We start from the raw sequence: 142,491 nt of genomic DNA, 5'->3' as shown, positions 1-142,491 counted from the left end.
AAGGGTATGTGGAGTTGACTTCTTCTGCCTTCATAACACGTGGAAAAGGTTTCAAACTGCAGCACCCTCCTTTCCCATAGCAAGCAATGCCGATTGGGTTGGCCATTTAAAAGGAGGGGCTGCAGCTCTGGGGTGGATGTGCAGCACAACCCTCTTCCCAACCCACCGTGTGGCTATTCTCTGGGATGATCCCTCCCGCTCTCCCCACTGTTCCCTCTAAGCTGTGCGTGCGCACACAAATCCTAAACCCCGCCCACACGATAAAACATTGCACGCACAACAATTTGCACAGAAGATTTTTTTTGCACACATGGCCTGTGTAAAATTTGCACAGAATAAATTTTTTGCCCACAGGGCCTCACAAAAATTAGAGGGACCATTGCCTCTCCCCCCACCACGTGACTATTCTCTGGGATGATTCCTTTTAGCCAAACACAAATAGCCCAGTATGAACAGGGTCCTTTGACTGTTCCCTTACAAAAATTCCCCTAGTTCAACCAGATGACCATGAATGATATCATTCTCCTGAGGCTGACACAGAAAGATAAAGACCAAATGTTGCATGAATGTGACCAAAACCCAGGACCATTTGCTGCCTTGCTTTGTGCTGCAGTGATTCCAGACTACTTGCTACTGGCTTGATGTAGTAAAGTGTTCTACCGTAGAAGATGGAATAAGTCAGCCCTGCCGAGAAACCTTCTGCAAAGGCTTCCAGAGTACCTCCAGGAGAGCTTCATGGAGATGTCCCTGGTGGATTTCCGCTCCATCCTCAGACACGTTAACAGACTTTTCCAGTAGCTGTACTGGCTGCAAATAGATCCTAATTGTTCAGGGCAAATCAAACATTAAACACAATTGCTCTTAACCACTGTAGTGTAGTTACAAATGTGCACTCACCAGAGGGGTCTTCTCCACCTTCAGGGTTGGGGATCCCGCCTTGAAAGAGTATTGGCTCCAGGGTGGTGAAAACGTCCTGGCTACCAGGGAGAACGGATTCACCGCTTGCCTGCTGCACATTCTCCTCCTCCTCCTCTTCCTCATCCACAAAATCCTCCTCTCTCATGCGTGAGACTCCCCCCTTGTAGGTCTTCACGGACAGTGGTGGGGTAGTAGTAGGGTCGCCCCCTAGAATGCCATGCAGCTGATCATAGAAGCGGCTTGTATGGGCCTCTGACCCAGAGCGACCATTTGCCTCCTTTGTCTTGTGGTAGGCTTGCCTGAGCTCCTTGACTTTCATGTGGCACTGCTGCGTGTCCCTGGTATAGCCTCTCTCCACCATGCCCTGTGTGAGTTTGGCATATATATGTGCATGTCTTCTTTTGGGTTGGAGTTCTGCCTGCACAGATCCTTCTCCCTAGAGAGCAATCAGATCCAGTGTCTCCTGTTTGCTCCATGCTGGAGCTCGTTTGCGATTCTGGGACTGCATGGTCACCCCTGCTGCTGAGCTACCCACGCTGACCAAACAGGAAATGAAATTCAGAAGTTCCCGGGGCTTTTCCTGTGTACCCGGCTAGTGCATTGGAGTTGAAAGTGTTGTCCAGAGTGGTCACATTGGAGCACTCTGGGATAGCTCCCGGAGGCCAATACTGTCGAATTGCGTCCACACTACCCCAAATTCGACCCAGCAAGGTCGTTTTTAGTGCTACTCCCGCTCCACTTTTAAGAGCCCTTTAGGTCGGCAGAATGGGGTTGGATGTGTAGCCGCATTGCTTATAACATGGATCTAAGGCGGCTAAACTCCAGCTAATCTCAGGGCTCATCAGTCAGTGATGACTCCCTGGAGCATGAGCTCCTGTCTGTACACAGATTTTGAGGAAGAAACACAAGGGATGTTTATAATGACTGGCGGTGAAATAGCACCCCACTCCCCCAGGCTTTCCACACTAAAATGTTGCCACTATTCGTACAAACTCGCAGAAGGCGGAATGGTGCTTCTGCAGCGCGTTTCCATTCCTGTGCTGTCCCTGTGGGTCTGTCACCCACTATCCATAGGCAGCCTGTCCCTCTCCATCTGCAAGAGACAAAGCTCGGAGCCGGAGCCCCCTTCCAGACTCAGCTACTCAGACTGAGACCCAATACCCACTATCGGCTGAGTCCTCGCAGCCCTGCCACACCAAACCTCCAACCCACCATCCTGTTGCTGTGGGGTTTGGAGCCCAGACCAGCCTCCTGCTTGTCGGACTCTCCTGTGTGTACGGGGTGGGTCTGGTCTCCTGTCAGCTGATGTGGGATGTTTGTTGTCATCGCTTCCCTCTGTTCCCACCAGGCCTGTGGGCAGGTTGTTCTGACCTAGTGAGATCCCGAAGAGAAGCAGCCCAGAGGATCCAGCAGCTGAAACGTGCCAGTGTGATGAAGTGGGTTTTTTTTCTTGGGGTTTTCTGTCTTTTCCAGGGTTTGCATGCACAGGAGATGGGACTCAATGTACCTGGGCATTACTGGTTTAACGAGGTGAGGGGAGAAGGAGTTTGTTGTTACAGAGGACCAGAGAGGGACTTGGGACCCCAGCCCAGGAGACACAACAGGTTCTGGCCAGTGGGAGGACAATGGGCTGCAGAGAGAGGACCCTGGTGATCTGACCAGCCAGTTCCAGCCAGAGGAGAGCTGCAAGGAGAGGGGACTCAGGCCTTCCTGTTTATGACCCTGTTTACCTGGAGAGAAGACAATGGACAGAGGCGGGGCTTGAGGCCGGGATATCAGAGGCCCAGCTGGGAAGCAGAGGGACTCCAGGCTGGCAAGGGGAAGCAGGCAGAGCCCACCTGGATGCAGGGAGACTGAGATGTGCTGTTATTGTGAGAGGCCAGGCCTGAGGCCCTGAGAGTTTCCTGTGCTGTGTTCAACTCTCAATAAACCCTCCTGTTTTATGCTGGCTGAGTCACTCCGGTCTAGAGAACAGGGTTGCATTAGCCCCTTCAGGGATGAAGAGGCCCAGGGGGTCCAGAGTGCGCGGACTCCCGGAGGGGGCCCACGGCAGAGAAAGACGTGCTAAGGCTCAGAGAGGTGTGGCTCCAGGAGGTGGAGGGGCCTGACCCCGAGAGAGTGGATCCCTGAGAAGGGCTGTCTCACTGAAAGGGGCACCCCCACGGACCACACAGGGCCAAGAGTGGGCACGATCTGTGAGTCCGTGACAGCCGGGAGTGGGGTTAATCCTAAGGACTCGCTCCTCTTACACCCTCCAGGGGATTCATACCATGGCCAGCTCCAGCGGCTCCGTGCACACCCCGGGCGGAGACCGGAGAGCACCGCGCTATGTCAGGAAACAGAGACACACTCCGTGGGGGAGCCTGGCTGCAGAGACCCGCTGCGGATTCGCCCTTCTCCCATTCTCCGCGTGGGAGCAGCGGTGAAACACCCAGCGCGGCTGTGGGGACCGGACTGAGCACGCGCCCCTGGGTGGACCCGCATCTGACTCCAGCTTTTCACTCCCTGGTTCCTTGGAAACGCCCCACACTGATGCTCAAAGCACCAGAACCGAGCAAAGCCCTGCCGGCCACTGGCCAACCGCTCCTCGCCTTGCAAATCTCGAGAACTCCGGGGAGTGAAGCGAACCACGATTGTCCCGTGTGGTTAAAGCTACTGGGGAATATTTCCCACTGGACAGAGCCCGGGTCCGTGGAGCCACCTCTTCCGGGAAAGGGCCTTGGCCGGGCTTCAGTCCCAGCTATTTCCCAGCACTCAGGGTGTTATTGTGTCTCCAGGGGTGTCTGAGTCCAATGGATATCTGTGACCCAACCCCTCCCCTGGCACTAACCCCACTGATCCGCAGTACCACAGCCCCACTACGGGGAGGAACGGGGTGGCTCCAGGGCTGAAGCTCCTCCCTCCCATACAAACGGAGAGTAATCGGGCTCTGAAGTTGTGTCAGGGAAATTCTTATTTGGGGCCCTTCCTCTTTCTTGCCTCTTCCTGGGACAGACTCTGAGCCCAGACAAAAGCATCCCAGATAGTCACAAATTCATAAACCTCAAGGGAGCAGTGTGATAACCTACTCTGAGCTCCTGCATAACACAGGCCATAGATCCTCCACCTGGTTCATTCTGGTTCTATCACCCTGATTAATAACCCACGCTGGGATTCCACTTCATGTCTCCAGTGTCAGTGACACATTCCAGCAGAAAGACACCGATCTCTCACTAGACCAAACCATGTGGCTTTGTTTCTTTGCTTGCTTGTTTGTTTTCCAGTTGAATGTTTTTCTACCAAACGTGGCTCTGGCACAAGGACCATTTTCCTAGGAGAAAAAAAAAGCCTGGGTTAAATTAATAAATAAATAAACCCATCAAAATATTCATTTTCTGGATTTAATATGAATAATAATACAAAAAGGGAAGACAGAGAGGTGGGTGGGCTGCAGAGTCCGCTTTTCCCATGTATCACGAGGGGGCAGCAATGAGGAATGCGGCACAGCAGGGCCCTGGGGACAAGACTGACAAGGGGCGGTGGGTTACCTACCTACCCTGCTCCGTTACACACACAAACGGCATTTGCACTTTGACCCTGTCAATTTGCCTGAAATCTGAGAGAAAAATAACGGATAACAGTTTTCAAAAGAAAAGCAGCCACAAAACTGCACCCTGAGGTTCCCCTCAGACCCAACCCCTGCGTCATCCAATCAATCTGAGATGAAGCCAATATTAAAGTCCACCTGTTCCATTGGAACCATGTTATTATTATAGGTTTGTCTGCCTTTGGGAGCTTGGGCAAGTCCCGTACAGCCAGATTGAAAAGTGAATTAGGTTCCTGTGACGAACTGGGAAAGTTGTTAATGTTTTCTCTGAATACTGTGTTGGTGCCTCAGTGTCCCCATGGCAGTTCTTAAGTATCTGGCAGAGCAAAGGGCCAGTGCACCTAAATGCCTGGCACTCTGTCTCCTAGCAACTGATGGCCTGGGCCCCTCCCCTGCAAAGGTGCCAGCTGAAGCTGTTGGAGACAAAGGGATCAGGTGACCTCCTGGCCCGGGAAAGGAGCTGAGGAGAGAGGAGGGGCTGGGAGGGGTTGTTAGTCTGGAGCTGGCTGAGGGCAGACGTGGGGGTCTGGCTCACTGACCCCCAGAATAGACCCGGCCGAGGGGTCCGGTTCTCTGTACCTACAAGCTCTGTTTTAGACCCTGTTCCTGTCATCGAATAAACCTCTGTTTTACTGGCTGGCTAAGAGTCACGTCTGACTGCAAAGTGGGGGTGCAGGACCCGGTGGCTTCCCCAGGACCCCGCTGGGGTGGACTCGCTGTGGGAAGCGCACGGAGGGGCAGACGATGCTGAATGCTCCAAGGAGAGACTCAGGAGGTGAAGACGTGTGAGCTTCTTGCCCTGAACAAGTCTGCTCCAAGGGAGAGGAGGCTCCCCAAAGTCCTGCCTGGCTTGGTGGGGAGGAGTTCCAGAGCATCGCCCAGTGACTCTGTGACAGTTCCCAAAGGACATTGGCCCCTAATGACACTATGAAGGCTCCTAAAGTTTCCCCTAAATTCCGTTGAAATCAAGAGGCGTTAGAGTCCTGGTCACTTCTGTAGATCCCACAAGGTGCCTTCCTGCATTTGAAGGCACCCAAATACCTTTCAAAATCTCCCGCTCTGAGCCTCGATCCCCGCTTGCTAAATATGATTGCACATCTTTACGTCACTGGGATGTGGTGAGGCTGAATACATTGAATCTGGAGAGGTGCTGAGATGCTGTGGTGAGGGGCTGTGATGCAGTAGGGACTGTCTGTGTGGGGAGCGGGAGAGCAGGGGAGGACTTTAGGGGATGGACGATGCCAGGGCCTGCAACCTGAGCTAGGTAAGGGAGGGGAAAGGTCAACACCTTTGCCCGGGAAGGGGACAAAGGAAGGGAGTGGCAGGAGGGAAGCAGTTTGAGTTTGGGCTTGGGGCTGTGTGGGCGGAATTCAGGGGATCCTAGCTAGGATCCAAGCACCCTGAAACTCCAGAAGGACTCGGTGGAGGGGTCCTGACTGTGCCTGCAAGCTCTGCTGTAACCTGTGTTCCTGTTGTCCAATAAACCTTCTGTTTTACTGGCTGGCTGAGAGTCACTGTGGGTCCCAGGAAGAGGGGTGCAGGGCCGGACTCCCCCACACTCCGTGACAACTGGTGGTAGCGGTGGGATATACTGCACCCCGTGGACGGCGCTTCCTGCAGTAAGTGACTGGGGAGCAGTAAAACGAAGGGGTGATTAACCCCTGGGAGTGTGTGCCCAGCGAGAAGGACTTTGCAGTAACAGGGTCCCCCGGGGGATTGCAGCGAGCGGTCCCAGGGGCGGAGGAGTCGGCAGCTCGACCCAGGCAGAGAGGTGGTGACCTCAAGAAGGGCTGGTGCACTAGGGGTCCCCCTGGAAACCGTGGGGAGTGGCGAGCACCCCGGCCTGTGAGTGGCCAGCAGGAAGATGTATGCCAAGCGGCGCAAGTGCGACCTGCTGGAGCTGTGCAAGCAGAGGGGGCTACGCCCGGGGAGGCTCACCAAGGACCAGCTGATTGCCCAGCTGGAGCAGGGAGACCGCATGAATGAACGGAGCCCTGTCTCTGAGGGAAGCAGCCAGGCAGATGCAGCGCAGGCACCAGTGTCTGTCCCCGCTGGGAGTGGTCAGCCAGCGGACGAGGGCTTCCCGAGACCCCCCCTTCCTAGGCATAGGGGAAGGGCGGGGAGGAGCCCAGTGTATACCGAGGGCACCGTGACACCCCCGGCCAGCAGGGGAGCCTCACGGCGAAGCTCACCCCCCAGCAGGGGATCCTCCCGGCAACGCTCGGCATCCGTGGAGCAGATGCGGCTGGAATATGAAAGGGAGCTGAGATGGGAGGAGCTCGAGTTAAAGAGGCGAGAGCTGGAGGAGAAGGAGAAACAGCGTAACCATGAGCTGGACCTGGCCCAGCTGAGGAGCAGTGGGGCCCCGGCTGCGGTGAGTGAGGGAGGACCCAAGCCTACAAAGAGCTTTGATAAGCACTTGCTGCCCCGGCGTAAGGAGGGGGAGGACATAGATACCTTCCTGACGGCCTTTGAGAATGCCTGCGAGCTGCAAAGGGTTGACCCTGCAGACAGGATCGCAGTTCTCACCCCCTTACTGGACTCCACAGCTGTGGAGGTGTACAGCAGACTGAAAGGGGCGGAGGCAGGGGACTACGAACTGTTCAAACAGGCCCTGCTCCGCGAGTTTGGGCTGACTCCTGAGATGTACCGGAAAAAGTTCCGGAGCCAGCGTAAAACCCGTGAGGTCACATACCTACAACTGGTCAACCGGGCGCAGGGGTATGCCCGCAAGTGGACAGCTGGGGCCCAAACTAAAGAGGACCTGCTTGACCTATTCATACTGGAGCACCTGTACGAGCAGTGCCCGTCCGACCTGAGGCTGTGGTTGATGGACCAGAAGCCGGAGAACCCGCAGCATGCAGGCCAGCTGGCCGACCAATTTGTGGACAGTCGGGCAGGGGATGGCAGGGAGGAGTCTCGAAGGAGCAGGCCTGCCTCAACGCAGAGAGAGAGTCATCATGGGACCTCCCAAAGGGGGCCTATAGAGAACCCCCCCAAAAGGGGAACATCCAGTGGCAGGTCCCTCCGACCCACTCAAGGGGACCCACGAGATATGGGCTGCTATTGCTGTGGCCAACGAGGTCACATAAGGGCCCAGTGTCCCAAGCTCAGGGACAGACCAAGCAGACCCAACCCGCAGAGGGTGGACTGGGTAAAAACCCAATCGGAGGAGGGGCTACATTCCCAGGAAAGGGGGGTTGGCAACATACCACCGGCGGAAGCTCCAGGTTCCGGGTTTTTGGTTTACCGGGTGGGCGCGGGGCTGCCCCTCCGGAAAGAGTGCATTGTTTCCCTGGAAGTGGATGGGAGGAAGGTCACTGGGTACTGGGACACGGGCGCAGAGGTGACGCTGGCCCGGCCCGAGGTGGTGGCCTCAGATCGGATGGTGCCCGACACCTACCTGACCCTGATGGGCGTGGGTGGGACCCCATTCAAGGTACCCGTGGCAAGGGTACACCTGAAATGGGGGGCCAAGGAGGGCCCCAAGGATGTGGGGGTACACCAATATTTGCCCACTGACGTGTTAATGGGAGGGGACCTTGAGGATTGGCCTAGTAACACCCAGAGTGCCCTGGTCGTGACTCGTAGTCAGAGTCGGCAAAGGGCACTGCTCCCCGACAACGGGGAAGGTACTCGACCCGAGGTGCAGGACCCTAACCCAGGGAGCGGGGAATGCCCAGGGGCACGGTTCAGAGAGGCTGCGGCCTCAGACCCAGCCAGCAAGAGAGAGCCGGTCCCCATCCCTGTCCCAGCTGCTGAGTTCCAGGCTGAGTTGCAGAAAGATCCCTCCTTGCGGAAGCACAGGGACCGGGCTGACCTTAGTGCGGTACAGACCATGAGGAGAGGTTGCAAGGAGAGGTTCCTGTGGGAGAAGGGGTTCCTGTACCGAGAATGGGCTCCCCCAGGGGAAGTAGAGTCATGGGGGATCAGGAGGCAGCTGGTGGTTCCCCAGAAGTTTTGTCACAAGCTGCTGTACCTGGCTCATGACATCCCTCTCGCAGGGCACCAGGGAATCCGGCGCACCAGGCAGAGGCTGCTACAGAACTTTTACTGGCCTGGGGTCTTTACCCAAGTCCGACAGTACTGCCAATCCTGTGACCCCTGCCAGAGGGTGGGGAAGGCCCGGGACAAGGGGAAAGCAGCTTTGAGGCCTTTACCCATCATAGAAGAACCTTTCCAGAAGGTGGCCATGGACATAGTGGGACCCCTCAGCAGGACGACCAGGTCAGGGAAGAAATACATCCTGGTGGTGGTGGATTTTGCCACTCGCTACCCCGAGGCGGTGGCCTTGTCCTCTATTGAGGCAGACACAGTGGCAGATGCGCTGCTGACAATTTTCAGCCGGGTGGTGTTCCCCAAGGAGGTCTTAACGGACCAGGGGTCCAACTTCATGTCGGCCCTGCTCCGGTCCTTATGGCAGAAATGTGGGGTCCAGCATAACTGGGCCTCAGCGTATCACCCCCAGTCCAACGGGCTGGTAGAAAGGTTCAACGGGACGCTGAAGATGATGCTAAAAACATTTATGAACCAGCACCCGCAAGATTGGGACAAGTACTTACCTCACCTGCTGTTTGCGTACAGGGAGGTACCCCAGGAATCTACCGGGTTTTCACCTTTCGAACTGTTGTATGGAAGGCGGGTGAGGGGGCCCCTAGACCTGATGAGGGATGAATGGGAGGGGAAGGCCGCTCCCGAGGGAGAGTCAGTGGTGGAGTATGTCCTGACCTTCCGGGAAAGACTGGCCGAGCTCATGGGCCTGGCCAGGGAGAATCTGGCCCGAGCCCAGAGGAGGCAGAAGGTCTGGTATGACCACACAGCACGAGCCCGTGCCTTCGCCACCGGGGATCAGGTGATGGTTCTCATCCCCGTGAGGAGAAACAAACTCCAGGCCGCCTGGGAAGGGCCCTTCAAGGTGATCAAGCAACTGAATGAGGTAAACTATGTGTTGGAGCTGTCAAACCGGGCACATCACCGTCGGGTGTACCATGTGAACATGATGAAACCATACTATGACAGGGGGAATGTGGTGTTGGCCATGTGTGGACATTGGGAGGGGCAGGGAGATGACCCCTTAGTAGATCTATTCCCTGGGACAAAAGCTGGTTCTCCCCTGGAGGCGATTCCCCTCTCTGATCAACTGACCCCAGGCCAGCACGCTGAGATCAGAGGGGTGCTGCATCTGTACCGACAGCTGTTTTCCAACCAGCCTGGACGCACTAATTTGACTGTCCACCGGGTGGAGACCGGGTCACATGCCCCTATAAGATGCTCCCCTTTTCGGGTCACTGGGAAAACTGCCCAGGATCTTGAAAGAGAGGTCAGGGACATGCTGGCTTTGGGGGTGATCCAGCCGTCTTCCAGCCCTTGGGCCTCGCCAGTGGTGCTAGTCCCCAAGAAGGATGGGTCAATCCGGTTCTGTGTGGACTATCGAAAGCTCAATGCCATCACCGTATCTGATGCCTACCCTATGCCCAGGCCTGACGAGCTCCTAGACAAGCTGGGAGGTGCTCGGTACCTTACCACTATGGATCTTACCAAAGGCTACTGGCAAGTGCCGCTGGACGCAGATGCCAGGCTGAAATCGGCCTTTATCACCCCTCTGGGGCTCTATGAGTTTCTGACCCTGCCCTTCGGCCTCAAGGGAGCGCCGGCCACCTTCCAGCGCCTGGTGGATCAGCTACTGAGGGGGATGGAGAGTTTTGCCATGGCGTATATTGACGACATCTGCGTCTTCAGCCAGACCTGGGAGGACCACATGTCCCAGGTTAAACAAGTCCTAGACCGACTCCGAAAGGCTGGGTTAACAGTAAAGGCTGAGAAGTGCAAGGTGGGGATGGCTGAAGTATCTTACCTGGGCCATCGGGTGGGGAGCGGCTGCCTGAAGCCGGAACCAGCCAAGGTGGAGGTGATCAGAGACTGGCCTGCTCCCCAAACCAAAAAGCAGGTCCAGGCCTTTATTGGGATGGCGGGGTACTATCGAAGGTTCGTGCCCCACTTTAGTGCCATAGCCAGCCCCATCACTGAACTGTGCAAGAAGGGGAAGCCAGACAAGGTGATCTGGACTGAGCAGTGCCAGGAGGCTTTCCGGGCGCTGAAGGAGGCTCTGGTTAGTGGCCCAGTTCTGGCAAACCCAGATTTTGACAAACCCTTTATGGTGTTCACTGATGCCTCAGACACGGGACTGGGGGCAGTGTTAATGCAGGAGGATGAAAAGGGGGAGAGACACCCCATCGTGTACCTGAGTAAGAAGCTGCTACCCCAGGAACAAAGCTACGCGGCCATCGAGAAGGAATGCCTGGCCATGGTGTGGGCCCTTAAGAAGCTAGAGCCATATCTCTTTGGGCGACACTTCACCGTGTACACCGACCACTCTCCCCTGACCTGGCTGCACCAGATGAAAGGAGCCAACGCCAAGCTCCTGAGGTGGAGCCTGCTCCTGCAGGACTATGACATGGACGTGGTCCATGTGAAGGGAAGTGCCAACCTGACAGTGGATGCGTTGTCCCGGAGAGGGGGCCCTGAACTTCCCCAGGTCACTGGGCAGAGTGACCCTGCTCAGTTCAGTCTCGAAGGGGGGAGAGATGTGATGCAGTAGGGACTGTCTGTGTGGGGAGTGGGAGAGCAGGGGAGGACTTTAGGGGATGGACGATGCCAGGGCCTGTAACCTGAGCTAGGTAAGGGAGGGGAAAGGTCAACACCTTTGCCCGGGAAGGGGAACAAAGGAAGGGAGTGGCAGGAGGGAAGCAGTTTGAGTTTGGGCTTGGGGCTGTGTGGGCGGAATTCAGGATATCCTAGCTAGGATCCAAGCACCCTGAAAGCCCAGAAGGACTCGGTGGAGGGGTCCTGACTGTGCCTGCAAGCTCTGCTGTGACCGGTGTTCCTGTTGTCCAATAAACCTTCTGTTTTACTGGCTGGCTGAGAGTCACTGTGGGTCCCAGGAAGAGGGGTGCAGGGCCGGACTCCCCCACACTCCGTGACAGGGGCGCGCCCAGAGATACCTAAAACAGACGGCTGGAAAATGTGACTCTGGGTATTTTGAGTATTACCATTAGCCGAGTGTCAGATCCAGTTAATACAGTCAAAGGAAAGATTCCCACCGAGTTCTGTGAGGTTTGGGTCAGGCCCAGAGCAAGAACAAAGGACTCGTCCGTTTTCTCTGAACCCCAGAAAAGAAACCGAGACGGCTCGGGAAGGAGTTTGTCTCTTATAAGGAGAGGGATATGCAAATTGGTGAGTGTCTCCTCTTCAAATCTCTCTCCTTCCCAGCAGCCCCCGGACAGACAATCCGCAGCTCCCTCGGTCTGTGCAGTTACCAGCCACTCACTCCACTGAAGACTTTCCCCTCCAGCACCAGGGAAAATGAGACTTTGGCTCCATTTACTTTTCCTTGCGGCGGCTCTGGAAGGTATTTTCTCCCCATAGATGCACTGGGGAAGGGAGCAAAAGTTCCTGGTTTTCTGCACTGAGCTAAAAATGTATTTTGTAACCTGCTTTTATTGATATTCGTCTCCTGTTAACTGACGGGGAATCGAGTTTCATGTGACCGGTTCCCTCATTGGTCGCTTTTCTCCCTCCTCTTTCCCACAGGGGCCCGGTCACAGTCCAGTACTGAAGAAGCCCGGAGAATCCACTCGGCTGAAATGCGCCTCGAGCGGGTTCACTATCACCGACTATTATATGGACTGGGTCAGACAGGAGCTGGGAAAGGGGCTGGAGTGGCTGGTCAGCTACTGGAAACCAAGGCAGAGCGAGTATTATTCTCTCACCATCCAGGGGCACTTCTCAGCCTCCAAGGACAGCTCCAACTTCTACCTGCAAATGACCGGCCTGACACCCGAGGACACCACCATGTATTACCATGTGAGAGACACACAGTGACTCACACAGTGAGGAGGAAACCATTTGAGCTCGGACAAAAGCCTGTCCTGCAGAGACCAGAGAAGGGATTTCCTGGGGGTGGAGCTTTCGATCCACAGCAGTGAAAAGAGAGAGACACACAAAGTATCTCCTGTAGTAAGAGGAGATATAAACCTTGGTATCAGAGGCCTCGTTTGAGGCCTAAGGCCTGATCTAAAGTAATGGTCAAGGCTTTGCTAACGTAAAGCAAAGTGAAGCTGTGAGCCAGAGGCAGGCCCTGCTCACAGAAGCTGGCAAGGAAAGGGCTGATGCTGTATAAACATATATCTATATAGTGTATTGGATGCCAGAAGTATCAGCACGGTACCAGGACACTCTGATACTGGAACATTCCACAGATAACAAGGAACAGACAGACCCATCCCAAAGACAGGGCCAAAAGAGTAATAGGATGGAGAGTTGTTTTGTTCTAATCAACATATACAAGGTGAGAGGCGGCACCTTACTGCGTAGAGGAGTTGTACCTTGCTATGTAGAGGGGTTGTACCTTGCTACATAGAAGAGTTACACCTCAATACATCAGGAGTGATGTGTAACTTGTTTGTACCTGTGTATAAGAATGCATCCCTGGGGCGGTGTCTTTGTCCAGCCGAGGGGGCAGTGGAAAGTCCCGCCACTGACTGAGCTGAGTCCATTGCCAGGGAGGACATACTCATAGTATGTCCTGCAGAGTGAAATCTAGAGGGAACTATCATTGTGCTTCTTTTGACAATAAACCTGGCCGACGTGCCTTCGTACCTTACTAGAGTCTGTGGTCATTGGGGGTTCTCTTGGGGTCTGCTGTGTCAGCGATCTGCGCAGAGCTGGGACAGCACACAGAAGGAACTTGCACGTAGCCAATTGATATCAACATTGAACAGAGCAGAGCACCACACTGGTAGCATCTGACAACAACTCCCCTTGACAAGATCTCACACAGCTGCCAGGGGAGAGAGAGGCTCTGCTGACTCCATCTGCCCCGGGGAGCGCAGGGAGCAGATGCTCAGTGGCTATTTTAGCGAAGAAGAAGCAGGTGCATCCGCCCTCACTCTGCGATGCCCCCACTGACTCACCAGGGCTTTCTGGTCAGCCAGTCTCCAGTGCGAGACTCCCTCCTTCTCCCAGTGAAGGGAGAACCTGAGCCAGGAAGACAGGTCAGTGGCAGTGCAGAGCCCTGAATGAAGATGATTGACTGGAAGGAGGTCACTAATCTAGAGGTGACCTCCCCCCTCAGCCCATGGGTAATTCTCTGTGGGTGAAATTCACCCCGAGTGGAGGGCCTTACACAAGGGCCCCTGCCTGTACTATGTCCTGCCTAGCCAGAGGAATCTCTTCAGGCCACGCAGCAGTTTTGAAGTGCACAATCCTGGTTCCCCTGCCTTCCCCCTTCTGTCCACACTTAGGCCTGTGCCAGGTGGGTGGGATATGGGCCTGTTTTCACTCACACTCCTACTGCGCCTCATACACCTTTGATTAGGGGCAGTTTGGGGTCCCCGCACTAGTGCTGACATCAGCCAATGTGCAGAGCGGGGGGAGAATTCCAGGTGCGCCAGGTGGGCAGAGACACAGCAAGAATAACGCGATTGATGAGTGTTCCCAGGGCACAAACAACCAACATCTTCAACCTGAGCCATCGGGACCAACCCTACAGAGACAGAAAAGCGGCACCATTGCGCCAACAGGTCCCCGAGGCGAGAAGAAGGGGCTCGAACGGACACCAGTGTTATTCCCCACGTCCCTGCTTCCCAGTGAAAGGGGGAGTTTGGGAAGAAAAACAAACACTTGTTCAAAGGCCATTCCTGTCCCCTGGGCACAGAGTGTCTACCTGCCTCGCTGCTTTCACACATGCCACAGGAAACACCTTATTTCAACAGCATAACAGTAAATGGATTTTCCTTTGTTCTCTCGCTTTACACATGGACCGGCTGTGTCCAATGGCCAGTGTGCCCCGTATTGGGGACCCATATTGCTGCACCTCTCGGGAGGTGCTGACTGCCCAACTTCTCAACATCAAACTCAGGGACACTAAATAACGAGTCCCCTTTAACCAGCTTATCCTGTGTGCACAGTAGGAAAATCGGTGTTGCAATGACAGGCCCCAGCATTGTATGCTGAGGGTGATACATGAATTTACCAGGGCTTGATCAAGTATCAGGCACCGTGCAAAAGACACAGTCACACAGCCCTTGCTAGACGCTCTAGTTCGTCACTCTCCTCCGTGAGCTCTGGGCTGGGATCTGGAGCCCACTCACAGTTGAATCCCCCAGTCCCTTATGAAAAGAGGAAGGTGCAAATGCGGCTACTCATCTCCCCTGCTCTAAACCCCTCAATCCCCAGACCTGCAGGTCTCACACTGAGAAGCCGCAGTCGCTGGGTTCAAGCTGTGACGTAGTTATTTACCCTTTCCCCAAATACACAAACCAGGGGTCACCAGATGAAATTAATAGGGGTTTGAAAATGTCAGGAGGATCCCAGCGCTCTGTGCCTGGCACTGCACAGACACAGGACGGGACAATCTGGCTCCTGCACCCAAAGCCCTAGGGCGAGTCACTCAGATCACTGGCAGCAGAAGTGTGTGTCTCTTATAAAGCGGGGACATGCAAATGAGGGAGACACTTTCCTGTTTAAATCTGAGCCTCCGTCTGCCCAGGCTGCACCCGGAGACACAATCCACAGCCCCTGGTTCTGTGCAGTGACCAGCCAGTCCCTGAGAACTTTCCCCTCCAGCACCAGGGAAAATGGGATTTTTGCTTCTGTTCATTTTCGCTGTAGCCGCTTTGGAAGGTATTTTCCTCCTCTGAATAACTGGCAGAGTTAGAAGAATATTGTGTTACCGCTGTTTTTATACCGATATTAATGGCCTGTCTCTATCCCCAGGTGTCCGGTCCCAGGTGCAGCTGGTGGAGTCCGGAGGGGATGTGAAAAAGCCCGGAGACTCTCTCCGCCTCTCCTGCAAAGCCTCCGGGTTCACCTTCAGCGATTACTACATGCACTGGGTCCGCCAGGCTCCAGGGAAGGGACTGGAATGGGTCGCTGCTATAAGCACGGGTGGGAGTAGTACATATTACCCTGATTCAGTGAAAGGCCGATTCACCATCTCCAGGGATGATCCCAAGAGTGAGCTGTATCTGCAACTGACCGGCCTGAAGCCCGAGGACACCGCCCGCTATTACTGTGCGAGAGACACAGTGACACGAAACCGGTTTGTGACCCTACAAAAACCCAGGCTGCGGAACCGCCCTTCTCCCGGCAGCCGCGCGGGGGCAGCAGTGACACACACCCCGCTCCGGGCTCACACAGGAGACCCGGCACCCGGGTGAATGTAACACAAACCTCCCGGCAGTTTTAACCCTTCCGTTCCCGGGCAACGTGTCTCCCCTTCCTGCCCGGAGCCCCGCTGGGTGCAGAGATCCCCTCGCTTCACCTGTGAACCCCAGTCCGGAGTGAGTCCTGTTCTGAGTCGCTCTCCCCTCACAGACCTGGCATGTTGGCTCCCCCGGGGGCCCGTCTCTGTGATAGGGTACGTCTACGCTACGGGATAAATTTGATTTAATATAAACCGGTTTTATAAACCAGATATTATAAAATCGATTGCGTGCGGCCACACTAGGTACATTAATTTGGTGGTGTGCATCCATGGTCCGAGGCTAGTGTCGGTTTCTAGAGCATTGCACTGTGGGTAGCTGTCCCGTAGCTATCCCATAGTTCCCACAGTCTCCCCCGCCCCTTGGAATTCTGGGTTGAGATCCCAGTGCCTGATGGGCAAAAATAATTGTCGCGGGTGGTTCTGGGTACAGCCTCACCCCTCCCTAAGTGAAAGCAGCAGACAACTGTTTCACGCCTTTTTTCCTGGGTGAACTGTGCAAAACCCATAACACAGCAAGCATGGACCCTGCTCAGATCAACATCGCGATCGTGAATGTTGTAAACACCTCGCACATTCTCATGCTGCCTATGGTGAACCATGAACTGCAAAGCCAGGCGAGGAGGAGGAGGCAGCTACGGCAGCGCGGCGACGAGAGTGATGAGGACATGGACACTGAATTCTCCTTAACCGCAGGCCCTGCGCTTTGGAGCTTCTGCTGGTAATGGGGCAGGTTCTAGCCACTGAATGCCGATTTTGGGCCTGAGAAACAAGCACAGACTGGTGGGACCGCATAGTTTTGCAGGTGTGGGACGATTTGCAGTGGCTGCGAAACTTTCACATGCGTAAGAGCACTTTCTTTGAACTTTCTGACTTGCTTTCCCCTGCCCTGAAACGCCATAATACCCAGATGAGAGCAGCCCTCACAGTAGAGAACTTAGTGGCAATAGCCCTCTGGAAGCTTGCAACACCAGACAGCTACCGGTCAGTCGGGAATCAATTTGGAGTGGGAAAATCTACTGTGGGGGCTGCTGTGATGCAAGTAGCCAAAGCAATCATTAAGCTGCTGCTACAAAAGGTTGTGACTCTGGGAAACGTGCAGGTCATAGTGGATGGCTTTGCTGCAATGGGATTCCCTAACTGTGTGGGGGCGATAAATGGAACCCATATCCCTATCTTGGCACCGGTGCACCAGAGCACCCAGTACATAAACTGCAAGGGGTACTTTTCAATGGTGCTGCAAGCACTGGTGGATCACAAGGGACATTTCACCAACATCCATGTGGGATGGCCAGGATGGGTTCATGACTCTCACGTCTTCAGAAGCACTGCTCTGTTTAAACTGCTGCAGCAGGGGAATTACTTCCCAGACCAGAAAATAACAGTTGGGGATGTTGAAATGCCTGTCGTTATCCTGGGGGACCCAGCCTATCCCTTGATGCCATGGCTCATGAAGCCATACACAGGCAGCCTGGACAGTGGTCAGGAGCTGTTCAACTACAGGCTGAGCAAGTGCAGAATGGTGGTAGAATGTGCATTTGGCCGTTTAAAGGCGCGCTGGCACACATTACTCACTCGCTGAGACCTCAGCCAAACCAATGTCCCCTTTGTTATTGCTGCTTGCAGTGTGCTCCACAATCTCTGTGAGAGTAAGGGGGAGACCTTTATGGCAGGGTGGGAGGCTGAGGCAAATCACCTGGCCGCTGATACGTGCAGCCAGACACCAGGGCGATTAGAAGAGAACGCCGGGAAGTGGTGCGCATCAGAGAAGCTTTGAAAACGAGTTTCATCACAGGCCAGGGTACTGTGTGACTGCTGTGTTTGTTTCCCCTTGATGAACCCCAGCCCCTTGATTGACTCATTCCCTGTAAGCAACCCACCCTCTCCCTTCCATTCCAGCTTGCTTAAGAAAATAAAGTCACTATCGTTTAAAAATCATGTATTCTTTATTTAAAAGCTCATTAGAAAAAGAGAGAGATAACTGGCAAGCATGCGGTGTGGGAGGAGGATAAGAGGGAAGGAAAAAATCATGTATTCTGTATTAAAAAGCTCATTATAAAAAGAGGGAGAGAACTGGCAAGGATGCGGTTTGGGAGGAGGATAGGAGGGAAGGAAAAGGCCACTAAAAGCAAGTATGGACCCTGCTCAAGTCAACACCATGATCGTGAACATTGTAAACACCTCGCGCATTCTTTTGGTTGGGCTGTCCATGGGAGTGGAGTGGGTGGGTGCACAAAGCCTTCCCCCACGCGTTCTTACACGTCTGGGTGAGGAAGATATGGAACATGGTGAACTATGACGGTGGTGACACAGGGGCTGCAGCGGCACTCTGTGACCCCGCTGCTCTTCCTGAAGATCCACCAGACGTGGGAGGATGTCAGTTTGATCACACAGCAGCCCCAGCGTTTCATTCCGCCACTGCTGATCTTCCTGCTTACACCTCTGATCTTCCTGCCGCCACCTCTCATCTCGAGCGTCTCTCCTATCCTCACGTTGGTCCCTCCTGTCCTCACGTTCACTGGCATCTTTCCTGTACTTTGCTACCACGTCTTTCCACTCCCCCAGATGAGCTCTTTCATTGCGGGTTACTTCCATGATTTCTGAGAACATTTCATCTCGTGTCCTCTTCTTCCTCTGCCTTATCTGAGCTAGCCTTCGGGATGGAGTAGGGAGGCTTGAAAAATGTGCAGCTGCATGAGGGAGGGAAAAAAGGGAGAGAAGTATTTAAAAGATACATTTTACAGAACAATGGTTATACTCTTTCACAGTGAACAACACTATTCACCTTACATAGCACATGTGATTTCACTGCAAGGTCGCATTTTGCATCTTAACTTTGAGTGCCTGGGCTCTGGTGTTACAGATCTCACAGACGCAGGTCCAGGCATCAGAATTCACCTTGCATGCAGCCATGGTAAGCCATTGTCTTTTGGCTTCAGCAGCCTTTACTTCCATTCACAGAAGCCACCCCCACCCACCTCCAATTCTCTAGGATGATCGCTTTACCCCCTCCCCCCACCCAGGGCCGGTGCAAGGATATTTTGCGCCCTAGGCGAAACTTCCATCTTGCGCCCCCCCCCACCCCCAAAGCACATACATTATACACAATACACGGTCACAGCGTAACATGTTATAATTTAGAATTTATGTTTCCGCGCTTTAAGTTTAGCAAATTTAGAAACAAATTCCTCCAAGTCAATGCTGTGAGCAATGTCATGTTCTATTGACAAGGTAGATAGCCCAACAAGTCTGTGTTGCAACATTGATGTTCGCATATATGTTTTTATCAACTTGAGCTTCGAGAAGCTTCGCTCACCACTGGCCACAGAAACTGGGAGGGTCAAGAGGATGCGAAGAGCAATAACTGTGTTAGGGACACTATCTGTCAGCTTATTTTCCCATGTGAAGTTCAATACATCGTGCGGTGATGAACTCCTTTGGACTCGTCTTGCAATGGCTTGCAATTCACTGCACAAGTCAAAGGCATCAATATCCTTGGATTCACCATGTTGCAAAGCTTTCTCCAGATTCAAGCAATGTTCCATAATTTGCTTTGGTGTTTTATTTTGCAAACTGTAAACATCATATATGAAGCCAAATACTGAACTAATTTGCTGCATCAGTGTGAATCTTTCTTCAACCGACTGTATTGCTGTGTCAATGACTGCAAAGTAAAAGTTCACTTTGAATTTTTCTTTCGGATCATAAATAGGTTCGTCATCTACTTCATATGTGAACTGCTTCCTCTTCTTTCTAATACGGATTGGATCTAGTTCAAAAAGTGCCAGTACATCCAACTCCTCCGCAAGTTCACCTGCATCTACCAATGTTTTCTCAAAGGCTGCGTCACTTCTGCGACCCACAAGAAACTTCTTGGTTTCTCCAAGTTGATTAATGGCATCACATATATCAAATTCTTTTGCCTGAAGTTGTTTGCTAGTTATGTTGATCTCAAACAATATGTCATACCACAAAACAAGAGAAACAAGAAACTTGAAACTAGAAATGGCTTTTGTAAGAGCCTTTGCATCAACTCGTGATGTATTGGCAGATGATCCTGTCAGAGTATTGTCTTCATAGATGTCTACCAGAGCATCACAGATGTCACCAATGAAAGCAGGATGGAAAAGCTCCCCCCCCAAGAAGACCTAAGACATGATGGCTGGATACATAAACAGTCACCTGTCCCTCACAGGCACTACCTCATAACATGCCAATTTTGCTCAGAACAGAACATCACAGAGGAATACAATGCATTCAGTGGTCTCTACACTGGCCAAGCAACAGCATGACAACTAACCTAACCAGTCCATCCAACTTTTTTGACTGCTTCTTGGGCACTGGTGAGGGGTAGCGGTGCCAGACTGAGCCCGGTGATGGGTGCACTACAAATCTACAAACTGAGGCAAGGTGCTGGGCCTAGAGTCCTGCTGAGACTGCTGTCCTGCACCAAGTGGAGCACAGCCTCCATGAGGAGAGAACTCAGACAAATATCACGCTCCTTCTGCATGATTCCCCCAAGCACTTCTTCAGGCAGCTGCTATGGGGGTCACTCACAGGCTTAGGCCTGCCTGTTGCAGGCAAAACACAGGAGCAGGGCTTAAAACTCAGACAGGGCCGCCCAGAGGACTCAGGGGGCCTTGGGCAAAGCAAAATCGGGGGCCCCTTCCATAAAACATTTGCAATACTATAGTAACATGTATTAGGAAATGTGAAAAATAACTAGTGAAATACATTCAAAAATTAACTTGTAATAATTTGAAAATACACTAAATACATTATTTAAAAACATTAAAAGCTGTAATGGTCTGTATACATTTGCAATTACATAATGGGCAGTTGCTGGGTGATTGTGATAGTTGGTAACAATGGGCTGTCGTTGCCTGGGGGTGGTGCTGTTGTTGCCCACGGCTGGGTGGGGAGCTGGGCTCTGGGTTCAGGGGTGCCCAGCTCACAGGGGCTGGGCTCAGGGATGTGGGGAGATAGGGTCAGGGGAGTGTCCAGCTCAGAGTGGCTGGGCTCACAGCTGGGAGTCAGGGCTGTTGGGGGGATGGAGTCAGGGGGGTTCCAAATCAGAGGGACTGGGCTCGGAGCTGGGGGTCAGGGCTGTGGGGGGGATGGGGTCAGGGGAGTGTCCAGCTCAGAGGGACTGGGCTCGGAGCTGGGGGTCAGGGCTGTGGGGGGGATGGGGTCAAGGGGGTTTCCAACTCAGAGGGACTGGGCTCGGAGCTGGGAGTCAGGGCTGTGGGGGGGATGGGGTCGAAGGGGTTTCCAACTCAGAGGGACTGGGCTCGGAGCTGGGAGTCAGGGCTGTGGGGGGGATGGGGTCGAAGGGGTTTCCAACTCAGAGGGACTGGGCTAAGAGCTGGGGATCAGGGCTGTGGAGGGGATGAGGTCGAGGGGGTTTCCAACTCAGAGGGACTGGGCTCGGAGCTAGGGGTAAGGGCTGTGGGGGGATGAGGTCGAGGGGGTTTCCAGGTCAGAAGGACTAGGCTCGGAGCTGGGGGGTCAGGGCTGTGGGGGGGTTGGGGTCAGGGGGGTGCCTGGGGGCACTGGGGCAACTCAGCTCTGCAGGCTGCTGTTCTCTCCAGCTGTCCAGGCACAAGGGGAGTAGGAGCAGGGACCAGCCAAGGACCAAGGGGGCAGGAGCACAGGCACCTGAGGCCGACTTGTGGGGAGGCACTTGCTTACCTTGCCCAATGCATGAGTGTTGGGGTCCTCTTTCTTCCTCCGCTCCACCAGACCACTGCTGAGGCTCTTTTCTTCTCCGTGCCCCTCACTGGGGCTGACGTGGAGGCTGAGCCAGGGGGTAGCTGCGGCTTTCCTCCAGAAGTGAAGCCCTGGTGTTGTTCCGCTGTCGCAGGGCCCCTGCCACATACCCTAAGCAGAGCTGCGCAGCTCTGCCCAGCCGCCGGTGCCCCCGCCGGCAATGAGAAAAATTGCAGAGGCTGGAGCCCCTGCTCTGGGAGGGAGAGAGATTCTGAGCCTCTGCCTGCAGCTCAGGGATTCCTCTGGGTCAGCGCAGCTGCCGTCAGCCCAAACCTCTGGGCTGCCGCGGCGGCACACTGACCCCGGGGGCGCCCTGGGCTGCCGGGCTGCCGCAGCGGCTCCCTAACCAGGGGGGCTCCCTGGGCTGCTGGGCTGCCAGGGTGGCACGCTGACCCCGGGGGCACCATGGGCTGCTGGGCTGCTGCGGTTGCGCCCTGACCCTGGGGGCGCCCTGGGCTGCCGGGCTGCAGCAGCGGCTCCCTGACCTGGGGGCGCCCTGGGCTGCTGGGCTGCCGCGGCTGCGCACTGACCCCTGGGGTGCCCTGGGCTGCTGGCTGCAGGCAGGTGCTGCTGCGGGTTGCTCAGACTACCTCTCCAGCAGCAGCGGCTGCAACCATTTAAAAATTTTTTGGGGGGTACCGCTTTTTGGCACCCTCAAATCTTGGAGCCCTAGGCAACCGCCTAGTTCGCCTAAATGGTTGCACCGGCCCTGCCTCCAGCACCAGGGGAAATGAGGCTTTGGCTCTACTTAGTTCTCATTATAGCGGTTTTGGAAGGTAATTTCTCCCCCTAACTCACTGCAGAGGCAGAGGATGATTTTATTATTGCTATGGGTACTCCTATGATGTATAACGTGGTTTATTTGCAGGTGTCTGGTCCCAGGTCCAGCTGGTGGAGTCCGGAGGGGATGTGAAAAAGCCCGGAGACTCTCTCCGCCTCTCCTGCAAAGCCTCCGGCTTCACCTTCAGCAGCTACCGGATGAGCTGGGTCCAGCAGGCTCCCAGGAAGAGGCTAGAATGGGTCACTTATATAAGCAGTAGTGGGGGTACTGCATACTACCTTGATTCAGTGAAAGGCCGGTTCACCATCTCCAGGGGTAATTCTAAGAGTGAGCTGTATCTGCAACTGACCGGCCTGAAGCCCGAGGGCACAGCCTGTGTGAGAGACACAGTGACGGGAAGCCGGTCCGAGCTTGGACAAAAACCTTCCACTGCAGTAATCAGAGAAGCAGTTTGGTGTTGGGGGCACCCAAAGCCTGTAAGTGACAATGAGATCAGTTGTGAGAGATGCGCTAGCAGCAACAAACCCTGTTTATTCTTATTATTGTTCCTCCTCAATTTTTCTGAAGGTGAAGGAGTAGACACAAGCTGTCACAAAGCACAGAACATTCTTAGTTGGGTCCCTGCCTCTTTCTTTCCTCTGCCGGGGACACATTCTGAGCCCACCCCCAGTCTCCCACTGATGCAGAGACAAAAAGGCCAGAACGGAGCAGCGTGAGAAACTGCTCTGAGCTCCTGCATAACACAGGCCATGGAGCCTCAACCAGGTTCACTCCGGTTCAGTCTAGCGCCCCCTTAGTGTCACTGGTGTCAGTGACACATTCCAGCAGAAAGACCCGGAACGCTCAGCTTTTGGCACTAGACTACACCAAGATTGTTTCTTTGTTTGATTTCCCCCCCTTTGTCTAGTTAATTGAATAATTTCCCCACCAATGCTGGCTTTTCTGGCACAAGAAACATTTCCTTGGGAAGAAAAAAGATTCTGGGTTAAACGAATAAATAAATAACCCTCAGATATTCATTCCCCTTTTCCAGTCCACCACGAGGGGGGAGCAATGAGCAAACACCACAGCAGAGCCTTGGGGCCAAGACGGAAAAGGGGCATTGCACTGTGGGTTGGAAACAGGACTGGCGTCAGGGTTTCTCACGCCCTAGGCGCACGGCCGTTTCGTTGCCCCCCGCGGCTCCGGTGGAGCTGCTGCAGTGATGCTGGTGAACGGTCCACCGGTTTAAAGGCTCTGGTGGACCTGCCGCCGGCATGACCGCGGTAGGTCCGCCTGATCCTTTAGACCAGCACACTGTCTGCCAGCATGACTGCGGCGGCTCCACCGGAGCCACATGCCACCCCCGTGGCAAAATAGCACCCCCAAAAAATTCTGGCGCTGAAGACAAAGGGGTCAGGTGACCTCCTGGCCCAGGAAAGAGGCTGAGCAGAGGAGGAGGGGCTGGAGGGATTTTCAGTGTGGAGCTGGCTGGGGAGGAGGAGTGAAGTGCAGATGTGGGGGGGGGTCTGGCTCACTGCCCCCCAGAATGGACCCGGCTGAGGGGTCCAGTTCACTGTATCTACAAGCTCTGTTTTAGACCCTGTTCCTGTCATCGAATAAACCTCTGTTTTACTGGCTGGCTGAGAGTCATGTCTGACTGCGAAGTGGGGGTGCAGGACCCTGTGGCTTCCCCAGGACCCCACTGGGGCAGGTTCGCTGTGGGAAGCCCACAGAGGGGCAGAGGATGCTGAATGCTCCAAGTAGAGACCCAGGAGGTGAAGACGTGTGAGCTTCTTGCCCTGAACAAGTCTGCTCCAAGGGAGAGGAGGGTCCCCAAAGTCCTGACTGGCTTTGTGGGGAGCAGTTCCAGAGCCTCGCCCGGTGACTCTGTGACACAGGACACAAAAACGAGCAAGTTCCATTAACCTAAAGGAAGAAAAGGAGGGAATTTTTTCTCTGTTTGTCAGAACCGCATGGGGACAGCAGAGCGTCATGTTCGATTATGGAACATTTCTTCCCAAAGACCGAACCCGGGAACACTCACAGGGAATCATTGAAAATTCCACCCGTAGGTGCTGAGGACAAAGCGAGGGTTTGCTCAGCCAAATCCCTTTCCAATCAGTGGGAACTGAGTACCCAGCGCTCCTCGGAGGGTCTGAAAATCACAGTGCTGGTCCGTATTCCATCAGCTACAGGTGCTAGTGTTCACACATTCATTGATTCTGTTACTTCAGTTTCATATCCTGGGTGTTACATTTGGATAGCCCAGTATTACACACCTTAATATTGGATTTTACCAACAATCTTTAAGCCCGTATTTAAGTACCACTGAGCTCAGAGTGATTTAGTGTTTTCCTGGGTTGGTGCCTAAATTTCATTCATTTGCTCTGGCGTCCTCCATGACTGGGTCCCGCTAAATTCTGAGGTCATTTATTTGTAACGGCAGGTGAAGCTGAGGTTTAGTCAAATGATTTAGCAAACCCACATGTAAATGAAGAAGTGAAAATGGCTGATAAAGGAGAGCAGGCGACCCTCACCGAAGAGCTGCCAGCAGACGAAGGGTTACTGCTTTGCAGCCCACCAGGTTGTTGTGGAGAATGAAAATGATCTGTCTGGGGTTTCTCTTCTTTTTGGCAGCTTTCTCAGGTGAGTGGATGAACCTACAGGTGTCTGGTTAGGACAGCTGGGCTAGGATAGGGGAAATGGTTTTAAGACTAAGACAGAGCAGAGGGATTCAGGAATTCTGGATTCCAAATCCTAGAGATTTAAATAAATCACATAGGATATAATTTTAAAGCCAACAAGAGGATTTTGATACACAATTTGCATTATTTTTAATGGGAACTAGGTGTCGAAATCCCTTAGACATCTTGAAAAATCTCAGGCTGGGTTTATGCCTCAGTTTCCCCTCTTCAAAATGGAGATAACTGCACTTCCCTCCTTCCCAGCACTGTGGTGTGGATAAATTCCTTATTACACACAAACAGATCAGATACTGCCATGAAGAGGGTAATGGAAGGACTAGGATAAACCTGGGAAGAGGAGGAAAAGAATGGAATTAACTATGTTTTTATTGTTGTTTATTTACAGGTGTCAGTTCTCAAATCCAGCTGACCCAGTCCGGGGCAGAAATCAAGAAGCCTGGAGAGTCTGTGAAGGTGACATGTAAAACCTCCGGCTACACCTTTACCAGCTACGGCATTAGCTGGGTGCGGCAGGCTCCCGGGAAAGGACTGGAGTGGATCGGATATATTAATCCCAGTAATGGTGGCACTAGCTATGCCCAGGCTTTCCAGGGTCGATTCACCATCACCAGGGACACCTCCATAAGCACGGCCTATCTGCAGCTGGGCAGCCTGAGAACCGAGGACACGGCCACGTATTACTGTGCTAGGGACACAGTGATTCAAACCACATCTACAGCCATTCAAAAACCCTCAATGAGAGAACCCAGGTCTCCTGCTAACACTGCAGCCCTCAGCCACCCCGGGGAATAGTTACCCATGTGACTAGACTCTGAGTAATTACCCCCAAGTGATTTTAGGGTCAGGGTCAGTGAAAGCTACTAGGATCTAGAACCTTAAGCACTTAAATCACTTTTCAGGATATGACTCTGTTCCCGGGACACAGTCAAATTTAACTGGAGGAGAAGGGGACCAGGTAACCCTTTCTCACTACACCCACCCCCGGAAGGCTGTTTGCGCTGAGGGCTCAGGTCCAAGATGTGTCTTATGAAGAGGAGGAGATGCAAATTCAGGGCCCCGGTGCTCTATAGAAACCCCGTGATCTACGGGACTCAGCACAGTAGGGAGGGAGGAGGGACAAGTCCAGGTGTCTGTGAAATTCCCACCAGAAACACCCCCAGCGTCAGCAACATGAGTCTGTGGCGGAGCCTCGCTTTTTTTCTAGCGGCCCTTCCAGGTGATATTCTCCCCCTCCCCGGGACAGGGAGTGGAGACACCAGGGGAGGCTGCACATCCCTACCCCCACCCAGAGCGCAGTGACGTCACTGGGAACCTTTCTGCTGCTTCCCAGGGGCTCTGAGCCAGGCCAGGGGTGAATGTGATTCTCGTTCTGTCTTTCCAGGTGTCCAGTCCCAGGTCCGGCTGGTGGAGTCCGGAGGCGGGATTCAAACCCCTGGGGGATCTCTCCGCCTCGCCTGCCAAGCCTCCGGATTCACCTTCAGCAGCTACTTCATGGACTGGGTCCGACAGGCTCCGGGGAAAGGGCTGGAATGGGTCGCAGAGATACGCAATCTTGCTTCTAGCTCAGCAGCATATTACAGTGACGCGGTTAAAGGGTGATTCACCATCTCCAGGGACGAGTCCAGCAGCTCGGTGTATCTGCAGATGAACAGCCTGAGAGCCGAGGACACTGCCCGGTATTACTGTGCGACAGACACAGCGATCAGAAACCTCCTGCGGTTAGCACAGAAACCTCCAGCGCGAAGCCCCCTCCCTCTCGGTGCCCCCAGCCACTGCCAGCGCAGAGCGGTCAGACAGAGCGGAACCCGGAGTGTGAAGTCCCCAGTCCTTCATCCGGGCTTCGCTGCTCCGAACATTCCCTGTGATTATCAAAGACCCGCGGTTCCGACAGAACCGAGACCCCCTCCCTTATACATTTCCTCCTGGCGCAGAAATAGAATCCGCCTCCACAGTGTTATTCACACTTAGCCGCCCGTCCTTCCACCTGCCTTGCCAGGAGCAGACAGGCAGGAAGCAGGAGCCACAGGGCCAAGGTGGAACCTGCACTAGATTTTTTCACACCCTGGTTTTGTCACAGTTTGCACACACCTGAACACGCTGCTACATTTGCAAAGCCACCGGGGATCCAGAGTAGCCGATGCCATGTTCTGCAGGAAGCGGGAAATGCGGCCACGAGACCTAAATTCACCGGCAGAGTGTGAGAATTCCCTGCACAGAAGCTATTGGATTCAGCTGTATCCAAACTCCAAGTTTCTTGCACCTGCCGATTCATAATAAAATATCCCATGTGCAGAGAGCATCTCAATGTAAGAATTGCCTGTTCTAAAATAATCCTGTTTTTCTGAGCCCACAGAAATTTAACGCCACTGCTGTCTGGTTTATTCTTGCATGAGACAGTCATTCTGCACCTCTCTGTTTCAATAAATCCATGCATCCGATGAAGTGGGTATTCACCCAGGAAAGCTCATGCTCCAAAACGTCTGTTAGTCTATAAGGTGCCAAAGAACTCTTTGTTCAGTTTATTCTGAAATCACATCCAAGATAACAATTGGGCAGGGCAGAAACGGTCTCACAAGTGGCGTCAACATGTAGCTTCACCTCATTTTCCTTCCTTCGGCCCGGCCTGCATAAGTTTGGCCACTAACTAAGAGGGGCAAAGTGTAGCAGAGGAATCATTTAACGTGAGAGGAGCCAGGCCTGGGGTACCCCCAAATGTGGAGAGAGCTAGAGCAGGCTGAAGGCTCCATTCCGGCACAGCTGCCTTCGGTACATATTTACAGAGACTCAGCTGTGAAATGATGACTCCTGGTCCCACTGAAGTCAAAAGTAAAACTCCCATTGGCTCAGGGGGACTGGGAGTTACCCCCCAGTGTTGGAAATATGTGTCAGACTCATAACAGAGGCGCAAGAGGACAGAACTGGGTTTGCGTGTGCAATCGGAAGGATTTCAGCATTCCTTCTCTTTATCTGACAGAGAGAGAGAGAAACAGAGACAGGAAAGTGTGTGTGTGTGAGAGAGAGAGAGACAGGACAATGTGTGTGTCTGTGTGTGTGACACAGAGACAGCAAGGAGTGTCTGTCTTTGTGTGTGTGTGTGTGTGAGAGAGAGAGAGAGAGAGACAGGACAGTGTGTGTGTCTGTGTGTGTGACACAGAGACAGCAAGGAGTGTCTGTCTTTGTGTGTGTGTGTGTGTGAGAGAGAGAGAGAGAGACAGGACAATGTGTGTGTCTGTGTGTGTGACACAGAGACAGCAAGGAGTGTCTGTCTTTGTGTGTGTGTGTGTGTGTGTGTGTGTGTGTGTGTGTGTGTGTGTGTGTGTGTGTGTGTGTGTGTGAGAGAGAGAAAGAGAGAGACAGGACAATGTGTGTGTCTGTGTGTGTGACACAGAGACAGCAAGGAGTGTCCATGTGTGTCTGTGAGAGAGAGAGAGAGAGAGACAGGACAGTGTGTGTCTGTGTGTGTGACACGGAGACAGCAAGGAGTGTCTGTCTTTGTGTGTGTGTGTGTGTGTGTGTGTGTGTGTGTGTGTGTGTGTGTGTGTGTGTGTGTGTGACACAGAGACAGCAAGGAGTGTCCATGTGTGTCTGTGAGAGAGAGAGAGAGAGACAGGACAGTGTGTGTCTGTGTGTGTGACACAGAGACAGCAAGGAGTGTCTGTCTTTGTGTGTGTGTGTGTGTGTGTGTGTGTGTGTGTGTGTGTGTGTGTGTGAGAGAGAGAGAGAGAGAGAGAGAGAGACAGGACAGTGTGTGTGTCTGTGTGTGTGACACAGAGACAGCAAGGAGTGTCTGTCTTTGTGTGTCTGTGTGTGTGACACAGAGACAGCAAGGAGTGTCCGTGTGTGTCTGTGAGAGAGAGAGAGAGAGACAGGACAGTGTGTGTCTGTGTGTGTGACACAGAGACAGCAAGGAGTGTCTGTCTTTGTGTGTGTGTGTGTGTGTGTGTGTGTGTGAGAGAGAGAGAGAGAGACAGGACAGTGTGTGTGTCTGTGTGTGTGACACAGAGACAGCAAGGAGTGTCCGTGTGTGTCTGTGAGAGAGAGAGAGAGAGACAGGACAGTGTGTGTGTCTGTGTGTGTGACACAGAGACAGCAAGGAGTGTCCGTGTGTGTCTGTGAGAGAGAGAGAGAGAGACAGGACAGTGTGTGTCTGTGTGTGTGACACGGAGACAGCAAGGAGTGTCTGTCTTTGTGTGTGTGTGTGTGTGTGTGTGTGTGTGTGTGTGTGTGTGTGTGTGTGTGTGTGAGAGAGAGAGAGAGAGAGAGACAGGACAGTGTGTGTGTCTGTGTGTGTGACACAGAGACAGCAAGGAGTGTCCATGTGTGTCTGTGAGAGAGAGAGAGAGAGACAGGACAGTGTGTGTCTGTGTGTGTGACACAGAGACAGCAAGGAGTGTCCGTGTCCGTGTCCGTGTCCGTGTGTGTGTGTGTGTGTGTGTGTGTGTGTGTGTGTGTGTGTGTGTGAGAGAGAGAGAGAGAGAGAGAGAAAGAGAGAGAGACAGGACAGTGTGTGTGTCTGTGTGTGTGACACAGAGACAGCAAGGAGTGTCCGTGTGTGTCTGTGAGAGAGAGAGAGAGAGACAGGACAGTGTGTGTGTCTGTGTGTGTGACACAGAGACAGCAAGGAGTGTCTGTCTTTGTGTGTGTGTGTGTGAGAGAGAGAGAGAGAGAGACAGGACAGTGTGTGTGTCTGTGTGTGACATGGAGACAGCAAGGAGTGTCTGTCTTTGTGTGTGTGTCTGTGAGAGAGAGAGAGACAGGACACTGTGTGTGTCTGTGTGTGTGACACAGAGACAGCAAGGAGTGTCTGTCTTTGTGTGTGTGTGTGTGAGAGAGAGAGAGAGACAGGACAGTGTGTGTGTCTGTGTGTGTGACACAGAGACAGCAAGGAGTGTCTGTCTTTGTGTGTGTGTGTGTGTGTGAGAGAGAGAGAGAGAGAGAGAGAGACAGGACAGTGTGTGTGTCTGTGTGTGTGACATGGAGACAGCAAGGAGTGTCTGTCTTTGTGTGTGTGTCTGTGAGAGAGAGAGAGAGAGACAGGACAGTGTGTGTGTCTGTGTGTGTGACACAGAGACAGCAAGGAGTGTCTGTGTGTGTGTGTGTGTGTGAGAGAGAGAGAGACAGGACAGTGTGTGTGTCTGTGTGTGTGACACAGAGACAGCAAAGAGTGTCTGTGTGTGTCTGTGAGAGAGCGAGCGAGAGAGTTAATGTAAAGTGGAGGAGAGGGACAGTAAAGGGAAGCAGAGTGGGATATGCACTGGGGTATTACAGGGATATCACATACTTTCCTGCTCACCTAGGCCTGTGCATCCTTGTTCCCTCTAGGTTCAGTTCAGCCCTAGGCTGGTATGTCAGTACGTAGCTTATAAACCACTTCATTCCTCCATACTGGGCTGGCCCCCTGAACACTCGGAAATTGAACCCAGAAACTCGAACTGTACAGTCAGTTGAGAGTAATTAACCATTGGGACAATTTCCCAGGGTGGTGCTGGGTTCTCCATCACTGACAATGTTTATATCAAGAGTTGATGGGTTTGTCTGGAAGATGTGTTCTAGGAATTTTGGAGGGAAATTGTTGCAATGTTGATAAGTACAGGTTGCAAAGGGTTATGCACCGTTAATCCGTATGTGATCACTGAGTCATGTGCCTTCTCCTTGCTCTGTTGGCATGAGCTGAAGTAACTTCTGGAGCCACAGCTATTGGCTGATAACTGACCATGTGTACCGAGAGGCCAAGAAACAGGCATCTGGGACAAACCCTGGGTAACTTATTTGGCAAAACGGATCACAATGTGATCACTAATAGGGAAGGGCTTTCACCTCCCCGGAGCACCATGGGCAGAGGCAGACAGTGGTGTCGGTCCTCCTCTGCTGGCCTTCTCAATCAGCTGTCTGCCTGGACTGAAAAGGGAGAGTTGGAAAGTCCCTCAGTCTGTGATTACAAACATTATCTAAATATCTGGCATATGGTACCCACAAGTCTTTGCAGTGAGGGGGAACCGGGGTGAAATAGCTGAAATAGAGACAGCTGCCAAATCCAGCGGCCTACTAATAGCCGCTAGTCTCCACTTGGTTAATTCAATCTGGGTATTTTGAGACCCTCATCGATGCTGCATTTAGGATTCATTAGTGAATCTTAAAGAAGAGAAACATAATTGCCATTGTGCAAATCGGGAACAGTTTAAGTGAGCTGGGAGCCCAAGTCCAACTTTCGATAGTGACTTATATTTAGGAGCCTAAATCCCAGAGACAGTGATTAGGATTTAGGTTCCCAAATCATTTAGTTACCGCAAACCCGACACCCTGGGGCTCCGTTGCCAATTCTGGTCCTATAAGCAGTGGTGCTGAAAGACATCCCAGCCCCACCACCTCAGTGTCCCACTACCACAGCAGGGGTCAGTCTGCACCGAAGAAGATGATGATTCAAAGGTTAGTCTCCAAGGTGCCACAAGTGCTCCTGTTCTCTTTCCACAGGTTCTTGTTTGTCATTACCAGGACTGCAGCTTCCTTTCTTCCTTTCTCTCTTTTCTGTTCGCTCCCGTCTTCCTCTGATTCTGCCCTGACAGCCCCTTTCCGGAGCCAGTCAGGCCAGGTTCCCATTGTGCTGGACTCAGTACAAACACATGGGACCTGATCCGATATCAATGGAAGCCACTTAAAAATCTCCTGGGGTTTCACTGGGATTTGGGTCAGAGAGCTACACACATTGACGCAAATCTCCCCCTTCTCCCGGATGCCGAGGGCGAGAAATGAGATAACCTAGAAAGGAGTTTGTGTGTGTATAAGGAGCGGGATATGCAAATCAGGGGGACAGTTTCCTGTTTATATCTGTCTCCATCTCTCCCCAGGCAGCGCCCGGAGAGACAATCCGCAGCCCCTGGGTCTGTGCAGTGACCAGCCAGTCCCTGAGAACTTTCCCCTCCAGCACCAGGGAACATGAGGCTTTGGCTCTATGTAGTGTCCCTTGCAGTGGCTTTGGAAGGTATTTTCTCCCCTCATACCCACTGGCGGGGCAAGGGAACAGTCTATGATTGCTCTGAATATCAATACGATGTATAATATCTTTCTATCCCCAGGTGTCCGGTCCCAGGTGCAGCTGGTGGAGTCCGGAGGGGATGTGAAAAAGCCCGGAGACTCTCTCCGCCTCTCCTGCAAAGCCTCCGGCTTCACCTTCAGCAGCTACGCTATGAGCTGGGTCCGGCAGGCTCCCGGGAAAGGGCTGGAGTGGATCTCACGCATTTACACTGATGGGAGCCAACAGTTTTATGCAGACTCAGTGAAAGGCCGATTCACCATCTCCAGGGATGATCCCAAGAGTGAGCTGTATCTGCAACTGACCGGCCTGAAGCCCGAGGACACCGCCCGCTATTACTGTGCGGGAGACACAGTGACACGAAACCGGTTTGTGACCCTACAAAAACCCAGGCTGCGGAACCGCCCTTCTCCCGGCAGCCGCGCGGGGGCAGCAGTGACACACACCCCGCTCCGGGCTCACACAGGAGACCCGGCAATACAGTAAATTAGCTGCAGCTGACCGGCCTGAAGCCCGAGGACCCCGCCCGGGATCGCTGTGCGGGACACACAGTGCGGAACGCCGGGCTGAGCTCAGACAGAAACCCGCCCTCGCTGGCTAAGCACAAACTCTCCGCTGGGGGGCGCTGCAGTTCTACAGCTCGCAGCGCAGAGACCGTGAGCGAGAAAACTCCGGTCCGCAGCTGCCCGCCTGTGACCCCCCCCCACCCCCAGATACAGACACGGACTGACCGCGCTGTTAGCAGAGACCAGCCCCAACTCCCCCTTTCCCCAGTACACTCTGTGCCCCTCACTCCGCCCCTCAGCCCCCTCCACCCCCCAGATACAGACACGGACTGACCGCGCTGTTAGCAGAGACCAGCCCCAACTCCCCCTTTCCCCAGGACACTCTGTGCCCCTCACTCCGCCCCTCAGCCCCCCCCAGATAGAGACACGGACTGACCGCGCTGTTAGCAGAGACCAGCCCCAACTCCCCCTTTCCCCAGGACACTCTGTGCCCCTCACTCCGCCCCTCAGCCCCCCCACCCCCCAGATAGAGACACGGACTGACCGCGCTGTTAGCAGAGACCAGCCCCAACTCCCCCTTTTCCCCAGGACACTCTGTGCCCCTCACTCCGCCCCTCAGCCCCCCCCCACCCCCCAGATACAGACACGGACTGACCGCGCTGTTAGCAGAGACCAGCCCCAACTCCCCCTTTCCCCAGGACACTCTGTGCCCCTCACTCCGCCCCTCAGCCCCCTCCACCCCCCAGATACAGACACGGACTGACCGCGCTGTTAGCAGAGACCAGCCCCAACTCCCCCTTTCCCCAGTACACTCTGTGCCCCTCACTCCGCCCCTCAGCCCCCTCCACCCCCCAGATAGAGACACGGACTGACCGCGCTGTTAGCAGAGACCAGCCCCAACTCCCCCTTTCCCCAGGACACTCTGTGCCCCTCACTCCGCCCCTCAGCCCCCCCCAGCCCCCCCCACCCCCCAGATACAGACACGGACTGACCGCGCTGTTAGCAGAGACCAGCCCCAACTCCCCCTTTCCCCAGGACACGCTGTGCCCCTCACTCCGCCCCTCAGCCCCCCCCACCCCCCAGATACAGACACGGACTGACCGCGCTGTTAGCAGAGACCAGCCCCAACTCCCCCTTTCCCCAGGACACTCTGTGCCCCTCACTCCGCCCCTCAGCCCCCCCCCAGATAGAGACACGGACTGACCGCGCTGTTAGCAGAGACCAGCCCCAACTCCCCCTTTCCCCAGGACACTCTGTGCCCCTCGCTCCGCCCCTCAGCCCCCCCCCAGATACAGACACGGACTGACCGCGCTGTTAGCAGAGACCAGCCCCAACTCCCCCTTTCCCCAGGACACTCTGTGCCCCTCGCTCCGCCCCTCAGCCCCCCCACCCCCCAGATACGGACACGGACTGACCGCGCTGTTAGCAGAGACCAGCCCCAACTCCCCCTTTCCCCAGGACACTCTGTGCCCCTCACTCCGCCCCTCAGCCCCCTCACCCCCCAGATACAGACACGGACTGACCGCGCTGTTAGCAGAGACCAGCCCCAACTCCCCCTTTCCCCAGGACACTCTGTGCCCCTCACTCCGCCCCTCAGCCCCCCCCCACCCCCAGATACAGACACGGACTGACCGCGCTGTTAGCAGAGACCAGCCCCAACTCCCCCTTTCCCCAGGACACTCTGTGCCCCTCACTCCGCCCCTCAGCCCCCCCACCCCCCAGATACAGACACGGACTGACCGCGCTGTTAGCAGAGACCAGCCCCAACTTCCCCTTTCCCCAGGACACCCTGTGCCCCTCACTCCGCCCCTCAGCCCCCCCACCCCCCAGATACAGACACGGACTGACCGCGCTGTTAGCAGAGACCAGCCCCAACTCCCCCTTTCCCCAGGACACTCTGTGCCCCTCGCTCCGCCCCTCAGTCCCCCCACCCCCCAGATAGAGACACGGACTGACCGCGCTGTTAGCAGAGACCAGCCCCAACTCCCCCTTTCCCCAGGACACTCTGTGCCCCTCACTCAGCCCCCTCCCCCCCCCCAGATACAGACACGGACTGACCGCGCTGTTAGCAGAGACCAGCCCCAACTCCCCCTTTCCCCAGGACACTCTGTGCCCCTCACTCCGCCCCTCAGTCCCCCCACCCCCCAGATACAGACACGGACTGACCGCGCTGTTAGCAGAGACCAGCCCCAACTCCCCCTTCCCCCCAGGACACTCTGTGCCCCTCGCTCCGCCCCTCAGCCCCCCCACCCAGATAGAGACACGGACTGACCGCGCTGTTAGCAGAGACCAGCCCCAACTCCCCCTTTCCCCAGGACACTCTGTGCCCCTCACTCCGCCCCTCAGCCCCCCCCCCCCAGATACAGACACGGACTGACCGCGCTGTTAGCAGAGACCAGCCCCAACTCCCCCTTTCCCCAGGACACTCTGTGCCCCTCACTCCGCCCCTCAGCCCCCCCCCCCCCCAGATACAGACACGGACTGACCGCGCTGTTAGCAGAGACCAGCCCCAACTCCCCCTTTCCCCCAGGACACTCTGTGCCCCTCACTCAGCCCCCCCCCCCCCCAGATACAGACACGGACTGACCGCGCTGTTAGCAGAGACCAGCCCCAACTCCCCCTTTCCCCAGGACACTCTGTGCCCCTCGCTCCGCCCCTCAGCCCCCCCACCCCCAGATACAGACACGGACTGACCGCGCTGTTAGCAGAGACCAGCCCCAACTCCCCCTTTCCCCAGGACACTCTGTGCCCCTCGCTCCGCCCCTCAGCCCCCCCACCCCCAGATAGAGACACGGACTGACCGCGCTGTTAGCAGAGACCAGCCCCAACTCCCCCTTTCCCCCAGGACACTCTGTGCCCCTCACTCCGCTCCTCCCTGCCTCCCCCACCCCAACCATCCAGGCTGAGAGAATCGATATTAAAGTGAATGAATGAAAACACGGCTTTTAACCCCCCCTCTAACAGCCAGGAGGAGGGTTTCCTATCTGCCCAGGAGATATTGGCACCTCATGCCTATTATAGCCCCTCAGGAGCTCTAGAAAACCACAGCCTGGGCAGAAGAGGCCCTGTTCTAGCAGTTCAGGTGTGAAAACCAAGGGAGGAGAAACTGGTTCTGTAGTTGGCAAGCCATTCACAGTCTTTGTTCAATCCTGAGCTGATGGTGTCAAATTTGCAGATGAACTGAAGCTCAGCAGTTTCTCTTTGAAGTCTGGTCCTGAAGTTTTTTTGCTGCAGGATGGCCATCTTAAGGTCTGCCATAGTGTGGCCAGGGAGGTTGAAGTGCTCTCCTACAGGTTTTTGTATATTGCCATTCCTAATATCTGATTTGTGTCTGTTTATCCTTTTCCATAGAGACTGTCCAGTTTGGCCGATGTACATAGCAGAGGGGCATTGCTGGCATATGATGGCGTATATTACATTGGTGGATGTGCAGGTGAATGAACCGGTGATGGTGTGGCTGATCTGGTTAGGTCCTGTGATGGTGTCGCTGGTGTAGATATGTGGGCAGAGCTGTCATCGAGGTTTGTTGCATGGATTGGTTCCTGAGCTAGAGTTCCTATGGTGCGGTGTGCAGTTACTGGTGAGAATATGTTTCAGGTTGGCAGGTTGCCTGTGAGCGAGGACTGGCCTGCCACCCAAGGCCTGTGAAAGTGTGGGATCATTGTCCAGGATGGATTGTAGATCCCTGATGATGCGTTGGAGGGGTTTTAGCTGGGGACTGTATGTGATGGCCAGTGAAGTCCTGTTGGTTTCTTTCTTGGGTTTGTCTTGCAATAGGAGGCTTCTGGGCACACATGTGGCACAGATCAACAGAGCCAGAGAGAGAGAGAGATGGGCTGCAGAATCCACTTCTCCAATCCATTCCGAGGAGGCAGCAAGGAGCAAACAGAAGAACACTGCAGAGCCTTCGGGACAAGAGTGAAAAGTGGCATTGGAGGTTGGAAAGAGGGCTGTCTCCAGGCACCAGCAAACCAGCAAAATTCAAGGGGTGGTAAAAAACTTAGAGCCAGCCCTGGTTGGAAAACATCACTTTCCAGCTCTGTACCTGCACAAACGGCTTGTTTGCACATAGAACCCGCAGGTGTCCTTTGACTCCGCCTCGCTTGTAAAGTCGCCAGGTTCCACCTCGGTGTTGGATCCATCAGGCTCCTGGGTAGTGGCTGGAACGGGTCTCCAGGGCGGAGCACACAGGAAAGAGTTACACTACACTGATTCACGGAAAGGACGATTCATTGTCTCCCTTGAGAATCCCAACAACCAGCTGGATTTACAAACGAGCAGCTGGAGATGCCAGGACACAGCTCACTATCACTGTGTGAGAGACTAGACCATAGTCACAAAGCCCATCACCAAAACCAACGGTGGGTTCGCACCGTGTTTGCCTTTTAATATGGCCACATCTAAGAAAAGACAGGAATCAACCCCAATAGTCAACAAAATGTCAATAGCACAGATTTATTCTTGGTTTAATTTTCAGACTGGAGTAGATGAAATAGCTAGTATTTGATTAATCATATGGAGGACTGTATACAACCCTTTCATGTTCCATATTCCATTATTACTTGCAGGAATCATTAGTCTGAAGATACCATTGCAGGAAATATGAACAGTGATGAATCACATAAAGTTGTGTGCTAACTGCCTCTGAAGGATGTTACCATTGTGGGAGATATCATCTATCTATCATTTATCTATCTATCCCCATCCACCCCCTCAATCTATCTATCTATCTATGCCCATCCTCCCCCTCTATCTATCTATCTATCTATCTATCTATCTATCTATCTATCTATCTATCTATCTATCTATCTATGCTCGTACACCCCCTGTCTATCAGTGTCACTCAGAGCAGGGACGTGTATCACACTCATCTCTATGGGTTCTTTCTTTGCTATCTAGAATTGTCAATGCCTAATTCTCAATCAGCCATGGCTGGGATGTTGTTAGTGTCTGTGGTTCCAACTGAGCTGTTTCAAGGAGAGGAATAAGAGTGTAGGAGAGACTCACTTGGGTCTGTCGTTGGGCAGTGGGATGAACGGTGTTTTCATTCCTGGGAAAATAATACTTATAAAATCGAAGAGAGAGAGACTATTCCTCTTGCTGGAAAACAATGCACATTCCCAGCTGGAAAGGCAATATGCAATGTAAGAGACTGGGGATATCTGTGAATATATTTGTAAGTAGGTAGATTAAAGGGTCACGGGGAACTTGGAGCACAGATCCCCTAGGCACCTTTTGAAAACTCACCCTTATATTTCCAAGGACAAGGAAATGAATTTCTAGAGAGTTTTGGCCTCCTCTTTTCCATAGCAACACATTGGTAAGAGGGTTTGTGTGACTTTGAAGGGGCTCAGAGATGTTTAAGTGCATGCAGAGTTAGAGATGACTGATTTTGAGGCAGAGAGTCAGGGGTGTATGTGAGGAATCACTTCGTGAAATAACCTCAAACCAGCCGCACAATCTCTACTCCGGTCTTTCAACTGACACATCAGGTTTCAGGTTCACCTCACTTTCAATGAAGATTTTAGCCTGGATTTATAATTCCGCTTGGGCTAGAATCAGGTGGACCTTTGGTATGACCCAGTATGGCCATTCTTATGAAGCACTTCTTCTCACAACTCGCACAATCAGCCTATGGAATTCATTGCCAAGGCATGCTGTGAAGGCCAAAATGCTAACAAAGTTCAAGAAAGAAATATAAGTTCATGGAGGACAGGTCTATCAATGGCTACTAACCAAGGTGGGCAGTGATGCAACCCCATGCTCTGACTGCTAGAAGCTGGGTCTGGACAATGGGAGATGGATCACTCAGTGGTTGCCTGCGCTGTTCATTCCCTTTGAAGTACCTGGCATTGGCCACTGTCCACAGACAGGACAATGGGCTTGATGGACCTTTGGTCTGACTCAATGTGGCTGTTCTTATGTTCTCATGGGGAGAACCTCACACTGTTCTGTGATGTGTCTGATTCCTCCTTAGGACCAGATTTTTAACATTATTTAATGATCTAAATACCAAAAACGGGGGGCAGGGGATTCTATGCAGTGCAATGAGACCAATTTTAGATAGAGTGTTGGATCCTGGCTGTGACACACATTCACATGAAAACAAACTCATACACAGTGATACCCCTACACAGAGAGAGAAAGAGAGAGAGAGACTGACACGGTAAATCGAATATGAACAACAGATACCAAAACCAAAAATCTCTCTCTCTTTCTTTCTCTCTGTCTTACACACACACACACACACACACACACACACACACACACACACACACACACACACACACACACACACACACACACACACTTATAGACCATTGTCATTGCAGTATGTTCATTCAAATTATTTATTTTATTCAGTTTTTCAAATCATTTTACTATTTTCCATTTTGTTTTTAAGGTGTTCTTTTAAAATTCCATATATGTTGGGAAACTAACTCCTTAGGACTATTTTAACCAAAACTCACTATGTGGAGATAGCAAAATTCCCTCGGTAATGCCTATCAATGATATTCTCTAAAGCACTAAACTGACTAAGGAACCCAAGCTCCATTTTCAGAAATGACTTAGGAGTTCTGAAGTCTAAGGTCTTGTCCACACGGTGTGATGAAGTGGGGGGGTTTCTGTGTTTTCCAGTGGTTTGCATGCAGACAGGGTGGGATTCAGTGTCCCAGGTGCTATTGGTTTAACGAGGTGAGGGGAGAGGGAGTTTGTAGTTACAGAGGACCAGATTGGGTCTCGGGACCCCAGCTGATGGCCTGGAGGATGGAGACCCTAGCGACTGATGACCTGGAGACACAGCTGGTTCTGGCCAGTGGGAGGACAATGGGCTGCAGAGAGAGGACCCCAGTGTCCTGACCAGCTGGTTCCAGCCAGAGGGTGCCAGAGGAGAGCTGAGAGGAGAGGAGACCCAGGCCTTCCTGTTTACAACCCTGTTTACCTGGAGAGAAGACATTGGACAGAGGCAGGCCTTGGAACTGGGGATATGGGAGGCCCAGCTGGGAAGCAGGGGGACTTTGGGCTGGAGAGGGGAAGCAAGCAGAGCCCACCAGGATGCAGGGTGACTGGGATGTGCTGGGTTGAGGGAGGCCAGGCTTGGGGCCCCAAAAGTTTCCTGTGCAATGTTCAACTCTCAATGAACCATCCTGTTTTATGCTGGCTGAGAGTAACTCCGGTCTAGAGAAAAGGGTTGCATCAACCTCTTTGGGGGTGAGGAGGCCCGGGGGGTCCAGAGCGCATGGACTCCTTGAGGGGGCCCAGGGTGAGAGACAGATGTGCTAAGGCTCAGAGAGGTGCGGCTCCAGGATGTGGAGGGGTCTGACCCCAAGACAGAGTGGACCCCTGAGAAGGGCTCTTGCACTGAAAGAGGCACCCCCATCATGGCTGGTGCTACCATTTAGGCAGCCTTGGCAATCGCCTAGGGAGCCAGGATTATTTGGGGGGTGACATTTTGCCGGGGGGGGTGGCAGGTGGCTCTGGTGGACCTGCTGCAGTGGTGCCTGCGGAGGGTCCGCTGGTCTCATGGCTCCTGTGAACTTCCCGCAGACATGACTGTGGCAGCTCCACCGGAGCCACGGGATCAGCGCGGGGGGCAGCGAAATGGCAGTGCGCCTAGGGCGAGAGAAACCCTGGCGCCCGTCCTGACCCCAATGGACCGCACAGGGCCAAGAGTGGGCACAATCTGTGAGCCCGTGACACGTGGTCCTGCAGTTCAGCCTACAGGGGAGTGACTAGCAATGTGCACCAAAGTGCTACACCAGAGTTTATCAAACAGGGGTCGCCGCTTATGTGGGGAAAGCCTCTGGTGGGCCAGTCTGGTGTGTTTACCTGCCATGTCTACAGGTCCGGCTGATCGCGGCTCCCACTGGCCACTGATAGCTGCTCCGGGCCAACTGGGGTGGCAGAAAGTGGCGGTTAGTAAGACCCTCAGCCCAAGCCGCTTCCAGCAGCTCCCATTGGCCTGGAGCAGCGATCCGCAGCCATGGGAGCCGAGATTGGCCAGATCTGTGGACGGGGCAAGTAAACACACCGACCCAGACTGCCAGGAGATTTCCCTACACAAGCGGCGATCCCTGTTTGAGAAACCCTGAACTACACAGTCACTTTCCTGTGTGTGTACTTCAGGGGTGAACTAAAGAGCCCCCGTGAGCAATAACATAGCCCTCTTCAAGCAGGAATATATTAGTGTGAAGGAGAAACCTTTTAGTCTGCATCCGCAGCATCCAAAGGGGGAGTTTCAGCACAGAACTTTGATGTGCCCTGTTGTTCGCAGCCCCCTAGTCCAAACCGAGGGGCAGTGTGCACATTCCCTTAGTCTCAATGAAAGTCAGTGGGATGTAGGCATCTAAGACTCTGATTTTCAAAGGTATTTAGGTGCCTACAATTGCAGCTAGACACCTAGTGAGATTTTCAAAAGCATCTAAGTGCCTAGCTCCTATTGATTTCAATGGCACTTGGATGCCTAGGCATGTTTGTAGAGTCCATTAGGAACCTATCTACACCTTTAGGGGCCTAAATAGCCTTAACATTTTGACATTATATCATTTTTGAAAAGAGAATTTAAAATGAAAATTACAAAAGGGCCAAAGTGAGTTAGATTTTGGGAGTTGGGCTTCTATCTCCCTTAGGCTCCTTCAAACTCCCAGCATTACTCTCCTATGGCACGTAGAGTAAAATTCTCAAAAACACCTATGTATCACAGAATCACAGATTAGCGTTGGAAGAGACCTCAGGAGCTCATCTAGCTCACCACCTATGTGACGTTGCACTCCATATGTTTTGTGGAAATACGCTAATGAGTGTAAATATAATGTAACTGAAACATGCTTTATGTAAAAGGTCTCTTGTAAGGTACCATCACAAAGCTTATAATCTACTGAGTGTGGTCATCCTATTTGTATGTATGTCTGTATCATTCTTGTATCTGAAGTTAGAAATATGAAGTATAACCCCAAGGTCCTATTGTAATTATGCAAAGTGTGGGCCATTAATGGCTTGATGGCTCCCATTGACTAGGATAATTAGTTGTAAATGGCTCTGTTTACTTGTAAGCCTTCCTGTGTTCCTGTGAGTCAGGCTGCAAAGAATGAAGGCTTGGGGGTCTCAAAGGAAATGTGACCATGTCACCTGGTATTGGAATCCATCTTAAACCTGGTGCTTTTCCATTTAGAAGGAGGGGTGGGGACCCAGAGAGACAAAAGAGTCCCACCTTGTGTCAAAGAGATAAAAGGAGGTGGAACAGAACAAAGGGGGCTGCAGTCATGAGAAATCCCCAAGTTACCACCGGAGCTGGAACTAACAAGGTCTGTACCAGGGAAAGGGTTGGGCCCAGACTAAGAAGGAGTCTAGTCTGTGAAAGAAGCTTATTGGAACATCTTTGAGAGTGAGATTTACCTGTATTCAGTTTCTTAATGTATTAGGCTCAGACTTGTGTGTTTTCTTTTATTTTGCTTGGTAAGTTACTTTGTTCTGGTTGTTATTGCTTGAAACCACTTAAATCCTGCTTTTATACTTAATAAAATCACTTCTGTTTATTAGTAAACCCAGAGTAAGTGATTAATACCTGGGGGGGCAAACAGCTGTGCATCTCTCTCTATCAGTGTGTAGATGTGCCAGACTCACCCCTGCGGCACCTCCTGCTGGTTGTCCTTGGGAAGTAGCTCACTTCCAGCCAGGAGCACCTTCTACAGGCCAGTGATCCACCTGTCTTCTTGGCCCCCGTGTCCCTCCCAGGACCCCAGTGCCTCTTTACAGGGCCGGCTCCAGGCCCCAGAGCACCAAGCGCATGCTTGGGGCGGCATGCCATGGGAGGCACTCTGTTGGTTGCCAGGAGGGCAGCAGGTGGCTCCGGTGGACCTCCCGCAGGTGTGCCTGCAGAGGGTCTGCTGGTCCCGCGGCTCCAGTGGACCTCCCGCAGGCGTCCCTCCGCAGGCATGCCTGCTGGAGGTCCACCGGAGCTGGGGGACCAGCGAGCAGCAGAGCCCCCACTTCCCCCCCCTCCCGCAGCGTGCCGCCATGCTTGGGGCAATGAAATGGCTAGAACTGTCCCTGCCTTTTTAACCGGGTCTCCCCCTCCCAGGGGAACCTCCACCCCACTATCCCCACTTTGCCTCAGTTTTGACTACTGCCCAGTCTCCATCTAGCCCCTATTCACTGGGGCAGACTGCAGTATCTACTGCTCATCATAGGCAAAGGGGTTTGGACCTCCTGCCTTTGCCTACCCCTGGGCTGCTCCCTGCAACCCCCAGTACCTCTTGGCCTTATGCTAGGCCGCAGCTTGGGGCTTTCCAGGCTGGAGCTCCCCAGCTCCTCTGCCTTTCCCCAGCCCTGCTTCATCCAGCTACTATCTCCCTGCAGCCAGGCCCTTCTCCCACTAGAGGCAGAGCACGAGGCCTTGGCATCTTTCCTTTGTCCTTCATCTGGCCAACCCTCCCTGGGTTGCCCTGGGCCATGTCCCTTGGGGCAGAGTACTCCCGCTGTAGGTGTCCCCTCCGCCAACAGGGTCTCTTTACCCAGCAGATGTCTTGAGGGATTTGCTGCTGTCTCCGTTTGGGGTGAGGTTCCCCCCCCTCCAGCCCCATAGGGACATTCCTGTCTTATGTGTCCTGTCTGATGGCAGACGTAGCTAGCCCTCGCCATGGGTCTCCTGGCCCTGGCACTCTGTGGCCCATGCCCTCCACGGTCTCCTTTATACTTCCTCCATGACTGGGTCCCGCTAAACTCTGAGGTCATTTATTTGTAACGGCAGGTGAAGCTGAGGTTTAGTCAAATGATTTAGCAACACCCACATGCAAATGAAGAAGGGAAATTGGCTGATAAAAGAAAGCAGGCGACCCTCACCGAAGAGCTGCCAGCAGACTAAGGGTTACTGCTTTGCAGCCCACCAGGTTGTTGTGGAGAATGAGAATGAAAATGATCTGTCTGGGCTTCTTCTTCTTTTTGGTAGCTTTCTCAGGTGAGTGGATGAACCTACAGGTGTCTGGTTAGGACAGCTGGGCTAGGATAGGGGAAATGGTTTTAAGACTAAGACGGAGTAGAGGGATTCAGGAATTCTGGATTCCAAATCCTAGAGCTTTAAATAAATCACATAGGACATAATTTTAAAGCCATCAAGAGGATTTTGATACACAATTTGCATTATTTTCAATGGGAACTAGGTGTCAAAATCCCTTAGACATCTTGAAAAATCTCAGGCTGGGTTTATGCCTCAGTTTCCCCTCTGCAAAATGGAGATAACTGCACTTCCCTCCTTCCCAGCACTGTGGTGTGGATAAATTAGTTATTGCACACAAGCAGATCAGATACTGCCATGAGGAGGGTAATGGAAGGACTAGGATAAAGCTGGGAAGAGAAGGAAAAGAATGGAATTAACTATGTTTTTATTGTTGTTTATTTACAGGTGTCAGTTCTCAAATCCAGCTGACTCAGTCCGGGGCAGAAATCAAGAAGCCTGGAGAGTCTGTGAAGGTGACATGTAAAACCTCCGGCTACACCTTTACCAGCTACGACATTAGCTGGGTGCGGCAGGCTCCCGGGAAAGCGCTGGAGTGGATCGGATATTTTCATCCCAGTAGTGGTGGCACTGGCTATGCCCAGGCTTTCCAGGGGCGATTCACCATCACCAGGGACACCTCCATAAGCACGGCCTATCTGCAGCTGGGCAGCCTGAGAACCGAGGACACGGCCACGTATTACTGTGCTAGGGACACAGTGACACAAACCACATCTACAGCCATTCAAAAACCCTCAGTGAGAGAACCCAGGTCTCCTGCTAACACTGCAGTCCTCAGCCACCCCGGGGAATGGTTACCCATGTGACTAGACTCTGAGTAATTACCCCAAGTGATTTAGGGTCAGTGAAAGCTAATGGGATTTAGAACCTTAAGTGCTTAAATCACTTTTCAGGATATGACTTTGTTCCCGGGACACAGTCAAATTTAACTGGAGGAGAAGGGGACCAGGTAACCCTTTCTCACTACACCCACCCCCGGGAGGCTGTTTGCGCTGAGGGCTCAGGTCCAAGATGTGTCTTATGAAGAGGAGGAGATGCAAATTCAGGACCCCAGTGCTCTATAGAAACCCCGTGATCTACGGGACCCCGCACAGTAGGGAGGGAGGAGGGACAAGTCCATGTGTTTGTGAAATTCCCACCAGAAACGCCCCCAGCGTCAGCAACATGAGTCTGTGGCGGAGCCTCGCTTTTTTTCTAGCGGCCCTTCCAGGTGATATTCTCCCCCTCCCCGGGACAGGGAGTGGAGACACCAGGGGAGGCTGCACATCCCTACCCCCACCCAGAGTGAAGTGACATCACTGGGAACCTTTCTGCTGCTTCCCAGGGGCTCTGAGCCAGGCCAGGGTTGAATGTGATTCTCGTTCTGTCTTTCCAAGTGTCCAGTCCCAGGTCCGGGTGGTGGAGTCCAGAGGCGGGATTCAAACCCCTGGGGGATCTCTCCGCCTCGCCTGCCAAGCCTCCGGATTCACCTTCAGCAGCTACTTCATGGACTGGGTCCGACAGGCTCCGGGGAAAGGGCTGGAATGGGTCGCAGAGATACGCAATCTTGCTTCTAGCTCAGCAGAATATTACAGTGACGCGGTTAAAGGGCGATTCACCATCTCCAGGGACAAGTCCAGCAGCTCGGTGTATCTGCAGATGAACAGCCTGAGAGCCGAGGACACCGCCCGGTATTACTGTGCGACAGACACAGCGATCAGAATCCTCCTGCGGTTAGCACAGAAATTCCAGCGCGAAGCCCCCTCCCTCTCGGTGCCCCCAGCCACTGCCAGCGCGGAGCGGTCAGACAGAGCGGAACCCGGAGTGTGAAGTCCCCAGTCCTTCATCCGGGCTTCGCTGCTCCGAACATTCACTGTGATTATCAAAGACCCGCGGTTCCGGCAGAACCGAGACCCCCTCCCTTATACATTTCCTCCTGGCGCAGAAATAGAATCCGCCTCCACAGTGTTATTCACACTTAGCCGCCCGTCCTTCCACCTGCCTTGCCAGGAGCAGACAGGCAGGAAGCAGGAGCCACAGGGCCAAGGTGGAACCTGCACTAGATTTTTTCACACCCTGGTTTTGTCACAGTTTGCACACACCTGAACACGCTGCTACATTTGCAAAGCCACCGGGGATCCGGAGTAGCCGATGCCATGTTCTGCAGGAAGCGGGAAATGCGGCCACGAGACCTAAATTCACCGGCAGAGTGTGAGAATTCCCTGCACAGAAGCTATTGGATTCAGCTGTATCCAAACTCCAAGTTTCTTGCACCTGCCGATTCATAATAAAATATCCCATGTGCAGAGAGCATCTCAATGTAAGAATTGCCTGTTCTAAAATAATCCTGTTTTTCTGAGCCCACAGAAATTTAACGCCACTGCTGTCTGGTTTATTCTTGCATGAGACAGTCATTCTGCACCTCTCTGTTTCAATAAATCCGTGCATCTGACGAAGTGGGTATTCACCCAGGAAAGCTCATGCTCCAAAACGTCTGTTAGTCTATAAGGTGCCAAAGAACTCTTTGTTCAGTTTATTCTGAAATCACATCCAAGATAACAATTGGGCAGGGCAGAAATGGTCTCACAAGTGGCGTCAGCATGTAGCTTCACCTCATTTTCCTTCCTTCGGCCCGGCCTGCATAAGTTTGGCCACTAACTAAGAGGGGCAAAGTGTAGCAGAGGAATCATTTAACGTGAGAGGAGCCAGGCCTGGGGTATCCCCAAATGTGGAGAGAGCTAGAGCAGGCTGAAGGCTCCATTCCGGCACAGCTGCCTTCGGTACATATTTACAGTGACTCAGCTGTGAAATGATGACTCCTGGTCCCACTGAAGTCAAAAGTAAAACTCCCATGGCTCAGGGGGACTGGGAGTTACTCCCCAGTGTTGGAAATATGTGTCAGACTCATAACAGAGGCGCAAGAGGACAGAACTGGGTTTGCTGTGCAATCGGAAGGATTTCAGCATTCCTTCTCTTTATCTGACAGAGAGAGAGAGAGAGAAACAGAGACAGGAAAGGGTGTGTGTGTGAGAGAGAGAGAGAGACAGGACAATGTGTGTGTCTGTGTGTGTGACACAGAGACAGCAAGGAGTGTCTGTCTTTGTGTGTGTGTGTGTGTGTGTGTGAGAGAGAGAGAGAGACAGGACAGTGTGTGTGTCTGTGTGTGTGACACAGAGACAGCAAGGAGTGTCTGTCTTTGTGTGTGTGTGTGTGTGTGTGAGAGAGAGAGAGAGAGACAGGACAGTGTGTGTGTCTGTGTGTGTGACACAGAGACAGCAAGGAGTGTCTGTCTTTGTGTGTGTGTGTGAGAGAGAGAGAGAGAGAGACAGGACAGTGTGTGTCTGTGTGTGTGACACAGAGACAGCAAGGAGTGTCTGTCTTTGTGTGTGTGTGTGAGAGAGAGAGAGAGAGAGAGAGACAGGACAGTGTGTGTCTGTGTGTGTGACACAGAGACAGCAAGGAGTGTCTGTCTTTGTGTGTGTGTGAGAGAGAGAGAGAGAGAGACAGGACAGTGTGTGTGTCTGTGTGTGTGACACGGAGACAGCAAAGAGTGTCTGTGTGTGTCTGTGAGAGAGAGAGCGAGCGAGAGAGTTAATGTAAAGTGGAGGAGAGGGACAGTAAAGGGAAGCAGAGTGGGATATGCACTGGGGTATTACAGGGATATCACATACTTTCCTGCTCACCTAGGCCTGTGCATCCTTGTTCCCTCTAGGTTCAGTTCAGCCCTAGGCTGGTATGTCAGTACGTAGCTTATAAACCACTTCATTCCTCCATACTGGGCTGGCCCCCTGAACACTCGGAAATTGAACCCAGAAACTCGAACTGTACAGTCAGTTGAGAGTAATTAACCATTGGGACAATTTCCCAGGGTGGTGCTGGGTTCTCCATCACTGACAATGTTTATATCAAGAGTTGATGGGTTTGTCTCGAAGATGTGTTCTAGGTATTTTGGAGGGAAATTGTTGTAATGTTGATAAGTACAGGTTGCAAAGGGTTATGCACCGTTAATCCGTATGTGATCACTGAGTCATGTGCCTTCTCCTTGCTCTGTTGGCATGAGCTGAAGTAACTTCTGGAGCCACAGCTATTGGCTGATAACTGACCATGTGTACCGAGAGGCCAAGAAACAGGCATCTGGGACAAACACTGGGTAACTTATTTGGCAAAACGGATCACAATGTGATCACTAATGGGGAAGGGCTTTCACCTCCCCGGAGCACCATGGGCAGAGGCAGACAGTGGTGTCGGTCCTCCTCTGCTGGCCTTCTCAATCAGCTGTCTGCCTGGACTGAAAAGGGAGAGTTGGAAAGTCCCTCAGTCTGTGATTACAAACATTATCTAAATATCTGGCATATGGTACCCACAAGTCTTTGCAGTGAGGGGGAACCGGGGTGAAATAGCTGAAATAGAGACAGCTGCCAAATCCAGCGGCCTACTAATAGCCGCTAGTCTCCACTTGGTTAATTCAATCTGGGTATTTTGAGACCCTCATCGATGCTGCATTTAGGATTCATTAGTGAATCTTAAAGAAGAGAAACATAATTGCCATTGTGCAAATCGGGAACAGTTTAAGTGAGCTGGGAGCCCAAGTCCAACTTTCGATAGTGACTTATATTTAGGAGCCTAAATCCCAGAGACAGTGATTAGGATTTAGGTTCCCAAATCATTTAGTTACCGCAAACCCGACACCCTGGGGCTCCGTTGCCAATTCTGGTCCTATAAGCAGTGGTGCTGAAAGACATCCCAGCCCCACCACCTCAGTGTCCCACTACCACAGCAGGGGTCAGTCTGCACCGAAGAAGATGATGATTCAAAGGTTAGTCTCCAAGGTGCCACAAGTGCTCCTGTTCTCTTTCCACAGGTCCTTGTTTGTCATTACCAGGACTGCAGCTTCCTTTCTTCCTTTCTCTCTTTTCTGTTCGCTCCCGTCTTCCTCTGATTCTGCCCTGACAGCCCCTTTCCGGAGCCAGTCAGGCCAGGTTCCCATTGTGCTGGACTCAGTACAAACACATGGGACCTGATCCGATATCAATGGAAGCCACTTAAAAATCCCCTGGGGTTTCACTGGGATTTGGGTCAGAGAGCTACACACATTGACACAAATCTCCCCCTTCTCTCGGATGCCGAGGGCGAGAAATGAGATAACCTAGAAAGGAGTTTGTGTGTGTATAAGGAGCGGGATATGCAAATCAGGGGGACAGTTTCCTGTTTAAATCTGTCTCCATCTCTCCCCAGGCAGCGCCCGGAGAGACAATCCGCAGCCCCTGGGTCTGTGCAGTGACCAGCCAGTCCCTGAGAACTTTCCCCTCCAGCACCAGGGAACATGAGGCTTTGGCTCTATGTAGTGTCCCTTGCAGTGGCTTTGGAAGGTATTTTCTCCCCTCATACCCACTGGCGGGGCAAGGGAACAGTCTATGATTGCTGTGAATATCAATACGATCTATAATATCTTTCTATCCCCAGGTGTCCGGTCCCAGGTGCAGCTGGTGGAGTCCGGAGGGGATGTGAAAAAGCCCGGAGACTCTCTCCGCCTCTCCTGCAAAGCCTCCCGCTTCACCTTCAGCAGCGCCTACATGCACTGGGTCCGCCAGGCCCCCGGGAAGGGGCTGGAGTGGGTGGCTCAGATTAGACCCGATGCATCCAAGCAGTGGCACTCCCCGGCTGTTGAAGGCCGATTCACCATCTCCAGGGACAACTCCAACAACCTGCTGTATCTGCAACTGACCGGCCTGAAGCCCGAGGACACCGCCCGCTATTACTGTGCGAGAGACACAGTGACACGAAACCGGTTTGTGACCCTACAAAAACCCAGGCTGCGGAACCGCCCTTCTCCCGGCAGCCGCGCGGGGGCAGCAGTGACACACACCCCGCTCCGGGCTCACACAGGAGACCCGGCAATACAGTAAATTAGCTGCAACTGACCGGGCTGAAGCCCGAGGACCCCGCCCGGGATCGCTGTGCGGGACACACAGTGCGGGACGCCGGGCTGAGCTCAGACAGAAACCCGCCCTCGCTGGCTAAGCACAAACTCTCCGCTGGGGGGCGCTGCAGTTCTACAGCTCGCAGCGCAGAGACCGTGAGCGAGAAAACTCCGGTCCGCAGCTGCCCGCCTGTGACTCCCCCCCCCCCCCCAGATACAGACACGGACTGACCGCGCTGTTAGCAGAGACCAGCCCCAACTCCCCCTTTCCCCAGGACACTCTGTGCCCCTCACTCCGCTCCTCCCTGCCTCCCCCACCCCAACCATCCAGGCTGAGAGAATCGATATTAAAGTGAATGAATGAAAACACGGCTTTTAACCCCCCCTCTAACAGCCAGGAGGAGGGTTTCCTATCTGCCCAGGAGATATTGGCACCTCATGCCTATTATAGCCCCTCAGGAGCTCTAGAAAACCACAGCCTGGGCAGAAGAGGCCCTGTTCTAGCAGTTCAGGTGTGAAAACCAAGGGAGGAGAAACTGGTTCTGTAGTTGGCAAGCCATTCACAGTCTTTGTTCAATCCTGAGCTGATGGTGTCAAATTTGCAGATGAACTGAAGCTCAGCAGTTTCTCTTTGAAGTCTGGTCCTGAAGTTTTTTTGCTGCAGGATGGCCATCTTAAGGTCTGCCATAGTGTGGCCAGGGAGGTTGAAGTGCTCTCCTACAGGTTTTTGTATATTGCCATTCCTAATATCTGATTTGTGTCTGTTTATCCTTTTCCATAGAGACTGTCCAGTTTGGCCAATGTACATAGCAGAGGGGCATTGCTGGCATATGATGGCGTATATTACATTGGTGGATGTGCAGGTGAATGAACCGGTGATGGTGTGGCTGATCTGGTTAGGTCCTGTGATGGTGTCGCTGGTGTAGATATGTGGGCAGAGTTGTCATCGAGGTTTGTTGCATGGATTGGTTCCTGAGCTAGAGTTCCTATGGTGCGGTGTGCAGTTACTGGTGAGAATATGTTTCAGGTTGGCAGGTTGCCTGTGAGCGAGGACTGGCCTGCCACCCAAGGCCTGTGAAAGTGTGGGATCATTGTCCAGGATGGATTGTAGATCCCTGATGATGCGTTGGAGGGGTTTTAGCTGGGGACTGTATGTGATGGCCAGTGAAGTCCTGTTGGTTTCTTTCTTGGGTTTGTCTTGCAATAGGAGGCTTCTGGGCACACATGTGGCACAGATCAACAGAGCCAGAGAGAGAGAGAGATGGGCTGCAGAATCCACTTCTCCAATCCATTCCGAGGAGGCAGCAAGGAGCAAACAGAAGAACACTGCAGAGCCTTCGGGACAAGAGTGAAAAGTGGCATTGGAGGTTGGAAAGAGGGCTGTCTCCAGGCACCAGCAAACCAGCAAAATTCAAGGGGTGGTAAAAAACTTAGAGCCAGCCCTGGTTGGAAAACATCACTTTCCAGCTCTGTACCTGCACAAACGGCTTGTTTGCACATAGAACCCGCAGGTGTCCTTTGACTCCGCCTCGCTTGTAAAGTCGCCAGGTTCCACCTCGGTGCTGGATCCATCAGGCTCCTGGGTAGTGGCTGGAACGGGTCTCCAGGGCGGAGCACACAGGAAAGAGTTTCACTACACTGATTCACGGAAAGGACGATTCATTGTCTCCCTTGAGAATCCCAACAACCAGCTGGATTTACAAACGAGCAGCTGGAGATGCCAGGACACAGCTCACTATCACTGTGTGAGAGACTAGACCATAGTCACAAAGCCCATCACCAAAACCAACGGTGGGTTCGCACCGTGTTTGCCTTTTAATATGGCCACATCTAAGAAAAGACAGGAATCAACTCCAATAGTCAACAAAATGTCAATAGCACAGATTTATTCTTGGTTTAATTTTCAGACTGGAGTAGATGAAATAGGTAGTATTTGATTAATCATATGGAGGACTGTATACAACCCTTTCGTGTTCCATATTCCATTATTACTTGCAGGAATCATTAGTCTGAAGATACCATTGCAGGAAATATGAACAGTGATGAATCACATAAAGTTGTGTGCTAACTGCCTCTGAAGGATGTTACCATTGTGGGAGATATCATCTATCTATCATTTATCTATCTATCTATCCCCATCCACCCCCTCAATCTATCTATCTATCTATGCCCATCCTCCCCATCTATCTATCTATCTATCTATCTATCTATCTATCTATCTATCTATCTATCTATCTATCTATCTATCTATCTCCATCCACCCCTCTGTCTATCTATCTATCTATGCCCATCCTCCCCCTCTATCTATCTATCTATCTATCTATGCTCGTACACCCCCTGTCTATCAGTGTCACTCAGAGCAGGGACGTGTATCACACTCATCTCTATGGGTTCTTTCTTTGCTATCTAGAATTGTCAATGCCTAATTCTCAATCAGCCATGGCTGGGATGTTGTTAGTGTCTGTGGTTCCAACTGAGCTGTTTCAAGGAGAGGAATAAGAGTGTAGGAGAGACTCACTTGGGTCTCTCCCTGGGCAGTGGGATGAACGGTGTTTTCATTCCTGGGAAAATAATACTTATAAAATCGAAGAGAGAGAGACTATTCCTCTTGCTGGAAAACAATGCACATTCCCAGCTGGAAAGGCAATATGCAATGTAAGAGACTGGGGATATCTGTGAATATATTTGTAAGTAGGTAGATTAAGGGGTCACGGGGAACTTGGAGCACAGATCCCCTAGGCACCTTTTGAAAACTCACCCTTATATTTCCAAGGACAAGGAAATGAATTTCTAGAGAGTTTTGGCCTCCTCTTTTCCATAGCAACACATTGGTAAGAGGGTTTGTGTGACTTTGAAGGGGCTCAGAGATGTTTAAGTGCATGCAGAGTTAGAGATGACTGATTTTGAGGCAGGGAGTCAGGGGTGTATGTGAGGAATCACTTGTGAAATAACCTCAAACCAGCCCCACAATCTCTACTCCGGTCTCTCAACTGACACATCAGGTTTCAGGTTCACCTCACTCTCAATGAAGATTTTAGCCTGGATTTATAATTCCGCTTGGGCTAGAATCAGGTGGACCTTTGGTATGACCCGGTATGGCCATTCTTATGAAGCACTTGTTCTCACAACTTGCACAATCAGCCTGTGGAATTCATTGCCAAGGGATGCTGTGAAGGCCAAAATGCTAACAAAGTTCAAGAAAGAAATATAAGTTCATGGAGGACAGGTCTATCAATGGCTACTAACCAAGGTGGGCAGTGATGCAACCCCATGCTCTGACTGCTAGAAGCTGGGTCTGGACAATGGGAGATGGATCACTCAGTGGTTGCCTGCGCTGTTCATTCCCTTTGAAGTACCTGGCATTGGCCACTGTCCGCAAACAGGACACTGGTCTTGATGGATCTTTGGTCTGACTCAATGTGGCTGTTCTTATGTTCTCATGGGGAGAACCTCACACTGTTCTGTGATGTGTCTGATTCCTCCTTAGGACCAGATTTTTAACATTATTTAATGATCTAAATACCAAAAACGGGGGGCAGGGGATTCTATGCAGTGCAATGAGACCAATTTTAGATAGAGTGTTGGATCCTGGCTGTGACACACATTCACATGAACACAAACTCATACACAGTGATACCCCTACACAGAGAGAGAAAGAGAGAGAGAGACTGACACGGTAAATCGAATATGAACAACAGATACCAAAACCAAAAATCTCTCTCTCTTTCTTTCTCTCTGTCTTACACACACACACACACACACACACACACACACACACACACACACACACACACACACACACACACATAGACCATTGTCATTGCAGTATGTTCATTCAAATTATTTATTTTATTCAGTTTTTCAAATCATTTTACTATTTTCCATTTTGTTTTTAAGGTGTTCTTTTAAAATTCCATGTATGTTGGGAAACTAACTCCTTAGGACTATTTTAACCAAAACTCACTATGTGGAGATAGCAAAATTCCCTCAGTAATGCCTATCAATGATATTCTCTAAAGCACTAAACTGACTAAGGAACCCAAGCTCCATTTTCAGAAATGACTTAGGAGTTCTGAAGTCTAAGGTCTTGTCCACACGGTGTGATGAAGTCGGGGGGTTTCTGTGTTTTCCAGTGGTTTGCATGCAGACAGGGTGGGATTCAGTGTCCCCGGTGCTATTGGTTTAACGAGGTGAGGGGAGAGGGAGTTTGTAGTTACAGAGGACCAGATTGGGTCTCGGGACCCCAGCTGATGGCCTGGAGGATGGAGATCCTAGCGACTGATGACCTGGAGACACAGCTGGTTCTGGCCAGTGGGAGGACAATGGGCTGCAGAGAGAGGACCCCAGTGTCCTGACCAGCTGGTTCCAGCCAGAGGGTGCCAGAGGAGAGCTGAGAGGAGAGGAGACCCAGGCCTTCCTGTTTACGACCCTGTTTACCTGGAGAGAAGACATTGGACAGAGGCAGGGCTTGGAACTGGGGATATGGGAGGCCCAGCTGGGAAGCAGGGGGACTTTGGGCTGGAGAGGGGAAGCAAGCAGAGCCCACCAGGATGCAGGGTGACTGGGATGTGCTGGGTTGAGGGAGGCCAGGCTTGGGGCCCCAAAAGTTTCCTGTGCAGTGTTCAACTCTCAATGAACCATCCTGTTTTATGCTGGCTGAGAGTAACTCTGGTCTAGAGAACAGGGTTGCATCAACCTCTTTGGGGGTGAGGAGGCCCGGGGGGTCCAGAGCGCATGGACTCCTTGAGGGGGCCCAGGGTGAGAGACAGATGTGCTAAGGCTCAGAGAGGTGCGGCTCCAGGATGTGGAGGGGCCTGACCCCAAGACAGAGTGGACCCCTGAGAAGGGCTCTTGCACTGAAAGAGGCACCCCCATCAGGGCTGGTGCTACCATTTAGGCAGCCTTGGCAATCGCCTAGGGAGCCAGGATTATTTGGGGGGTGACATTTTGCCGGGGGGGGTGGCAGGTGGCTCTGGTGGACCTGCTGCAGTGGTGCCTGCGGAGGGTCCGCTGGTCTCATGGCTCCTGTGGACTTCCCGCAGGCATGACTGTGGCAGCTCCACCGGAGCCGCGGGATCAGCGCGGGGGCAGCGAAATGGCAGTGCGCCTAGGGCGGGAGAAACCCTGGCGCCCGTCCTGACCCCAATGGACCGCACAGGACCAAGAGTGGGCACAATCTGTGAGCCCGTGACACGTGGTCCTGCAGTTCGGCCTACAGGGGAGTGACTAGCAATGTGCACCAAAGTGCTACACCAGAGTTTATCAAACAGGGGAAAGCCCTTGGTGGGCCAGTCTGGTGTGTTTACCTGCCATGTCCACAGGTCCGGCTGATCGCGGCTCCCACTGGCTGCTGATCGCTGCTCCGGGCCAACTGGGGTGGCAGAAAGTGGCGGTTAGTAAGACCCTCAGCCCAAGCCGCTTCCAGCAGCTCCCATTGGCCTGGAGCAGCGATCCGCAGCCATGGGAGCCGAGATTGGCCAGATCTGTGGACGGGGCAAGTAAACACACCGGCCCAGACCGCCAGGAGATTTCCCTACACAAGCGGCGATCCCTGTTTGAGAAACCCTGAACTACACAGTCACTTTCCTGTGTGTGTACTTCAGGGGTGAACTAAAGAGCCCCCGTGAGCAATAACATAGCCCTCTTCAAGCAGGAATATATTAGTGTGAAGGAGAAACCTTTTAGTCTGCATCCGCAGCATCCAAAGGGGGAGTTTCAGCACAGAACTTTGATGTGCCCTGTTGTTCGCAGCCCCCTAGTCCAAACCGAGGGGCAGTGTACACATTCCCTTAGTCTCAATGAAAGTCAGTGGGATGTAGGCATCTAAGACTCTGATTTTCAAAGGTATTTAGGTGCCTACAATTGCAGCTAGACATCTAGTGAGATTTTCAAAAGCATCTAAGTGCCTAGCTCCTATTGATTTCAATGGCACTTGGATGCCTAGGCATGTTTGTAGAGTCCATTAGGAACCTATCTACACCTTTAGGGGCCTAAATAGCCTTAACATTTTGATGTTATATCATTTTTGAAAAGAGAATTTAAAATGAAAATTACAAAAGGGCCAAAGTGAGTTAGATTCTGGAAATTGAGCTTCTATCTCCCTTAGGCTCCTTCAAACTCCCAGCATTACTCTCCTATGGCACATAGAGTAAAATTCTCAAAAACACCTGTGTATCACAGAATCATAGATTAGCGTTGGAAGAGACCTCAGGAGCTCATCTAGCTCACCACCTATGTGACGTTGCACTCCATATGTTTTGTGGAAATACGCTAATGAGTGTAAATATAATGTAACTGAAACATGCTTTATGTAAAAGGTCTCTTGTAAGGTACCATCACAAAGCTTATAATCTACTGAGTGTGGTCATCCTATTTGTATGTATGTCTGTATCATTCTTGTATCTGAAGCTAGAAATATGAAGTATAACCCCGAGGTCCTATTGTAATTATTCAAAGTGTGGGCCATTAATGGCTTGATGGCTCCCATTGACTAGGATAATTAGTTGTAAATGGCTCTGTTTACTTGTAAGCCTTCCTGTGTTCCTGTGAGTCAGGCTGCAAAGAATGAAGGCTTGGGGGTCTCACAGGAAATGTGACCATGTCACCTGGTATTGGAATCCATCTCAAACCTGGTGCTTTTCCATTTAGAAGGAGGGGTGGGGACCCAGAGAGACAAAAGAGTCCCACCTTGTGTCAAAGAGATAAAAGGGGGTGGAACAGAACAAAGGGGGCTGCAGTCATGAGAAATCCCCAAGTTACCACCTGAGCTGGAACTAACAAGGTCTGTACCAGGGAAAGGATTGGGCCCAGACTAAGAAGGAGTCTAGTCTGTGAAAGAAGCTTATTGGAACATCTTTGAGAGTGAGATTTACCTGTATTCAGTTTCTTAATGTATTAGGCTCAGACTTGTGTGTTTTCTTTTATTTTGCTTGGTAAGTTACTTTGTTCTGGTTGTTATTGCTTGAAACCACTTAAATCCTACTTTTATACTTAATAAAATCACTTCTGTTTATTAGTAAACCCAGAGTAAGTGATTAATACCTGGGGGAGCAAATAGCTGTGCATCTCTGTCTATCAGTGTGTAGATGTGCCAGACTCACCCCTGCGGCACCTCCTGCTGGTTGTCCTTGGGAATTAGCTCACTTCCAGCCAGGAGCACCTTCTACAGGCCAGTGATCCACCTGTCTTCTTGGCCCCCGTGTCCCTCCCAGGACCCCAGTGCCTCTTTACAGGGCCGGCTCCAGGCCCCAGAGCACCAAGCGCATGCTTGGGGCGGCATGCCATGGGAGGCACTCTGTTGGTTGCCAGGAGGGCAGCAGGTGGCTCCGGTGGACCTCCCACAGGTGTGCCTGCAGAGGGTCTGCTGGTCCCGCGGCTCCAGTGGACCTCCTGCAGGCGTCCCTCCGCAGGCATGCCTGCTGGAGGTCCACCGGAGCTGCGGGACCAGCGAGCAGCAGAACCCCCACTTCCCCCCCCTCCCGCAGCGTGCCGCCATGCTTGGGGCAATGAAATGGCTAGAACTGTCCCTGCCTTTTTAACCGGGTCTCCCCCTCCCAGGGGAACCTCCACCCCACTATCCCCACTTTGCCTCAGTTTTGACTACTGCCCGGTCTCCATCTAGCCCCTGTTCACTGGGGCAGACTGCAGTATCTACCGCTCATCATAGGCAAAGGGGTTTGGACCTCCTGCCTTTGCCTACCCCTGGGCTGCTCCCTGCAACCCCCAGTACCTCTTGGCCTTATGCTAGGCCGCAGCTTGGGGCTTTCCAGGCTGGAGCTCCCCAGCTCCTCTGCCTTTCCCCAGCCCTGCTTCATCCAGCTACTATCTCCCTGCAGCCAGGCCCTTCTCCCACTAGAGGCAGAGCACGAGGCCTTGGCATCTTTCCTTTGTCCTTCATCTGGCCAACCCTCCCTGGGTTGCCCTGGGCCATGTCCCTTGGGGCAGAGTACTCCCGCTGTAGGTGTCCCCTCCGCCCACAGGGTCTCTTTACCCAGCAGATGTCTTGAGGGATTTGCTGCTGTCTCCGTTTGGGGTGAGGTTCCCCCCACTCCAGCCCCATAGGGACATTCCTGTCTCATGTGTCCTGTCTGACCGCAGACGTAGCTAGCCCTCGCCATGGGTCTCCTGGCCCTGGCACTCTGTGGCCCATGCCCTCCACGGTCTCCTTTATACTTCCTCCTCAGGAGTGTTCACACAGCCCGCTACTCCTCCACTAGCTGGCCGATCTGTGCTTGGAGGGCCCACAGTGCCTCCCACAATTTGTCCCAGGTCTCCCAGGCCCCCTTCAGGCCATCAGCCCCCTTCCACTGGGCAGCTGACACTGGGCCCCACCCAAGGACAACCCCCAGGGTCTCCACATAATATACTCCGTGTATATACGGGATCCACTGTCCAATTCCTCAGTTTTTCCACCTTCCATTCAGGCACTATTCCACAGTCCTTGCCCTGGCCCCTTATAGCGGGGTGGACCACTTGTGCCTGCATTCTCCACCAGCTGTAGCCCTGCGGACTCACCTCCGTGGCACCTCCTGGTGGTTGTCCTTGGGAATTAGCTCACTTCCGGGCAGGAGAACCCTCTGCAGGCTGGTGATCCACCTATCTTCTTGGCCCCCGTGTCCCTCCCAGGACCCCGGTGCCTCTTTAACCAGGTCTCCCACTCCAAGGGGAACCCCCATCCCACTATCCCCACTTTGCCTCAGTTTTGGCTACTGCCCAGTCTCCATCTAGTCTCCGTTCCCTGGGGCAGACTGCAGTATCTACCGCTCATCATAGGCAAAGGGGTTTGGACCTCCTGCCTTTGCCTGCCCCTGGGCTGCCCCTTGCAACCCCCAATACCTCTTGGCCTTATGCTAGGCCACAGCTTGGGGCTTTCCAGGCAGGAGCTCCCCAGCTCCTCTGCCTTTCCCCAGCCCTGCTTCATGCAGGTACCCTGTGTCTATCTCCCTGCAGGCAGGCCCTTCTCTCTCTCTACAAGCACAGGGAGAGTGCTGAGCTCCTGGCTCCCAGCCTCTTTATAGGGCCAGCTGGTCTCTGACTGGGGTGTGGCTCAGCTGCAGCAGCTTCCCCCAATCAACTCAGCTCTTTTCTTCCACAGCGCCAGCCCTCTGTAGGGCTGGCTCTAACCCTTCCCAGGCAGGAGAGGGTGACCAATCTGCTACACAGTGTTACAGAGGGCAGACAATTTATGAGTTTACCCTGTATAAGCTTTATACAGAGTAACTTGGATATATTTGAGGTTTGGATTCCATTGGGAACTGGGTTTCCAGGTGCTGGACATAGGTGACTGGTTGGCTAAACTCTGCAGCTTTGGGGGCATGGACCAAACCTGGGTCTGTTGAAGCAGACTAGCATGTCTGGCTCAACAAGGCAGGGTTCTGGAGTCCCACGCTGGCAGTGGAAAACAGGCTCATAGGTAATCTCAGCACATCAGGTGACAATCCTCAGGGGGTCTCTGTGACCGAACCCATCACACCTTGCTCAAAGTAGGACCAACCCCAACTAAATCATCCCAACCAAGGCTTTGCCAACCAGGGTCTTGAAAACCTCTAAGGATACAGATTGCACCATCGCCCTAGGGAACCCCTTCCAGTGCTTCACCACCCTCCTAGTGAAATAGTATTTCCTAATATCCAACCTAGACCTCCCCCACTTCAACTTGAGACCATTGCTCCTTGTTCTGTCATCAGGTACCACTGAGAACAGCTGAGCTCCATCCTCTTTGAAATCCCCTTCAGGTACTTGAAGGCTGTTATCAAAACCCCCCCTCTCATCTCTTCTGCAGACTAAATAAGCCCATTTCCCTCATGTGTCCCAGCCCCCCTAATCATGTTCATTCCCCTCCTCTGGACTCTCTCCAACTTGTCCATATATTTTCTGTAGTGGAGGGCTCAAAACTGGATACAATTCTCCAGATGTGGCCTCACTAGTGCCGACTGGAGGGGAATAATCACTTCTCTCAATCTGCTGGCAATGCTCCTACTAAAACAGCCTGATTTGCCATTAGCCTTCTTGGCAACAAGGTAACACGGTTGACTCATATCCAGCTTCTCATCCTCTGTAATCCCCATTTCCTTTTTTTGCAAAACTGCCACTTAGCCATTTGACCTCCAACCTGTAGCAGTGCATGGGATTCTTCTGTCATAAGTGCAGGACTCTGCACTTGTGCTTGTTGAACCTCAGACTTCTTTTGGTCCAATCCTCTAATTTGTCTAGGTCCCTCAGGACCCTATTCCTACCTTCTAACATATTTACCTTTCCCCCCAGTTTAGTGTCATCTGCGAACTTGCTGAGGATGCAGTCCATCTCATCATCGAGATCATTAATGAAGATGTTGAACAAAACAGGCCCCAGGACCGACCCCTGGGGCACTCCGCTTGATATCGCCTGCCAACTAGACATTGAACTGTTGATCACTACTCATTGAGCCTGACAATCTAGCCAACTTTTTATCCAGCTTATAGTCCATTCATCTAATCCATACTTCTTTAACTTGCTGGTAAAAATACTGTGAGAGATGGTATCAAAAGCTTTGCTAAAGTCAAGGTATATCACATCCACCACTTTCCTCATATCCACAGAGGCAGTTCTCTCATCATAGCAGGCAATCAGGCTGGTCAGGCATGACTTGCCCTTGGTGAATCCATGTAGACTGTTTCTGATCTCCTTCGTCTCCTGCAAGTGCTTCAAAATGATGTTCTTGAGTGCCTGCTCCACGATTTTTGGGGGACTGAGGTGAGGCCGACTGGTCTATAGTTCACTAGATTCTCCTTCTTCCCTTTTTTAAAGATGGGCACTATATTTAACTTGGACTGCCACTGAGCTAGTCGTGAACATCCAAATACTCTTGGTGGTTTTAAAATTGCTGCCTTAGCTCCTGTAGTGCAATTTTCATGCATTGTTTGAAAAGCACCTGGCAAAGGAAGAGAATCAAGGTTTATCCACCTTTTTCAGCTAGGGAAAAATTAGGTGATTTAAAAGTTATCCCCACAGATCCTGCCCTCATCCAAGATTTGGTGGGATTTTCAAAGGGGCTGAAATTATTTGACAGCCTGAGCCTACATTGTTTCCTTTGATACACTGGTGTTTGTCATGAGAGACAGTGGTCAAGACTCAGGAGACTTGTTTCCTATTCCCATTAATATCACTGGTCTCCAGGTTGCTCACAGACAAACTCCATCACCCCTCCATACTCAGCAAAGTTTTCATCTATCTATGCACTTATCTCCCATTGTCTTTCCTCATGCCCAACTCCTGTCTGTGCCTTTAAAACCCCTCCTCCAGTGTCTGTGACAATGACAGAGTTGAAAAATATCAGCCAAATGAAATGAAAAAATAAAAATAAAAATGAGGAAAAAAATCCCATTTCCCCACCTCTTTTTTCAACCATCTCTGCGTTATGTTCAAGTTAGATAAAAACATAGGACAGTCTTGCTTGAAGGTTGCACTGTAACATCACTTTATTTCTGAGAATTCAGACCCATAAGATGCAAGAACACAAACACTGAAGGACAAAGCAGGCTCCTCCCCACAACAGAGAGTCATAACTCCATGGTGGCAAGCTCAGAAGGACTCGTAATAATCAGAGACATAGATTTCCATACAAAGGCCCCTGTGTGCAAGAGGGACCAGAAAAAAACAACCCTTACACTTGGAGCAACAGCTTCTAATTTTAATACAGCTTTCAGCACACCTCACTCTGCATGAGGCTGAATTAGTTTGTGACAAAGTTTCTGGCCTATAGGCAGTATGTGGCTGATCTAGGAAAAGAAGTGAAGAGTTGTGACTCTCGCACCTAGGTCTTAACCACAAGACACTCAGCCTTGCTGGAAAACCCATTCAGCATGTATTTCTGCCCTGCCTGCAGTATTATGGCAGAAGATGGCAATTAGAGTGCAGTGAAACACTGATTTCTCATTTTTCTGGCAGTTCTGGAAAACAAAAGCCTTACTACCAGGGTATGAACTCATTCGCACTTGCTTTTCCTAGTCCAATGACTATTCATTGACAATCATGATGAGAATGAATAGTCATTGGGCCAGAAAACAAGTCTAAGGATGACTCCTTAGTCTGGTAGTTAAGACACACAGTTTGCTTGTGGGAGATCAAAGTTTAACTCCCTGTTCCAAGGACTATTTAATTATTTATATCCAATGGAACCACTTTTCCAGGACAGAGAGAGAGAGAGAGAGAGAAAAAGAGAGAGAGAGAGAAAAAGAGAGAGAGAGAGAGAGAGAGAGAGAGAGCTTGTGCAGAGAGTATTCTATAGGCCCGTGCACTTGTTTGCAGTGTGGGAAACTGAAGACTTCCCTCCAGTCAGGTGGGGGGATATTGAACGTAGGTCTTACACACACCAAGGTGCTCTAACCACAAGGTTAAATATTATAAAGGGAAGGATTGGTGCCCAGCATCTAAATCCTGAAAGATTTCGATGGATTTTTGCTGAAAATATTCAGCTAATTTGAGTTAAATGAATTCATGAATTAGGGCTACATGCCTCCAGCTTTCATCCAGACCACATCACATGATCCATTGTCTACAGGCAAGATCTAAGATACATCCACATTTGCTCCAATCCCTCAGGCAGAGACAAACACCTACAGGATCTCTATGAAGCATTCTTAAAACTACAATACCCACCTACTGAAGTTAAGAAACAAATTGACAGACCCAGAAGGGTACCCCGAAGTCACCTCCTACAGGACAGGTCCAACAAAAAAAGTAACAGAACACCACTAACCATCACCTACAGCCCCCAACTAAAACCTCTCCAGCACATCATTAAAGATCTACAACCTATCCTGAAGAACACTCCCTCAATCTCACAGACCTTGTGAGAAAGGCCAGTCCTCAGTTACAGACAGCCCCTCAACTTGAAGAAAATACTCATCAGCAACTACACAACAAAAACACTAACCCAGGAACCAATCCCTGCAACAAACCCCATTGCCAACTCTGTCTGCAATCTATTCAAGGGACATCATCATAGGACCTAACCACATCAGCCACACCATCAGGGGTTTATTCACCTGCACATCTACCAATGTGATATATGCCATCACATGCCCCTCTGCCCTGTACATTGGCCAAACCGGATAGTCTCTTCTCAAAAGAATAAATGGATACAAATAAGACATCAAGAATTGTTACATTCAAAAACCAGTAGGAGAGCACTTCAGTCTCCCTGGACACTCAAGAACAGCCTTGAAAGTGGCAATTCTGCACCAAAAATCTTCAAAAACAGACTCCAATGAGAAACTGCAGAACTAGAATTAATTTGCAAACTGGACACCATCAAATTAGGCCTGAATAAAGACTGGGAGTGGCTGGGTCACTACAAAAAGTAATCTTCCCTTTGCTGATACTCACATCTTCTAAGCAATGAGTCCTGTGGCACCTTATAGACTAACAGATGTTTTGGAGCATGAGCTTTCGTGGGTGAATATCCACTGACATGCATCTGACGAAGTGGGGATTCATCCACGAAAGCTCATGCTCCAAAACGTCTGTTAGTCTATAAGGTGCCACAGGACTCTTTGTTGCTTTTACAGATCCAGATTAACATGGCTCTCCCCCAATACTTCACACCTTCTTGTCAACTATTGGAAATAGGCAACATCCACCTTGATTGCATTGGCATTGTCAGCACTACAAAGTAATCAACTGTTGAGAATAGGCCACTTTCACCTTATTTGAATTGGCCTCGTTAGCACTGACTTGGTAAGCCAACTTCCATCTTTTCAAGTACTGTATATATATAGCCTTCTGTATTTTCCACTCTATGCATCTGATGAAGGGGGTTTTAGCTCTCCAAAGCTTATGCTCAAATAATTGTGTTAGTGTCTAAGGTGCCACAAGGACTCCTCATAGTTTTTGCTGAGACAGACTAATACAGCTACCACTGTGAAAATTGACAAGAGAGGATCCTAATCAGTGGGAAATGAATGTCATTCAGTTCGGTGGGAGTGGAAGAGACCCAGAACCACTCAAAAGATGTTGAGCTCCTTGCAGAATTTGGGCACTAGCATACATGTACGGACGAATGTCTGGATGCATGAGGCAGAGTGCTTTACTGAAATGTGTTTTTGGAAAAAAAACATTTTTCATAAAGAATCTCTCTTACAGTATCAAGTTTTGTATAAAGAAATGTTATTAAATGCATGGAAGATTAATGCTGAAAAAGTATCAGCGTAACAGAAAGAAGATGAAGTAAGTTCAATGAGGGGTAATCCTGTTCTCAAGGACTCAGATGGGCCATGACTAGTAAAATAGAGATGAATTGATATAGTTTCTTATACAGTAACTCCTGACTTAAAGTCATCCCAGTTAACGTTGTTTCTATGTTACGTTGCTGATCAATCAGGGAATATGTTTAAAGTTGGGCTATGCTCCCTTATAACATTGTTTGGCAGCTGCCTGCTTTGTCCACTGCTTGCAGCAAGAGCAGCCCCTTGTAGCTAGCTGGGGGGGGGGCTTGGAACCAGGGTGGATCGGCAGCCCCCCTATCAGCTCCACTAAGTTCCCTGTGCAGCATCTGCCCAGCAGGCTACCAATTGCAGGCAGTCCAGCTGTTGCTCCCTGCACTGCCATGTGCTGCTTCTGCCCTCTGCCTTGAAGCTGCTCCCAGGAGCCTCCTGCTTGCTGTGCAGGGAAGGGGGGGTGAGGGGAGCTAATGTCAGGGTGTCCCCCTCCACCATTCTCCTGCCCCCTGCTTACCCCTTCTCCACATAGAGCAAGGTGAGGACAGTACAGGGCTCAGGATGGAGAGAGTTTGCTGGCCGCTGCTACTATCTCAACTTCTGGATCTTTGTAAAGGCAATATACTTAGAGTGGGGTCAGCGTACTTAACGAGGCAATGAGCATCTCTCTCTCCCACCCACCCACAGGGCGTGTGTCTCTGTCTGCCACGCTGTCTCCTCTCCCTCCATTCCTGCTGCCTTGTAGAGGGTGATGCTACATTAACAGCAACGTGTCAACCCTTGAGGGCTCAGCCAAGTGCTAGTTCGTCATTTAGCAGCAAGGCTCCCTGGGAAATATCCCTCCCTCTGACTCCACCAGCTCAACCAAACTTCACAATCATCATGGCTGTGTACAGTATTCAACAGTTTGTTTAAAACATATATATATAAACATATATATATACACATACACACACAGAGAGTATAATATAAATTTATATAATATATATATATATAAAATAAAAAAAATTCCTTGGAACCTAAGCCCCCCCATATACATTAATTTCTATGAGGAAATTGGATACGCTTAACATTGCTTCACTTAAAGTCGCATTTTTCAGGCACATAACTACAACATTAAGCGAGGAGTTACTATATGCTAAAATTTGTCCTTTAAGCTTCCATGCCTGTTTCTAAAAGTAATTAGTTTAAGAATAGCTTTTCTCAGGGCCTCATTGACCTCCTTGTTTCTCAGGCTATAGATTACAGGGTTGATCATGGGAGTCAGGACTGTATAGAAGACAGAGAATAGTTTGTGTAGGATCTTGTGATTATCGGCTGTTGGAACCACATAGACAGTAATCAGCGTCCCATAATAAACTATAACCACAATGAGGTGAGAGGAACAGGTGGAAAAGGCCTTTTGCCTCCCTGTGGTGGATGGGATTCTCAGGATGGTGGTGATGATACGAATGTAGGATGTCAAGACCAGTAGACAGGGCACAAGTGTCCCTAGGGTACAGACAATAAATATCAGCAGTCGCACAGTCTGGGTGTCACCGCAGAACAGCTTTATCACTGGTGAAAAATCACAAAAGAAATGGTCAATTTCTTTTGAACCACAAAACTTTGATTTGAACAAGAAAATGTTTATTGTGGTGCAGGCTAGAAAGCTACTTATCCAGGACCCTGCCACTAGCTGACAACAAATCCTGCCATTCATCAGAACCGCATAACGGAGTGGATTGCATTTCGCTAAATACCGATCATAAGATATTGCCGTGAGGAGCAGACATTCTGTAGCTGTCAGGATACCAAAGAAATATGTTTGCAGAATGCGGCCCTTAATAGAAATGGTTCTGTCCCCAGTCAGGAGATTGGCCAGCAGCCAAGGTAGGAAGGTGGAGCTGTAGCAGATGTCCAGGCAGGACAAGTTCCCCAGGAAGAAGTACATGGGGGTGTGAAGGTGCTGATCAGTCACAACTAGCGCAACAATAAGGATGTTCCCCATCACAGTCACAACATAGATCACTAGAAACACGAGGAAGAGAAGGGGCTGCAGTTCACGAACACTCCCAAATCCTAAGAGGATGAATTCCATGATGGGTGTTTGGTTTCTTCCTTCTCCTTTTCCCATAATATGTATCTAGAAGAAGACAATCGTTAAGTATTGATGGAGTGCACACAGTTAGGTTGTGCTGTCGATTACACTCGGTGAAACCAAGAGCGTGTAACCTCATACCATGGCATCTTTCTACTGGAAAAGTGAAGCTGTCACTAAACAGAGGAAGACTCATATAATTAACAGGCTGAGTTTCCAATATAGGTGAACCAAGAGCATAGAACCCTATTGAACTGCAGAAATAACCCTTCTACCTCCCTGAATCTCTCTTGAACTTTAAAGAAAGACTTTTAGGCTGGGATTTTGAAATATCTTTATCCTATCAAGAATCATATCATATCAAGAAATCTAGAAGATATAACAAAAATCAATAGATTGGAAGTGAAAAATATATGGAGTTCAACCATGGATATATCTCCCCTGCAGCTGGGAGATGTAATACACTAGCTTTGGTCATCAAGCTAGCAGGATAAAATTAGCAGTGAGAACATGGCAGCACACACAGCCCTTTGGGATGGCCACCTGTGTACGTACCTAGGATCTCAGATGAGACTGGGCTCGGGCGCTAGTCTCTGCTGTGGAGGCTATTTTTAGCACAAAGCTCAGTAGCTCAGTCAAAGACAGAGTGTGTAGGTTTGCCAGAGAGGGAATTACACTTGCCACATGCAGTATAAACACACCCCATGAGGCACATACTGAAACACAAAAGAGGCTGAGGTTTGCATGAAGGTCTATCCAGCTGTCCTCTATCAGAGCAGATTCGAAGACAAATTTGCCCCATTTTATAGATGCATCTGAGAAACAGACACAGACTTACAAAACCCCACCATAACCACTCCTAAACACACACTACGGGGAGTTTCCTGTACACAATTACACCAGGTTAAATTGCATCAGCTTCATGTGGATTTACACGAGTGCAGCTGAGATTGGAATCCATCCACATATAAAGAAATGTAAGTGAAATAAAAATGAAAACTCATGGAGAGAAAGAAGAGAGTCATTTTTATCTAGAAGGGAGAATGTGCTTGGAGAAAAATGAAAAACTGGAGAAAAAGAAAGAGATATATAGAGAGAATGAGTTAAAAATAGAGAGAGAAAGAGAGAGGTGGTTTGTTTATCCAAATGTTATGAGCAATAAAATATAGATACACTTCTCCTCCAATATAACACAAATTCGGATATAACGCGGTAAAGCAGCACTCCAGGGGGACAGGGCTGAGCACTCCGGTGGATCAAAGCGAGCTTGATATAACGCAGTTTCACCTATAACATGGTAAGATTTTTTGGCTCATGAGGACAGTGTTATATCAGGGTAGAGATGTATGTTTAAAGAGAAGTCGCAGATCCCTGCTGTTAAAGCAAAGATATCAGAGCCAATAAGTCTGAAATCTCTTCCTTGCTTTTCCCCTACACATTTCTTGATGTATCGATAATCGTACCTTCTGATCTTTTCAGCCACTGCCTTCGGTTGCGCCCATATAAATGTAAGGGAACTGTTGCCCCCCTACTAAGGCTCAGTGGGGGTGTTTTGGTTGCTGGCTCTCAGCACTAAAAGAGGAGGGGTCGATGGGAAATCAGGAGCCTGAGATTGACAGTCCCCAGGAACAATGGGGAGAGGCCAATGCTCCGTCAGCCTGATTGACAGGGAGTCAGAAGGCCAGGGGGTCCCCTCCTCCGTGTGAGCTGGAGCTGCCTGGGTCAGACAGAGTGGGGCTGAGCTAAGGAGAAAGCAGGGGCCCAAGCTGAGTTGGGGAGCAGAGCTGGGCCAGAGCCAGAGGGGCCAGAGCAGCAGCCCAGGGAGCTGAAGGCAGAGCAGCAGCAGCAGCCGTGCTGAGGCAGTGTGGAGCCGAGGCTGGAGCAGTCCGGAGCTGGATGCAGTGAGCAGCTGGGGAGAGCAAGGGGGACCCTGGGCAGTGGACCCAGTGCAGGGAGACGCCTCAGCCAAGAGGCCCTGCAGGCTGGACTTGGGGGGGATTGTAACCTCAACGGGAAGGGGGCGATGATGGGAAGAAGGGTCCTGCCACCTAGAGCCTGAGGGCGTGTGGGAACCACCAGAGCAAGTGTCCAACCCGCAGAGTCCCTGCAGCACAGCCAGGGCCTGAGACAGAGGCCTGGGACCTGCAAGGAACAGACTGTGAACTGCCCTGATGTCCAGAGGCACTGGTTGTGACGTTCCCTGCCACAGAGGCGGGTGATGTGTTTCCTTTAACCTTCCCCACTTTTCCTTGTTCTTTTTAAAATTAATTGTCAATTAAACAACTTGCATTTTCTTTAAATTGTATGAAATGATCAGTGGGTCAGGGAAGTGCCCCGTGCAGAGAGAGCACCCCAGAATAGGGACACTCTAGCCCCTGTCCTGGGTGACCACAGCAGGGTTGGGGGTTGAGCCCCCCAGGAATCCTGGGCCCAGCCTTGTTGGGGTTACGAGGACTCTGCCAGACAGGAAAGCGGAAGGGGAGTCCTCAAGGGCACAGAGGCCTCTGGGAAAGGAAGTGGGAGCAAGGACGCCGATCCTTTCGCTAGCCCACTTCACTGGGGTAGTGCAGAAGCCAGGAAAGTTCCCCACAATAGCGGGACCATTCCCCCGCTTACATAATCTATGTCTATATCGAGTGTGGCAATGGTACATTGAAAGAAAAATGGAAATCCAGAAAAGCGTGCACAGAGAGAGAGAGAGAGAGAGACTATTTTGTTTCAAAATTTTTAAAAGCAATAAAACTCACGTGGTAAAAAAATAAAATACACACTCAACTAGCCAATACACGAGATAAATGCACGGAGGACAGGTCTATTAATGGCTGTTAACCAGGCTGGGCAGGGATGGTGTCCATAGCCTCTGTTTGCCAGAAGCTGGGAATGGATGACAGGGAATGAGTATCTGTATTGCTGTATTGTAAAACGCGAATGTAGTCTATGATTGTGTATTGTGAGAGTGGGCAGGGGAGACATGGATTCTACCCATAGCAGACATGGAGAAAGTAATGGATGCCTTTGCCCATCTGGGGCCTGAAACGATCCCCCTTGTCGTCAAGGACTGAGAGTCTTTTCCTTAACGACAAAGGACTTTGGATCTGGCTCATGATTATAAGATACAAGACGCTGGAGCGTATGAAGCATAGGGAGATAAAGAATGATTTTGCATCTCCTAACAGGGTGACAACTTACCCAGTAGGGAGCTGGATGGTGATGTGAAGTTGACTGGTGGGGAAGTATGGATCTGGTTATGTGCACAAACCCAGTCCAACAGATCCCATTCTCTCTTTAATTACATTGCAACCAATACAATTTTACTTAGTGTTGATGAATAGTATAGTTAATCCCTTCAGCCACTTTGGTTCATTATCAAATATATTCAAGAGTCCAGATAACCAGTGCCAGTCAAGTTTATTTCTATAAGCCAGTAGTAACATGGTACATTAAAAAGGTGATGGGCGACAGGAGCTGGATCACTTGATGATTCCCTGTCCTGTTCATTCCCTCTGGGGCACCTGGCATTGGCCACTGTCAGCAGACAGGATACTGGGCTAGATGGACCTTTGGTCTGACCTAGTTTGGCCATTCTTATGTTTTAAACCCGAGAACCATTCATTGCTCTGTCTTAGGCAGGGTTCTCAGATTTTTGTGCGGCTGACCCCTTTCACACAGCAAGCCTTTGAGTGTCACCCCCCTTATACATTAAAAACTCTTTTTAATATATTAAACACCCTTATAAATGCTGGAGGCAAAATGGGGTTTTGGATGGAGGCTGGCAGCTCATGACCCCCCATGTAATCACCTCACAACCCCTAGTCTGAGAACGGCTGGTCTTAGGCATGTTTTGCTATAACTGATCAGTGATTGGTTCCCCCCAGCATGCTACCACTGAGCCCGCTGACCCACCAGTCTGGGCTCTTTCTCACACCTCCTCCAGCATTCACACAGGTAGGGACCCACCCAGCTGCAGTTACATGCAGGTTCTCTGATCAGCAACTGCATGAACCAACAGTAGAAAAGCTAAAGACAAGATAACCAGCAGCTTCGCAGCCTAGGACCCAAGAGCTGTACCACCCTGCCCTTATCAAAACACTGACCAGTATGAATTTGTTACCCTGTTCCCTCTCCCTGATTGTGGAGGGGAATATGCACACTTGTGCTAACCAAGCTGAGATTTTCCCCCAGGCAGTTCAGTTAAAGTCACACTGGTTTAAATTAAACAACAAACAAGTTTATTAACTACAAAAGTGACCATTAGGGATAGGAAACAGATCAAAGCAGATATCCAGCAATTAAAACATCAAACTCCGCTTAACACACTAGTTAGATTGACTATGAATGAGCAGTTTCTCACCCTGACTGATGATACCAGCAGTCTGGCAGATTCTCAAGGCACAAGCTGCATTTGCTTTGCAGCTTAGGTTTCTCAGGTTTCCATATACAGGCTAGAAATCTCTTTAACCTGGGTCCAGCACTTCCCTCAGTTCAGTCTTTGTTCCTCAGGTCTCTCCAGGAATCCTCTTGTGTGGCATGATATTGCTCCCTGCCTTATATAGGGAACCCTTTGTTTCTAGACTTCATTACCAGACCAGTTTGTGGAAAAATACAGATGTCCCAAGATGGAGTCCAGAGTCACATGATCTGCTCACCTGCCCTGGTAGAGTTATGGCTACCATTACTTACAGGCTCTCTGGAATGTTCTCAGAAGGCTCACCAGGTGGGAGATAAGCTTCTCCTAACGCCAATTGTTTTCCCTAATGGCTCATTACCTGAATATCCCCTTCCCAACCAGCTCTCTAGACTGAAAGCATCTTCACCAGTGGATGTTACCCAGATGTAACTACATTTGAAATAGAGATACACAGTCAACATTCATAACTTCAGATACAAAAGTGATACAGGAATACAAATAGGATAATCATATTCAGCAAATCATAACTTTTCCAATGACACCTTCAATGACCCATCTTGCACAAAATGCCTCATGATTATGCTATAGTCATGCCATAACCACATCCCTGTGAGGAATACGGGGAGCAGTGTCACACCATCTACCTTCATTGACTTTCCCACTGGACTGAACAAGCAAGCCTATTCTGCTTGACATGGTAGATGTCTGAGCAGGAACTTTTCATTTCTAAATCAGATTATCTCATTGAAACTGCCCTGCTTCCCTCTCATACAGATGACCTATTGCCAGCCATACCCAACCCTAACCCTTCCACCACCTTTTCTGAGACCAGATTACAGTCTTTGCACTGCACTTTCCATTCTCTTGTACTATTCATAGTCTTCAATTATCTCGGTAAACTGAGCTTTGGGTTCCTTCCCGGATGTCTCAATCATGCTGCACCTCTTGGTGTATTTTGTTGTTTTTCCCTTTCACAGAAATTAGCATCTCTCCTTCTTGGTAATTTTGCCTTCATATGAAATGATGTAATCTCCTTGGATATTCTGCTGGCGGGAAATGTGAAATTATTGTATAAAGGAAGTGAATAGTTTGTTTTATCAAGGAAAAACAATGGTACAAGGGTAGTTTTATTACTAACTGTAGTGAGGCGGTGTGGTTCCCTGCCGCCCCAGAGAGGGACGAGCCCCTTCGGACGCCATAGTGGGCAGAGCCAGTGGAGCTTGCACCCGCCCCCCAGAGGTCAGAGTGCAGGACAGGATGTATAAAATTCCAACCCAGAGCTCACTACAGCCACGGCCACCGGAGAGGCCAGACGCCTGTGGCAGAGCTCCTGGTGGGGAGACTCCTGCAGTCTGCGACCGACCCGAAGACTGGCCAGACCAGCCGAGGCCTGATGCTGACCAGGCCCCAGGGAAGCTGTTAAGCCTGCCTGTGGGAAGCTACCCAGAGAAGCTGCCAAGCCTGCCGCTTGCCGGGTACTCCGAGGAGCTGTCAAGCTGCTTGATTCCTTGGAAGACTCCGTCCAGGCGCAGTACCTCTGGAGGGGGAGGTAGGAAGTAGCCCAGGGGCAGACAACCATAGTCTGGCTGAAGCACACCCGGAGCCCATGTCAAAATGTTGCGGCCTGGATCCCCACTGCCACACAACGGGTATTGTACTGCTGCTAGGGCCTCGGGCTGGGATGCAGTGAAGCGGGTGGGCTTGCATGGCCCTGCCACCCAATGTGCAGGTCACATCTTCCCCTCTCCCCAGGCCCTCTGGAACCAGGGCCTGACCAAGTGCTTCACTGTTTGCTCAGCACTGTCTGAGGGCCTGAGCATCAAACTCTGTACTGCCCCATCCTTACCCAGGGCCTGGGCTTCCCTGAATTTACTAGTTTCCTCAGCCCTGCCTGAGGGCCTGAGCTACAGACTCTGAAGCCCTGGTCTACACTACACGTTTAGGTCGAATTTAGCAGCATTAGTTCGATCCACCCATCCACACGATGAAGCCATTTTTGTTGACTTAAAATCAATTTCTGTACTCCTCCTTGACGAGGAGATTAGCGCTTAAATTGACCCTGCTGGGTCAAATTTGGGGTAGTGTGGATGCAATTCAACGATATCAGCCTCTGGGAGCTATCCCAGAGTGCTCCATTCTGACTGCTCTGAACACCATTCTCAACTCCAATGCACTGGCCAAGTAGACAGGAAAAGACCCGTGAACTTTTGAATCTCATTTCCTGTTTGCCCAGCGTGGAGAGCTGATCAGCACAGGTAACCATGGAGTCCCAGAATCACAAAAAAGCTCCAGCATGGACCAAACAGGAGATACGGAATCTGATCGCTGTATGGAGAGACAAATCTGTGCTATCCAAACTCTGTTCCAAAAGATGAAATGCCGGAATATTTGAAAAAAATCTCCAAGGGCAAGAAGGTCAGAGGCTATAACAGGGCCCCCCAGCAATGCCGCGTTAAACTTAAGGAGCTCAGGCACAATGGCCGCTCTGGGGCAAGCCCCAGACATGTCATTCTAGGAGGTGCCCCTACAACTGCCCCATCCCGTGAGTAAACTCCATCAATGGATTCTCATGCAATAAGAATGTGGATTTGGGGGATGAGGAAGATGATGATGGGGAGGAGGAGGTTGAAGATAGCGCAGAGCAAACAAGCAGAGAAACCATTTTCCCTGATAGCCAGGAACTGTTTATCACTCTGGAGCCAATACCCTCCCAACACACCCAAGGTGGGCTCCCAGACCTTGAAGGTGGAGAAGACACCTCTGATGAGTGTAAATATTTGTAAATATTGTACATGGTTTAAAAGCAAGCATGTTTAATGACTAATTTACCCTGAAGACTTGGGAAGTATTGGCAGCCACTACAGCTACTGAAAAAGTCTGTTATCGTGTATGGGAATGGAGCAGAATCCTCCAGGGACATCTCAGTGAAGCTCTCCTGGATGTACTCCCAGGGTCACCTGGTTGAAATAGGGGAACTTTATTAAGGGGACATTCAGAGGTGTCCGTTCCTGCTGGGCTGCTTGTCTGTGGCTGAACAGAAATCATCTCTGCTGTTAGCCATGTGGTAGGGGGAGGGGTGAAGTGATCATCCCAGAGAATTGGGTATGTGTGTGTGTGGGGAGGGGTTAGTTGGGTTTGTGCTGCACCTTAACCCAAAAACCACAGCCCCTCCTTTTAAATGGCCAACCCATTTTAAATGGCCAGCCCAAAGGGTGCTTGGTATGGGAAATGAAGGCACTGCAGTTTGAAACCCTTCCCACATGTTATGAAGGTTAAAGAAGCCAAAAGACTGTGGCTTATTATGTCTGCCTGCAAGTCGAATTCTGTTGCCCGCCTGCCCTGCATCTGTGATCTCTCACACCAAACCAGAGGCCCTTGATATAAGAGGCAAAATGCGACCTTGTAAAGACAGCACATTTGCTATGTAATGTTAATAGTTTGGTTCTCTGTGAATGAGTCAATCCATTGTTCTCTAAAATGTGTCTTTTTAAATACTACTCTCCCTTTTTTCCTCCCACAGCTTCAAATGTTTCAACATTCCCCATATCTTCATCCTAGAGGCTAGCGAAGATCAGAAGGCATAAAAAACGCACTCCCGATGAAATGTTCTCTGAGCTCATGCAGTCCTCCCACACTGAAAGAGCCCAGCAGAATGCCTGGAGGCAGACACTGTCAGAGTGCAGGAAAGTGCAAAATGAAGATGAGGATAGGTGGCAGGAGCAAGAGGAGAGATGGTGGGATCAAGATGATCGGTGGTGTTAGCGTGATGAGAGGAAGCAGGAAGCAATGCTTAGGCTACTGGAGGATCAAACTGATATTCTCCGGCATATTGCTGAGATGCAGGAAAGGCAGCAGGAGCACAGGTCATCTCTGCAGCTCCTCTGTAACCAACCATCCTCTTCCCCAAGTTCCATAGCCTCCTTGCCCAGACACCCAAGAACGCGGTGGGGGGCCTCCGGCCACCCAACCACTCCACCCCAGAGGACTGCTCAAGCAACAGAAGGATGGCATTCAATAAGTTTTGAAGTGCAGTGTGGTCTTGTCTTTCCCTCCTCCTCTCCTCCACCACTCCACCTGGTGCTTCCCTCTTCCTCCACCCTTCCTGAGCTATCTTGACAGTTATCCCCCTATTTGTGTGATGAATTAATAAAGAATGCATTCTACCACCATCCCGCACTTGCTCAGCCTGTAGTTGAACAGCTCCTGACCACTGTCCAGGCTGCCTGTGTATGGCTTCATGAGCCATGGCATCAAGGGGTAGACTGAGTCCCCAAGGATAACTACAGGCATTTCAACATCCCCAACGGTTATTTTTTGGTCTGGCAAGTAAATCTCTTGCTGCAGGCATTCACAGAGACCAGAGTTCCTAAAGATACAAGTTTCATCTACCTTTCTCGGCCATCCCACATTGAGGCTGGTGAAATGTCCCTTGTGATCCACCAGTGCTTGCAGCACCATTGAAAAGTACCCCTTGCGGTTTATGTACTGGGTGCCCTGGTGCTCCGGTGCCAAGATAGGGATATGAGTTCCATCTATCGCCCCCCCCCCCACAGTTAGGGAATCCCATTTCAGCAAAGCCATCCACTATGACCTGCACATTTCCCAGAGTCACTACCCTTGATAGCAGCAGCTCAGTGCTCGCATTGGCTACTTGGATCACAGCAGCTCCCACAGTAGATCTGCCCACTCCAAATTGATTCCTGACTGACCGGTACCTGTCTGGCATTGCAAGCTTCCAGATGGCTATCACCACTCGCTTGTGAGCTGTGAGGGCTGCTCTCATCTTGGTATTCTGGCACTTCAGGGCAGGGGAAAGCAAGTCACAAAGTTCCATGAAAGTGCCCTGACACATGTGAAAGTTTCGCTGCCACTGGGAATCATCCCACACCTGCAACACTATGCTGTCCCACCAGTCTGTGCTTGTTTCCTGAGCCCAGAAATGACATTCCATGGCATGAACCTGCCCCATTAGCACCTTGATGTCCAAATTGCCAGGGACAGTGCTTTGAGAGAAGTCTGTGTCCATGTCCTCATCACTCTCATCACCACATTGCCATCGCCTCCTCGCCTGCTTCTGAAGTTTCCGGTGTTGCATATACAGCAAGATAATGCACGTGGTGTTTACAGTGCTCATAACTGCCACAGTGATCTGAGCAGGCTCCATGCTTGCTGTGGTATGGCGTCTGCATGGAAAAAAGGTGCAAAACGATTGTCTGCCTTTGCTCCCATGGAGGGAGGGGCGACTGATTACATGGCTTACAGGATTGGCTTACAGGGAATTAAAATAAACAAAGCGGGTGAGTTTTCATCAAGGAGAAACACACACAACTGTCACACCGAAGCCTGGCCAGTCATGAAACTGGTTTTCAAAGCCTCTGTGATGCGCAACACACCTTGCTCTGCTCTTCTAATTGCAAACAGCCTAGTCAGCAAATGGTGCAGGCCAGGACCGGCGCTACGGTTTTGAGTGCCTTAGGCGGAAGGCAATTTCGCCGCCCCTCGCATTTGTCCCAGGGCTATGGTGGAGCTGCCGCAGTAGTGCCTGTGGGAGGTCCACCCGAGCCGCTGAGCACAGGACTGCCCATAAGCACCACTGCGGCAGCTCCATGGGAGCTGCCTGCTGCCCCCTATGGCGGCGCCCTGACCCAGGTGACACCCTGGACTGTGGGCTGCCACGGAGGTGCCCTGACCCAGGGGACACCCTGGGTGGCCGGCTGCCGCCAGCAGCTCAGACCCCCTCTCTGTCCCAGCAGCAGCGGCTGCTCAACCATTTAAAAAAAAATTGGGGGTGCTTTGTGGCACCCCCAAATCTCGGCGCCTTAGGCAACCGCCTAGTCCGCCTAAATTGTTGCACTGGCCCTGGTGCCGGCAAGCTTTTAAACGTCCAAAGGCACATTCTACCACCATTCTGCACTTGTTCAGCCTATAGTTGAATTGCTCCTTACTACTTTCCAGGCTTCATGAGCCATGGGAGCAAGGGATAGGCTGGGGTAGGCTGGGGTAGGTGTAACGGCCTGGTGCTACCCACTGGGAGAGCAGCCTGGGGCAGAAACCTCCAGCTGGCATGATATTCCAGGCAGAACTGAATCTCAGTTAAATGAAACTTAAAGAAGAGAATGACCTGGAGTCATTCGCATTTTTGTCCAGGTGCCCCCGAACGACCTCACTGAGGTCCGCCCTGGAGCACCCCCAAGATGACGATGATGGTTAGCAGTCTTATTGCACCATTTCCCATCCACAAGGCAAGGCAAAGGGATGCTGCTGTGTAGCACTGCAGTACCATGCTTGCTGTGGTATGTCATCTGCACAGGTAACCCAGGAAAAAAGGCAAGAAACGATTGCTTGCCGATGCTTTCACAGAGGGAGGGAGGGACAACATGTACCCAGAACCACCCGCAACAATGTTTTTGCCCCATCAAGCATTGAGAACTCAAGCCAGAATTCCAATGGGCGGCAGAGACTGCAGGAACTGTGGGATAGCTACCCACAGTGCAGTGCTCCAAAAGTCAACGCTAGCCACGATACTGTGGACGCACACCGCCGACTTAATGCACTTAGTGGGGACACACACAATCGACCACATCAAATCGATTTCTAAAAAATCAACTTCTATTAAATGGACCTAATTTCATAGTATAGAAATACCCTCTGTATTGCCCTGCCTTGACCCAGGGCCTGGGCCCCCTGAACTTACTTGTTTCCTCAGCCCTTCCTGAGGGCCCAACCCATAGACTCTGCATTGCCCCACCCTGACCCAGGGCCTGAGCCTGTTGAACTTAATTGTTTGCTCAGCCCTATATGTGTGCCTGAGCCATGGACTCTTTGCTGCCCGCCCTAACCAAAAGCCTGGGCTTATTGCTTGATGGTTTGCTCCATCCCTGTCCAAGGACAGGAGCGTAGGAGTCACAACTGCCCACCAACTGGGTGTGAGTAACCATTGTTTTGCCTCTACTGCTCTAGACTAGTTCCACAAAGTAACCAGATGTACGTAGTGAAATGGTTTTGTTCCCCACCACCCCAGAGAGGGACAAGCTCCGGCCAAATCCTTCTACATTAACCTCAAAGGGGAAGTCATGAAAAACAACTGATTCCAAAGAGAAAATAATGGAGACAGGAAAATCATTGACCTAAATTGTTTGTTGTTGTTTTGTATTGTTTTATTTAAAAGTTCTGCTCTAGTTCAAAAGGAATTATTTTGGGGGAAGTTCTCTGGACTGTGCTCTATACGAGATACAACCAGATGATCACAATGGTCCTTCTGGCCCTGGAATCTGTGAATTATTTCTGGGAACACCTTCCAGAGAGATGGGGTATCTCTCTGAAATCATGTTCAGCTGAACCTGCTGGGTTTCATTCAGGAAACACCAGCTGAGATTCTACGCATGAGATTGCCCTAAAGGCCTCTACTGACCTTAAAATGTTTGACTCTATGAAAAGTTCACTCAAGTCAACAGTCCAGATTCCCCTTTAACTTAAACCAATGTGAAACAAAAGTCATTCAGCTGAGGTAAATAGATTCAAGTCTATGTAAACCTCATCTAGGTAAGAAATGTCAAGTATTTTATTACTTATGTATATCATACAATTGCTGAAGTTTTGATGTATCTTGAAGTGTCATACATTGAGATTGTAAACTCATTTTTTTAAGGAATAGTAATTTTCTGTTAAGATTTTAGCATACCTATGTATGCTATAAAATAATAAATAACCCTACCCAGAAAGAAATAACTCTAGAAGACCTTACATGTTCTTCTTATCTGGAGGAACTCTGTGAATACACATAATCTGAGGTTTACCCATCAAACCACCTTGGATTTTAAAGGGACCTATGGGAGTTAGAAGCCCAATTCTGAGTGATTTTATGGCAAATGGGCACCCAATTCCCTTTGTTTTCTATGAAAATCTCAGCTATAAATAAACATGAATTTTGGAATGTCTTCTGAAAGAAAATGGTCTGATTATTAATGAATATGCTTGAGTGTTTAAGTAGTACTGTTTTGGGAGTGGTGTTAGTTAGCTGGTTAGTCACTCTGTACACTTACATTTCTATAACTACTCTATTGATAGTCACTCCTACCTAATCTAAGGGTATAGAGTGATAAACAAACTAATGATTAGGAACAGGTCAAACTCCACCAGAAGTCATCAACACCCCACCTATTGGCTTCACACAGGTCCTAGGCCTGGAGCTGGAGTTATGGTTTTGACACGAGTCCACTAGGAAATGGCACAAGCTATGAAATTGTCATCATGTTTTACCAGCATTTAGATAGTAGCAAAAGCACCGGGATTCTTATCAGTGAAAAGCCCAGCTGTCTGTTCTGAGCCTCGTCCTAGCCTGTTTGCAACTGGGGAATTTGGAATTTAAATAACTGATGTATAAACACAACATGAGAATGCTTTGATGGACTCTAAACTGTGTCTTCACTAAGATATCCCACTGGTGATGGAGGGTTTGTAATTAGGGCCTTTGGGTATTAATTAACACCATTGCATCATGTCCTCTGAAATATTGCTTGTAAGTTGCAGTGAGTTTTCAATAGAATTGGCCCAAAATGTTCCCTGACGTACCTTGCCTCTTTTCCCTGTCGTTACACCGGAGTGCATCTGAACCAGTGTGTTTTATCACTGAGATACTGAGCTGGATTCTGATAACAGATACACCACTGGAGTAAGGGGAATTACTCTGTATTTACACCAGCATACCTGAGATGAGAATCTGGGCCATTGAGCGCATTCATAGTTCTCCAGCATCTCAAAATAATGTGTGATAAAAACTACTACTGTCAAAAGGAGAACCTAGAAGAATTGCTATGTGTCGTGCTTCCATTGTAACCAGTCTATGCTGTCCATGGAGGATAGGCACAGTTACAACCCAGACTTTAAAAACACACACAGAGAGCTGGATGACAGCCCTAGTCCTTTATTTCCAAACACGGAGAGCCAGAATTTCAATGGTATTTGTTTGCGTAAAGATGCAGATAGGAACCTAGTGAGATTTTCAAAAGCAGCAGAGGGCGAGGTACAAAAAATGGACCTTGGCTCATAACCACGGTAGGTGCCTAAATCCCGGAATCAAGCCCCAGCAGGATTTTCTAAACCTCCACTTAGCTTCTCCCAAACTCTGCAGGCATCTAAACTCAACTTGCAGCCTACTTTTTGCAGTAAAATTCCATAGGGTTCCCAGGTTTCTGTCTCTGGACATGCACACTGTGGCCTCAGACCAGGCATCCGGACACATACATCCTCCACCTAACTCACCTAAGGGGCCCTATCTGGTAGGTCAGGCCTGCACAACTTGTAAAGCTTCGAGGGCCACATTACTCAATGAGGTGGGCAGGGAGCAGGTGGGACCCACACATGAAAACAGCTGAGGGCCGAACCCCCCCGGCCCCACGGAAACACTCTGCCCCAGCACTGCCCAGCCCTGCAGAAACAAACCCTCCTTTCCCAGTGCCGCCCCACCAAAATAGCTGTGGGCCAAAAAGGAAGGTTGGGGGTGGTGAGGTGATACTTGATTTTAAATCATCCAGGGGCTCCCAGCTGAAGAGTTGGCTGGGAGCCCTCAGGGTCAAATTAAAGGGTCCGGGCTCCGGTGGCTGCGGGAACCCGGAGCTTTGTGGGGCTGGGGCAGGGATTTAAAGGGCCCAGAGCTCCTGCTGCTGAGGGGAGCCCGAGCCCTTTAAATTCCAGCCCCAGCGCATCTGCTGGAGCCGCTGCCGGGATTCAAAGGGCTCTGGGCTGCCCGTGGCGGCGGGAAGCCCTGATCCCTTTAAATCTCAGCCGCGGCTGGGAATCTCTGCGAGGAGCCCTGAGCCCTTTGAATCCCAGCCACGGCTGAGATTTAAAGGGCTCTGGGCTCCCCACGGCTGTGGGGAGCCCAGAGCCTTTGAATCCCATCCGCAGCTGGCAGGGCCGGCTTTAGGAAGTGCAGGGCCCAATTCGAACATTTTCGGCGGGGCCCCGGCTGGGATGACTGAAAGAAAAAAAATGTAAAAAAAAAGCCTTTCATTTCTTAGCAACCGGTTCCCTATAAAAAAGTTCTGCCACAGTATGTATTTTTTGTACCAATAGGGTTACCATACGTCCGTATTTTCCTCTTGGATGGCAATTTAAGATCCAAAAAGCCTGATATGTCCGGGAAAGTACAGATGTATGTTAACCCTACCTAAAGTTCTTTTTTAAAAAGATGTGTCTGAACTAGAAATGAGCTCCGCCACTCCCTGAGTGTGTGCTAGGGTGCATGTGTGGGTCCCACCTGCTCCCTGCCCACCTCATTGAAGCAGGTGTGCAGGGTTACTTCCCTGGGAACTACAGGGCACCAGTGGACATGAGGCTGGCTGGAGGTGGAGGGGAGGTGGCTGGAGGTAGGGTCTGGCTGCATGCTGGGCAAGGGGTGTGCGGCAGGCTGGAGACAGCATGTCGGATGGGCTGGCTGGCTTCAGGCAGGGCCACAGGGGGGATGCGGCATGGGTTGGCAGGGCTGGAGACAAAGGAGTGCAGGACTGGCTGGATTCAGGTGGGGGGTGCATCGGGGTTGGCTGGAGACAGGGAAGGGGGTGCAGGGCTGGCTGGAGACGGGTTGGTACAGGGCTGAAGGCAAGACAGGGGGTGAGGGGCTGGCTGGAGACGGGCTGGCTGTGGGAAGCGGGTGCAGGGCTGGCTGCAGACAGGAACTGGTGCAGGCAGGGCAGGAGGTGTGGCAGGGGTTGGCTGCGGGCAGCTGGTGCAGGTACAGGGGGTACAGCCCATCCTGTATGGTGAGTGTCCCCTCATCCTGCCTTCCCCACTAGGATAGCAGCAGCAGCCCTTGGCTCAGGAGCTATTTAAAGGGCCTGGGGCTCCCCTGCTTCCACTGCCCCAGCCCTGTAAATAGCTGCAGGAGCCCTGGGGAAGTGGTGGGGCTCCAGGGGCTATTTAAAGGACCAGGGCAGCAAAGGCATCTGGATACCCCCCCCCCGCTACCCCAGGGCTCTGGGGAATATTTAAAGAGCCCGCAGCTCCCCTGTTTCTACCGCCCCAGCCCTGTAAATAGCCGAGGGAGCCCTGGGGAAGCGGTGTGGCTTCAGCAACTATTTAAGGACCAGGGCTGCAGAGGCAGCTGGAGCCCCAGCCCTTTAAATAGCCCCCAGAGCCCCCCACTACCCCAGGGCTCTGGAGGTATTTAAAGGGCCCGGGGCTCCCCTTCTTCTACCGCTCCAGCCCTTTAAATAGCCTGGGGAAGTGGTGGGGCTCCGGTGGCTTTTAAAGGACCGGGGCAGTAGAAGCGACGGGAACCCTGGACTTTTTAAAGCGCCCCCAGAGCCCCACAGCCCTACCCCAGGGCTCCAGCAGTGGTGCTCTGGTGGCAATTTAAAGGGCCTGGGAGCCACAGGCCTTTTAAATTGCCCCCTGGGGAAGCTGGGCCAGCCCTCTACAGCACACTGGCTTTTGCCGGTACACCATACTGGGGCTTGGGCATGTAGCCCTCTTAGGGGTGGGCTGATTCAGGGGAATTGGTTGAATTGGCCTAAAGCCAGCCCTGGCAGCTGAGATTTAAAGGGCTCTGGGCTCTCTGCAGCTGCGGGCAGCCCAGAGCCCTTTGAATCCCGCTGAGATTTAAAGAGCTGTGAGCTCGCTGCTGCCTGCAGCTCAGAGCCTTTTGAATCGCTGCCGCAGCTGGGATTTAAAGGGCTCTGGACTCCCTGCTGCTGCGAGCAGCCCAGAGCCTTTTGAATCGCTGCCGCAGCTGGGATTTAAAGGGCTCTGGACTCCCTGCTGCTGCGAGCAGCCCAGAGCCTTTTGAATCCGGGCCGCAGCTGGGATTTAAAGAGTTCTGGGCTCCCCACCACTGCGGGCAAAGCAGAGCCTTTTGAATCCTGGCCGCGGCTGAGATTTAAAGAGTTCTGGGCTGCCTACCGCTGCGGGCAGCGCAGAGCCCTATGAATCCGGGCCGCGGCTGAGATTTAAGGGGCTCTGGGCTCCCCGCCACTGCGGGCAAAGCAGAACCTTTTGAATCCTGGCCGCGGCTGAGATTTAAAGGGCTCTGCCCGCAGCAGTAGGCAGCTCAGAGCCCTTTAAAACTCAGTTTGCCTCCAGGGGCCCGGGCACAGATTGCTCTGACTCAGTCCAGCCCGGATAATCCACTAAAGTGACCTGTGCCGTGAGCGGCTTCGATCTCAGCAGCTACCCCATGCACTGGATCCGACAGGCTCCAGGAAAGGGGCTGCAGTGGCTGATTACTATTACATATTGTCCAGCAACAGCTTCTCACTGGCAGGGCCAGCTCCAGGCACCAGCGGAGGAAGCACGTGCCTGGGGCGGGACATGCAAAGGGGCTGCACTCCGTCCATTCTTGGGGCAGCACAGTCCGAGTGGCTTTTTTCTTTCTTTTTTTTTGCTTGGGGCAGCAAAAATTATAGAGCCAGCCCTGCCCATAGCAACACCTACACACAAACACATAATCACACAAGCTCTCTGAACACCCACATCCGTAACTTCAAACACTCACACAGCTATGTACATGTGAAAATATGTGTGAAAATACACTCAGAAAAAGCTTTCAGACAATTTCTAAGTGTATTAAAGGTGCAGACACTGGATTTGAAAAGACTTAGTCAAATTCTGCACTTAGTTACCCTGTCCTAAATCCAGAACCCATCCCCTGCACTAAACTGAATTATTCAAGATTTCTAGTGTCTAACTGAGAACAGAGTCTGACCTAACATGGAGTGAGCAGGTCAACCAGTTTAGAAAGCTGGTCGGCTGCCTTTATCTACCTGTTGCTGTGCGGTGCATGGCAGGTGTACATAGAGAGCTTCCCCATAGTGCTCAGCACCAAACAGAGAGACGGAATTCATTTCCAGTCATGCCACTTATTTCCTCGGTGATCTTGGGCAAGTCACTTCACTGTCACGTGCCTCAGTTTCCCCTTGGGCAAAAATTGGGGATAATGCCACTTAACTCCTTTGTAAAATGCTCTGAAATGTGTGGATGAAAACCACTGAATAGGAAATAGATTTTACTATCACCATCATCTCTACTGTGATTATCTCGCCCAACTTCTGCAGAAATTATATTGAGTCTTTGACAGGCTGAGCCCCAGGACCTCACTAATATTGGGCAAAATCCTTCATTGCTCAAACCCATCAGTGGTCTTCTTATAATCAGTGAGGTTTGGTGTTTTACCCACACCAGTGAATCTGCCCAGGACTCTTCTACTAATCCGATAGCTCCGAGAGTTTTCTGCTTCAGTCACAGCTGCTGATCCTCTGAAGGAAGTGAAGCATCCACTTCACTGTAATTAGCTCTGTTCTACTGATGAGTCCATTGCCTCTGGTGAAGACATCTACAATTGACATTTCAAGAAACAAGTAACAACTTTGCGGCCTCAGGGTTATGAACACAGGGCCTGACACAGCTCACGTTGCTCTCAACGGGAGGGTTTCCCTGGGGTTGGGAAGGGTTTTGTGTCAGGCTCTAAAAGAATGTGAGCTGTTTTCCTTATACTAGACATTTTTGCCCAAGTTAATCAAGTCCCTCTACCAGCTGTTTTCCCATGGGAAGGAATATCCAGCAGTTGCTGCATCAGGGAATGGCCCAAGGTCAAATGAAGGCAAGGCAGGCCGCACTCATTCCAGTCATGTCAGTGATCTTTGCAGCACATTCACAGTAACAGATACATAGGTCCCCCCCACCTCTCCCAGTCACCATCATATCTAAGAACCTCATACTTTTTATCACATCTATCCTCACTTCTCCCCGGTGAGGCAGGAAAGTCCCATTATCCCCATTTCACAGACTGAGAACTGAGGTGCACCTAGGGGAGTTGGGCACTGCGGTGCTTTAGAAAATCCCGCTTGATACGTCAATACTTAGAAAAATCCAGCCCCACGTGACTTGCCCAAAGTGGCACAAGAAGTCTCGGACAGAGCAGGGAACAGAGCCTGGCCATGCAGGATCCCAAGTGGGTGCCCTTCCCCCTGAATGATCCTTCCTCTCTTCCCTGTGCCACTTCCTGAATCCCCAGGCAGGGATTGGGCTCACTAAGTGAGGAGGTTTGATGTGTCACCAGGAGGGGGATATGGAAATAGGGGTGTGTGATGTTATCTGATTACAATGTGACCATATAGATGATTGTTGCAACCACTGTTCTATATTTGCAGCGAATGTTGTACAAAGGTTGCGGAGTGAGGTGTGTACGAAAAGGTTTGATTTGCTGGTTAGGAGTGTGCTCTCTGTGTGCATGTATCATTTTTGTATATGAAGATATAAATATTGGCTCTATGCTTGGATTTCAAATGTAGGCTCCTGGGGTACTGGCCACAGGATAACAATCAGCACATCTTGGAGGGACTGTTCAAATTAAGTGGTTCATTAAAACCCGTCGTCAGCATTTCGGCGGAGGGACCTGGGGCAGGGGGTGCGGGGAGAGCCTCCTGCAGCAAGTAAGTGGGGGGCTGCACTTAGGGGAACCGCTCCCCGCCCCAGCTCACCTCTGCTCCGCCTCCTCCCCTGAGCACACCGCCCCGCTCTGCTTCTCTCCCTCCCGGGCTTGCGGAACCAAACAGCTGATTGGCCCCACAAGCCTGGTAGGCAGGAGAAGTGGAGCGGCACTGCAATAGCGTGCTAGTGGGAGGAGGCGGAGCAGAGATGAGCTGGGGCAGGGAGCTACTGCAGGGCTCCCCGGGGGGGGAAGCTGCGGGGGGGAGGAGGCGGAGCAGAGGTGAGCTGGGGCAGGGAGCTATCGCAGGGCTCCCGGGGGGGGGGCAGCTGCGGGGGGGAGGAGGTGTTTTGGTGGGAGGGGAGGCACAAGGTGGAAGTTTCCCCTAGGGCAGGAAACATCCTTGCACCAGCTGTACCCACGGGAGGAAATTTCATCTTCACTCAGCACAGACTGAGCTCTGCCTGAAATCAGCGGGAGCTGCAGGTACCCCTTACCTCTGAAAATCACCCCCGAGATACATGGCTCCTGAGAGGAAAGATGGCTTCAGGGACAAGCAGCTCAGCACATGCTTTAGCCACCCCTGCTCCTCCAAAGGAAACACACCGGCTCATTTCACTGGGCTTCAGATCACGCCCTAAGACAAGAAGGGGATGTGTGAGTCCCCAGTTCACCAGACAGGACCCCCAAAACATAGGCCTTCCAATTAGTGTAGCCCACCTCGGCCAGACCATCTGCCAGTTCCCAGACCTGCGGGTTCTCCTGAGTCCCATCCCAAGGCCCCGTCCTCAGGACCTGGCTTCCTTCCTCACAGATCCTTCTCCTGCCATTCCATGTGCGCTGAGCTGAGCGCAGGGTCTCTCTGCGGTGCAAAGGGGACACCTATCCCCGAGGGGACATCGCCGTATACTGAGTGCTCACCCCCTGCCAGCTCTTATACCCACCCTGGGAACCCGCATGCAAGTCCCTGCCCCGGGGGGGGGGTGTTCCTGTTTAAATACAAACCCCCGGTTCTAGGAGGCTCAGTCTCTCCACACCCCCAGACACAGAACTGCCAGGTCCTGCCCGCTGGGGAGTTTCCCTAATTGTACGAAACAAGAATGAAATCTCTGCTATTTTTCCTGTCCCTGTTCTCCACCCCCAGCTGTGAGTGTCTATGGGGCAGCAGGGGCATTAGGAACAGACCCATGGATTCTTTTGGTGACTAATTCTTTCCTTGTATTTTATCCTGTTTCCCCAGGTGTCCTATCTCAGGTGCAGCTGGTCCAGTCTGGCCCAGGAGCGGAGAAGCCCGGAGAGACCCTCACCCTGAGCTGTGCTGTCTCCGGGTTCTCCATCGCTACTCAGCATTACCATTGGCACTGGCTCCGTCAACCCCCCGGGAAGGGGATGGAGTGGGTGGGGTACGTGTACCCATACAATAGCGGGGAGACAGGCTTCGCTCCATCTCTCCAAGGCCGAGTCACTATCTCCGCAGACATCTCCAGGAGCCAGTTCTCCCTGCAGCTCCGCTCGCTGAGAGCTGCAGACACCGCCACCTATTACTGCGTCAGGAGGAGAAATGACACAGTGACACGGAGCAAAGCAGAGACTGGTACAGAAAGGAGAAGCTGTTTCCATGCAGACGTTGAGAGCGATTTAATGCACCACGGATTGCACCAGCTCCCTGCCGCGTAGGAAAGTAAAACGGGTTTTATATTTAAAAAACAAACACCACACAACACAACCCAACACACCGACAGGAGTCCCGTGTCCCAGCGCGTTCCGTTCAGCTCTGGCACACTTCACACAGAGGCCCTGGCCAGATCTCAGCATAAAACCACTCTGACAAGTGCCCCTTGCCACATTTGGAGCTGGAACCAGAGCCGGCTCTAGGTACGAGAAAACCAAGCCCGTGGAGCCGGCCCTGGCAGCAGCAGCACCACGTCGTGCGCCGGGAGCCCTGGGGCTGCTGAGGTTCGCCCCGAGGGGGAGCAGCTCCCACACCTTGTGGCTGGGCCGGGCAGGCTGGATACTCGGCTGGGGGGCCGCCCCGTGCGGCACGTATAGCCACCTGCAGGTGCCACAGGGTGACCACCCCCCAGTGCCGCAGCCCAAGCCCCCAGGGACTGCGGCAGAGCGGCCAGAAGCAGCAGCAGCAGCGGGGCCATAGAGGGCGGGGAGCTGCCGTGCAGGGCCCATGTCCCGCTCTCCGGGACTCCGCTCCCTCTGGGGCTGCCCTGGCCCAGCTCCACAGCCCCCTGCCAGGGCGGTCCCTGGATCTGCTCTCCTGGGTCCTGGACGGTCCTGGAGGCAGGAGCCCTGGCTGGAAGGACCCTGGGCTGAGGGCTTACCCAGACCCTGCCAGCGCGGGACCAGCTGGAGGCGAGGGGGTAGCAGGCAGAGTCAGCACTGGTAGGGGGGAGCCCAGTGCTGGGGTGGCAGGAGGTGCAGGGGGTGGAGGGAAGAGAGAGCCCGGTGGAGGGGGGTGTGGGTGGAGGAGGGCAAGAGCAGCGGGGGGGGTGTGAGAGCCCAGGACTGGGATTGGGGGCAGCCAAAAATCTTTTTCTTTGAGGCTGCAAAAAACCAACAGCCCGCCCTGAAATTACAGTCTAGGCTCCCATAGTCCTAGGCACGGTGCAGACACAGACCATAAAACCTCTCTCAGTCCTGCCGAGTTTACAATCCCAGTGTAAATGGAAAGTGGCTGTGACTGGGAACAGGAACAGAAACACGAATATAAATATCAGCCGCGCAGAATCATCTTCCTTCCCTGTAGCCTGAATCCTCCCTCGACTCCGCCCTAAAGAAAATCTCCCAGGCACGACGCTCTCGGCCCACTAAGGTCAGGGAGGCTCCACTGCAAAACCTTAACTCTGCCCTTAGACTCCCCGCCGCCCAGCTTCTCCCACCCGCACCCACAGGCGGGACCCAGACCCGGCCCGAAGCACGAGCCAGGCTTGCTCAGATCACGTCCCTAGTGTCACGGATCATTTCAATGGAGCCGGTCACTGCCGGGAAGGGAAAGGGGCCTCCGTCCCCAATCCCTCCCAGTGCCACGGGGAATCTTCCCTCTCCAGCGGGTGGCCCAGCCCAGTGGATCCCTGTGACACGACCCCTCCCCGGACACTGACCCCCCGACCGGACATTGCATGGCCCCTGTGCGCCTGGAACGGGGCTCCAGAGCTGAGTCCCCCCAGCACCAATATCACCTCACAATAGCCAGGCCCTCAGTTCCCAGGTGGGGAAATACAGTCACTGCAGGGAGCTGGTTATTCCTCCCAGGGGTCCGAAAGTGTCAGGAGGATCCCAGCGCCCTGTGTCTGGCGCTGCACAGACACACAGGACGGGACAGTCTGACTTCTGCACCTGGAGCCCTAGGGCGAGTCATTCAGATCACTGGCAGCAGGAGTGTGTGTCTCTTATAAAGCAGGGACATGCAAATGAGGGAGATACTTTCCTGTTTAAATCTGTGCCTCCCCCTGCCCAGGCTGCACCCGGAGACATAATCCGCAGCCCCTGGGTCTGTGCAGTGACCAGCCAGTCCCTGAGAACTTTCCCCTCCAGCACCCGGGAAAATGGGATTTTTTCTTCTGTTCATTTGCGCTGTAGCCGCTTTGGAAGGTATTTTCCTCCTCTGAATAACTGGCAGTGTCAAGAATATTGTGTTACCGCTGTTTTTATACCGATATTAATGGCCTGTCTTTATTCTCAGGTGTCCGGTCCCAGGTGCAGCTGGTGGAGTCCGGAGGGGATGTGAAAAAGCCCGGAGACTCTCTCCGCCTCTCCTGCAAAGCCTCCGGGTTCACCTTCAGCAGCGCCTACATGAGCTGGGTCCGGCAGGCTCCTGGCATGGGGCTGGAGTGGGTCGCTTATATAAGCTACGATGGGAGTAGTACATATTACCTTGATTCAGTGAAAGGCCGATTCACCATCTCCAGGGATGATCCCAAGAGTGAGCTGTATCTGCAAATGACCGGCCTGAAGCCCGAGGACACCGCCCGCTATTACTGTGCGGGACACACACTGACACATAAACCTATTGATGCTCCTGCAAAAACCCAGGCTGCAGAGTCCGCGGGCGCCACGTGGGGGCAGCAGCCACGTAAACAACAGGGCTTTGGGCAGAGGACTGAGAACGCGCTTCCAGGGGAATGAAATTCACACCTGCCACAAGGCTTAACCCTTTCATTCCCCAGCGACGTGCCCCCTTTGCTTCACAGAGGCCCACTGGGTCTGCGCCGCAGACATTCCTCGCTGCTGCCCTCAGCCCCATTCAGGGGCGAGTCCTGGTCCCACGGTCAGGCTCTCCCTGTGCATCTGGATCTTTTGCTGATGTACAATGGGGTTAATGTGACCGGTTCCCACATTGCTCCTTGCCTTGTCTTACCCCACAGGGACCCGGTCACAGATTCTTCTCTCCCCTCCCTGTCCGGAAGGGAAGGTGCCCAGTGTGACGCTGGCAGAGCAAGTGCCAGCTCATGCCAAGGTCCCGAGGCCTCACAAGTGCATAGCTGGAGCCAGCCTCCTTTGCCCGCCTGCGAGCACCATCACAGCAGAGGTTGTTCGAGGTTAAGTGCATCAGAATGGGGTTCGTGTTTGGACTTCACGGAATGTTTGTAGGATGTTGCCCGAACTGCTTTCACTTATGTGCACCCTGGTGTACCCTGACAGCAAACAGTTGCATTGCATGTACCCCTGCGACTAAAAGTGACCCTTCAAACGAAGGAGGCTTCCGTAAGAAGCGGTTACATCCTGTTCATTAAACTCAAATGAACCGTTGTGAGACCAAGGATCAAAGACTTTCCTAAATGCATTCTTCCCGCCCCACCCCCAACCCCACCCCTTGTAAAGCAGTTCACAAGAACTTCTGAACTAAACCTCAGATCACCCAAAAATCAAAACTCCGGAGAGTGAGAATAGAACCCTGGCGTCCTAAATCCCGATTTCCTGCTCTGCTCAATTGTCTCTCCTCGTCCAGGAGAAACCCCCAATTCCTAGATTCCTTCTGTAGCCGGGAGGAACTAGAACCCAGGCGTTCTGGTAACGGGATGACAAAGCCTGCTGTTGGCAGAACGGCAAATTGATTCAGAACAAACAGCCTTCAAGTGCTCAGCCTCCCAGGTAGGGCTGCAGTGTGTCGCTGCTGTGACTTCTGATGGGGGTGCTGTGCTGTGTGTATTACACCCATCGGGCTAAGGGGCGATGCACCTGTCATGGAATGCGGGGGAGTCCAGCCCTGCACCCCTCTTCCTGGGACCAACAGTGACTCTTAGCCAGCAAGTAAAACAGAAGGTTTATTGGACAACAGGAACACAGGTTACAGCAGAGCTTGCAGGCACAGTCAGGACCCCTCCACCGAGTCCTTCTGGGCTTTCAGGGTGCTTAGATCCTAGCTAGGATACCCTGAATTCCGCCCACACAGCCCCAAGCCCAAACTCAAACTGCTTCCCTCCTGCCACTCCCTTCCTTTGTCCCCTTCCCGGGCAAAGGTGTTGACCTTTCCCCTCCCTTACCTAGCTCAGGTTACAGGCCCTGGCATCGTCCATCCCCTAAAGTCCTCCCCTGCTCTCCCACTCCCCGCACAGACAGCCCCTACTACATCACATCTCTCCCCCCTTAGAGACTGAACTGAGCAGGGTCTGAGGCTGTGGTTGATGGACCAGAAGCCGGAGAACCCGCAGCATGCAGGCCAGCTGGCCGACCAATTTGTGGACAGTCGGGCAGGGGATGGTAGGGAGGAGTTTCGAAGGAGCAGGCCTGCCTCAACGCAGAGAGAGAGTCGTCATGGGACCTCCCAAAGGGGGCCTATGGAGAACCCCCCCAAAAGGGGAACATCCAGGGGCAGGTCCCTCCGACCCACTCAAGGGGACCCACGAGATATGGGCTGCTATCGCTGTGGCCAACGAGGTCACATACGGGCCCAGTGCCCCAAGCTCAGGGACAGACCAAGCAGACCCAACCCGCAAAGGGTGGACTGGGTAAAAACCCAATCGGAGGAGGGGCTACATTCCCAGGAAAGGGGGGTTGGCAACATACCACCTGTGGATGCTCCCGGTTCCCTGTTTTTGGTTTACCGGGTGGGCGCGGGGCTGCCCCTCCGGAAAGAGTGCCTTGTTTCCCTAGAAGTGGATGGGAGGAAGGTCACTGGGTACTGGGACACGGGCGCAGAGGTGACGCTGGCCCGGCCCGAGGTGGTGGCCTCAGATCGGATGGTGCCCGACACCTACCTGACCTTGATGGGCATGGGTGGGACCCCATTCGAGGTGCCCGTAGCAAGGGTGCATTCATTGTTACCGTAGAAGTGAAGGACTCTGCATAGACGGAAATTTGCCTGGGCATCAGTACAAAATGTTAAGTAAAATTTGCTTTAAAAATTAAACCTGGCGCTTTGTCATCTTGTGTCATCATTTTTATTTCTTAGCTTTCAGCTATTTCAGTGAACTCTAAAACTTTCACACTGACTGTTTCCTATCTGCCATTGTATCTCTCTAATCTCCTTCAGAACCATCATTGACTTTTTTCCATTTTAATACTATCCCATGGTATCAGAGACAGTGAGAAAAATAGCAAATAAAGGTACATGACGATCTTTCTGTCACTACAGAGAATGACAGATATACAAGCATCTGTCTCACATAGAGAAATGGGATGTATTCCCTGCAGCCAAGGCCAGCTTTAGGCAGTGTGGGGCCCAATTCAAACAGTTTTGACAGGCCCCGGCAGGGATGACTAAAATAAAAAAAAAACACATAAAAAAACATGTGGAGCTTGTACTCACTGGACAGTGCTCTGAGTCTTCGGTGGCACTTCGGCGACGGGTCCTTCACTCGCTCCAGGTCCTCGGCGGCACTGAACGACCTGCTGCCAAAGACCCAGAGTGAGCGAAGGACCCACCACCGAAGTGCCACCGAAGACCCAGGGTGCCACCAGGTGAGTAAAAATTAAAAAGGTGCCTCTAGCCAGGGAAGGGATTCTCATTGGGCGCGGGGCCCTCTTAGGCGCAGGCCCAATTCGGGGGAATTGGTGGAACAGACCTAAAGCCAGCCCTGCCTGGGACCCTTGTCTGGGGTTCCCGCCACCAGCCTCGCTCAGCCCTCTGCCAATCTGGGGTTGCATTCACTCAGCTGGCAGCAGGATGAGCTGGGCCGGTGGTGAGCTGAGTGGCTCAGTCTGCTGTCAGTCTGTGGTGCTGGCAGCACTCAGCTCCTGCCAGCTGGGATTCCGGCCGCCAGGCCCCCTCAGCCCGCTACCAGCCTGGAGTTCTGCTCACCCAGGCAGCAGGAGGCTGAGCGGGGCCGGCGGCTGGGACCCCGACTGGCAAGACATAGAGAGAGACCTTCTACAAATGTTAAAATGTATTACTGGCACGGGAAACCTTAAATTACAGTGAACTTGGCACACCACTTCTGAAAGGTTGTTGACCCCTGGAATAGGTGATGTAATTATCTGACATTAGAAAAGGTTCAGAGAAGGGCAACTAAAATGATTAGGGGGAACGATTCCCAGATGAGGAGATATTAAAGAGGCTAGGACTCTTCGGCTTGGAAAAGAGGAGACTAAGGGAGGATATGATAGAGGTCTATAAAATCGTGAGAAAGTGGATAAGGAAAAGTTATTTACTTATTCCCATAATACAAGAACTAGGGGTCACCAAATGAAATTAATGGGCAGCAGGTTTAAAACAAACATAGTGCACAATCAACTTGTGGAACTCCTTGCCTGAGGAGGTTGTGAAGGCTAGGACTATAATAGCGTTCAAAAGAGAACTGGATAAATTCATGGAGGTTAAGTCCATTAATGGCTATTAGCCAGGATGGGTAAGGAATGGTGTCCCTAGCCTCTGTTTGTCAGAGGGTGGAGATGGATGGGAGGAGAGAGATCACTTGATCATTGCCTGTTAGGTTCACTCCCTCTGGGGCACCTGGCATTGGCCATTGTTGGCAAACAGGATACTGGGCTAGATGGCTAATGTCTCACCCACTATGGCCCGTCTTATGTTCTTAATTACAGTCTAGGCTCCCACAGTCCCAGGCATGGTGCAGACACAGACCATAAAACTTCTCTCAGTCTTACCGAGTTTACAACCCCAGTGTAAATGGAAAGTGGTGTGTGACTGGGAACAGGAATAGAAACACAAACATAAATATCAGCTGCGCAGAATCGTCTTCCTTCTCTGTAGCCTGAATCCTCCCTCGATTCCCCCCTAAAGAAAACCTACCAGACACGCCGCTCTCGGCCCACTAATGTCAGGGAGGCTCCACTGCAAAACCTTAACTCTGCCCTCAGACTTCCCCCCCGCCCAGCTTCTCTCACCCGCACCCACAGATGGGCCCCAGACCTGGCCCGAAGCATGAGCCAGGCTTGCTCAGATCATGTCCCTAGTGTCACGGATCATTTCAATGGAGCCGGTCACTGCCGGGAAGGGAAAGGAGCCTCCGTCCACAAACCCTCCCAGCGCCACGGGGAATCTTCCCTCTCCAGTGGGTGGCCCAGCCCAGTGGATCCCTGGGACACAACCCCTCCCCGGACACTGATCCCCCTGACTAGACATTGCATGGCCCCTGAGCGCCTGGAACGGGGCTGCAGAGCTGAGTCCCCCCCAGCCCCAACATCACCTCACAATAGCCAGGCCCTCAGTTCCTGGGTGAGGAAATAAAGTCACTGCAGGGAGCTGGTCATTAACCAGGGATCCGAAAGTGTCAGGAGGACCCCAGCGCCCTGTGCCCGGTGCTGCACAAACACACTGGCTGGAACCATCTGACTCCTGCGCCGGGAGCCCTAGGGCGAGTCACTCAGATCACTGGCAGCAGGAGTGTGTGTCTCTTATAAAGCAGGGACATGCAAATGAGGGAGACACTTTCCTATTTAAATCTGTGCCTCTCTCTGCCTAGGCTGCATCCGGAGACACAATCCGCAGCCCCTGGGTCTGTGCAGTGACCAGCCAGTCCCTGAGAACTTTCCTCTCCAGCACCAGGGAAAATGGGATTTTTGCTCCTTGTAATTTTCGTTGTAGCCGCTTTGGAAGGTATTTTCCTCCTCTGAATAACTGGCAGAGTTAGAAAAATATTGCGTTACCGCTGTTTTTATACCGATATTAATGACCTGTCTTTATTCCCAGGTGTCCGGTCCCAGGCGCTGGTGGAGTCCGGAGGGGATGTGAAAAAGCCCGGAGACTCTCTCCGCCTCTCCTGCAAAGCCTCCGGCTTCACCTTCAGCAGCTACGGCATGAGCTGGGTCCGCCAGGCTCCCGGGAAGGGGCTGGAGTGGGTCGCCTACATTTACAGCACCAGCATATACTACAGTGACTCGGTAAAAGGGCGATTCACCGTCTCCAGAGATGACCCCAGCAGCCTGTTGTACCTGGACATGACCGGCCTGAAGCCCGAGGACACCGCCCGCTATTACTGTGCGAGAGACACAGTGACACGAAACCGGTTTGTGATCCTACAAAAACCCAGGCTGCGGAACCGCCCTTCTCCCGGCAGCCGCGCGGGGGCAGCAGTGACACACACCCCGCTCCGGGCTCACACAGGAGACCCGGCACCCGGGTGAATGTAACACAAACCTCCCGGCAGTTTTAACCCTTCCGCTCCCGGGCAGCGTGTCTCCCCTTCCTGCCCAGAGCCCTGCGGGGCCTGCAGTGCAGACAGGGCTGGCTCCAGCTTTTTTCCCAAGCAGCGGAGTGGCAATTCGGCGGGGGTCCTTCGCTCCGAGAGGGACTGAGGGACCCGCCACCGAATTGCCACTGAAGACGCGGATGTGCCAGTCCTTTCCATTGGCCACTCCAAGCACCTGCTTCCTTTGCTGGTGCCTGGAGGCAGCCCTGTTCCCGGGGCCCTGTTCATAGCCCAGTCCCGGCCGCTCACCCTGCTCAGAGCCAGCGCCGGGCCTCAGCTTCCCATCCCGCCTGGGGACCGAGCTGCCAGCCGCAGACATGACCCCCAGCCTGGCCATCGCCTTCCTCCTGCGGGTACCGGCGGGAAAGAACTACATTTCCCAGCACTCCCTTGGCCACTGCCAACTGGAAAGGAAGGAGGAGGACCTCATGCAGCAGTGTGCTGTGAGTGCTGTGAATGGCAGGGAGACCATATTTTAACATTCAAAAACAGGACACTCCAGGGGGTAGGAAGCCCCAGCCTGCCACCACCCACTCCCTCCGACTGCCCCCCACAGAAACCTCAACCCATTCAACCCCCCCCACTCCCCGTCCCCTGATCACCTCCTCCCCGGACCCCTGCCCCTAACTGCCCTCCAGGACCCCAGCCCCTATCTAAGCACCGCTGGTTATTGTCCCCTGATTGCCCCCTCCCGGGACCCCTGCCCCTAACTGCCCCTTGGGGCCCCAGCCCCTATTTAAGCCTCCCTTCTCCTTGTCCCCAACTGCCTCCTTCTGAGTCCCCCCTCAACTTCCCCCCCAGGACCCCACCCCCTACCTGTCCCCTGACAACCCCCTGGGACTCCCATGCCTATCCAACCGCTGCCTGTCCCCGACTGCCCCCCCCCGACTCCTGACCCATCTAACCCCTCTTCTCTCTGCCCCTGACTGCCCCCCCAAACCTTCAACCCATCCAACCCCCCCTGCTCCCTGTCCCTTGACTGCCCCCCCCCCCGGAACTTCCTACTCCTTCTCCAGCCCCCCAGCCCCCTTACCGTGCCACTCAGACCAGCGTGTCTGGCTCCGCGCAGCTCCAAACACACTGCTGCATACATGCTGCTGTGCTCCCCCGCGGAGCCCACAGCCCCCCCCCACACACACCCAGCACCTGCCTTCCAGATTTGAACACTTCAAAATTCAGGAGTGCTCAGACTCAGTTTGGGCAGCTGTTACTTCATTTCTCCCAGTTCAAATATACTGATCCACTGTAACTTGCTGTAAAAAAACTAGGATAAAATTGAGCAAGAAATGCTTCCTAGTGGTTATTAGGACTGGAATTGCTATTTTCAAAAGCCATTGCCTTTGTTTGTTTGTTTGTTTGTTTGTTTGTTTGTTTGTTTGTTTGTTTGTTTGTTTGTTTAAAAGGAAGACAGTGATACTGCATTGTCAAATTCCCCATAGAAAGAAAGAGTGGAACAACAGAATAATAAAGGCATCTCAACTTTTCCTAATTTATGGAGGACAGTCTTACAATATGCATCCAGATATTCTCCAATCACACAAGCTGAAAATTGTTCCACTTTACTGCAGTTCTGTAACCATATGGGAACCAGTCCTGTCTGGGTTCTGTGCACATCCAAAATTCCTGCTGAATGACCTGCCCTGGGGGCGAGTTACCAGTGACCCAGGGCTGGGGCGGCAGGAGGTGTGTGTGTGGGGCACTGGTGGGGGGGAAGGGGGGAGCCCAGGGCTGGGCTGACAGTGCGGTGGGGGAGGGCACTGGTGCGGGGGAAAGGGGAAGCCCAGCTCTGGGGCAGCAGGGGGTATGGGTGGGGTGGGGGGAGCCCAGGGCTGGGGCAGCAGGGGGGTGTGGGGGAGAGCCCAGGGCTGGGACGAGGGGCAGCCAAAATTTTTTTTGCTTGGGGCAGCAAAAAACCTAGAGCTGACCCTGGGTGCGGGATCTGGGGTGGGGCTGGAGATCAGGAGGTTGGGGTGCAGGAGGGTGCTCTGGACTGGGATCAAGGGCTTCAGAGGGTGGGAAGGGGCTCAGAGCTGGGGCTGCCCCGCTACACATAGGAACCAGCCACAGGCCCTGCTCCCCAGCGGGAGATGATGGGCTGGATTAAAATGTTTGGTGACTGGATCCAGCCCAAGGGCTGTAGTTTGCCCACCCCTCTACTAGCACATGTTCTGTTCATTCCCTCTGGGGCACCTGGCACTGGCTACTGTCAGGAGACAGGATACTGGGCTACATGGACCTTTGGTCTCACCCAGTCTGGCCCCTCTTATGTTCTTAATTACAGTCTAGGCTCCCATAGTCCTAGGCACGGTGCAGACACAGACCATAAAACCTCCCTCAGTCCCACCGAGTTTACAACCCAGTGTAAATGGAAAGTGGCTGTGACTGGGAACAGAAACAGAAACACGAATATAAATATCAGCCGCGCAGAATCATCTTCCTTCACTGCATCCTGAATCCTCCCTCGACTCCCCCCTAAAGAAAATCTCCCAGACACGCCGCTCTCGGCCCACTAATGTCAGGGAGGCTCCACTGCAAAACCTTAACTCTGCCCTCAGACTCCCCCCTCTCCCCAGCTTCTCCCACCTGCACCCAGAGGCGAGCCCCAGACCTGGCCCAAAGCCAGGGCCGGTGCAAGGAAGTTTCAGGCCCTAGGCGAAACTTGCACCCCCAGCCCTGCAGCAGCTCCCCGCCCCGAGGCGCCTCCCCCTCCACAGCAGCCCCCCGTTGGCAGCTAACCCCCCTGCCCTGAGGCGCTCCCTCCTGGCAGCTCCCTACCCCCTGGCCCAGGGAACGTGCGGTACCTCCCCACCCCAGCTCACGTCTGCTCCGCTTCCTCCCCGAGCACGCTACCCCAGCTCTAATTCTCCTCCCAGGCCTATGGTGCCAAACAGCTTTAAACATTTTTTGGGGGGGTGCCACTTTTTGGTGCCCCCAAATCTTGGCGCTGTAGGCAACTACCTAGTCCACCTAAATGGTAGCACCGGCCCTGCCCAAAGCACGAGCCAGGCTTGCTCAGGTCACGTCCCTAGTGTCACGGATCATTTCAATGGAGCCGGGCACTGCCGGGAAGGGAAAGGGGCCTCCGTCCCCAATCCCTCCCAGCACCACGGGGAATCTTCCCTCTCCAGCGGGTGGCCCAGCCCAGTGGATCCCTGGGACATGACCCCTCCCCGGACACTGACCACCCTGACCAGATGTTGCATGGCCCCTGTGCACCTGGAACGGGGCTGCAGAGCTGAGTCCCCCCCAGCCCCAACATCACCTCACAATAGCCAGGCCCTCAGTTCCTGGGTGAGGAAATACAGTCACTGCAGGGAGCTGGTCATTCCTCCCAGGGGTCCGAAAGTGTCAGGAGGACTCCAGCAGGGCCGGCCTTAGGCCGATTCAACCGATTCCAGGGAATCGGGCCCCACACCTAAGAGGGCCCCGAGCCTTAGGCACCTTTTTAATTTTTTTTTAACTTACCCTGGTCCCCGGCTGCGGTCTGCTCTGGGGTCTTCCATGGTCCTGCTCCTTTGAGTGAAGCGCCGGCGGGAGCACGGCACGGCCCCGCTCTCCCAGCTAGAGCTCCAGCCGGAGCTGCAGGGCTTGCCACGCTCCAGCCGGGGCTCCAGCCGGGAGAGCGGGGCTGCGGGGCTTGTCGCGCTCCGGCCGGGGCTCCAGGCGGGAGAGCGGGGTGGCGGGGCTTGTCGCGCTCCAGCCGGGGCTCCAGCCCGGAGAGCGGGGCGGCGGGGCTTTGCCACACTCCGGCCGGAGTGTGGCAAGCCTGGCAGCTCCGGCTGGAGCGCGGCAAGCCCCGCGACCCCGGCTGGAGCTCTGGGCCCTTTAAATAGCCTCCAGAGCCCTGGGGCAGTGAAGGGCTCCAGGGGCTATTTATAGGGCCTGGGGCTCCAGCTGCCTTTGCCACCCCGGTCCTTTAAATAGCCGCCGGAGCCCCGCCGCCCCCATGCATTCCCCAGCGCTCCCACGGCTATTTGAAAGGTCCGGGGTGGGTAGAAGGGGGTTTGGGGGCTACTTAAAGGGCTGGGGTTCCAGCTGCCTCTGCTGCACCCCCTGACCTGCTCACACCAGTCCGCCCCCCCCGCCTGCAGCCAGCTCTGCACCCCGTGCCCACAGCCAACCCCTGCCAAACCCCCTGTCCTGTCTCCAGCCAACACACCCCTGCAGCCCTGCCCAAAGCCAGCCAGCCCCACACACACTGCTGCCCGCACCAGCCCTGCACACCTTGCCCAGCCCGCACCCTCTGCCCTGTCTCCAGTCAACCCCTGCTGCACCCCCCTGCAGCCCAGCCTGAAGCCAGCATGCCCCACACCCCCTGTCTCCAACCAGCCCTACACCCTTGCCCTGCCTGCAGCCAGACCCTACCTCCAGTCAGCCCCTGCCCTGCCTCCAGCCAGCCCCATGTCCACTGCTGCCCTGCAGTTTCCAGGGCAGTAACCCTGCACACCTGCTTCAATGAGGGGGGCAGGGAGCAGCTGGGACCAATACATGTGCACACCCCCAGGGAGTGGCGGGGACACACACATGTGAAATGGTGGTCATTAATAGCCAATCAACAGCATATATGATGCAATGTACATAATATATAATATTATTATTCATATAGTTATGGAAAGTAAATAATACATGAAACAAATGAAAGGCTTTTTTTTTCCACTTTTTTTTTTTAAGTCATCCCTGCCAGGGCCCAGCTGAAAATGTTTGAATTGGCCCCGCACTTCGCAAAGCTGGCCCTGGACCCCAGCGCCCTGTGCCCGGCGCTGTACAGACACACAGGACGGGACAGGCTGACTCCTGCGCCGGGAGCCCTAGGGCGAGTCACTCAGATCACTGGCAGCAGGAGTGTGTGTCTCTTATAAAGCGGGGACATGCAAATGAGGGAGACACTTTCCTCTTTAAATCTGTGCCCCTCTCTGCTCAGGCTGCACCCGGAGACACAATCCGCAGCCCCTGAGTCTGTGCAGTGACCAGCCAGTCCCCTGAGAACTTTCCCCTCCAGCACCAGGGAAAATGGGATTTTTGCTCATTGTGATTTTCGCTGTAGCAGCTTTGGAAGGTATTTTCCTCCTCTGAATAACTGGCAGAGTTAGAAGAATATTGTGTTACCGCTGTTTTTATACCGATATTATTGGCCTGTCTTTATTCCCAGGTGTCCGGTCCCAGGTGCAGCTGGTGGAGTCCGGAGGGGATGTGAAAAAGCCCGGAGACTCTCTCCGCCTCTCCTGCAAAGCCTCCGGGTTCACCTTCAGCGATTACTACATGCACTGGGTCCGGCAGGCTCCTGGCAAGGGGCTAGAATGGGTCGCTACTATAAGCTACGATGGGAGTAGTACATATTACCTTGATTCAGTGAAAGGCCGATTCACCATCTCCAGGGATAATCCCAAGAGTGAGCTGTATCTGCAACTGACCGGCCTGAAGCCCGAGGACACCGCCCGCTATTACTGTGCGAGAGACACAGTGACACGAAACCGGTTTGTGATCCTACAAAAACCCAGGCTGCGGAACCGCCCTTCTCCCGGCAGCCGCGCGGGGGCAGCAGTGACACACACACCGCTCCGGGCTCGCACAGGAGACCCGGCACCCGGGTGAATGTAACACAAACCTCCCGGCAGTTTTAACCCTTCCGTTCCCGGGCAACGTGTCTCCCCTTCCTGCCCAGAGCCCCGCTGGGTGCAGAGATCCCCTCGCTTCACTGTGAACCCCAATCCGGAGTGAGTCCTGTTCTGAGTCGCTCTCCCCTCGGAGATCTGGCGCGTTGGCTCCCCTGGGCCCGTCTCGGTGTCAGACTCACAGGACAGCGTCTGCCAGTGCAAAGGGGACAAGCGCATTGGGGTTCGCATCAGACCCAGCGGATGGAGCGAATTACTCCAGGGGCCAAATTCTCCGCTGTTGTAAAGTCACCGCAGCTGCTTCCACTAGACTCGAGTTACTCCGGATTTACACCAGGGAGGCTCTGGCCCTTTCAGCAAACTGGGATGTTTAGCGGATTAACGCAGCGGAAGGTGATTAGTTCATTATAACCGATGTGGGGCCCCTCACCGGGGCATCTCGGCCCTTCACAAGCGGTTATCGCCTTTATCCCCACAGCGCTGCCGGGAGGCCGGGAACTATCCCAGCCCCTGGTTCAGAGAGGGGAGACTGAGGCACAGAGAGATGGAGGCTGGATATGGAAATGGCCCATTCAGAGTCCGGGCGGGGCTGCGGGCAGAGATCACCCAGCGCCTGAACAAACCCCGCTCCGCTGAGCCTGGGAATGTGGCACCGCCGGGACTTTCCCAAGCAGCTCGTGGATTGTTTTCACCCCACTGACATGTAGAAATCACCGCCCGGACTCTCCGCGGGTGTCACTAGGTTGAACTGAATGAGCCCCACTCTAGCGAGCAGGTAAATGTGGGCACTGCTGGGACTTTCAAAAGAGACTCACGTTTTGTTTTGTTTTTTCATCCATTTGACATTTGGAAATCACAGTCTTAGCGTAAACGGTGCAGCTAAGGATCCAGCCCACAATAAAGTTCCACAATTTCAAAGAGTCACCATGGAGATAATAGACCCTGCCAGGGCCGGCACAACCATTTAGATGACCTAGGCAGTTGCCTAGGTCCCTGGCATTTGAGGGGAGCCATTTTCTTCAGCAGTGACAGCGTGGGCCGGATCTTCGGCCACCCAGGTTGCAGCTGGCATTTAGGCAGAGGGAGCTGGGGCAGGGGAGCGTGGGAAGGGCCGCCTGCAGCAAGTAAGGGAGGGAAGGGGAGGGGCGGCACGCAGGGGAACTCCCCGCCACAGCTCACCCCTACCCCACCTCCTCCCCGAGCACGCCTTGGCTGCTTCACTTCTCCCGCCTCCCAGGCTTGCGGCTCCTAAGCTGATTGGCCCTGCAAGCCTGGGAGGCGGGAGAAGTGAGCAGCGAAGACGTGCTCAGGGTGCTCGTGCGTGCAGCAGGGGTGACCTGGGGCAGGGGGCTGCCTCAGGGTGGAGGGTGGGGGGTGGGGAGCTGCCACAAGAGAGGTGCCTCAGGGCAGAGGGGGGTAGCTGCCACGGGGGAGGGGATGCCTCAGGGCAGGGGTGCGGGAGGGAGGCGCATGGTGGAAGTTTCGCCTAGGGTGTGAAACATGCTTGCACCGGCCCTGCCTCCTGGGCCTCCTTCACCCCCGAAGGGGTTGATGCCCCCTGTTCTCTAGACCAGAGTACTCTCAGCCAGCATAAAACAGGAGGGTTTATTGAGAGTTGAACACAGCACAGGAAACTCTCAGGGCCTCAGACCTGGCCTCCCTCAGCACAGCATATCTCAGTCCCCCTGCATCCAGGTGGGCTCTGCCTGCTTCCCCTCGCCAGCCCCCAAGCCCCCCTGCTTCCCAGCTGGGCCTCTGATATCCCCGGCCTCAAGCCCTGCCTCTGTCCATTGTCTTCTCTCCAGGTAAACAGGGTCATAAACAGGAAGGCCTGGGTCTCCTCTCCTTTCAGCCCTCCTCTGGCTAGAACCGGCTGGTCAGGTCACCAGTGTCCTCTTTCCGCAGCCCATTATCCTCCCACTGGCCAGAACTGGCTGTGTCTCCTGAGCTGAGTCTCCGGGTCACCAGGTCACCAGTCACTGGGGTCTCCGTCCTCAAGGCCATCTGCTGGGGTCTCGAGTCCCTCTCCATTCCTTTGTAACAACAAACTCCCTCTCCCCTCACCTCGTTAAACCAGTAACACCCAGGGACATTGAGTCCCAACCCCTGTGCATGCAAACCACGGGAAAACACAGAAAACGCCAAGAAACCCCTCACTTTGTCTTATTCAAGAATCTCCTGATTCTCATCATGTGTTGATTTTCAAGTGCCCGGAGGCAGGTGCAGCTGGCGGAGTCTGGAGGGGATGTGAAAAAGCTAGAAGACTGTCTCCCTATCTCCTGCAAAGCCTCCAGGTTCACCTTCAGCAGGTCCTGGCTGGGCTGGGTGTCCCAGAAGAGGATTGGAATGAGACTGCGCCATAGGCAGCCAAGACAGTTCTTGAAGTGGCACTAATAACACCAGTTCAGTAAAAGGACAATTTACCATCTCCAGGGACAACCACGGAGACCTGTTGTATTGACACATGAACAGACTGAGACATGAGGAAATCTCCTGGTATGACTGTGAGAAACTAACTGTAGTAGAAGTGTGATGTTGCACTCCATATGTTTTATGGAAATATGATGATGAGTGTGAATATGATGTATCTGGGATGTGCTTTATGGCAAAGGTCTCTTGTAAGGCATCATAACAAAGGTTATAACCTACTGAATATAACCCCCACCTCATCAGTGGAAAAGTACAAGGATTAAGGTGGATTCAAGTATCATGGGACATGGTCACATGTCACTTGTAAGGTCCCCAGTCTCCATACTTCCTGGGTTGGGGAGCCTCCTCTACCTTGGAGCAGACTTGTTCAGGGCAAGAAGCTCACACAGCTTCACCTCCTGGGTCTCTCCTTGGAGCATTCAGCATCCTCTGCCCCTCTGTGCGCTTCCCACAGCGAGTCCACCCCAGCGGGGTCCTGGGGAAGCCACCGGGTTCTGCACCCCCACTTTGCAGTCAGACGTGACTCTTAGCCAGCCAGTAAAACAGAGGTTTATTCGATGACAGGAACAGGGTCTAAAACAGAGCTTGTAGGTACAGCGAACCGGACCCCTCGGCTGGGTCCATTCTGGGGGGCAGTGAGCCAGACCCCCGGGTCTGCCCTCCACCCTTGACCCCAGCCAGCTCCAGACTAACAACCCCTCCCAGCCCCTCCTCTCTGCTCAGCCCCTTTCCCAGGCCAGGAGGTCACCTGATCCCTTTGTCTCCAACACCTTCAGCTGGCACCTTTGCAGGGGAGGGGCCCAGGCCATCAGTTGCTAGGAGACAGAGTGTCAGGCTTCATATTTCTAGCTTCATATGAAGTGTAACTCTGAGGTCCTATTGTAATTATGCAAAGGTATGGCAATTAATGGTGGCTTAGATATCTTATGACTCCCATTGACCAGGACAATTGGTTGTAAATGGTTTATTTACCTGCAAACATTCCTGTGTACCTGTGGGACAACCCAGGAAGTATGGAGACTGGGACCTTACAATGACATGTGACCATGTCCCATGATACTGGAATCCATCTTAATCCTTGTACTTTTCCACTGATGAGGTGGGGGTGGAGACAAGCACAGACAAAAGATTCCCACCTTGTGCCAGAGCCATAAAAGGGGGTGGAGCAGGACAAAGGAGACTGCCAGTCATGATAAAACCTCTGCTTACCACCTGAGATGTCTGCTGGATCTAAGAAAGACTGTACCGGGGGAAAGGATTGGGCCCAGGCTAGGAAGGGGTCTAATCTGTGAAAGTAATTTATTGGAACATCGTTGAGGGTGAGCTATTACCTGTAATCAGTTTCTTAGTGTATTAGGCTTAGACTTGCGTATTTTGTTTTATTTTGCTTTGCGACTTACTTTGTTCTGGCTGTTATTACCTGAAACCACCTAAATCCTACTTTTGATACTTAATGAAATCATTTCTGTTTATTAGTAAATGCAGAGTAAGTGATTAATACCTGGGGGAGAAAACAGATGTGCATCTCTCTCGATCAGTGATACAGAGAGTGAACAATTTATGAATTTACCCTATATAAGCTTCATACAAAGTAAAATGGATTTATTTGGGGGTTTGGATCCCATTGGGAGCTGGGTGTCTGGGTGCTGGAGACAAGTAACCTGCTCAGCTGTTTTTAGTTAAAGTCTGCAGCTTTGGGGGCATGGTCCAGACCGTGGGTCTGTGTTCCAGCAGGCTAGTGTGTCTGGCTCAACAAGGCAGGATTCTGGAGTCCCAAGCTGGCAGGGAAAACAGGCTGAAAGGTAATTTCATCACACCAGGTGATAGTCCCAAGGGGGTCTCTGTGACCGAACCCGTCAGAAGAAGCTCAGACAAAAACCTTCCCTCTGAGTGAGTGTCCTTCTTTTGGGGTGCCCAAGGTCTGTAAAATGTAAAAAGATTAAATCTGAGAACCTACACGAAACTAGGCACCCTACTTTCTCTCATTTAATAACTGCCACATTCTCACATCCATTGCTCTCACCAGGAAATTGGATGTTTTACATAAAATAGGATCCGATGAAGTGGGTATTCACCCACGAAAGCTCATGCTCCAATATGTCTGTTAGTCTATAAGGTGCCACAGGACCCTTTGCTGATTTTATAAAGTAGCTAGTCATTTTAACAGAGCAAAATTGTTCTTCCTGTCACCAGAGTGGCAAGAATATGCAGCTCCCTCACTATCTCTATAGAATTTATTCTAGAGTGGTCTTGCAATTCCAAACTTTACTTTTGTGCCACATGGCTGGCCCTGTGTGGAATGTTGCAATTAATCCAATGCTTGGGGCTTCCAGTGGGAAAAACACACACACTCCTCACAACAATTAGAGTTTACTGATCAAAATTTTGGAAGTAGAAAATTCATGTTCAATATATGTTCATAAAACAGAATAAATCAGAGTGTTGTAGTTAGGGTTATGCCTAAAGCTAGGGTTACGGATAGTGTTAAGGTTAGTGATAAAGATATAATTAGTGTTGAGATTAAGGTTAGGATTAGGGTTAGAGATAAGGATACAATTAGGGTTAACATTAGGGTTAGGGGTAGGATTAAGGTTAGAGATAAGGGTATTATTAGGGTTAGGATTTGGGATAGGGTTAAGGTTAGAGATAAGGGTATGATTGAGGTTAAGGTTAGGATTAGCATTAGGGTTAAAGACAGGATTGGGGTTGACATTATGGTATGGGAAGGGAATGGTTCAGTATGGGTAAATATAAGTATCAGGGCCCAGATGTCTGAGTCAGTGTTACAGTAGGGGTAATGTCTGCAGTTACAGTTATAATTAGAGCCAGGGTTAAAGTTGGGTTTTTGAATTAAATCATAATTTTGTGGGTTAGAGTGAGAATTAGCCTTTAAGTAAACATTATGTCTGGATTTGTTGAGGATACACTTAGGGTTAGGCACAAAGGCAGGGTTAGGGTCTTGGTCAGGTTTAAAGTAAAAACTAGGAAATTTCATCTTCTCTGAGTAGGGAATGAGGAATCCTAGGGAATATTATAAAAGCTCTTGTCATTTTATCCTGCGTAAGTGAAAGTTTTACATTATGTGAAAATCTATTAACTTCAGTGGAGTGACCGGTGTTTTACAGCCGAGGGAGGGAGAGCAGAAAGCACCAATACAGAACAGATCCCTGCTTGCCTCACTCCAACCGCTCTGCTTCTTGCAATTCCCGAGAACTCCGGGGAGTGAAGCGAACTGCGATTGTCCCGTGTGTTTAAAGCTACCGGGGAATATTTCCCACCGGACAGAGCCCGGGTCAGTGGAGCCGCCGCTTCCGGGAAAGGGACTGGGCCGGGGTTCAGTCCCAGCTATTTCCCAGTGCCCAGAGAGTTATCGTGTCTCTAGGTGTGTCCCAGCCCAGTGGAACCCTGTGACCCGACCCCTCCCCTGGCCCTGACCCCCTGTACCACAGTCCCACTATGCCTGCGCGGGGGCTCCAGGTCTGATTCTCTCCCCCCCACCAATTGACAGCAATTGGGCCCTGAGGTCCTGTCAGGGAAATTGTCTTCACTGCAGGCATCTGGTTCATTCTTTTCTTATCCAAATGTATAAACAGGATGCCAGGGCACTGCGCTGGGCGCTGCACGCACAGATGAAAGGAGACCATCTGAATCCTTCTCTCTGCCCTAGTACACATAATGAAGACCACTAAAGGAAGAAATTTCAGCCTCCTATAAGAAGGAGAATATGCAAATATGCAAATAGGAGTGACAGGTTCCTCTTTAAATCTGTCTCTCTCCCTACCCAGGCTACACCCGGAGAGAAAATTTCCAGCCCCCTGGGTTTGTGCTGTTCCCAGATACTTTGCCATAGAACTTGCCCTTGTCAGGCCAGGGAAAATGAATCTTTGGATCCATTTAGTTTTCACTGTAGCAGCGTGGGAAGGTATTTTCCTACCCGTGAACACATTGCAGAATCAAAAGATTATTGTTCTACATCTGTTTTCTAAGTGTCTGTTTATTCACAGGTGTCCAGTCCCAGGTGCTGCTGGTGGAGTCCAGAGGGGATGTGAAAAAGCCCGGATACTCTCTCCGCCTCTCCTGCAAAGCCTCCGGGTTCACCTTCAGCAGCTACGGCATGAGCTGGGTCCGGCAGGCTCCCGGGAAGGGGCTGGAGTGGGTCTCTGAGATTAGCACGGATGGTAGCACCACACGCTATGCAGACTTGGTTAAAGGACGATTCACCATCTCCAGGGATAATTCCAACAGCCTGGTGTACCTGCAAATGACCGGCCTGAGAGCCGAGGACACCGCCCGCTATTACTGTGCGAAAGACACAGTGACACAAACCTACTTGTGGTAATACAAAAATCCAGGCTGTGGAATCTCCCCTTTCCCCATGGCCACACGGATACAGATGCACAAACAGCTCAGCACAAGGCACAGCAGTGAGGCCGGGCATAGGGTAATGAGAACCTGCTAGCAGGTGTTAACCCTTTCTTCCCTTGCAATGTCACCCATGGCGGCACCAGGCCCAGCTCAGCCTGTGGTGCAGGGCCAACTAAGATCCTGGACCCAGCCCGCTCAGGTCCCCCTGGAACGGGACATGGCTGCGGTTCTGAAGATCAGGACCGGCTCTAGGCACCAGCAAAGCAAGCACCTGCTTGGGGCAGCACATTCTGGCCATGCTCTTCCCAGGACTTGAGGCTTTCAGGTGCTGCAAGGAAAAAAGCACCAGCCCGTGCGCTTACTCGAGATTCACGGGGTTTACTGTGCAATTGCCTGCTAGAAAAGAGAAGCTGGGCACACGGAAAGCTAGAAGCAGCTCAGTGCTGGGAAAAGATCCGGGGGCTGGACCAGAGAAACGTCTGCAGGGTCTAGTTCTCTTTAAGATCTTGCCATCCCTACTAACGGGACTGACCCAACTGGCTCCGGTGGAATAATTTGTGGGGTAAGGATTACTCAGGATAAGAAGGCTTAGCAGTACCACTCTCAAAATCTCAATGGAGCTGAAATCAAGAACCTCTCCGAGCGCAGACGTCACTGTTTCCAGTCAGGTTTGCCTCTCTGGGCTCCAAGCCATGTAGAGTTTAAACGGAAATCGGTACCATTTGCAAGCTAACCAGTTTGCATCAAGCTCAGAAACCATCAATCCTGAAATTCAGGGGTGTGCAAGGGACCAGCACATCTGGGAAGAGGAGAGCACAGAGGGGCTAGCACAGATGTGTCAGCCAATGCAGGGTCCCTTCACTGGGATGTCTTGTAACCACGATGGTTTACAATGTCACAACGCAGTAAGGCACCTGAGGGAAGAGATCAAACAGCTGGTTTGTGGATCTCAAGAGTGAAGTTCAGCCTGACAGCTGGAGCCCATGTGCATCGACCCTGTCCTCTAAGCGAACGTGGACTGGACCTTGGCAAGGCTAACACAGAGGTCAGGATATTTCACACTTGTGTGTCTGGATGGAGACAGATTCCACACCAGGCGCTCCAAGTGAAACCTAGGGGAACCTGTCTGTACAAATAGGCAGCGTACACAGGGGGTTAGGCTGATTCAGCCAGCCCCATTTCTGCCCCACCATCACCGCTGGAGCCCAATTCCCCCAGTCGCTCTGTACGGCTGCAGCAGGCTGCCCCAGCCTAAGATGCCTGGTCTAACAGAGCAGTGTCAAAAGAAGACCTGACTCTAAAGAAACAAGGACTGGCCAAAGGGACAGGGCGTAAGGGCACTTTTCCAGGAGAGGCGATCTCCTCCCTCCATGTCTCTGTATTTCTGCAGCACCCTGCTGCTTCCACCTAGGTGGCTTTGGGAGAAGCAATGGACTCCCATGAATGTAACTGTCAGACTCAAACACACTCTGAACAAAGGCGACACCAGACACTATCCCGGGCTCATTCCGCGCTACTCTGGGAACAACGAGGCAAGTCAGGACCAGGCTAACTCCCCCCAGCGTGTTCTTTGCTTGTCTGAAACCCAAGCACTTTCCCGAGCTGCAGCCCCTGGGCCAGGGGCGGCTCTAGACATTTTGCCACCCCAGTCACGGCGGCATGCCCCGGGGGGTGCTCTGCCGGTCGCTGGTCCCGCGGCTCCGGTGTACCTCCCATAGGCATGCCTGAGAAGGGTCTGCTGGACCCACGGCTCCTCGGGACCAGCGAACCCTCCACAGGCACACCTGTGGGAGGTCCACCAGAGCCGCAGGACCAGCGGACCCTCTGCAGGCATGCAGCCAAAGGCGGCCCGCCTGCCGCCCTCCTGGCAACCGGCAGAGCGCCCCCCCGCAGCATGCAGCCCCAAGCACACGCTTGGCGTGCTGGGGCCTGGAGCCGCCCCTGCCCCGGCACTGACTTGCACCCAGGGACCCACACATGCTTCCCCCTTATCACAGCCCCTCTGCCAAGCAGTGGCCAGAGAGACGGGCAGGTGCTGCCCTGGTCACAGGAAAGACGCGAGGTGCAGGGTTGCCTGACAATTGGCTTCTCTCCATTTCCTGTGGGCACATCCACACGGATACAAGATCTGCCAGGGGCACGTGCTTTACAGGGCTGCATGGAAAGGCACGGGGCTGGAGCCTACCCCACCCCACCCCCCGCACACAGTCAATGGGAATTTCGCCCCAGGAAACTGGAGAGGGAGGACTCCACCATCCCACTTCCAGCCTTTCTCCTTCCCTGACCTCCCGACGGGCAATGAGACCCCGCACATCAGGAGCCCTGGGAAAGCTTCCCCGTATCAGGGTGTAGCTGACAGTGGGGGGACACAACAGATGTATAGATCCTGTCCAGACATTCTTATAAACTCCAGGGGTAGAAATCGACAGGGGGTTGGCGACGATCCGGATCTGGATCAGTTCAGTACCAGGGCAGGGTCCTTGCTGACAATGTTCCCCCAGAGATGGCACCTTCCTGCTCATGGAGGGGATCCAAGCTCAGGAATGGGCCTGTGGTTCCGCTCAGCGCATCAGCGGCCCCTGGGCTGTTGCACTTCGCAGCCACGTCTTCACTGCAGTGATAGTGTTAGGTAATAAAGCAAGTCCTTACTCACCTCTCCAGCACCCGAGTTCGTGCGGGAGGCTATGGGCACACAATTCTGTCAGAGACCAGACACAAATGCGTTGATCAACGGGCTCACACTAACCCAAAAGCTTTAGAATAAGTGTGGCCCCTTTATTAGGGGTGAGCATCAATATTTATACACAGAAGTAAACAAAGTGATTAACAAAAGATAATGGTCATGCATAATCAATCAAGATTTTACAGGAAAAGCAAGTTTAACAAGTAAATGCATAGAGATAAAGGCTAATGGCTACTTGATAAAGGGGGTGTCATGAGTAGTTTGCAGGTCAGTGCTTTGTTCGATAAAGGGTTCAGAAAGGATTATGCAGAGACGGCCAGTCTGGGTGTGTTTTGGCTCCAAAGTTCACCAAAAGTTTAGACCCAACATTCCTCCATTTGTAGCTTTGAGATAACTATTAATCAAAAGCTACACCCTATTTCAAGATCTCAAGGGCCGTTTGGCAATTTGAGCCTGGGCCAATTCGAAGAGAGTAAGGCTTTTAGCTGAAGTGGGAAAAGAATAAACTGACTTACATGAGTTTATGAGGGAGGGGACACACTGAATACAGCAACACAGTATTATAAGGACTACTATGGCCCCAACAACACCCACCAAGAGGTTTTTAACCCACCCAAATCCGGGCAGCCAATTCCATAAGGCTCCCCACCAATCATAAGGTGGCTGGCCAGAGGAGTAGTTTTTAGCCATTTCCCTTAGGTGTTTGGTACGTTGAAAAGTGTCAGAGTAGGTGTCATTTACAAAAACACAGCATTTTTCATTTATGAGGGCGCAAGTTCCTCCCTGGGCTGCTAACATCATATCTAAAGCCATATTGTTTTGCAAAGCTAACTGGCGCAGCTGGGACATTTTCCCGGCCTGATTTTCAAATAGGGGTGCAGTTTCATTGGTCAAAGATTCTAATAGTCCCTGTAGACGGATGATAGCACCCTTCAAGCTAGTGTGACCAGCCCACCGCTGCCAGGACAAACCATGACGGAGATTAATATGTCTGTCAGTTTCACGAATGTTACGAACGTGGGGAAAATGAGGGGGAGTGAGGGAGATGCGAGAAGGCGGTGCCATTAAAATATATGTTGCATTTACTTGTTCCCACAAAAGTTGACCCTTTTTCTTTAACAAAACACAGTGATCCTGTTTGATTGGTTACCCTGAGATATTTGTTAATTAGCACTTCTGTTTTGTCCCATGTAAGATTGGGTTGGACTGGATATTTTATTCTAGTCGGTGGCATCCAAGTCATATTAGCAGTGGTTAGGGGAAGGGGTGTGAAGGGGAGTCCCTGTGCTGCATTTACTGGAAATTGAGTACATACCCAGCAATTACTTCTATTTTTTAAAATACGAGTTTTAACCTGGTGGGAATATTTAATAAAAGCATTATATTCATAAGCAGAAAATAAACTAAAAAAGCATAAAAAACATACAGTTGTCAGAATAAAGGGTCCTCTAATTTTTTCGAGTTAATTTAAGTCTAATGTTTGAGAGAGGTAAGCTGGTCCACTGGTCGAAGGCAGTGTCCTCAGTGGTGACAAGAGCTGCTGGTCCGTCACTGCGGTCCACTACGGCTGGCTTGACGTGGGAGTGGTGGATCCAAGATTTGCGTCCTTTCAGGAACACTGCAGTCTGGGTTGTCAAAAGAACCTGGTGGGGTCCAGTAAACCTTGGCTGGAGGGTGTCGTCACGAAGGAACTTTTTGGCCCAGACGAAGTCCCCTGGTTGGAACGGGTGGATTTGTTCCTCCAGCGGCACGGTCTGGGAAAACTGCGAGGCTTTCCAAAGGGTACGGAGGCGAGCCTGTAGGGAGAGAAACTGACACGCGGTCATATGATCCCCTCCCAATAGTGAAACATCAGCATGTGGTAGCGCCCCGCCTTTGAAAGGGGGGTGTTCATAGAGCAGTTCAAAGGGGGATAATCCCAATGCGCGGGTTGGGCGAGTATGAAGGTGAAACAGGACCAAGGGAAGTACCTGAGGCCACTTTAATCCTGTTTCCTGACAGTATTTAGCCAATGTAAACTTAAGTTTCCTATTTATACGCTCAACTTTTCCGCTAGACTGGGGGTGGTAGGGTGTATGAAAGGAGTGTGAAATGCCCAGTCCTTGTTCTAAACGGCCAAGGACATGACCAGTAAAGTGAGGTCCGCGATCTGAGTCGAGCACAAGAGGGATGCCAAAACGGGGTACAATATCTCTAAGGAGAATCTTCGCCACTGTGGCAGCAGTACAATTAGCAGTAGGAAAAGCTTCGACCCAGGAAGTCAGAGGGCAAACCAAAACAAGGAGGTGCTTTTTCCCAAAAGCCTTTGGCATATCTGCAAAGTCAATTTGAAGATGTTGAAATGGAGCAGCAGGCGGAGGTCTTCCACCCTTAATTTTGTTAAGAGGCGGAGCAGGTCCATTACGCTGACATGTGCTGCATGCTTTCACTATTGATAGGCAATAGGGTTGAATGCCTGGAGCATACCAAAAGCGAGCGATAGTGTCCACGAGGGCGTGCGTGCCGTAGTGACCCCCTTTATCATGGTGCCAGCGAACTGCCACGGGGTATGTGGAGCGAGGGAGGCAGGCTCGGCCATCTGGCATAAGCCAGGTCCCTTTGACCAGAGTGGCCCCGAGGCTCTCCCACGATTGTAGTTCAGCAGCGGGTACTGGTACGGGGTGCGGTGGAGTAAAGGAGGAGGTTGCAATAGCCAATGTGGGCATGGCTAAAGGTAAGGTGGCAGCCTTCTTGGCGGAGGCGTCAGCCAGGGCATTCCCACGGGGAACGGGGCTACTATCTTTAGTATGGGCCCGGCAGTGAACTACAGCCAGGACAGAGGGTTTTTGGAGGGCGTCCAAAAGCTTGTGGATGAGGGGGAGGTGCTGAATGGGTTTACCGGCAGCTGTCTGGAAACCTCGAAACTTCCAGAGGTGGATATGACAATGCACAACTCCAAAAGCATATTTGCTATCAGTAAAAATGGTAACGGTCTTACCAGCGGCCAACTGGCAAGCTCGGGCCAGGGCATAGAGTTCAGCGGCGTGGGCTCCCCAGTTGCCTGGCAGTGAGGCGGCCTCTTGAATGTCCAGCATAACCAGTGAAACGCTTGCCATTAACATAGAAGGAGCTTTCGTCCGAGAAGAGGATGCAATCGGGATTGTCCAGTGGCACGTCAAACAGGTTGTCCCTTATCTGTAAGATGCTGGAAACTACTTCCACACAGTCGTGCTGATCCTGGAGGACTGGCAGGTCAGGAAGCAAGGTAGCTGGATTAAGGGGTCCACACCTTTCAAAAATTAGGTTAGTGTCTTCTAAGAGTTTGGCCTCTAGCTGTTGCTGATGATGGGCCGAAAAGACTTGGGTTGTGCCCCTACGCAGAAGGGCTGACAAGGCATGAGAGGTCCAAACCGTGGTAAAATGACCCAGGGTTAGGCTCTTTGCCTTTGTGATCAGCAGGGCAGCTGCTGCCAGAGTCCGGGTGCAGGATGGGGTTTCCTGAGCGACAGGGTCGATTTGCTGAGAGTAAAAAGCAAGCGGGAAATGGTGGGGCCCACTCAGCTGGGTAAGGACACCACTAGCAATTCCGCCCCTCTCGTGGACAAAAAGGTGAAAGGGTTTGCTGTAATTGGGGGGGGCGGAGAGACATGGAGGAGGCCACACTGTCCTTGAGTAACTGAAAGGCTTTAATAGTGTCCGGGGACCACTGCAAAGGGTCAGGAGCAAGGTTAGCAGTGAGTCGGTGGAGCGGTTTGCTTAACTCCCCGCAGGATGGCAACCAGGGGCGACAGAAGCCAATTAATCCTAAGAAACCTCGAAGTTGTTTCTTGGTGTTCGGTAGAGGGCAGTTTTGAATAGTCTTTATGCAGGCTGGGTCCATCTGTTTTCCCTCTGGGGTTAACAGGAAGCCCAGATATCGGACCTTCTGTGAGACCCACTGAATCTTTTTAGGGTCTACCTTGTGGCCTCTGGTGTGTAGGTATAATAAAAGTGCCTTACCATCGATGCGGAGGGCAGCTTCTTCGCGATTACCTAATAGGATGTCATCTACGTATAGGACCAATGTGGATCCCTGCGGACTGGTGAAACCTTCCAAGTCGTGGCGGAGGCACTGGCTGAAAATCGTGGGGCTGTCTCTGTAGCCTTGAGGAAGTCGTTGCCAGACATAACTTTGTCCCTCCCAGGTGAAACCAAAGAGATACTGAGAGTCTGGGTGCACAGGAATGCTGAAAAAAGCTGATTTTAAGTCAATAACAGTGAACCACTCAGCATCCCAGGGGATTTGGCTGATGATAGTAGCTGGGTCAGGGACTACTGCATGAAGAGGGACCACATACTGATTAACAACTCATAGATCCTGTACAAAGCGCCAACGAACAGGGTCTCCGTCCTTTTTAGGAGGCTTTTTGACAGGCAGTATAGGGGTGTTACAGGGAGTGCGCTGAGGGCGGACTAGCTTTTGTGCAATGAATCCCTCGATAATGGGGCGGATGCCCTCCCAGGCTTCCAGCGACAGGGGGTATTGAGGGACTGATGGGGGGGTTAAGGAAGGCTTCACCTGAATCCTTACGGGCTCTGCCGAAAGGAGCAGGCCAACATCAGTGTCAGAAATTCCCCAGAGGGTTGAAGGCAAGTCAGTGAGGTCAGGGGAGAGAGAGAGGGGTGTTTCCCAATTACCCTGAGTAGGGGCCGAATCTCCTAACACTGTCATCAATAATCCTACCCCTTCAGGAGTGCAGGTTAAAGTAGCCTCAAGCTTACAGAGTAAATCCCGGCCCATCAAAGGGATCGGACAAGCTGGGGAAAAAAGAAAACGGTGAGGAAAACATTTATCAGCATAAATAACATTCAAAGGCAAAGTGAGTTCCAGAGACTGTGGGTTGCCCTCCACCCCAGTCGCAGTTTTAACCTCAGAGGATAGCCAGGGAGAGGGGGCATGATTTAAAAGAGAGAAAGTAGCCCCAGTATCAATGAGGAAAGAGACAGGCAGTCCCTGGACTGAAAGGGTTAAACGAGGCTCTTTGCTGGGAGGGGAGAAAGTGAGAAAGGAGCCGGCTAAAGACATTAAGGAAATAAGACCATCACATTGTTTGCCTTCGCCCCCGGGGTACCGTCATTGAGGAGGCTGAGTTTGCTGCAGCTGCTGCTGTTTCCCGTAGTTGATCCAGGCCTGGGGAATTGGCTGAGCTGGTGGTACAGGGGTGTATTCCTCACTTGTGTAAGCATCTGCGGATGCAACCAGACCCTCTGGGCGTCCCCAGGGGCATTCACGTTTAAAGTGACCAGGCTGTCCGCACTGAAAACAATTTCCTGATGGCTGGGGTCGCCAGGACCCTCTTCCTCAGGCACCCTGGAATCCCCTGCCACGGCCACGGCCTTTGCCTCGAACACCTCCGTGAAAAGCTAAAGCCATCAGCTTATATTCTTCCTTTTTCTCTCTACTTAACAACTGATCCACATCCGTATAAGTAGAATTATAACTTAAAAACAATCTTTCTAGAAGTTCTATGATCTTTCTGATCTCACCTCTTGTTCTGAGGATCCAAGAGTAGGAGCTAGACTCATCACTGGAGAAAAAAGGCTGGGAAAGCTTTGAACTCCTCAAGGGTTTAACATTTGCTCAGCCTTGGCTTCTGCCTCAACAACTTGCTAGATAGTGTATGCTTGGTCTACAGGCCCAGCCCTGACACCATTGAAGAGGACACGAGTCTCCTTTTCGCAGTCAGGGAAGTGTCTGTAATTGCTGTCAAGCACAAAAGGAACCTGCCCTGCTCTGCCAGGCTTTCTGTGTTCTCACCTCAGCACATTTCCAATGACAGGCAAGAACCGATATTGGAAAGGTGTTTGTTGGTGGCTAGTTCACAGGAAAAAAATAGTCGAGAGTCCTCATCTTCCTGCTCCTCCCACTCCTCTCCAGACTTCCCCTTCCATGTTTCTGGTATTGTTTTGAAAGCGCGGATTCCATATTTTCACTGCATGTACAGTATTCCCTTCTTGCATGTCATGACTGTGGCGTATCATTCCCAGAGCAGAGCTATCGAAAGGGGAATGAGGGTCCCCAGGCCAGCAGCCACCAGACAAGGCCACCAGCCCCGCGTTTTCTGACCCAAACACCCCTGACACCTCCCCTGTGGGGCTGCTGCTTCTCTCTGCACTATCCCAATAACCCCTACCAGACTTCCTCAGAGTACCCTCACCAGCCACTGCCCTCAGCGCCAACCTTGGGGAGCTTCCTGTAATTAAGAGCAGCCAGTCCCTGGTTACTGTTAAATAGCTGGGTCTTTATCTCCCCCTGGGACAGCAGCAGAAATTCTGGACTGTGATAGCAGAATGTGAGGTCGGTTCCTTTAGCCATGAGGCCTTTTTGAAACTCCCAGCCCTGCGCTAGCAGCTGAGTGGTCTCTGCCAGGCCCGCTGACAGGCAGTGGCAAAGAGGCAATTGCGCAGGGGCCTCTCAACCCAGTGCTGGCCCTCAGGTCAGTGGGGATAGTCACGTGAATAAGGGTTCTAAGGTGGGGTCATTGGAACAGCTCGGAGAGAGACTGACACAGGGAAAAGCAGACGTGGATTGGAGAGAAATGGGGGCAGGAAAGACACAGCGTGCAGCTCCCACTGAATAAGATAGAGCCTAAATCCTTCTGTATTCGGGGGTAGCCCTGTTAGTCTGTATTCACAAAAACAGGGAGGAGTCTTAAAGACTAACAGAGTTATTTGGGCCTAAGCTTTCATGGGCAAAAAAAACCATTTCTCCAGATAGGCCGACTGGGAGAGGGGGCTACCCCAGAAGTAAATTGTGGGCCCTTCTCTCAGCCACACACAAAGGAACTGAGTTCGCTCTCGGAGTCTCTTATAAGAAGGGAGATATGCAAATAGCGGTGAGAGTTTCCTGTTTAAATCTGACTCCCTCTCTTGCACGGCTGCACCCGGACAGACAATCTGCAGCCCCTGTCTCTGGGCAGTCACCAGACCACCCCCCTGAGAACTCTCCTCTCCAAACACGGGACAATGAGGCTTTGGTTGTATCTGGTTCTCATTGCAGCAGCGTTTGAAGGTATTTTCCCCCTTCCCGTGTGTTGTAGCGTCAGTCGGGAGATTGTTATTCTGCTGCCCTAGATACTCATGTTCCCCTCATTCATCTTCATTCCCAGGTGTCCGGTCCCAGGTGCAGCTGGTGGAGTCCGGAGGGGATGTGAAAAAGCCCGGAGACTCTCTCCGCCTCTCCTGCAAAGCCTCCGGCTTCACCTTCAGCAGCTACTGGATGGGCTGGGTCCGACAGGCTCCCGGGAAGGGGCTGGAGTGGATCGCCTGGATTTACAGCACCAGCACATACTACAGTGACTCGGTAAAAGGGCGATTCACCGTCTCCAGAGATGACCCCAGCAGCCTGTTGTACCTGGACATGACCGGCCTGAAGCCCGAGGACACCGCCCGCTATTACTGTGCGGGAGACACAGTGCGGGGAACCCCGACAGGGCTCGTACAAAAACCCGAGCGGCAGAACCGCCCTTCCGCCGTGCGCCGCGCGGGGGCAGCACTTCCCCAGACAATCCGGCCCTGGGCACGGGCACGGGAGCTGCAACCAGAGCGAAAAATCCTCTCTCCTCAGACTAGAGATCTGTGTAGTCATGTATGATCACGTGTCCATAACAACTGCAGCATCTTGACAATCACTTGCTCACAGCGGCACTCACCAGACACTGAACTAGAAATGCAGCCTGCGCAAGAGAAATATTCGGGGACCCAATTGTTCGGTGTGATAATCAGAACTGCGGCTTCCAAAGCTGCCTGAAAGTGATGACTGTCCAAATGCTTTTATTGTTTGTTGGGGGATGGGTAGAATTGCTCTCAAATCCCTCTGAAAAACCATAAAATGCCAGTGTAGATCTAACATACACTTAAAAGGCTACATGAGGCTCCAAACACCTCTAGACTCAACAGAAAAACAGATTTTTCCCCTGATTCTTCCCTTTTCACTTCTCTCTAGGGGCCTGACCCAGAGTCCACTAAAGCCAGTGGTGGGTCTTTCCATCTCTTCAACAGACTGTAGCTCATCCCTGCACCTGGAAGGATGGGAGGGATTCAAGGGAGCGCTTTGTGTAGCAGTGTGGTCTGATGGCCCTGCAGTCGCTGGGCGCTGCCCAGACACAGAGTTCACACCAGTCTGACTCCCTCCCTTAGAGCCACCGGCCAAATAACTCTGAGCATTCAGGAGAAGGGTTTGTGTCTCCTAGAAGGAGAGGAATATGCAAATAGAGATGAGAGTTTCCTGTTTAAATCTGTCCCTCTCTGCCCAGGCTGCAGCCACGGCCCTCAGGTGTCTATGCAGTTACCAGCAAAACCCACCAGATAAGTTTCCCCTCCAGAACCAGGGAAAATGAGACTTTGGCTCCATTTCATTCTCATTGTAGCAGCTCTGGAAGATATGTTCTCCCCTGAATGCCCTGGAGAATATTGAGTTGCTGAATATAACATCAATATGCTTTAAACTGCCTTTATTTACAGGTGGCCAGCCCCAGGATAAGGAGGTGTTAGTACCGTTATACAAGGCGTTGGTGAGACCCCATCTGGAATACTGTGTGCAGTTCTGGTGTCCCATGTTCAGGAAGGATTAATTCAAACTGGAACAGGTTCAGAGACGGGCTACAAGGATGATCCGAGGAATGGAAAAACTGCCTTATGAAAGGAGACTCAAAGAGCTTGGCTTGTTTAGCCTGGCCAAAAGAAGGCTGCGGGGGGATATGCTTGCTCATTATAAATATATCAGGGGGGTTAACGTTAGGGAGGGAGAGGAATTATTTAAGTTTAGTACTAATGTAGGCACGAGGACGAATGGGTATAAACTGGATATTAGGAAGTTTAAACTTGAAATTAGACGAAGGTTTCTAACCATTAGGGGAGTGAAGTTCTGGAACAGCCTTCCGAGGGAAGTAGTGGGGGCAAAAGACTTTCCTGGCTTTAAGACAAAGCTTGATAAGTATATGGAGGGGATGTTATGATAGGATTGTTAATTTGGGCAATTGATCTTGGATTACCACCAGATAGGTCTGCTCAATGATCTGCGGGGAGATGTTGGATGGCATGGGAACTGAGTTACTGCAGAGAATTCCTTCTTGGGTGCTGGCTGGTGACTCTTGCCCACATGCTCAGGGTTTAGCTGATCGCCATATTTGGGGTCGGGAAGGAATTTTCCTCCAGGGCGGATTGGCAGGGGCCCTGGAGGTTTTTCGCCTTCCCCTGCAGCATGGGGCACGGGTCGCTTGCTGGTGGTTTCTCTGCAGCTTGAGGTCTTCAAACCAGTTTTGAAGATTTCAATAACTCGATTCTGGGATAGGGGTTGTTATAAAACTGGATGGGTGGGGTTCTGTGGCTTGCCTTGTGCAGGAGGTCAGACTAGATGATCAGATTGGTCCCTTCTGACCTATGAGTCTGAAACTCAAGGACACTGCCCTGTATTACTGTGCCAGACACAAAGTGAGGGGAAGCTGCAGTGAGCTAGGACAAAAACCTCCTGATGCCGTTGTGAGGAAGTGGGGGTTCTCGGGTTTTTCTTGGATTTTTAATGGTTTGCTTGCAGTGGGGGTGGGGCTGTTTCCCTGGGGGTTACTGGTTTGAGAAGATGATGGGCGAGGGAGTTTGTTGCTACAGAGGACCAGCGAGGGAACTTGGGACCCCGGCCAATGGCCTGGAGAATTCATATCCCAGCAACTGTTCAACGAGAGGCCCAGCTCAGGAATTGCAGCCTGTTCTGGCCAGTGGGAGGATAATGGGCTGCGAAGAGAGGACCCCAGTGACCTGACCAGCTGGTTCCAGCCAGAGGGGACCAGAGGAGGGCTCACAGAAGAGGAGGCCCAGGCCACCCTGTTTACCTGGATGGAAGAAAATGGACAGAGGTGGGTCTTAGGGAAGGTGATATCAGATTCTCAGTTGGAAAGCACAAGGGGCTCAGGGTCTGGAGAGAGGGAGTGGGCAGAGCCCCACCAGGATTCAAAAGAGATATAGAGGTGCTGTGCTGAGGGAGGCCAGACCTGAGGGCCCTGAGAGCTTCCTATGCTGTGTTCAGATGCTCAATAAACCCTCTTGTTTTACGCTGGCTGAGAGTCACTCTGATCTAGAGAACCGGATTGAATTATTCCCTCTGGGAGTGGCGGTCCTGGGGCTCCAGAGCTAATGGACTTCCTGAGGGGGCACACAGCATAAAACAGGTGTGCTAAGGCTCAGAGAGGTGCAGTTCTAGGAGGTGGAGGAACTTAACCCCAGAGAGAGAGTGGACTCCCAAGAAAGGCTGTCACACTGAAGGGGATTCCCCCCAGGGACTGTACGGGTCAAGAGTGGGCACGACCTGTGAGTCCATGACAGTGGTGAGTAGGGAAAGTCCCAGCTGGTTAGAGTCTGTCACTCTCAGCACTGGAAACTCAAAAGAGAAAGCAACGTGTTCATTTCAAAGTGCCTAGCTCTAGCCAAATCTAGTTTCACACAAGGCACAGATCAAAAAGCCAGTCACCACCTATCTGAAAGGGCTGGACCTGGACCTTTTCCTCTTAAATTGTAATAAATTCTATGTGCAAATTAAAACTCCACTTCTGCACCTTCTTAAAGTCAGGGGAGATCGAACCTGATAAACAAAACCAGAAACAATGACAGCCCGAACAAGGCACAAGGCTACTTCCCAGTGATGCTACCTATCATTGTGTATGTCTGTAATATTTGCTTGCAGATATTAAACAACTTATGTAGCTAATCGACTCCCTGTCCTGCACATTGTCTCACATCTATGGACCTCATCAAATAATGCTCATCTAGCCCATGTGAGAACCCCAGGTCATGGCACATACTGGATCTCTCATCCATCCAGCTCCCTGTCTTGGCAGAATTCAATTAATCTACCCGGACAGGGAACTGGAGGCATGTTTCACTCAGGGAAGTTGAAGGCTGAAAGGGGCTGTCAGCTGGTGCCCTAGGTAAATGGGCACACTCTACAGGCCACAAATGGGCATTTTCTCTGTATTAGCAAGTGATATTTTACCAGATGATTTTGCTGGAGAAATTCCACAGATCAGACTTGCCTCAGAAAATGGATAAATTCAGACTTTGTCTCTCAGAAATGTGTGACTTGAATGATATTCGTATATCCAAACAATTTTTTTTCCAAAACTAATATTATAAAAGATCTATCTATATATCTATCCACAAATTATTTTGCTCAATACAGAGGTAAGCAGTGAAATATTAGTTGCCTGTGATATACAGGAGATCAATGTAGACTATCCCATGGTCCCTTCTGGCCACAAATGCTGTGGATCTATGAATCTATGAAATTACTGTTAAGGCCTGTTGAAGCCAGTGGTTTGCAATCCTCCCAAGCAGAACGCCTGTAAAAGTCAATTGGAGTCTTTCCATTGATGCCAGTGCAAGCCTTTGACTTCAGCGGAAAGAGGCCCATTGACATTCTACCAAGCCCTTATACAAAGGGCATATGCAAATGATGTGATTAATTTTTCCTCTTTAAAACCAGTGATACCTCTGAGTAGTTTTCTGAGCCAGAATATACGTATTCTGTCTGAGCCAGAATAATACTCAGAGCTCTCTGTGCAGTTACCATGTGCTCTTTCCCACCGAGCACTCCCTGCAGAGACAGGCAGGCAGAGATGAGTGTGTGTGAGAGAGAGAATTACTGTGACAGTGAGAAGGGGAGAGAAACTGTGTGTGTGTGTGTGTGTGTGTGTGTGTGTGTGTGTGTGTGTGTGTGTGTGTGTGTTCAAAAGATAGTGAGAAAAACAGGCAGTGTGAAAGAAAGAGTTAATGAGTGTGACAGTGAGATGAAGAGATAGTGAATGTGACAGAGACTGTGCGATACATAGTGAGAAAGGGAGTTTGCAATAGACAGACAGATGGAGTCTGACAATGCGAGAGATGGAGTGTGACAAAGAGAGATAATGTGAGAGAGAGAAAGACAAAGAGGTGAGGGAAACACACCCTTCACACTCAGATTTGTAAATGTTTTGAATTTCTCTGTTTATAAATCGCGATGAGATGATTTTCACAGACACATGGGAAGAAAGGTGTCCAATTCCCATGGAAAGCGGTGCCTAAACCACTTTAGGGTCCTTTGAAAACCTGGCCCAGGATTCCTTGGAACAGGGACCATGAGATGGGACCCTGAACTCCAGAGATGGGACAATTTTTAAAGGGGCAATTCTTTCTTTCTTTCTTTCTTTCTTTCTTTCTTTCTTTCTTTCTTTCTTTCTTTCTTTCTTTCTTTTTGTTAGTAAACTGAAAACCAGGGCCGGCTCTGGCTTTTTTGCCACTCTAAGCAAAAAAAAAAGGGGATGGGGGTCGGTGGCTGGAGGGGCAAAGCACCGGGAGGGGGAACAAAACAAAAATGGTGCAGTCAGCAAAGCGGGAAAAAACAGATCAAAACACCCTACAGGGCAGCTGGAGCCAGGGTGCAGGAGGACTCTCTTTGCTGCAGAGTGCCGCCTCGTCTAGCGGGGAAGGGGAAGGATGAGCGGGAGAGAGAGAAGGGGGCGGCCACAGCTTCAGCAGGGTGCTCACCCTGGGGCCTGAGCACCGCGCACCTGCCGGGAGGGCTCAGTGTGGCTCCGGTCCGCGGGGAGGGAAGGACAGAGGCTGCCCCAGCGAGTTTGCAGCAGGGCTCTCCCCTCCTCCGCACCGCCAGCCTCTACAGGGTGGCCAGAGCAGCTAACAAAACAAAAAAAGTGGCCGTGCCGCCCTAGGTTTGGGCGGAAGCCACCCTGTAGAATCTGCCGCTCCAAGCAGGAGCTTGCTTAGCTGGTGCCTGGACAACTCCTTCCCCAGCAATCACACTGTCTGGGGCTGGAAGCGGCAGCCAGTAAGTCCCTTGGCCTGCACCACTTCCCATAGCCCCCATTGGCCCAGAGCAGCAATCAACGGCCAGTGGGAGCCGCGATTGGCCGGACCTGTGGATGGGGCAGGTAAACCCTGATTCAGGGTAATAACTAGGGTTAGTCTGACATGATGTAGAGATAAGATATAAATTTGGGTTAAGGGTAAGAGTTAAAGATAAGTGTTTGAGGTTACGGTTATGGTTAAGTTTACACATTTTGTTTTAGCTTTAACGTTTAGAGTTATAATTTATTCTCAGAATTACAGTCGGAGTAAATTTTGGGGATTAGGGTGAACAATTCAGTTTGGGTGAGTTTTAAAAGTTAGGGTTAGACATTACCTTTATGGTGGTTAGGGTTAGTTTCAGGATGTACCATAAGTTTAAAATATAAATTAAAAGTAAAGGTAGGGTAAAAGTCAAAAAATGAGGTAAGAGTTTACTCTTGTATCAGAGGGGTAGCCGTGTTAGTCTGGATCTGTAAAAGCAGCAAAGAGTCCTGTGGCACCTTAAAGACTAACAGACGTTTTGAAGCATGAGCTTTCATGGGTGAATACCCACTTCGTAAGATGCATGTAGTGGAAATTTCCAGGGGCAGGTATATATAGGCAGGCAAGCTAGAGATAATGAGGAGTTCAATCAGGGAGGACGAGGCCCTGTTCTAGCAATTGAGATGTGAAAACCAAGGGAGGAGAAACTGGTTCTGTAATTGGCAAGCCATTCACAGTCTTTGTTTAATCCTGAGCTGATGGTGTCAAATTTGCAGATGAACTGAAGCTCAGTAGTTTCTCTTTGAAGTCTGGGCCTGAAGTTTTTTTGCTGCAGGATGGCCACCTTAAGGTCTGCTATAGTGTGGCCAGGGAGGTTGAAGTGTTCTCCTACAGGTTTTTGTATATTGCCATTCCTGATATCTGATTTGTGTCCATTTATCCTTTTCCGTAGCGACTGTCCAGTTTGGCCGATTGTAATTAGAGGTACTTTTAGCGCTACTGTAAGGATTTAGAGTAAGGTTAGGTTTAAATTTTCTTTTAGGATTAAGGTAAATGATACATTTCAGGTTAGGACTGGGATAAAGAAGATGAGAATTTGATCTCCTCAGAAAGATGTAGGAAGTGCAAAGCCAATCATGCTCCGATCCCAACAGTGCAGGGAATTGTACCATAGAGAAAAATCCAGCCCTTTCTCTCTGACTCCCAGGCCTGGTCTACACTATGGGGTAGGTCGAATTTAGCCACGTTATGTCGATTTAAAAATGAATGCATCCACACAACCAACCCTGTTCCGTTGACCTAAGGGCTCTTAAAATCGACTTCTGTACTCTTCCCCGGTGACAGAAGTAGCGCTAAAATTGACTTTGCTGGGTTGAATTTGGGGTAGTGCAGATACAAATCGATGGTATTGACCTCGGGGAGCTATCCCAAAGTGCTTCATTGTGACCACTCTGGACAGCACTTTGAACTCCGATGCACTAGCCAGGTACACAGGAAATGCCCCAGGAACTTTTGAATTTCATTTCCTGTTTGATCAGCATGGCGAACTCAGTGGCACAGGTGACCATGCAGTTCCCCCCGAATCGTAGAGCATAGAATGTTTATACGCTCCCCCATCATCTCCATCCCTGAGGTTATCGCAGATTAGAAGGGAAAAAAACACACTCAGGATGACATGTTTTCCGAGCTCATGCAGTCCTCCCACACTGATAGGGCACAGCTTAGTACATGGAGACATTCAGTGGCAGAGGCCAGGGAAGAATTAAATGAGCATGAAGAGCAGAGGCAGGACACGATGCTGAGGCTAATGGAGGAGCAAACGGACATGATAAAGTGTCTGTTGGAGCTGCAGGAAAGCCAATAAGAGTACAGACCCCCGCTGCATCCACTGTGTAACCCCCGGCCCTCCTCACCAAGTTCCATAGCCTCCTCACCCAGACGCCCGAGAACGTGGCAGGGAGGGGAGGCCCCGGGTACCCAGCCACTCCACTCCAGGGGATGGCCCAAGCAACAGAAGGCTGTCATGCAAACAGTTTGATTTTCAGTGTGGCTACAATAAGCAATGTGGCCTTGTCCTTCCCTCCTCCCCCACTCCACCAGGACTACCTTGTCTGTTATCTCTTTTTTTTTAATTAATAAAGAAAGAATGGATGGTTTCAAAACAATAGTTACTTTATTTTGAAGGGGGAAGGGTGGTTGGCTTACAGGGAATTAAAATCAACAAAGGGGGCAGGTTTGCATCAAGGAGAAACACACACAACTGTCACACCAAAGCCTGGCCAGTTATAAAAGTGATTTTCAAAGCCTCTCTGATGTGCAGCGCACCTTGCTGTGCTCTTCTAATCACTCTGGTATCTGACTCGAGACGATTATCTGACGTTGCTTTCATGGAGGGAGGGGCAACTGACGATATGTACCCAAAACAACTTGTGACAATGTTTTTGCCCCATCAGGCATTGGGAGCTCAGCCCAGAATTCCAGTGGGTGGCGGAGACTGTGGGAACTGTGGGCTAGCTACCCACAGTGCACCGCTCCTTAAGCTGATGCTAGCCATAGTAGTGAGGTCGCACTCTGCCAGCTCAATGCACTTAGTGTGGGCATACCCAATCCACTGTATAAAATCAATTTATCAAAATCTACTTCTATAAAATCGACCCAATTTCATAGAGCAGACATACCATAACAAGAACTGAGTTTGCTCCATGACAGAACTTGTGGCTCTTATAAACAGGGCGATATGCAAATAAAAGTGAGAGTTTCCTCTTTAAATCTGTCCCTCTCTCTGCCCAGGCTGCACCCGGAGACACAATCCGCAGCCCCCCTGGGCCTGTGCAGTGACCAGCCAGTCCCCTGAGAACTTTCCCCTCCAGCAGCAGGAAAAATGAGATTTTGTCTCTTTGTAAGCATGTGAAACTCACCCCTGCGGTGCCTCCTGCTGGTCTCAGGGAATTAGCTCTCCAGCTGTTGGAGCACCCTCTGCAGGCCTGTGTCCCACTATCACTTGGTTCCAGAGTCTCTCTCAGACCCGATGCCCTGTTATCTGGGGTGCTGCCCCCTGGCAGTAACCCCTCAGTCTTAGGGTCTCCTCTCCCGGGGAACCCCCACCCACTATCCCTACCTCACCTCAGTATGCTGCTACTGCCAGTCATTGTCTAGCCCCCGTGCCCTGGGGCAGACTACAGACACCAGTATCAGTCTTCTCATTATGGCAAGGTTGGGTTTGGACCTGCTGCCTTTGCATACCCCTAGGCTGCCCTCTGCAACCCCCAGTATCTATTAGCCCAATGCTAGGCCACAGCCTGGGGCTTTCCAGGCTGGAGCTCCCCAACTCCTCTGCTTTTCCCCAGCCCTGCTCCACTCAGGTCCCTGTCTCTAGCTTCCTGCAGCCAGGCCCGTCTCCCTCTATAACAGGGTTTCTCAGACAGGAGTCACCGCTTGTGTAGGGAAAGCCTCTGGCGGGCCAGGCCGTTTAGTTTACCCAGGAGCAGTGCTAAGGTTTTAGGCACCATAGGCAGGGGTCCTTCTGTGCTCCCGGTCAGCAGCGGCAATTCTGCGGCGGGGCGGGTGGGTGTTCTTCTCCACTCCCGGTCTTCAGAGCCCCTTAGGGGCGGGTTCTGGAGTGAGTGAAGGACCCGCCGCAGAATTGCCACCAAAGACCCGGAGCGCGGAAGGACGCCCCGCCACCGAATCGCCGCCCCTCTAAATCCTGGTGCCCTAGGCGACCGCCAGGGTCACCTAAATGGAAGCGCCGGCCCTGAGTTTACCTGCCGCGACCACAGGTCTGGCCAATCACAGCTCCCACTAGTCGCGGATCACTGCTCTGGGCCAATAGGAGCTGCTGGAAGCGGCAGCCAGCACATCCCTCGGCCCACAGCATTTTCAGCAGCTCCCATTGGCCTGGAGCAGTGATCTGCAGCCAGTGGGAGCTACGATCAGGTAGACCTGCGGACAGGGCAGGTAAACAAACCGGCCAGGCCCTCCAGGGGCTTTCCATACACAAGCGATGACCCCTGTTCGAGAAACCCTGTCCTACAGCCTGAGAGAGACTGTTTCCTTGATCTCCTGGCTCAAGCCATTATAGGGCCAGCTGGGCCCTAACTGGGCATGGCCCCGGCTGAGCCTGCTTCCCACTCAGCCTGGGCTGTTCTCCCAGCCCTCCAGCCCTCTCCCAGGGCTGGTTTTAACCCTGACAGGGCTGGAGCGGGTAACCACCACGCTACACTCCTAGTTTTCATTGCTGTGGCTTTGGAAGGTATTTTCTTCCCAGTCAATCTACTGAAGGGCAAGGAATTGCTCTATGAGTGACACTGCAATGGCTGCGATTGATAGCAGAGCTTTGTTCTGTTACCTCGCACCTGTATTGGACAAGGTGGCTCATTTTCCCCGTTTTGATTTAAATTCTCTCCTTCAATATACCGTTACCTTGTTTTCTCCCTTGTCCCCCAGGGCCCACTCGCAGGTGGTTCTGACCCAGTTGGGGCCAGCGCTGAAGAAGGCTGGAGAGTCCCATACGCTGCAATGTGCCACCAGCGGGTTCACTCTGAGCAGCGCCTGGACGTGTTGGTTCAGACAGGAGCCCGGGAAGGGGCTGGGGTGGCTGGCCAGGTACTATGATCCCTCCATCCACAGTTGCGCCTCCTCCATCCAGGGGAGATCTGCAGCCTCCAAGTACAGCACCACTTTCTGCTTGCACATGACCAGCCTGAAAGCCGAGGACACCGCTGTGTAGAGACACTGACACCGTGAGGGAAAGCCAGCCTGGGCTCAGACACAAACCTTCCTGGCAGCTGCAGCAGACGGCTAATACAAAAACCCGAGCGGTAGAACCGCCCTTCTCCCATGCGCCGCGTCGGGGCAGCACTTCCCCCAAACAATCCAGCACTGGCCACATGAAGGGAATCTACAACCAGAGTGAATAAAAATCAGTCACCAGGTTTCAGAGCTCAATATCCATCTATGACAGAGGTCGGCAACCTTTCAGAAGTGCTGTGCCAAGTCTTCATTTATTGACTTTAATTTAAGGTTTCGCGTGCCAGTCATACATGTTAACGTTTTTAGAAGGTCTTTTTCTATAAGTCTATAATATATAACTAAACTATTGTTGTATGTAAAGTATATAAGGTTTTAAAAATGTTTAAGAAGCTTCATTTAAAATTAAATTAAAATGCAGAGCCCCCTGGACCGGTGGCCAGGACCTGGGCAATGTAGTGCCCCTGAAATCAACTCTCGACTGCCTTCGGCATGCATGTCATAGGTTGCCTACCCCTGAATTCTATGATCATGTGTCTATAAAACTGGGGGTTCTTGAATATTCACATGTCTGAATGTGGCCCTTATCAGACACCAAAGTAAAAGTGCACAGCGCAGAACAGGAATATTTGAGGAATCAATACTCAAGGTGTGATAACTAGGACTTGGATTTCAAAGGTGCCTAAATGCGCTGGCGTCAAAATCCCTTTGCGTTTTTGGGGCAGGAATGCTCTCAACTTCCTTTGAAAAATCACCTCATGCCACTCTAGATCTAACGCACTCCTGAAAGCAGACAGCAGGTTCCAAACACCTCTGACCTCGATACAAACACAGATTTTCACATGAGACTGCCCTGGTTGCTATTCGAATAGTCTTCACTGTAAGGGTCTGATCCAAACTCTGCATAAAGCCAGTGGTGAATTTTTCCATTCCCTTCCGTAAACTGTAGCTCAGCCCTTACACTTGGAAGGATGGGAGGGGATTTCAAGGGAGCTCTTGGTGAACCCAGGGGCTGCTGTAGTCACTTTGCCCTCCCACCCCCAAGCACGCGCTTGGCGTGCTGGGGCCTGGAGCTGCCCCTGTTCCCACGTGTCCGGTCCCAGGGGTTGGTGGAGTCTGGAGGGGATGTGAAAAAGCCTGGAGACTCTCTCCGCCTCTCCTGCAAAGCCTCCGGCTTCACCTTCAGTAGCTACAATATGCACTGGGTCCGGCAGGCTCCCGGGCAGGGACTGGAGTGGGTGTCATTCATTGGCAGCAGAGTCGAAATATCTACTATTCTGACGCAGTGAAAGGCCGAGTCACCATCTCCAGGGACAATCCCAAGAACCTGCTGTATCCAGAGCCGGCCTTAGGATTTATGGTGCCCTAGGCGAGATTATTAAACTGGTGCCCCTGTGCCTGATCTGCTCTTAGCAACACAAACATAAGCTTACAGTATTGGAAAACTTGCCACATTCACGTTATTAAAACCAGTTTAACTTAATTAAGCACACTGTAATGCTGATGGACTAGCACTAAAGAAGCAGCACTATAGAAAAAATTCTGATATGACAGAATAATGCAAATTTTTTTTTAATTTATCAAAATTTCATTGGAAATTTATATGAAGAGGTCTTGAAACAAAGATTTGTTTTTAATTAAAAGCAATCTTTCTGGCTTTTTGGCTGCAAAATCAGTAATAATGTCATCGTATGACAAAGACAAAGTCGTGTCTTGTTCGATTGCAAGAATAGCAAGACCAGTTAAGCGTTCCTGACTCATTGTAGAGCGGAGATAGTTTTTAATGAGCTTTAGTTTTGAGAAACTCCGTTCTCCTGACGCTACTGTTAAAGGAATTGTCAGTAGAATACGAGTGGCAATGTACACATTAGGATATATGTCAACAAGTTTGCGGGTATGAATAAACTGTACAATGTCCATCACCGATTTTGCATGTGGCAACATTGATGACAGTGTACTCAATTCTTCGTACAGTTCAAGTCCATTTAAATCAAAACTATCACCGTGCTTCAGGAGGCTCTCTAGGTTCTTGCACTTTGTCATTAGTTGCTCTTGTTTTCCTATTTCATTGAATTTAGTTATGTCATACAAAAATCCAAACTGTTCATGGTGTACTTGCAAGGTATTAAACCTTTGATCAACAGCAGATACTGCTTTATCCATCACAACATTAAAAAATTCAACCTCAAATTTCTTTTCTGGATTGTCTATGGGCATGATCTGCTGTACAGATTCTTCACAAAAAGTGTCCCTGGCCTTTTAAACTCATATTAACTATGTATTTACTTTATGAAAGTTGGAGAAAACATTGTGAAAATGTAAAACATTGGCTGCTGGGCTGGCAAAAGTTATACTGACTCACAGGGAAAAAAAAAAGCAGGAGAATCTTAGTACAACATATGGTCACTCTATACCAGGGGTCGGGTCGGCAACCTTTCAGAAGTGGTGTGCCAAGTTCACTGTAATTTAAGGTTTCTCATGCCAGTAATACATTTTAATGTCTGTAGAAGGTTTCTCTCTATGTCTATATTATATAAATAAACTATTGTTATTATCTGAGGTCTTGACCACCGGTCCTGCTCAGGCCACTGCCAGCTGAGTAAATGAAACCCCAAACCGGCAGCGGGTTGGTGGCTGGAACCCTAGACAAGGATCCCAGGCCCTGCTCAGCCCGCTGCTGGTCTGGGGTTCTGACCACCAACTCCTGCCAGCCAGGATCCCGGCCGCCAATCCCACCTCAGCCCGCTACCAGCCTGGGATTCTGCTCACCCAGGCTGGCAGGAGGCAGAGTGGGGCTGGCGGCTGAGCTCCTGACTGGCAAGGGGCCGGCAGCAGGAACCCTGGAGTACCAGTAGGCTGAGTGCTGCTGGCACCCCAGACTGGCAGCAGACTGAGCCACTCAACCCCCAACCGGCCCTGCTCAGCCCGCCACCAGGCCGCTCAGCCCGCTGCCGGCTGAGTGAATGGAACCCCAGGCTGACAGCAGGTTGAGTGGTTCGGCTGGCCTGCTCAGCCCACTGCCAGCCTGGGTTCCTTGGGGGTCCCCAGGCCAGCAGTAGGTGCTGAGTGGGGCCGATGGCTGGTATCCCAGCTGGCAATAGGGCAGCAGCTGGAACCCCAGAGCAGTGATGGGCTGAGCCGCTCAGCCTGCTGCTGCATACCATCAAAAATCAGCTCACCCGCCACCTTTGACATGTGTGCCGTAGGTTGCCGTCCTTTGCTTTATACACTAGTAAGGAGATGAGCATATTACAGTTGTTGGAGGGCTCTTATCAGGAGTAACAGGCTATAGGAAAGTCAGTCAACATTTTTTGTTTCTCTGATGAAAACTGGCCCACTCCCTGCCTCAAACCAAACCTGTCACTAATAATTGTCAACAACTTAATTTTCTGTTTTTGGCTAAGATACTGATTTTTAAAAAAAAAATAATATTGAAATTGGATTCAGGATTGTTAGCAAGAATTTTTGGCAAAAGAAGTTGTTAAATGACAATCTAAATGGCAACACTGTACTGCTTTCATGCTTGGCTCACACCCCAGCCTGCTGGTCCAACAGCTGCAGTAGAGGAGGAGATAGGTGGAAAACTGCAGGACCCCAAAATCCACCTCTTGGGGTGCAGAGTGGCAACAGCAGCAGCAAACCCTCAGGTCCAATCACACGCCAATGGGCACTACCACCAGCCTTATGGACCATGGTGAAGTTAGCACAGCATCTGATCTCAGGGACAGGGCACCCATGGAGCCACAAGAACTCATCCTGCCCTGTGCAGCTCCCTCCAGATGAGATGGATCGCTGGCAGCTGCCAGCCCGGGGGAGAGGCGCTCCCCAGCTAGGGTGGCCAGATCCGATGTCCTGATTTTATAGGGCCAGTCCCGATATTTGGGGCTTTGTCTTATATAGGCACCAATTACCCGCACCTAGAGTGACCAGACAGAAAGTGTGTAAAATCAGGACTGGGATGGGGAGGCGTGGGGGGGGCTAAAAGGAGCCTATATAAGAAAAAGACCCCAAAATTGGGACTGTCCCTATAAAATAGGGATATCTGCTCACCCTATCCCAATCCCGATTTTTCACACATCTGGCTAACCCCATCCAAACCCTTTGTGACATTCCAATCCGGGCTGCCTGCCGAGGAAGTGAGTTACTTTCACTTTCATTCCTCAGCAGGCAGCCAGCCTCCCCCCCCCACACTTACCCCCAGCACCTCACCCAACCCAGCCCTGACGGAGGAGAGAGAGAGGGTTGCTCCTGGGGAGGAGGGAGAAAGGAAGGGGTGCTCCATGGGGCAGGGGGGAGAAGAATGGATGTTATGGGGCACAACAAAGGATACTGGTTTCAGAGCCACAGAGCCTGCCTCACCTGACCTCAGCCGGGGGAAAGAGTCACACTCACAGGTGAGCTCCTTCCCCAACCCCCACCCCCTCCCCTTCCCAGAGACCCCAGCAGCCAATCCCGTCCCTCAGACTGTGCTGCATTCGGCTCTCTCTAGGACCCAGCAGCCCTGCTTCTACACTGTCTGGGCTGCCTGCAGAGTGGTGCCCCCAGGCAGTGTGAGGCCCTACGCAGCTGCCTATTCTGCCTATGCCTAAGGACAGCCCTGATAACACAGGCCACAGAGCCTCAGCGTGGTTCATTCCGGTTCCGCCTAGGACCCTCTTCTCTTCACCGTGCTGGGAGTCCGCTCAGAGTCACCACTGTCAATGTCAATGACACATGCCAGCGGAAACATGCCGCTCTCTCAGCTTTTGGCATTAGAACGCACAAATTGTTTGTTTTCTTGCTTTGTTTTTTGTTTCTTTGTCTGGTTATTTGAATAATGTTCCCACCAATGCAGGCTTCTCTGGCACAAGGAGCATTTTCCTAGGAGAAAAAAATCCTGGGTTAAATGAATAAATAACTAACCCCCCCAAATATTTATTTTCTGGTTTTAAGAATAATGCAAAATGGTGGGATCCGTGAGAGACAGAGAGAGGGGGTGGGGTGCAGGGTCCCCTTCTCCCATCCAGCAAGGGAGGCAGCAATGAAAAAACAGCACAGCTCAGCCTTGGGGACACGCCTGAAAAAGGTCATTAGGGGTTGGAAAACATCATTTAACTCTGTACCTACACAAACTGCTCATTTGCACATAGAAAACCTGCAGGTGCCCTTTGACTCCGCCTCGCCAGTAATGTCTCAGGGTTAAACTTCAGTGCTGGGTCCCTCAGGCTCCTGGGAAGCATCTGGAGTGGGTCTCCAGGGCGAAGTACCCAGGAAAGAGTTCACACTACACCGATTCAGGGAAGGGGGGATTCATTGTCTCTCTAGACAATCCCGGGGGCCGGCTGGATTTACAAACGAGCAGCTGGAGACCCGAGGACACAGCCCGGTATCACTGTGTGAGAGACTGGACCATAGTCACAAAGCCCATCACCAAAAACAACGGTGGATTCACACCGTGTTTGGCTCTTAAAATGACCAAATTTAAGAAAAGACAGGAATTAACCCCAATAGTCAATGATATGTCAAAGGCACCGATTTATGCTCAGAATGGAGTAGATGAAATAGTTAGAATTTGACTAAACGTCTGGGGCACTGCATAAAATCCTTTCATGTTCTATATTCCCTAACTTCTTGCAGGAATCATTGGTCTGACGCTACCATGGCAGGAAATATAAACAGTGATGAAGCACGTAAAGTTGAGTGACAAATGCCCCCAAGGAATATTGTCATTGCTGAATATAATCTAATCTATCTATCTATCTACCCCCATAAACCCCCTCTATCTATTTTATCTATCTAGAAAAAAAGAAGACTCTAGGGGAGATGTGACAGAGGTCTATACACTAATAAATGGTGCTGGAAAAAGTGAAGAGGGAATTAGTTATTTACCTTTTCCCCCATATACAAAAACCAGGGGTCACCCGGTGCAATTAACAGCCAGCGGAGTTAATACAAGATCGTGTTCCAAGTGTCATGAATCATTTCAATGCAGCTGGTCAATGCTAGGAAGGAAGGGAAAGGGGAGTGGCTTCCGTCCCAAATCCCACCCAGTGGGATGTTAAATCTTCCGTGTCCAACCGCTGTCCCAGCCCAGTGGATCCCTGGGACATGATTCCTCTCCAGAGCTGACCCTACTGGCCGGACGTTGCATGGCTCCTCTCCTCAAGGGACAGGGCTCCACAGACGAGTCCCCTCCCCGCATATCGCCTCACAACACCCAGGCCCTCAGTTCCAGGGTGAGGAAATACAGTCACTGCAGGGAGATGGTCATTCCTCCCAGGTCATTCCTCCCGAAAGTGTCAGGAGGACCCCAGCGCTCTGTGCCCGGTGCTGCACAGACACACAGGACGGGACAGGCTGACTCCTGCTCCAGGAGCCTTAGGGCGAGTCACTCAGATCACTGGCAGCAGGAGTGTGTGTCTCTTATAAAGCGGGGACATACAAATGAGGGAGACACTTTCCTGTTTAAATCTGTGCCCCTCTCTGCTCAGGCTGCATCCGGAGACACAATCCGCAGCCCCTGGGTCTGTACAGTGACCAGCCAGTCCCTGAGAACTTTTCCCTTTCAACATTAGGAAAAATGAGATTTGTGCTTCTTTTAATTTTCTCTGTAGAGGCTTTAGAAGGTATTTTCTACCTCTGAATAACTGGCGGAGTTAGATGAATATTAAATTATCGCTGTTTTTATACCGATATTTACAACCTGTCTTTACTTGCAGGTGTCCGGTCCCAGGTGCAGCTGGTGGAGTCCGGAGGGGATGTGAAAAAGCCCGGAGACTCTCTCCGCCTCTCCTGCAAAGTCTGCGGGTTCACCTTCAGCAGCTACGGCATGAGCTGGGTCCGGCAGGCTCCTGGGAATTGGCTGCTTATATTATCCCTAGCGGGGATAGTACATAGTTCGTTGATTCAGTGAAAGGCTAATTCACCATCTTCAGGGATAATCCCAAGAGTGAGCTGTATCTGCAAATTTCCGGCGTGAAAGCCGAGAACACAGCCCGCTATTACTGTGCGGGACACACAGTGAGGGGAATCCTGGTAGGTCTAATCCAAAAATACAAACTGCAGAATTGTCCTTCTTAGAACAGGATCAACAGACAGAGTGCAAACAAATCTGTCAGCTGGTTTCAGATCTCTGCACCCATATTTGATCATTTGTCCATAAAAAACTGCAACAACTTGAGCACTCACATGGTTAAATGGGGCTCTGATCGGACACTCAAGTAAAAATGCAGGCTGCATAAGAAGAATATCTGGGGACTCATTTGTTCAAGGTGTAATAACTAGCACTTGGGTTTCCGCAGGTGCCTAAAAGTGATGACTGCCAAGATGCTTCTGTGGGTTGTTGGGGGATGGATAGAAATACTCTCAAATTTCTCTGAAAAATAACAACATGCCACTATAGATCGAACACATCAGGCACAAACACCTCTGGCCTCAACAGAAAACCAGATTTTCACTTGATGCTGCCCTGCTCACCAGCCTGATATTCTTCCTTCTAAAGGTCTGGTCCACAGTCCCCTAAAGCCCGTGGTGGAGCTTTCCATTCCCTTCAGCCCTTGCACCTCGAGGGATGGGAGGGGATTCAAGGGACCTCTCTGTGCAGCAGTGTGGTCAGGATGGCCCCGCACTCACTGGGCGCTGCCCAGGCACAGAGTTAGCACCAGTCCTACTCCTCCTTTAATTAAAGTCACCTGCCAAATAACTCCGAGCATGCAGGGAGAGGGTTTGTGTGCCTTATAAGGAGGGGGATATGCAAATCGGGATGAGAGTTTCCTGTTTAAATCTGTGCCTCCCTCTGCCCAGGCTGCACCCGGAGACACAATCCGCAGCCCCTGGGTCTGTGCAGTGACCAGCCAGTCCCCTGAGAACTTTCCCCTCCAGCACTCGGAAAAATGAGGATTTGGTTCCATTTCGTTTTCATTGTAGTAGCTCTGGAAGGTAGGTTAGCCCCTGAATGCCCTGCAGTATATTGAGTTATTGACTGTAACATCAATGTGTTTGTAACCTGTCTTTATTCCCAGGCACCCGGTCCCAGGTGCAGCTGCTGGAGTCCGGAGGGGATGTGAAAAAGCCCGGAGACTCTCTCCGCCTCTCCTGCAAAGCCTCCGGCTTCACCTTCGGTGACTACTGGATGAGCTGGGTCCGCCAGGCTCCCGGGAAGGGCCTGGAATGGGTCGCAAGTATAAGCTATTGGGCAGGCAGTGCTATACATTACGCCAACGCGGTCAAAGGCCGATTCACCATCTCCAGAGACAACTCCAACAACCTGCTGTATCTGCAAATGACCGGCCTGAAGCCCGAGGACACCGCCCGCTATTACTGTGCGAGAGACACAGTGAGGGGAAGCCGGGCTGAGCTCTGACAAGAACCTCCCATTGCGGTCAGGAGGGAAAGTCCCAGCTGGCGAGACTCGGACGCTCCTGGGACTGGAAACTGAAAAGAGGGAACAGTGTGTTAAGGTCAAGGTGCCTGCTCTGGCCAAATCTAGTTTCACACAAGGCACAGGTCCAGGGGCCGGTCCTCTCCTGAGTGAAAAGGGCTGGACCTGGACCTTTTCCTCTGATTTTTTAATCAATTCTATGTGCAAATAAAGACTCCCATTCTACACAATCTTAAAAGCGCGGGGGCGGGGGTGGGGGGGGACAAAGCCAGTAACACTGACAGCCAGAACCAGGCACGGGGCTACTCCCAGTGATGCTATCGACCACTGGATATTTGTTCTATGTGCGCAAAGATGTTAAATAACTTATATTACTAATCAGCTCCCTGCCCTGCGCACTGTCTCACGTGTATGGGCTTCATCAAACAACGCCCATTCATTCGGTCTGAGAACCTAGTGCCATGTCACATAATGGATCTCTCATCCACCCAACTGCCTCTCTCAGTGTAATCTTATTAACCTACCTGTATTTAAACAGGAACCCTTCGCCGCCCGTCCCCTCGTGAGGGATTTCCATGCAAATTTCACCCAGGGAGGTTGGGAGTTGAACAGGGCTGTCAGCAGGTGCCCTAGGTCGTTGGGCTCATTCTATCCAGGCCACAAATGGGCAGCTCCACGGTACTGGCTGTTCACATTTTAACAGATGATGTTGCTGGAGAAAGTGCACAGATCAGACTTGCCCAAGGAAAGGGCTAAATTCAGGCTTTGTCTCTCAGAAACGTGTGACCTGATGTTTTGTTTTCATAACTAATATTATGTAAGCAGCGTCAGGATAAGCTGTACCCTGACATCTGGTGGAAAGAATTTCAGAGAGTGTATTTGCATAGGCACGCCCATCCTATCCCAGACTCCCAAGCTGTGGGATTGCTTGGTGACAAATTGCTCACCCTCAGTTGGGTGGTACTTGCTAGACAAGGGACATGGGTTCCAATACCCAGTGAATTGAGAAGGCTGGGGACAGGTATCTGTGCCTGGTGGTGCAGTCTCCTTGTGGAGCCAGAAGCACCAGTTCCACCTCCTCCTCTCTCCACTGTAGAATGTCAGAGTTGATTTTTTTTATTCCCTTAAGAATCTAAATACAGGTTACTGAGCTGAACTCACTTTGGGCTAATGATGCCATAGTCCTGGAGCTCCCCTACTATGAGCTGAAAATCACTAAAGAGCTGAAATTACTGAACTGAGAGCACTGAGTACTGTGCTGACTAGTGGGGAGCCCAAAGCTGTACTGTGGAACAGAGCCACTGGAGGAGTGGAGCAGTTTGTGGGGACAGCTGGAGCGGATCATGGGACAGCTGGTGGAGCAGAGTGGAGTAGCTGTGAGATGGGTGGAGAGGCCCACAGAGTGAGCAGTTTGCAGGGACAACTGGAGCAGCTCATGGGACAGCTGGTGGAGTGGAGTGGCTGGTAAAGTGGAGCAGTTCATGGAGAAGGCGGAGCAGAACCCACGGAGAGGCAGGGCAATTGGCCCCGGACATGTAAGGTGCCCCTTTCTGCCCAGGCTGGGGAGATGGGGGGAAACCTTTGCAGATAAACTCTCGAACTTTGGGGCTGCACTGACCCAGGACAGAGATTTTTGGGATTCTGGGACTTTGGGGACTGTGGGTGATTTGGGGGGTTGCTGGACTCAAGAGCCCAGGAAAGAAGACACAGCCCAATTTCCTGGTGTGGGTCTTTGCTCACGGTTTGGTCTATGAACTCTAGTTGAGGTGTTTTTCCCAGTTTAGTGTTTGTTGTTTATCTCATGTATTAAACCTTTTCTGCTACACCGAGACTCTGTGCTTGCGAGAGGGGAAGCATTGCCTCTTTGAGGTGCCTAGGGGTGTGTGTAAGATTTTCCCAGGTCACTGGGTGGGGGCTCGAGCTGGTTTGGCATTGGGTTATTGAACAGAACCCCTGGATACTGAACCCGGCCCTTGTTGCTGCCAACTCAGAGGGGCAGAAGGGTTACAGTTATAAAAGACCTGAATGGATCTATCTATCTATCTATCCCCATCCACCCCCTCTATCTGTCTATCTATCCCCATCCACTCTATCTATCTATCCCTATCCACCCCCGCTATCTATCTATCTATCTATCTATCTATCTATCTATCTATCTATCTATCTATCTATCTATCCTCACTCACACCCAACATTCTCCGGGTGACCGACACTTACCCGGACTCACAGTACAATGTCTGATACCTTCAGGAAGATAAATTCATTTCGGGGTCATGGCATGCTCATTTCAATCGAGTCTGAAAACTTTCTCTTGACTTTACTGAGCTTTGGACAAACCCGACAGAAGGACAATCGTTCTGGGGTCAGAGCAGCACAGATGTGGATTCTGGAAGCTCCATGGATCCCAAGGCTGCTACCCCGACTGACGATAGCTGATGTTCTGGCCCTTTCATTCAAACAGATTAAAACATTGGTACCAGAAGGGACCTAGCTATGCAATGAGATGAGGGCCAGACACCCACCCAATTGAACCTGAAAGCCTGATTTAAATAGGTGTTCTAGCTGTATCTCTAGGGATTTGTTCAGTACCCAACAACCATCAGGCAGAACTAAGCGAAAAGGAATAAAGGAAAATCCTTTCAGTTATCTATAACCAATTATCAGTTATTGATCAATTATTGCAGGAAGCAGATGCCCAGAGTGTGTTTCAGTGGAGCAATGAGGAACAGGTGGCTCCACCCTCGCTCTGTGGATGCCCTCAGTGATTCTCTGATCAGACACGCTCCACTTTAAGGCTCCCTCCATCTCCCAGCGAAGTCACTGGAGAAGCTGAGCCCTCAGCGAAGAGTAATGGGAACGCTGAGCCCGGAGTGCGGATTATGGGCTGGAAGGGTCTGGCCAATAAACTAGAAGTGACCTTCCCCAGCAGCCCATTGGTGATCCTCTGTGTGTGAAATTCACCCCTTTGTAAAGGGACATCACAGGGGCCTGTCCAGCTACTGAGCACCAGGGGCGACTTTTCTCCTGCCCCCGCAGCACTGACCCTTCTCCTCAGACTAAAGAATTTAACTACAACCCCCTTTCCAAGAATAGAGCCCCCAACAGAAATTTTCCTGAAGCATTTCTGTATTGTTTGTCTCCATCTTAATTTTCCAGATTCTCATGAACTAGGAATGGTTCAGTAACGAAACTGGCTCCTAGTTTATAATATTGACACCAATATAAAAAGAAGTGGGGAACAACATAGGTAGATAGAGGCGGTGGATGGGGATACATAGATAGATAGACGGACAGAGTGTCTCCATCCAGTTGTTTCATGGTTGCAAATCTCCGGCGGGCAGAAGAAAGAGCAGGAGGGAACATTCCGTGTCACAGCTGGACTCTGGACTCCACCTGCCAGGAGACTTAACAACACGACACTGCATCACAATCCTCCTGGGTCCCCCAGTTACATTGTCCCCACCCCCCGCCCATGCAAATAAACTCCCCGGGGCCCTATTCATAGTCCAGTCCTGGCCACTCACCCTGCTCAGAGCCAGCGCGGGGATTCAGCTTCCCATCCCGCCTGGGGACAGAGCCAACAGCCGCAGACATGACCCCCAGCCTGGCTATCGCCTTCCTCCTGCTGCTTCCAGTGGGTACGGCATGATCTGCGCTGCTGCTGGGCGCCCGGTACTGCGTGCAGGGCTGCCTCTAGGTTATTTGCCACCCCAAGCAAAAAATTTTTTGGCTGCCTCCCAGTCCCAGCCCTGGGCTCCCCCCCTCACCTCTCTGCTGCCCCAGCCCTGGGCTCTCCCCTCCCACCTCCTGTCACCCCAGCCGTGGGCACCCCCATTACCCCCTACCAGTGCCCCTCCACACACCTCCTGCCGCCCCAGCCGTGAGCTCTCCCCCCACCCACCTGCACCCTCCTTCCGCTGTAGCCCTGGGTCACTGGTAACTCGCTCCCAGGCTGGGTCATTCAGCAGGAATTTTGGATGTGCACAGAACACAGACAGGATTGGTTCCCATATGGTTACAGAACTGCAGTGAAGTGGAACAATTTTCAGCTGGTGTGATTGGAGGATCTCTGGATGCATATTATAAGACTGTCCTCCATAAATGAGGAAAAGTTGAGGTGCCTTTATTATTCTTTTGTTCCACTCTTTCTTTCTATGGGGTATTTGCCAATGCAATATCACTGTCCTTTAAAAAAAAAAAGACAATGGCTGTTGAAAATAGCAATTCCAGTCCCAATAACCACTGGGAAGCATTTCTTGCGCAATTTTATCCTACCTTTTCTACAGCAAGTTGCGGTGGATCAGTATATTTGATTTGGGAGAAATGAAATAACAGCTGCCCAAACTGAGCTTGAGCACTCCTGAATTTGGAGGTGTTCAAATCTGGAAGGCAGGTGCTGTGGGGGGGGAGGGCGCGGGCTGTGGGCTCCGCGGGGGAGCATGGCACCATGTATGCAGCAGCATGTCAGGAGCTGCGCGGAGCCAGATATGCTGGTCTGAGTGGCACGGTAAGGAGGCTGGGGGTTTGAAGGGGCAGAGAGTTGCGGGGGGGGGGACAGTCAAGAGACAGGGAGCAGGGGGGTTGGATGGGGCGGAGGTTCAAGGAGGCAGTCAGGGGCAGGGAGAACGGGGGGTTAGATGGGTCAGAGGTTCGGGGGGGCAGTTGGGGACAGGCAGCGGTTGGATAGGCATGGGAGTCCCAGGGGTTTGTCAGGGGACAGGTAGGGGGTGGGGTCCTTGGGGGAAGTTGTGGGGGGGTCTCAGGAGGGGGAAGTTGGGGACAAGGAGAAGGGAGGCTTAGATAGAAGGTGGGGTTCCAAGGGGCAGTTAGGGGCAGGGGTCCCTGGAGGCGGTGATCAGGGAGGGGGGGTTGGATGGGTTGGGGTCGTGGTGGGCAGTCGGAGGGAGTGGATGGTGGCAGTGTCCTATTTTTTGAATGTTACAATATGGTCTCCCTGCCATCCACAGTGCAACTCTCCACTCACAGCACACTGCTCTCTAGTTGGTAGTGGCCAAGGGAATGCTGGGAAATGTAGTTCTTTCCCTGCTCCAGGGCTGGCTCTATAGGCAGGGAGCTAACCAAGGAACTAGGGCTCCCAGAGTCCCCTGTTGGTTCTCAGCTCCCATGCCGCCCCTGCAAAGCTGCCCGAACCAGGTGCTTGCTGTGCTGGTGCCTAGAGCCACCCCTGACTGGATGTTCCCTAATAACTGCGCCTCCAGGAATCACTGCAGTATTTCCCCTTTATTTCCCCTCTACAGGTGTCTATTCCCAGGTGAGCCTGGTGGAGTCTGGTGGGGGACTGAAGAAACCCGGAGAGACCCTCAGACCAACCTGCACCGTGTCCAGATTCTCTCTCTCTAGCTACGGGGCGCACTGGGCCTGCCAGCCAGCGGGGAAGGGGCTGGAATGGATGGGAGGTATCTGGGCTGATGGGGGCACTGCTTATAGCAATGATCTCAAAAGTCAACTTGCCATGACCAGAGACACCTCCAAAGGCCAAGTGTCCCTCCAACTGACCGGCCTGCAGCCCGGAGACACCTTTGTGTATTACTGTGCCAGATACACACTGTGAGGAAAATTCTATTAAAGCCTGCACTAAAACTAACCTTGCAGAGAACCAGTCTGCGTTTATGAGTCCCAGGGAGGAGCAGCTGCCAACACTGCTTCTGCCTTGCATTACAAGCACTCCAGAATCTCATCCCTTAGCAATGAAATGCAACCATTGCATCAGAGTTCCCAAGGCTGGTAGTGGAACCCAGGAGTCCTGGCTGCTGCATTTTGTCTATGGTGCCCCTAAGAAATGAAGGGAAAGACCCCAGGAATAAGAACATGAGAACAGCCATATTGGGTCAGAGCAAAGGTCTTTCTAGCCCAGTATCTTGTCTTCTGACAGTAGCCAACACCAGGTACTTCGGAACGAATGAACAGAACCGGTGATCATCAAGTGATTGATCCTCTGTTGCCCATTCCAAGGTTCTGGCAAACAGAGGCTAGAGACACCATCCCTGCCCATCCTGGCTATTAGCCATTGATGGACCTAACCTGGGACCCTAAGAATTGCCAGCCCCAACACTCTCCCAAGGGCCCACCTAGCTCAACCTTCTGTCTCCCAGAGGGGCCAGCACCCACTATTTTATAGGAAGCACTCCACTATTTGGCAATTATTAACTCACCTGCTCAAAAGGGGAAGATTTCTCATAATCCATCCTCCTTAGATTCTTCTCACTCTGAAAGGAGAGGAGTTTATCTCCTTCCCAGAATTGCTCAGTGCTACAGCTTGAAGCTCTAACTCCTCCCTGTTTTAACCATAACAATATATTTGTGCACTAGCAGGGTCCACATGGGGCATTTAAACCACAATGGGCTGCTGCGCTCTACAGGTTACAGCCCTGCGGTGCACACTGCCACACCATGGAGACAAGACCTGGGCCCGCAAAGTCCATACTCACAGGCAGAAATATAGGTGCCCAGGGAACTTTTACTGCAAAAACTGAGGTGCAAAGTGAGCTCAGGTGTCTACAGATTTCAGGGACAGCTCAGATGGCTTTTCAATCCCATTTTAGGCCTGACTGTAGGATTGAGGTTTCTAATGTGGTCATTAAGTTTCTAAATCCATTTGTGAATCTATCCCTTGATATTTAGGGAGCTTAGGGAGGAGAAGATGTTGGATTTCCTGTTAAAAGACTGATGTCCTAAATATCTTACAGAGTCTCCTATTGCTTCATATAGAGACACGTTTTGTTATGTCTCACTACAGTGAAATGAATTAATTAGGCCTGAAATTCAAAGATGCCTAAGTTCTCCACTTGTGAGGTAACTCTCTTCTCTTCATGTATAACAATGCCTGCATCTGTAATTTTCACTCCATAAATCTGAAGACGTGGGTCTTAACCCACAAAAGCTTATGCCAAAATAAATCTGTTAGTCTTTCAGGTGCCACCAGACTCCTCATTGTTTTTTAGGGGAGTGAGGTTCTACTCTTCAGCTTCTTTCCGCCACAGCAAGAAGGACTCTCATTGCAGGACCTCTTCTACTTAAACACCCACTCCAAGCAACCAAATAAACAAACAAACAAAAATCTGGAACAAACAAATCAACCAACAGAAGAGAACAAGCAAATCATACCCCAAGCACAAATTTCACCTCCAAAGGGAACATAAACTGGAGACATCAAGAACTCAACTAGTGTCAGCTTAAGGAAGTTCACAGTGAATTGCTCCCTTTCGGGGTACAAATCGTCCCCAGGTGCCCAACTCAGGTGGACTCACAGGTGGAGCACATGGCATGAAGCAGGGGGGTTGAATG

The 142,491-nt window shown here is 51.7% G+C and overlaps 1 protein-coding gene and 8 gene segments (V, D, J or C); 8 read left to right on the top strand and 1 right to left on the bottom strand.

Moving 5' to 3' along the window:
- Nucleotides 1-15,080: 15,080 nt before the first annotated feature.
- On the top strand, nucleotides 15,081-15,723 carry LOC115642236. The segment is given in 2 exon segments: nucleotides 15,081-15,187; nucleotides 15,281-15,723. Coding segments are annotated over 2 exon segments (489 nt in total).
- A 9,132-nt stretch (nucleotides 15,724-24,855) lies between these two features.
- LOC115642235 lies at nucleotides 24,856-26,603 on the top strand. The segment is given in 4 exon segments: nucleotides 24,856-24,945; nucleotides 25,390-25,700; nucleotides 26,248-26,299; nucleotides 26,386-26,603. Coding segments are annotated over 4 exon segments (630 nt in total).
- Nucleotides 26,604-31,868: 5,265 nt separating this feature from the next.
- On the top strand, nucleotides 31,869-32,520 carry LOC115642234. The segment is given in 2 exon segments: nucleotides 31,869-31,983; nucleotides 32,078-32,520. Coding segments are annotated over 2 exon segments (489 nt in total).
- A 16,266-nt stretch (nucleotides 32,521-48,786) lies between these two features.
- Nucleotides 48,787-94,092, top strand: LOC115642233. The segment is given in 2 exon segments: nucleotides 48,787-48,902; nucleotides 93,659-94,092. Coding segments are annotated over 2 exon segments (480 nt in total).
- Nucleotides 64,787-65,764, bottom strand: LOC115642327 (olfactory receptor 10C1-like). The gene has a single exon (XM_030545777.1). It carries the CDS (start codon nucleotides 65,762-65,764, stop codon nucleotides 64,787-64,789), a length of 978 nt encoding a protein of 325 aa, XP_030401637.1.
- A 5,012-nt stretch (nucleotides 94,093-99,104) lies between the features above and the next one.
- LOC115642232 lies at nucleotides 99,105-99,749 on the top strand. The segment is given in 2 exon segments: nucleotides 99,105-99,213; nucleotides 99,307-99,749. Coding segments are annotated over 2 exon segments (489 nt in total).
- A 6,326-nt stretch (nucleotides 99,750-106,075) lies between these two features.
- On the top strand, nucleotides 106,076-110,936 carry LOC115642372 (the record flags this gene model as incomplete). The annotated part of the segment is given in 3 exon segments: nucleotides 106,076-106,121; nucleotides 106,204-106,510; nucleotides 110,912-110,936. Coding segments are annotated over 3 exon segments (378 nt in total), but the record flags the coding sequence as incomplete, so codon positions are not given.
- Nucleotides 110,937-116,156: 5,220 nt separating this feature from the next.
- LOC115642341 lies at nucleotides 116,157-116,859 on the top strand. The segment is given in 2 exon segments: nucleotides 116,157-116,277; nucleotides 116,375-116,859. Coding segments are annotated over 2 exon segments (531 nt in total).
- Nucleotides 116,860-132,465: 15,606 nt separating this feature from the next.
- LOC115642231 lies at nucleotides 132,466-135,168 on the top strand. The segment is given in 3 exon segments: nucleotides 132,466-132,496; nucleotides 133,526-133,633; nucleotides 134,909-135,168. Coding segments are annotated over 3 exon segments (399 nt in total).
- The last annotated feature ends 7,323 nt before the right edge of the window (nucleotides 135,169-142,491 follow it).

This window comes from Gopherus evgoodei, unplaced genomic scaffold (assembly GCF_007399415.2).
Source record: "Gopherus evgoodei ecotype Sinaloan lineage unplaced genomic scaffold, rGopEvg1_v1.p scaffold_39_arrow_ctg1, whole genome shotgun sequence".
NCBI classification, from domain to species: Eukaryota; Metazoa; Chordata; order Testudines; family Testudinidae; genus Gopherus; species Gopherus evgoodei.
This window is presented reverse-complemented; position numbering and strand designations above follow the sequence as displayed.

Coding starts and splice junctions, on each gene's coding strand:
- LOC115642327 (XM_030545777.1), bottom strand. CDS start 65,764: ATGGGAAAAGGAGAAGGAAGAAACCAAACACCCATCATGGAATTCATC.